This window comes from Biomphalaria glabrata, chromosome 7 (genome assembly GCF_947242115.1).
Source record: "Biomphalaria glabrata chromosome 7, xgBioGlab47.1, whole genome shotgun sequence".
Classification (NCBI taxonomy): domain Eukaryota; kingdom Metazoa; phylum Mollusca; class Gastropoda; family Planorbidae; genus Biomphalaria; species Biomphalaria glabrata.
Genome location: NC_074717.1, coordinates 23194210 through 23338388, shown reverse-complemented (window position 1 = coordinate 23338388; position 144179 = coordinate 23194210). Strand labels below are relative to the sequence as shown.

Sequence of the window (144179 nt, the reverse complement as noted above, 5' to 3'; positions counted from 1 at the left end):
AAATGTCTGGTGGGCGGTACCAAATGGGCCGGTCTGGTTGCGACCAAAGAAAAAAAAAATTTCAATGCAGACAACTTAAAAAAAAAAGTGACAGCAGCAAGACACAAACGCCCGAACACGTTTTCTTGTGTTTTTTTTTTTTTAAATTCTTACTACAATTTTGTTTGAAATTCAACAAGAATATCCAAAAGAAAAATAAAATACACTATACATTGTACGTATTATCATTTGCAAAACGTTAGACCGTACTTTCTGCTATGCACGAGCGGCATGGACTGCTTTGATGTCTTCGAGGCTGTGTTTAGCCTAATCATTTTGCTGGTCGGCATAGGCCTTTGATGGCACTCCCAATTTTTTTTTTGCTCCTTCCCTCCCCCGTCTTTTAATGGTTCCAATGAAATTTAACCAAAAAGAGGGATGAGAGAGGTTAAGTTAAAAAACATTGATATAACAAAAAAAGGCGCGACAATTAATCTTTGACAATACTTAATAGAAATTAACTTAAACACATACACACAGATGCGAAATTGCAAACCACCCAACTTATTCACAGCTCAATATGGGTATAAAGCTCTACTTTCTGCGATTTGAAAAGAAAAAGTAAGTTTCTTTTTGTTTATTTTTAATAACATAGATCCAAAAATACTACACTTAAGGTCCTTATTACAAAAAAAAATTATTTAATTAAAAAATAAATCTAGATCTAAATCAGTTGTTATACTATTGTAAATAATGGCAAACTTATGCTTAGTATGAAGTCATTAATGATGAAAATTATTACAATATTTACAATAATTTATTATACGCTGTCACATCCGATATTTAATGAAAGGAGATTTATATCTATATATATAATATAATGATATATCCGAAACATGCAAAACATTTTACAAACAAACATTTTACAAACACTAAATAGCAGGGCTGGACTTAACCATTGTGGGGCCCTATGCGAAACGGATTTCGTTGGGCCAAGTTTGGGATGGGGAAGCGGATAATTTGTGAGATTTAAGAGTTTGTATTAGAAAATAAATTCGTCTATGTATTTTATTCATTCTTTACTACGTACAGAATTACTTTACGAGCCTTGCGTATAGCAAAGTCATAGAGTATATCATAATAATTCTGTTTCCTACATAGATCACGCTCAATAGTAAGAATTACTAAATGTTTCAATCTATCTTTGAGAATTGTTGACTTCAAGTAACTCTTCATTAGTTTGAGGCGCGAGAACCTTCTTTCACCAGACTTACATGGAGGTCCTCAGAGCAGGTGGGAAGAGGCTTCAGACATTACCAGTGACAGATTTTTGTGGAAACAGCTTGACGGCAAATGCGCCGAACGTCGCGGGAGGGTCTACGACAGTAAGAATAGCACATTAGGTTTTTGAAATAAAACTTTTTAACAGCAGGAAAATGTACTGTAGATAACTCAGAATAGATATAATCTAATTTGTTGTGAAAAACACTACTTATATATGAATAAATAGATTCGTTTTTTTTTTCATTAAAAAAAAACCAACTAATTGTCTGAGTACTATTTATAGCTGGCAAGACAAAAACTTTGTGGCTCTTTAAAAACTTTGACATTGTGTAAATTGTAACTTTTGGCTCTTCCGACTCAAAAGGTTGCCGACCCCTGGTCTAGAGTCTAGATCTAGATTATGTCTAACTCAAGATCTACTTTATACTTTAACACATGAACATACAAAAATTAAGTCTATTCATTTCAGATCTCAAATTTTAATTAAATATATGTAGGCCTACAAACAAATGTTTTTATTTGAAAAAATGGATTGAAGTCGATTAGATCTATCTACCTATTTTGATAGCTCCATTCATACTATTTTTACATTCACGCATTCCGCATTCGCTTTACTTATAACATTATTATTTCGTTTAATTGTTTACAAAACACTCTCAGTGGGGACTAGATCTAGATCTATATCGACAGTGATACGCGGGTAATACATGTGTAGTATAATTATATAATAATAATTTCGTAGGGTAGGTCGTAGATCTATAAATATAATAATAATAATATAAATATAATTTATACTTATGCAACCCACCATATGACTATGATATATATTTAATATTATATTATATATAGATCTATATATAATATGATATTCATTTATGACCATATTATTATATAAAATATAATTAATATAATTATAATGCCAAAAGTCCATAGCCATAGATAAGGCACTTGACCTTTGACTTTGATATTTAAATTCTATTTAGTTTGGGTTATAATCCTAATTATAATGCATTTAATTGATTTATAATCATTTTCTTTTAGTTTAGAAAGCATGTTCTCTTATCTAGATTTCTAGATTTACAGAATCAAGATCTAGACTTGAGATCTATCTAGAATCTATAATATAAACTATATATAGAGTCTAGTATTATATAGACTAATATAGAGTCTATCAGTCTATCTAGAATCTAGATTCTAGATTATTCTATTCTAGCAGCTAAATCTAGATCTAGATAGAAGAATACTGACTAGCGGCTAGGTCGTAGGTCATCTATGAATGAGTATGACTATGAATCGAGACTCTAAATCTAATAATAATTCAATTCTGTCATATGTCTAAGTAAGTCTAGCTCTAGTAGATCATTACTAGTTACTAGAGTCTAGATCTACTAGATTATAGTTATTTAGTAGATAGTAGATTATAGATCTATTCTAGATCTAGAAACTAGAAATCTAGATTGACTAGATTAGATTATTCTAGTATTCTAGATCTAGTATTACTAGTAATCTAAGTATTCTAGTCTATTCTAGAATTAAGAATAATCTAATCAATCTAATCTATAGATTTAATTAATAGATCTAGCCTAGATTCTAGGTGGTTTTTATGGATTAGAATTGATTAGATATAATAATAATTATAGAATCTATATATTAAAATAATATATAATATAATAATAATAATATTAGTGAGTTACATAGATTTCATAGATTGTCATAGATTAATAATAGATTAATAATTAATAGATATTAATAATTTAAGTAATTACATCTAGATCTAGTAATATAGTAGTAATTGATCTAAATTAGATATCTAGAATATAGATCTTAGAGTCTAGATATAGAATCTAGATCTAATCAATTCTAATCATTCAAATCTATTCTGTCTATCTATAGTATAGACACTCACTGTCACACTAGATCTTTATGACTATTACTATATCTAGTCTAGAGTAGAGTCAGTAGAGAGATTAATATTATAATGATAATAATGGCAATGTCTTCAATTCCAAAGAGTCGAGATAAGTAGAGAAATGAAGCCGTTTTCCTACACCTAAAAATAAAATATTTAAACTTCCAATATCCCATTCATTGATTCATTAATGTACATTTCTAATCTAATAGTTTAGTAAAGGGTTAATTTCATTTCAGTACCTTTTCGTTGATGTGGCCGGCGACATCAGGGTCAAAATTAAAATGGATCCCAGGCCGAATTATGTTGGACTTTAATTCAAGACTAGTTAGTAGATCTAGATCTAATAATCTAATCACTAATCTATACTCTAGAGCAGGGGTGGGCAACCTTTTTGTATCGAGGGCCGCATTTAAACAATTTTGGGAATCGGGGGCTGAATATATGTATTTAAGTATATATACATGTATATGTACTTACAACTTGAAAAATACACTAGCTAACTCTAAAATGTCTTTTAATTCATATTTATACTGTATTATACATTCACTTTTAATTTTTCACACTCCCAATTGAGTAATTACAACAAGAGTTAACAATTTCTAAAACCAATGTTAAGTTTACTGTTTACACTCGTGCGTAATGTTCCAGAACTGTGAAACTAGCTTACTAGTTGTTATCCTTGTGACTGCTGTCAAATTACAGCAAAAGTATTGACTGGAACTTCTCTTTCATGTCATAATGTGCATGGAGCTATGTTCTCTGGAGCTGAATCAGCTTCTGCGCCAAATGGTGAGCTGGTGGTATTGAAAACTGGTTCTTAACATCTTTAAATTTGCTTTTATAAATGCCACACTTAGGGAATCTAAATAAGTCTTGTACTATTAACCATTTTACTACAAATAGTTTCACCTTTCAGCAAAGGAAAATAACATAGACTGTTTGTACTTGCTTGGCTGGAGAAACTGGAAAGCCATGTTGAAAAGATTTAACATGCACTTACATTTCATATGCAAACAACTCTTAAAAAACATGAAATCTAGTCCTCCACTCTTCATTAGAGATATTAGTAACAAAGTCACAGTCAATGTCCTTCAAGGAACATAAAATTTATTTCTTGAGATTTTATATTCTTCTCAGTACCTTGCCAATGCTAAGCCAGCGGATACATCAGAATATTTTGTTTCTAAATCTTTAAAGTACTTTCGAAGCTGCCTATGGTTAAAACCCCTAGCTTTGATTATTGTTGGATATGGGTCAAGATAATATTTTATGCAGCTTTGTGCAAACTTTCTTGTTTAGAGTTTATGGTTGGGATATTCTTTAAAAAAAACAAATCAATTTTTTTTAAGGTCAAAGATCGAACTCCATCAGTTGTTACACTTGCCATCTTATTCCAAGCATACCCAACATTCAACACAGTTCTGCATAGCATTGAATAAATATTGGCCTGAAATTGTGTCTTTGATTGTGTTGTCTTTATATAAGAAAAGAGTCCTTGTAATCACAACAAATTTCCATATGGATCAATAAAGCAGTCTTAGTCTTCGTCTTGACTGAGTGTATTGAAGTAAAGCCAATAAGAATAATCTTCGTTTACTTGAAACTTTTTATAATGACACAGTTTCAATCATTTATATAGATATTTAGAATTATTTTTTAAATATATTTCATTTTTATATGTATATACTGTGGTACACCTGATTTTCTTATGTGTCCGCGGGCCGCATAAAGCGCTCCGGCGGGCCGCATGTGCAGGCCATAATTTGCCCACCCCTGCTCTAGAGCTATAGCGGTGATGTCCAACCTAAGTTTGAAAATGTAGAAACATTTAAATATTTAGGAAGCATGATACATTCAAAAAATGACATAAGTAAAGGAATGACTACTGCAGGTAACAGAGCTTTCTATAATATACAACACTTTCATAAAAGCAAATTTATTTAAGAAAATAAAGAACACTATCTTCAAAACGATCTAAAGACCAGTTGTTATGTATGCATGTGAAACCTGGACGCTGGCAAAACAACAGAAAATCTGCTAAATACCTTGGGAAAGAAAATCCTCAGAAAAATTTATGGTGCCTTTTATGAGAAAAACCAAATGGAGGACTCACACCAACCATGAAATTTAACAGCTATAAGAAGACCCCTCCAAAGTAACTGAAATAAAAAGGAATAGATTATGGTGGATAGGTCTCCTCGAAAGAATGTCAGAGAACAGAGGACCAAAGATTGTTCACTGGCAAAAACCAAAAGGCAGGCGTCCCAAAGGCAGACCACAAGCATGGTGGCTTGATGATGTAGAGCAGCGGTTCTCAACCTTTTAAGCTCGGCGACCCCTTTTTACAATCCCCCATTCTGCCGCGACCCCCCCCCCCCATACACAAATACAGAATTGTAGGGTAGACAATAACAATCCATATTTTCGATGGTCTTAGGCGACCCCTTGCAAATGGTCAATCGACCCCCAAAGGGGTTGCGACCCACAGGTTGAGAACCCCCTGATGTAGAGGTAGATCTACAATAGCTAACCATGGAGAAGTAAAGCCCAAGATAGATCAGAATTGAAAGATATGCTAGAGCAAAACAAGGCCCTCCATGAGCTGTAGTGCCACTTATCTTATCTTATATAATACAGACGTTACTTCAAAAAAGAAGATGATTACGTCCTACACGTCATGCATATTAACCAATGACTTAAATTCTGCCAAGTCACTGGTTTTCCTGGCTAGCTCAGGCAACCCATTCCATGCTCTAATAGCACTAGGGAAGAAGGAGTATTTGTACAAATTTGTCCTAGCATATGGGACGAGGAATGTGCCTTTATCTTTGTGTCTTTCAGAGTATTTTATTAAATTTTGTTTTTGTATTTGAAGATTATGGTTCAGTGTTTTATGTATGATTGCTACTTTACTTTTGAGCCTTCTGTCCTTAAGGCTTTTTAAATTTAGTGATTTTACTAAAGGTGTTACTCTAGTCAAGTGTGAATATTCGTTTGTTATGAATCTCACTGCTCTATTTTGTGTCTGTTCCAGTTTCTTAATGTTTTCTTGAGTTGAGGGGTCCCAAACGGAGGATGCATATTCTATTATTGGCCTAACCAAGGTTAAATAACATTTTAGTTTTATGTTCTTATTTGATTTATAGAAATTTCTTTTAATAAATCCTAATGCTTTGTTTGATTTTTTTGTAGTTTCATCAATATGTGGATTCCATGACAGTTTTTCATTTATTATAACACCTAGGTATTTTGCATTTTTAGTCTGTGTTACTGGTTTGCCATGAATAAGATAAGTGGAATTAATTTGTTTTAGTTTTTTTGTTACTCTTAACAACTGACATTTTTCTGGGTGGAAAGACATGCTCCAATTTGATTCCCATTTCTGTAATTCATCTAATTCTCTTTGTAAAATATCTGTGTCTTGTGTTGTTTTTATTGTTCTATATATTTTTCTCCTTTTTTAAATAGGGGGGTGACATTAGCTTCTTTCCAGTCCTTTGGTACTCTGCCCTGGTTAAGTGAAGCCTGAAAGAGTATTTTGAACACTGGGGCTAGCTCATTGCTTAGTTCTTTGAGTAATCTAGCTGGATTACCATCAGGTCCTGACGCTTTATTTGGTTTGGTGTTGGCTAATAGTTTTTGAATTCCATTTTCTTGTACTACTATATCTTCTATGTTGTCTACTTGGTTCAAATTCAGTAATATGTCTTTGTCTCCTGGGGCTGAGAATGCTGATGCAAAGTATTTGTTTAGGATATTTGCTTTAGTTTCATTATCATTATGTATTATAATTCATCTTTTAATGGCGCTGTGCCTGTTGTTTCCATTTTCTTAGACTTAATGTATGACCATAGGTTTTTGTTGTTATTTTTAGATATTACATTGTTTTATGTATTCACTCTGCAGCTGTCTGCTTACTTTTTGGGTTAAGTGTTTAATTTTCTATATACTTTTTGTAAACTCTTTCTGCATTAGTTTCTTTAAATTTTCTATATAAGTTTTCCTTCTGTTTACAAAGCTTCTTTAGTCTATTATTAAACCAGCATTTATTTATTTGTTTGATGTGTATTTAGTTGGTATATGATTTTCTATAATGCTTTTAAGATGGTTTTTAATGAAATTCCAGAGGTCATTGACTGGTTGGTTAATGTCTTTTTCTAATAAGAATGTTTGTTGAAAGTTTAATACAGCTTGGTGTAGTTGTGTTAGGTTACATTTATTCCAGAGTAAGATTTTTCTTTTGGGTTTTGTATTGGCTACTGCTTTTATCTGACTGTGTATTTTTATGATCTCATGGTCTGATAGACCAGGGATAATATCATAATCAACAACTAATCCAGGTCTGTTGGTTAAAAAGAGATCTAATGTGTTGTTTAATCTAGTTGGCTTTTTAATGATTTGATCTAAACTTTGGTTGTGTAAAGTTTCTATGAAAAGCTCATTTATGTCCTTAAGGTTTTGGTGTTTAGCTATGGTTAGTGTTTTCCAATTTATATCAGGTAGGTTGAAATCACCCATAATCCAAAAAACTGCATTTTTATTTGTCTCTTTAAGTGTAGTAATCTGATTACATAGTTCCTGCATGTATTCTAAACTAGAATTTGGTGGTTTGTAAATGCTGCCTATTATTAGGGATGTTGAGGTGGTATTAATTTTACAAAATGTTGATTCTATATTTTTTGAGTTAGGTAAGGTAATTTCTTCTGCTATAAGAGTGTTTTTTATTGCTAAAAGAACTCCTCCATGATTATCAGCCCTATCTTTTCTAAAAATTTCATAATTACTATTGAAAATTTCTGCATTATAAATTTCAGAATGTAGCCAGGTTTCTGTTCCTGCAATTATGTCTGGTTTCTCACATTCTAATAAAATGTCTAAGTCTGCTGTTTTGTTCCTAATGCTTTGAAAATTTATTACTAAGGTTTTAAGGTATTTTGGTATTACTTCTTTAGTAGGTTTGTTTAGTGAGGCTGTTGTATTAATTTTAGTAGATTTAGGTTAACAGGAGTGGATCTGGCTAGTGGTTGGTGAGTTTGGTTTGGGATGGTGTTTAGGATGTTGTATGGGTTAGAAGTGTCTGCATCAAAGGAATCAAACAGTCCTGATGTAAACTGAGGTAACCCACACAGTACACAATGCCATGATGCATCTTTGTTGCCTAAGGCATAATACACAGGTGTATTCATATGGAGATATGATGCATGGTACCATCCATCACTGGGATGGATGGATATATTATAGATCTATATATAATAAATCTAGTGCAGTTAGTGTAAATAAAGTAATGTTCCCTTTCAGACCTTGTGATCTATAGGTAAGATGATGTAAAGTTATCTGTTTCTGTGACTCAGGGTTAACAATGGTGTCATATGGCCAGCATAAGGACCAGCTGCCTTTACTTTTCCCCAACTAATGTCAGTACCCATTAGAACTGGGTGGACTCAGAGGCGCCCTAAAATCCAAATCTTCACCAGGATTTGAACCTGGGACACCCCTCAATTTGGAAGTCGAACACCTTGTACCTCCCATGTAGTTAGTGTAGTTTTACGTAATATACTTATACTATACTACTGATCTAGAATTTCTAGAGATAGAAATCTAATTCTCTAACCACTAACAATAATAATACAGATGAATTCTGAGAAATCTAATTTCAAGCTGCTTACTAACATGTCAGATCATTATTAAAGTCCTAATATCATACTGGAACTGTAGAAGTGTAGTCTTTATGTTGGTAGATCGAGATTTTATTTTTAGACTAATATTTTCTACACCTAGTTCTAGATGAACTGTACAAGTACATCTAATGCTGTTTTAAATAGCGGTTCTAGCTTGGTGCACATAATGGTGTCACCCAGGCAGTAATGTACATTGAGGAACCATTAGGCATGACTAGGGGTGAAAAGTTTCCAAAACTAGCATGAGAGAAATCCTCAAAGAGTTCATTGGACCCTTGGCAGCACTCCAATACCCAAAATAGATTTTTTATTCAAAGATCATCTGGGAGTGGCATGCTAATCATTGCTGAAGAGATCTTCACTGTGAGATCAAAAGCTTATAATTCTTTAAGTTCTAATTTCTAATGAAAGATGATCTGTATCTGAACGTTTTGCTAAATTGATCACAAAAGCATTTGGGTAGATGAAGTCCATTTTGAATGACAACAATATAACACTCAACACAAAGATCAAGTGAATGTACTAATTGACTACATTTTTAGATATTTGTGGACAAACATCATCGTTGGGAAGAAAGTTTAAATCTTTGGCGATGAGATGCTAAAGGATCTAATAAGGCATGACTTTCAGAGACTATATCACAAATGATAAATTTTGCAACAGACTTGGAAAGTTGGTTTTGCTTCATGAGAACCTTCTAACCCTAGATTTGAAAAGTTGATTATGCTTCATGAGAACCTTCTAACCCTAGATTTGGAAAGTTGATTATGCTTCATGAGAACCTTCTAACCCTAGATTTGGAAAGTTGATTATGCTTCATGAAGACCTTAAAGACCTTCCTGCAAAAATAAGTTCCACACTTAAGGAATACGGGCAGGCAAATGAACCGATGGGAAGTCAACATCAAGAAAGGACAGGTCTTATACTAGATTGGGGGAGGACAGGCCTTATACTAGATGGGGGGAGGACAGGCCTTATACTAGATGGGGGGAGGACAGGCCTTATACTAGTTGGGGGGATAGGGATAGATGGAAACAGAGGGACTGAAGGGAGCTGATTAGCAGTTGTTGTTGTTTTTTTTGGTGTAACAGACTTTAGGAACAGTAAAAGTATATTGTATATATTTTGTAAGGGCATTTATAAATCAAAATTGCAAAGTTTTACATCTATTCAAAAGGGTTTTCTATTTAAGAATCATTTTATCTTTCAGGTTTGAATAGCTCTTTTTATGTGTCAAATATATAGGCCCTCACTACATTGAAGCACAATAATTATTGAACTGTTCAATCTAAGCCTCATAGCTTACTTTCTCTTAGTTTACATTGGCTTCACTCTTCAGACCTGAGAACAATGCCTTGCTATAATTATTAAAAATAGATCTTAAGACAAATACAACTGATATTAAGCCCTACAATTTGTAGACAACATTTTATTTGAAAATGTGTTATATGATACATAATCAAGATTTATATGATTATAAAATGTAATATTTGTATTTATTTATTTTATTTTAGATAAAGATTTTTACCAATGGCAACATCTTCCAATTTATCAAGAGTAACATTTTTTTATGAAACTTTGTTCAGCCTTTCCAAACATTGTAAGAGGAAATATGTATGTCAGAATGTTAGGAACTTTTCAAGCATTCGATACACATTGCCTTATCAAGCTGGAATATCGATACAAGAGTGCAATGTCAAAAGCAATAGCAAATGTTCTGTATTATTTCAACCATATCTCATTCAGCGTTGGTCTTCTACTCGAATTCAAGATGATACCAGTCTGCCAATTTTTTTAAAAGCAGAAAAACATTTGAGCAACACTGCAGTTGTTGATACAGAAGGCTCTCTCTCCTATGCAGACATCTTACATCACAGTATGTGTTTGGCTGTCAACATTGTAGAAACTTATGGTGCTAAGGACATGAAAATAAATGGGGAGAGAATAGGGCTGCTGACAGATAACAATGCCACTTATGTCATTGGACTGTATGCTTCATGGATCTGCAATGGCATTGCAGTACCGCTGTGTTTTTCTCACCCAGTTTCAGAATGGGAGTATTTCCTCAAGAACTCTGAATGCTCTCTACTTCTTGTATCGGACACTTTTGCTGAAAAGATTTCACCTCTTGCAAATCAATTAGGGATAAAATTTCTTGTCTTGTCAAGAAAAAACCTTACCAGGGATTATGAGAAAAATAGATGGTTTCAACCTGATCAGGCTTCAAACCCAAAGTAATTTTTTATTATTTTAAAAAATTTTATACTGCCATGTTAGTTCTGAAAAAGCTAGTATTTACATGTGTTATTTTTTAAATGCTTTGTTGCTAATGATCTAGGCCCTATAAAAAAAAATTGACAAGTAAATTCTTTTTAATATAAAACAATAAACAGATTATACATAAATTGAATTATAATTTTATTTTGTTTTTAGAAAAGTAAAAAGAATGTATGAAACAAGAAAGCAAAGATGGTTTGATCGTTCAGAAGAGCTTGTTATGAAGAAACCTGCCTTAATTATCTATACTAGTGGGACCACTGGACGCCCAAAGGTTATTTTCTTTTGTCTTTTAATTTTGACATGTACAATTTCATTTTAAAAAGAAGTAGTAACTTTTTGAATTTACCTTTTTTAAAAAGTAGTAACTTTTTGAATTTTAACTTTTTTAAAAAGTAGTAACTTTTTAAAATAGGTTTAGTCAGTTATATTTAAATTGGTTTAATAAGTTATACTTAAAAATATCTTTTCATTTTTTTAGGGTGTTATTTTAACTCATGGAAATCTATCAGCTTGTGTGTCTGGTTTGATTAAAAGCTGGGGGTGGACATCTAAAGATACAATTCTCCATATATTACCTCTGTATCATCTTCATGGGATAGCCAATGTTTTGCTCACCCCATTAGCTTGTGGTGCTACATGTGTCATAGAGCCAAAGTTTGATGCAGGGAGAGTAAGTTCTAATAATTAATTTTCAGAATGCCATTATCATTTAATGTCAGTGTTAACTTACTTTATTGATATGTAAAAACCAGTGAATGAAAAGTAGTGACTTTTTTTTGGTAGCTTTTTTTTTTACCCACACGTTTACACATTTCTAATTAACTCTTTCTCTCCGTAATTATTTACCACATTCTGGTGGAATCAATGTTGGTATTGTCAGTTAGAAGAGAAAGAGTTAAGATTCCTTCAATACCTAAATTAGGGGATGGGTATCTAAGGCAAATGGAATATGGCTTCACCCACCTTGGAATGTGGCACAGTCATTAAAAGCCGTATAAGCACTCCTTTGGATCTGGCTGAACTTAAGAATTCATTTATTCCAACCTTCATCACTGAGTAAATACTTATTGTCTCCAAAGGCATTGGACAACATTCTTTTCAGATCAAAGAAGAAACTTTGAACTGGTAAAATTTTAATTGGCTTCAAACACAGAAATTTTTTTCTTTTTACTATTCATATAATTTTTTTTCTAAAATATATATATATATGTATGTGTACACAAACGAACATTATTGTCTTAAGCCTAATGCAGTGTTTCTCATTTTTGAAATTTAAACAAAAAAGTGGTGTTCAGTAGAGCAGACTAAAGAAATTGAAAGAAATTCTCAAATGCAAAAGGATTGAGATACACAAAGTTGATCAAACTTTTAAAAATGCTTTAAATCGATGACATGCTTTTACAGGTCTGGCATATGCTGACGTCACCTAGTATACCACATGTAGACAAACATATAAATCTATTTATGGCAGTTCCTACAATATATGCCAAACTTTTAGAGTATTATGAAAATCACCTTGTCAAACCAAGAGTCAGCATTAATTCTGATTTTATTTTGACCACCTTGTCCAATAAGATCAGGTCAGTCTCTCATTTGTTGCATATTTCAATGTTGTATTACTTTTAGTTAAAAAATACTATTATTTTGAATTGTTTATGTTTAATGTGGTGGCTGAGTGGTAAAACACTTGGCTTCTGAACCAGAGGGGTCTTAGGTTCAAAATCTTGGTGAAGACTGGGATTTTTAGGACCCCCCTGAGTTCACCCAACTCTGATGGGTACCTGATATTAGTAAATCAGTAATGAAAATTAAAGGCAGTTGGTCATTGTGCTGGCCAGATGACACCCTTTTAAACTGAATGTGGTACTTATTTTTTTTAAACTTATTTTTGATGCATTAAGTTTTTTTTTTTCAACAATTACTTTATGAAAGTTCCACTGTTTTGATTAAAATAGTTTTTTTTTTAAGTCCAGAAATGCTTTTTTTTTTTTTTTTTTGTTGGACATATACAGTCTTAGTGAAATTTGGGCTTTCTGCTTAATGGCACATTTTTTTTCTAGGCTTATGGTTAGTGGGTCATCATCTTTGCCTCAGCCTATCAGTGACAAGTGGGAAAAAGTAACTGGACATCGCTTATTAGAGAGGTATGGAATGTCTGAAGTATGCATGGCGCTCTCTTGCCCTCTTAGTGGACCAAGGATCCCAGGTACAACTTTATTCATTGTTTTTTGTTTGTGCCTACTCTTTGCTGTATGTCCTATATAGATCAAGTGGAAATGATGATGTTTGTCTAAAGAATCAGATGCTGATTTAATGACATACCGTAGGTTTTAACCCTGTTTTTAACATTATTTGTATTGTTTTCTTGGAAATGCTAGAAATGAATAGGAAAACCAATTTTTTTCCTTAACAAAGAATTTTATACATTATACATATATAAATGAGAAAAAAAGAATCATAAATTATGTAATATATAGTGTAAATATGTATATTCTAAAACTTGTGTATACCCTAAATCTTATGTCCAAAGTACACCTCCATCTTCATATTTGGCAATTATTTCCTTTTTCTGTATAATTCATGTTCTCTTCTCTTTTTCTTCTCCTACTGTTTATTGGATCATCCATGGACCCCTAGACACTCAAAGATAAACACAATGTACAATTGCAAGCTGAATGTATTGACACCAGATATCATTATGCTCATTTGAACATTGTTGTCATACCTGCGCTCTGTCCATTAGATAAAAATCTCTGTCCTCTTTTAGTTTAGGAAAGACACTAAATACACCTACTGTATATGATTGGTTGGTGAGGTTGGAGTATTACTGAGTTAAGCGTATAGATCTTAAAGAAGATCATGTAGAGAAACAAAAATTAATTTTAAGAAAAAACTACTCATGCACTCATGCATTTCATTGTTAGGTCAGAAACATTTCGTATCTGTCTTCTTCTTCCTTGTTCTAATTATTATGTTGCAGTGTTCAGATATCTAGACCAGTATATGAGATGAACTGCGCAGTGGTTTCCAAATCAGAGAGCTCTCCACATAGTTTTTTGTTTTGGGGCCAGTGTCTTGTTCTGTTCTCTTGATAAAGAATGCAGTTTTGAAGGACAAGATCAGCATTCTCTGGTGACACTCCACATGGGCAGATTTCAATAGTTCCAATTTTGAGCTTCCGGAACATATAGTCTCATTCTGTTGTGTCCGGTTTTCAAGGCAATAGATTAGATGTTGATCTTGTCGGAATAGCTTATAATAGGCGTCATCTTTCTTGTGATTTGGATAAGAGCTTGTCCATTTCTCATTTATTCTATTCACTATTAGTTTTTTCATTACTTCTGGATATATTGCAATGTTTGTGTTTGTTCTCCCACACTTGGCAAGTGTTTCAGCCTTCTCATTTCCATCTAGTTCAATATGTGCTGGTATCCAAAATAAGTTTTTTTGCTGTTGTTGTTGAGCTTTATAAGTGTTGTCCTGAGTCTTTTCATATAGGAGAAATCAAGAGTTTTCCAAGCTTTGAAGGATTGTTTTTACAGGGTACTTGGATGATTTACTAGCTTGGTAGCTGCTAGACTTCTGTGTTGCACATGCCAGTGCTGCTTTTAGCAGACTTCAAGGAGAAGTGTGGCAATGAAGAGGACTTAGCATATCCACAAAACTGAAAGTCTACAGTGCCGTAGCTCTCCCGTCACTCTTATATTTATATGCATCAGAGTCCTGGACCTTATATTCCCACCACATTAAAAAGCTAAACTTCTTCCACCTACGCTGTCTAAGGAGTATCCATAAGGTACGTTGGTCCGACCACATACCAGACAAAGAAATCTTAAAGCTGTCCAACATGAACAATGCGACATTACCATCTTCGATGGGCTGGACATGTAGTCTGCATGCCAGACGATTGCCTTCCCAAACGACTTCTGTATGGGGAGTTGTGTGCAGGAAAGCGTTCCCTGGGAGGTCAATATAAGCACTATAAAGACACTCTCGAGAGCTCTTTCAAGGAGTGCGAAATTGACATTCATGTCTGGGAAGCACTAGCTCTCGATCGCTCCTCATGGCGTGAAGCTCGGAGTCTTGAGATTTGAAGCAAGAAGAGTGGCCAGGGTGAAAGAGCACCGAACCAACAAAAAGCTGAGAGAAGAAGCAGGCCTATCTTCAACTGGCCAAACCTACTCATGCCACATATGCCACTATGTCCTTGAGCTCTGTTGGAATGTAGTCAGACTTTTTGGTTATATTTTCAATACAGCCTCTTATAGTAGGAAGAGAGCTTTGGTCACAGGGTGGAGATTCATTGTGTTTCGTGGATTCCAGAGGTTTTTTTTCAAGTTGGTGTTTCTTTTTTAGGTTTAGAGATTCCTGTATGAAATTAGTCCTTTTGAGATGATTTTTATTGCCAGTTTTGTGGATTTTAGTTTTGAGTGGGTGCCTCTCCAAGGTTTCGAATTAAGTGAATTGTGAAAAGATTTTATTTCTCTTCTTTCTTTTCTTTGTTGTTTTGATTGCTCCTGTCATTATCTTTAGACCAATACCATGAACCTTGTCTATTTTCCTTTGGTTGGTTTTGGCTGCTGAGCCCCACGCTGTGGCACCATATTCTAGAACAGGTCTTATGTAACTGGGATATGTCTTTTTCAGAATGTTGTGATTTGCACCCCAGTCTTAAATATCAATATCACACTACATTGGATTCCCGGACACATTGGCATCGTGGGAAATGAAAAGGCAGATAAGCTATCAAAGGAAGGTTCATCTATGGAACAACCAGAGAGACCTTTTAACTAACTCACCCTAAGGTCAATGTTAGTCAACAATCACAAAGAGGAGTGGCTCAACGAATGGGCATCAGGAAACACAGGCAAAGCCATGTACAAAGAAATGACTATGCCTAACAAACTGGACAGTATTAACTTCCTCCCCCGCAAAGAACAATCTACAATTTTCCAACTAAGAACAGGACACACACCACTATTAAATTACCACCTGAACAAAATAAACTCCACACAATTCCCCCTTTGCAGACACTGCGCCCACCCCTTTGAAACCGTAAACCATATCCTCTTTGAATGCCCCTCCCAAATCCACCTTAGGCAGACCCTACTTCCACTACAGCCCAACATAACCAACACCCTGTACGGCAGTGCTGAACAACTGAAGAAAACAGCACACTTTTTTTCCTTGGCACAGTCTGCAAAAGAGCTCACAGCTCAGCAGCAATAAAGCTGGCTAGAAGAAGAAGAAGTAGAACCCCAGTCTGTGCGAACTGTGCCGTATTTGTAATTATGTAATTATTATTTTAACCCTTATAAATATATTGAATCAAACATTATCAGCTTTCAGTTTTTTTTTTTTTTTTTTTTTTTTTTTTTTTTTTTTTTTTTTAAATTTTATTTTAATACAGAATTTTTGCTTTTTTTGTACACAGGCTCTGTTGGTACACCTTTGCCTAATGTAGAAGTGCGCATTGTAAAACCCAACGTGTATTCATCAACTGGCTATGACATCATTGTACAAGGAAACTCCCAGCATTCTATTGTACATCAAGGTGATTTAAACAATGCATTGAGCAAAAGATACTATATTTAAAATAAAATTATTGATAATTCAAGGAAATCAACTGAAATTTTAATTTTAAATATATGTTGAAGAAAAAAATTTTTAGAGCTACATTTCCCAAAGCAGTTGGATTATAGTGTAAAATAATGAATATACTTTTATACATCCTAATTTGGCTGACTCCTTATTGTACATTACTTTTCTTTCTGCTGGTGTCTATAAAAATCTACACTTTTTTTTATCATCGTCTTAATGAATACTATCAAGTGTCTGTTTAAATAAAGTCTTTTGTTTTGACTTTTTTTTTCTCTCATCATTTTTCTCAAACAATGAGATTTCAATGTACACAAAAATTTAATATTTAAAAAATCTTTAAGTGTTTTATTTCCACCATCACCTATATTAGTCTGATGAACCATTGGTGCACCACACATGTCAACTGTCTTTCTCCATTCCTTTCTTTCTTTTGCCTTTGATAGAATCTCTTTCAATGGCATTCTTTTATGTTGTCTTCCCATCACTTTCACTGCCTGCCTCTTCTTCTTTTATCCAGTACTGTTCCCTGAAGCTAGGTCTTTGCAAGCCCTGAGGACTGGAGCCCTATAGCCATTGTGATCCTGTTTCTAATCTCTTCATTTGTGATACAGTCTTTGTGATACCTGGGATCCTTTTATAGTATCTCAATTCCTTTGCTAGGATCATGTGGAAGGGCATCAGTCTGATTTTAGTGTCTTATCTATGCCTTTTCTTTCCAGAAAGTTTTGCAAGTGCTAATGTGGACTGTGCAATTCTAACTAGTAGTTTAGGTTTGGTTTCTTCATCTGGAAAAATAGCTTTTAGATATTAAAAACACTTGCCAGCTTTTTGCCTCCAATACTTGTGTCTATTTTAAAGCCCTGATGCCTATGGTTCATTATTTGTGTTTTTTCAGCATTGATTGATTTACACACCATATGCTATATTGTTTATTTTTTTTAGTTTTAATAAGTTATGTTGAAAGAGCATAGATCAACAAACTTAATGCAATCTTACAAATGTATATACTTTCTTCATCGGACTTGTATCACACCAATGAAAAAAAAAAGTGCTACAGTAATGTTTAATAGATTCATTCTGTTTTTCAAGGAATTATGAAGCAGTTTAAATAAAACCAAAAGAGAATTCAACTGATGACTTTCACCATGAAATGAGCATTACAGCCTTTTCTCCTCTTTTATATTCTTTTAAATTAATGTTGCAAGATTGGTTTTGAGCTGCTTTTCTTTCACTAATCCTTCACACTAGGGCTTGGGACTGTTCATGGCACATTTACTGCAGATGTTTAGCCAGGATGCACTTTGAAATAACCTAATATTTGTTATTATCTGTTGTATATGTACTTACAGAGAATGAGCCTGGAGATTTGCATGTGCGAGGACCTTCAGTGTGCTTAGGATACTGGAAAAATCCTGAGGCGACTACAGAAGCATTTACCAAAGATGGATGGTTCAAGACTGGTAGATAACAGATACCATTATCTTTGTATAGTTTAGCCATTAAACAGTTTTCAGACTGCGAAATGTCCATACTGTATTGAAAAATGAAAATGTTTAGAATATAAAGGTAGCATTTTGGTTATAGGTGATACAGCTAAATATCTCAATGGTGTCTACTACATTGTTGGTCGAACCTCTGTGGATGTCATCAAGAGTGGAGGCTACAAGATAAGTGCCTTGGAAATCGAACGTCACTTGTTGGCCCATCCTGATGTAGCTGAGTGTGCAGTTGTGGGGCTTCCAGATTTAACATGGGGCCAGAAGGTATTTTAAAAAAATTTTTTTTTGCATGCTAAATTACTTGATGTAAATAATTTTGATTGGTCATCAGCTTCGCAGTTGATTCATTGTGCTGACCTGATACATAAATTTGTGTTTTCTTGTCTTACTGAACACGCATAAAAATTTTACATCAAAATAATCATGCAGATAGTTTGTTACTAGTTTATTAGTTTTGATTGAATTTGAAATTCAATGGAATCCAGATAATTCAAACTGGCTTATATCAAAGGTCGGCTTAATTCAAGGTCTCTTCATTTTTTAAAAAATTTCTTTGTCCCTATGGAAAAAAAAAGGATTAGTTGAAGTCAATTTTGCCCAGTTCCTGATAATTAAAAAAAGTCTATGTTAGTACACTTTTTTACCACTCATTATTACTATCTTAACTGTGAATAGACCTGGTTTTTAGTGACTTGACTATGTAGAATTTAGCTCATGGGATATGCAGGGGGGATGACCCTTGAGGGATTATGGGCACAACATGGCCTAAATTGTGCAGATGTGCCAAAAACCCAAAATATCAAATATCAATATAACAAAACACCAGTCAATCCTTCAAGATGGAATGATTTCTAGCATGTTGAGTGTATATTATGTTACATCATGTTACATCAACTGGCCTAGTTTGAGTGGATGTTCTTAGTGAGGTAGAAAGACTGGCTGACTGACAGCCATCCCTCACACACATACCTGACATTATGCGCTGTTGTATCACTTGGTATGTTACTATTTTCTAAGTTCAAAACTAAATTTGTGCGCAAGAAGACAAAGAATGCATGTGCGCAAGAAGACAAAGAATGCACTGCTGACAAGTCTTACATTTATAGAGAGGAAATGCAATTCTTTTATAATTGAACTGAAACTGTCATTGCTGCAGGATGACAAAACAAACACCACCACTGAAAGTTGTTGCTGAGAAATACAGTATTCCATCAAAGTCTTTGTCAATGATATTGAAGACATGTGAATAAACATTGAATATGAATTACTTTTTTTCTGCTATTTCCATTGTTGAAGTCAAAGTGTATTTCAAACTCTTTTAATTTAAATTTATATTAAAGTTACTTCATGTCTCTTGCACTTTGAATTAACCCTATTCCACTGTAATAATAATATTAAATTAATATTAAAATTTTACAAGTATTGGTCCTGTGGCTTGAAGGTTAATTTTACAAAGCAGTTGAATCCTGTCAGCTTTTTTTAATGAAATGGACAGATAAATTTCCACTTTAGATATTATCAGTTTTTGCAAATGAGTAGTATTTAATGATTTTGTATATTTGATTGTCAAAAAAACAAAACATTTGGCTTGAAGTAGATGAATATACATTTTGTTTCAACATTTTTAATTGTTGATAGGTGGCTGCCATATTGGTTTCCAAGCCTGGAAGAAAGACTCTGGATTTACCCACTGTAAGACAATGGGTCAGCTCCTACTTACCACCATATCAGTTACCAAGTGTTGTGAAATGGATAGAGTCTATACCTAGAAATTCTTTAGGGAAAGTCAACAAAAAGGAACTTGTGAATCTAGTCTTTCCAGAGCTTGCTAATAAAAAATGGTAATAGTGAAGGAGCCAATATTTATTCAATAATTTTTTATTGTTAATGATATAGGATTTTATTATTTTTTTGCCTCAAATGTTAAACTGTGATAAAGCTATGTTTAATTTAGTAATTTGTTATAAATAACTTTTACTGCCTAAGTCCTCAACTTGAATTTTAGCTGCATCAGCTAATGCCCAGAGCTCCGCTGCCCTGTTTCATTCTAAACCTAAATTTTGTGTATCAGCTTTTAAGAATTTGTTGTATACTTAGTGTTATAGAATAAAAATATATTAAAATGTGTCTTACTCTATGAAATGTAAAGAAACATCAATGTACAAGTAAATTTGAACAAGAAACAGCAACACTAATTTTAATGTTAATAAATGTTTTTACACTAGACAATTAGAGCCTGAGAGAGAAAAATCAAGTAATGTTCTCATATTTTTTATTTTTGTTTTAAACCCTTAAAGAAAAGAAAAATATTTTACATGTCTCTTGAATATTCAGAAATTTTTTATTTTTTTTTTTAATTTGTAAATCAGAACTGTATTTTACTACAGAATTGTACTATGGTCAAACTTTATTTTAATAATAATAATAATAATCTTTATTACCTGTTAGGAAATTTGTCTTACAATTAGTGCATTACACCAAACAAAACATTTGTCTGGAATCATTATTTGTTGAATTATTTGTTTATTTGTTGAGAATTGACAAAGAAAATACATAACAAAAAAAATGTCTTCCTTTAAATTCTAGTAACCTTATGTCTTAAAATGATTTATTTATTTCACAAAAGTCCTAAATTTCTTGAGGCTTAAACTTGCCACCATTAAGAAATTGAAGTCGTGAAAAGAAATATGAAGTGAAAGAAGTTGTGATGATAGGTGAAAGAGAAAATGTGATGAAAGGTGGGAAGAAAAAGAAGTTGTGATGATAGGTGAAAGAGAAAATGTGATAAAAGGTGTGAAGGAAGACAAGTTGTGATGATAGGTGAGAGAGAAAATGTGATAAAAGGTGTGAAGAAAGAGAAGTTGTGATGATAGGTGAAAGAGAAAATGTGATAAAAGGTGTGAAGAAAGAGAAGTTGTGATGATAGGTGAAAGAGAAAATGTGATAAAAGGTGTGAATAAAGAGGTTATGAAGTGATTCCTTTAGTGGTGTCTTTATTGTGAATTGCATAAAAACCTAAACCTTGCTGCAGTGGCCTAGCAAAGTCAGAAAATAAAACATTGAAAAGACGTTTTTTTTCCGAACTAATTGTGAAAAGTTTTGCCAATTTGCAAAAAATAATAATAATATCAGTTTTAAAAAAAATGATGCTCGCAAAATTATCAATAATTGTATCCATATCTATTTTTTTCCTCCATCAATTGGCCAATTAGTGAATCACACATTTTTCATCGTAGATTGCAATTAATTCTTGATCAACTTTAGTCTGAAAAAAACTTCCCTCGCATCTAGCCACACTTAGCACAGTTGCCTGAAATATGTCATTAAAGACAATATTTAGAACTGAATCATGTAGCAGATTTTTATTTTTTCTAAGATTTCAAACAGGTCCTTGTTTCAGAAATTAAAAGGCTTCTGAAAAAAAAAAAAACAGCGACAAATCGTTGAAGCCTCTTTAGCTCCAGATGAAATTCGTTTTTTGTAAATGTCGCTATGACCATTATAGAGATCGATTTCGATATGAGGATACTATAAGTGATATGGCGACGAAAATTCTTATTTACCTACCACATTTAATCATTATGATATTGTTTCCTATCTGGTGGTTATTTCTTGAACTATCCCGTTAAAGGTAGGTGAGAAAATGAAGACTGCATATCAACTAACAATCCGCCTGCTTTAGATCTAGTTGAAAAGTTTTCATTTGCAGTAATCCATGTCTCTACAAATTTTAATATTTTTGAAAATTAGTCGTTATCGATAACCATCTTTACGGCTTCTCCTATGGCGCTCCAGTGGGTTTTAACCAAGCGCTTAAGGCTAGTTCCGGCTATTTTGGTGTGCTGAAGTTGAGAAAAAGGCTGTGAAAACGTTCCTGTGTACGGACACATGATTCTGTATCGCTTTCAGTCCGACTTCCTGACAAACTCAGAGAATGGTTCGAACAGACAATAGATTGAGGTGACCTCAATGAAAGCCTCTAAAATTGGCAGCCCGTCACTATCCATGGCAGGGAAAATCCTGTTTTGAGATGTCAAATGTATTGTCAAAATAATTGAGAAATATTTGGCTCGTAATCACCCAATATTACAATAAGTTCGTTTTGTATTTGTGGAGACATGTTGACATGTTTCTATTCGGTCTGGAACTAAATTGGTTCGGAGCACATGTACTCTCAGCAGTGGATCGTACGTAACTTCACAAACTCCTAGAAATGACCTAGATTTTGTCTTTGCTATTTTTCTTCAACTTGTTCGCGATTCCCATTGAGTGCCAGATTCTTCTTTGCGAGAAAAGGAATAATATCCAAGAATTTTTTTAGGTAGCATCAGTTGTTTTTTTTCCCTTTAGGCCCTTTGATCTCTGTACTGTCACCCTTTCAAGCCGAGATAATTTCTCCGTCTGAGATAGCACTATGCGCGTCAACCGGATTTTTCAGTCTTGAGCAACGCCCATAATATTGTTTACATTACATGATTACAGTAGTACAATTAAATAGTTAATGATGAAAAAAAAAAGTAAAAAAGATAATTTAAATAAAATATATTGATATTACTGTCATTGTTCAGTGGTCATCAGGGGCGGACTGTCAAAATAGGCATGGACATTATTCTATAGCCTATTCTCTTACAGCAGAACCTAAACCTATACGCTGCTTTTTATGGACCTCACTGTGACAAGTCAAAAACTCGCTGTCAGAGTCACTCTAAATTATCACAGCATTAATTATTATTTTTCATCATTTATTTATTTTATTTTTATTATTTCCCCGTCCTAACCCCAATTTCTTCACCCGCGCCACCTTTTCCTCTCCTGGCTAGACTTAGTTGACCACATGGGAGATAGCTAAGGCGCGTCCTTTCATTTATCTGCCCTTGATCGGGGAAAGGTAAACACACAATCTTTTTTGTCTTACCCGCCGGATGTCTGAAGGACGGTCGCGGTTTACACCACCTTGGTTTGAATGCAAGCTAATCCCCCCCCCTTCTGTCACGTCTCTCTTTGATCTAAGAGATTACCCTGGTCAACACACCGCGTGATATTCCAAGGTGTGACTCCCACCTCGAGTCAAATCCACCCACGTGTAAGATAAATCTTAGCCTAGGACATTTCCTGTGTCCGCCCACATTCTCCAGGCCTGTATATAAGTAGATTCAAATCAAGCCAGACCCTTTCACTCCTCTATCGCTGTCGATCGAGTCTGGACTATATCATTTATTCTCCCTCCTAGAGGAATACCTGGTGGTAAGCCGAACTTAATCACAAGTTCCATCTTAATTACTTTTGTGCTATTTCCACTGGATATTATCATGTGTATTTTGCTTATTTCATTTGTATTTAATTAGTGCATTGTGTATTTCTCACTGGCGTAAGTAGAGAACATAAACATGTCCTATGTATGTATTTATGAGTTTCATTAATCTATTAATGCTACGTTGCTCAATTGATCGTTGATGCAACCATGTATATATTTGTACATCTTATTTTATTTCCTTTATCTCGGTTGACCGCCTTGATAATTTTACTAGCGCACTAATACTGCGTCTAGAAAAGAGATATGAGTTATCTCCTCTGTATTGAATTATCTCCCCTTTACTCATTTTACTCTAATGAGAGTTGCGCCGCTTGGACGGGCACCATCTCCATTCAAGCGCGCCCCATTGTTCTCGACCCACGGTCATATGTAAACAAATCGTCTGGGTCGCTGACCACCGCCCATCCCCCCCCCCTCTCTTTCTCTATCCACCTGTGTTATTTAATTGAGATTATTATTTCCCCTTTTATGTACATTCTTATATTATTATTTCCCCTTTTATGTACATTTCCATATTGCTACTATCTGCCATCTATTCTCCAAATCCCATTTGTCATCATCTCCCCATTGTGCTCTAGAGCAATTTTACCAATCTGACGATTGCACCTCAGTCGAGGGCATCGATAAGATGTATGAGAGACATGTCCTAACTTGTCTTTATTTATCCGCAGCCTCCCTCAGGTGTCTGCCTTTTTATCTATTGGATTAATCACCTATCTATTTGCTATCGAGAATCACCAACTGCCTATTCACCTATTGTGTGCTTAGTGCTATTCAGCACTGCACTTGCCTACTGAGATCTACTCAACTCTACTACTTGGCGCTATCGGCATTGCCCGCCTACTCGACAGCCCACCTGTCAAGCTATTAGGTGCGACGTCCCTATAGATTCAGATCTGTGTGAGACGTCATAGCTACGCCAACCCTCTGCAACTCACTGGACATATCCTGTCAATTACGCTGCCCATGGCAGATCAGCTCTGCCCGCAGTAACCTTGTGCCCACGGTAGCCGGCCACCCGCCCTACTGTGCCCACTACAGATATTAGATTTTGGGGATTGAGACTCCACAAGAACTATATCACCGGCGTCCCTCTATCCGCTAGAGCGCCACCTCCAGCTGCAGAACCTCAAGCCAGGACACAGCCAGCTGCGACATCAACAGGACAACCAGCTAAGTCAGAGGACAAAGTGACATACTCTCTTATTAGGTGCAAGAGTGATGATTAAATCTAGTAATACTTAGAGATAGATGCAAACCCTCCCCCTTTTTATTCTCATATGTATATTTATGTAAATAAATATTCTTCATTTTTAACTTTTGTATCTATCTTTCATTGCTTTGTCTCGTTGCGTGTCTGCTCCCGATTCATATGCTGATAGGTTGGTGCGTGATAGCTTTAAAAATAATCATCCCCTAGACATTAAACGCGCCAAACACACATCACATTTCCCCACCTGTCACACTCACCAAGGCTTTCGACACTGTCAGTCGCGATGGTTTGTGGAGGATTTTGGCTAGGCTGGGATGCCCACCTACGTTCCTATGAATTCTCAAGCAGTTTCTTGTGGGACAAATAGGCCAGATCAGACACAATGGTGCCCTTTCCGATCTTTTCCCAATAGAAATTGGCGTGAAATAGGGCTGTGTACTTGCTCCTACTGAATTCGCTATCTTCTTTGGCGTAATGCTGGGTCAAATGAGGCAGCGATTGCACGAAAGCATATACATTCGGTTTCGTTCAGACGGCAATGTGTTCAATCTTCGACGTCTACTATCCCATACCAAAACAAAGGAGATGGTCATAACGGAGCTTTTCTATCAGGGGCGTAGCTAGGGATTTGGGGACCCGGGGGAATTGACCTCTTTGGGGGCCCCTTGCATTTTGACAATTGACATCATGGCATGATATAATGTACTTAATAAATATGTAATCCTACATTCAAATTGGTACAGTATATCAGTAACATTAACAAGAAATAATCATTTTAATGAATAATAACGTTGTTTATTGGCCAAATAATTCACAAGTGACAATTCTCAATTCATTTCGCGTCACGTCGTGCTTTCTGTGCAGCAAAGACATCTATAACATCATCTACAGAGATAGTGTCTAGTATTTGTGACTCCACTGACATTAAAGCCATGCTCAGCCTTTCTTGCGTCATTGTGCTCCTGGGATAGTGTTTGATTAACTTGAGCTTTGAGAATGAGCTCTCACATGTCGCAGTGGAATTGACATGAGTTAGCAGTATTCGAATGGATGTTACAAGGTTTGAGCACACATCATTACCAGCTTCCTTAATATGTCAATTTGTGATTGTGGTACTCCTAGAAATGACCTAGATTTTGTCTTTGCTATTTTTCTTCAACTTGTTCGAGATTCCCATCGAGTGCCAGATTCTTCTTTGCGAGAAAAGGAATAATATCCAAGAATTTTTTTAGGTAGCATCAGTTGTTTTTTTTCCCTTTAGGCCCTTTGATCTCTGTACTGTCACCCTTTCAAGCCGAGATAATTTCTCCGTCTGAGATAGCACTATGCGCGTCAACCGGATTTTTCAGTCTTGAGCAACGCCCATAATATTGTTTACATTACATGATTACAGTAGTACAATTAAATAGTTAATGATGAAAAAAAAAAGTAAAAAAGATAATTTAAATAAAATATATTGATATTACTGTCATTGTTCCGTGGTCATCAGGGGCGGACTGTCAAAATAGGCATGGACATTATTCTATACTGGTTTGTTGATGAAAAGTGTTCGTGTATCAATGACATCATTGAACAAGCGATTTGCCTGTATTTCATCAAACAGGCCTGCTATAAAACCTTTAATAATTTAATACGTGCCATGTGACATCCATGCAACCATATCTTATAAAATACAGACGTGATTTCAAAAAAGATGATTACTTGGTCCCATGGGCGTAGCCGGGGGGGGGGGGGGCGTTGGGGTTCAACCCCCCCCCCCCCGAAATGAAATCCCCTGTTGGGGGGGGGGAGACGGGCTTTAGTGACTGATTTTTTGCTTTGATTTTGTTTATTTTAGGTGAGATTTTAATACTAAACCATCACTTGCCCCCAGCGCAGCCAAGAGGGTTTTGAGTTTAAAACCCCTATCAGGGGGGTTTGAGTTTAAAAACCCCTACCAGGGGGTTTTGAGTTTAAAACGCCCTACCAGGGGTTTTTGTAGTTAAATCCCCCTCTTCTATAGAAGAAAACAAAAAAATGCAAGCGACAATGCCCGAATTCCAATAGCACAGTTAAGGAAGATTTTGATTTTAAAACCCCCTCCAAATTTACCATAAACCCCCTCTTCAATATAAAAAAAAAGCAAATTATGCACTCAAAATGTTATGAGCGTAGCTAAATGGGTTTTGACTCAGTTTTAAGTTTAAACTCCCATCCAGGGGAGTTTGAAGCTAAAAAATACATCTTCAATTAAAAAAAAAAAAAAAAGCAAATTACACACTCTACAATCTATGAGCGTAGAAAAGGGGTTTTGAGTTTAAACCCCCCGCCAGCGGGTTGGAAGATAAAAAATACATCTTCAATGTTAAAAAAAAAGCAAATTACGCAATCAAAATGCTATGAGCGTTGCCAAAAGGGGTTTTGAGTTTAAATCCCCCTTCAAAAGGGTTTGATGCTAAAAAATACCTATTCAATAAAATGAGCGTAGCCAATTTGGGGTTTTGAGTTTAAACTCCTCTCCTTCAGATGGTTTTGAGTTTAAAATCCCCCCTACAGAGTTGTTTGAGGTGGGAAAACCTCTATCTTCAATATTATTCTAAAGCAAACTACAGTTACCAAATTCTATGATCGTAGCTAAATGGGGTTTTGAATTAAAAAACAACAACAAGTAAGTCCTGAGATTTTTTAGTTTAAAACCCTCAACAGATGATTTTGACGATAAAACTTCCCTTTTCGATATAAAATTTAAAGCAAACTACAGTCACCTAATTCCAAGAGCGTATTGAAGAGAAGTTACACATTTCTACTAGTGGCGGGGCTCCATTAATAAAGTGCAGTGAATAGTCATCTGCCGAAATTGAAAAACACTAAATGTGGCTCAACAAAGATGGCTAAGACAGATTTTAGGAGTCAATTATAGAGATCGGGTCTAAATCAAGGAAATCCCATGCCGAACTGGGAGTTGACCCCTTAGTAAGATTGTGACTGAGCGTCGCATGAGGTTTGCTGGACATGTTCTCCGACAAAATGAATTACGCATAATAAGAGTTGCGATGACATCCTAGTACACACATTCATGGAGGTCCTCAGAGCAGGTGGGAAGAGGCTTCAGACATTACCAGTGACAGATTTTTGTGGAAACAGCTTGAAGGCAAATGCGCCGAACGACGCGGGAGGTCTAAGTCAGAAAGAATAGCACATTAGGTTTTTGAAATCAGACTTTTTAATAGCAGGAAAATGCACTGTAGATACCTCAGAATATGCATTTTGTTGGCTTTCAATAAAAGAAATAGTGCTTGGCGGCGGAGCTCCTAGCGCTCCCCCAGACCCCCTTGCTTGCAATGGCTGTAAGTCAACAATTTTCCCACTAACTACAGGAAGAACAATACACGGGCACAATAAACGTCTACCGAAAGAATGAAGGGTCAGAATGTAATAAAGATTAAATACACACACATACATAGGCCTACATACAAATATTTTTTTCGCGGGGGGGGGGGGGGGAGAAGAAAAATCCCCCCTAACCCCCCCCCCCCCCCGAAAAAAAATCCTGGCCACGCCCATGTCAGGTCCTTCCAGCTCATTTGGGTACCGGCCCACCGGGCATTTGCCCGAAAGCCCATATAGCCAGTCCTTAAATTTATGGTCATTATAATTTACAAGAAGCAGTGAATTCCTTTAAAATGAATGCGCCCTTAAAATATCGTGAAATGAAAATAACTACGCCAATTATCTACATTCAGGGTCTAGAGATAGGCCCGTATTTATAAGTTCTAGATCTAGATGAAACCAGCGTGCTGTACCTTGTGTCTCAGAAGAAAGTGGGCGTGTAAAAATGCGTTGCCTGGTCTACAGCTTACATTTAATTGAAGAAAGAACAAAATATAAGAGATTAACAAAGTAGCAGAATAATTGAATTTGTAGTTAACTTTTCAAGTACAGTAGTTTATCTTTGTTCATGGATGTACAATGTGTAGTTTTTTACTAAGAAAGTTTATTCTTATTATATATAGTTTGATGCTCCTCACCACTTGATGCACCGTGCGGCTCGCACCACCCGCACTTGGCTTACGCCTCTGCGATGGAGTCCTCTTCAACTCTGTCTTCTAATTCTATTATATAGAAGGATGCTGAATATGGAGAGGTGTGTGATCAGTTGATGGCATTATGGTGTATGGACATAAGAATATGGGGGACTCTACTTGACACTGTATATGTATACGAAAGAAATGCTTCTGCAATATCAATGATTGTGACATCGTTGTATTTTTGTATTTCTGAGTATTTCAGATCTAGATTAATCATTAAATAGACCTAGATCTATATTTTACGTTTTAAACATCCCTTATTCACACCTAGATTCGATCTATTTAATTAATTTAAGCAAGGCAATTTTTAAGCTTCGAAGAAAAGGTGATAATAAAAATAAAGAAAATGTAGGCTATTCATAACACATGAATATGATGAACTCCACCTGTTCACTTCAAACCTACGCGGATTAACTCTTTCTCTCCGTAATTATTTACCACATTCAGGTGGAATCAACGTTGGTATCGTCAGTTAGGAGAGAAAGAGTTAAGATATCGATTTTTTTTACAAAGTACGATACCAGTAAGCTTGGGTTGTTGGCAAGCAACAAAATGGCGCTCACTTTGACTGAAAGTCTAATCCGTAGTCGTGTAAATTTAACCCACGAAAACCTTGGTAAGTTTAAACTTATATATTTGAATTATTGTAAATTTAAGACATTAATCATGCTTCCATTAATATCATTCCTAAAAAACACACGAAAAGATCATTATATAATCTGTTATTAGTTATTAGAATCTTTGAATCTACAAGTGACAAGTCAAGTTTACTTGAAGTTACTTATTTTACTAGTCTTAGGTCTAGTTAGACAAGTAGATCTCAGTATCATTATGATTATGATTATAAGATTGATCTCAATCTCATTCTCACTACAACACTAACCCCAGGAGTTTACCAGCAACTGACCCTGGTGTTATATATGTTTAGATACACACTTAAATACACATTTTAATTATAAAGTTGGCTTAGGTCTTATCATTTAAAATCAATGTTATAGATTTGTTAAAAAAAGCAAACATTTGTCTATCATGTGTATACAATGCAGGTTAGAACTTGACCTAACCAAAATTGTCAGGACTTAAATCTTTAAGGTTTGTGAGGTCTAGGCTACTAATAATATAATATATCCTCAATATTATCATGTGTTAGGTCACCTTGCAGATTTAATAAAAGATTTAAATTTGTATGTTGTAACTGCTGGTAATCCTTTAACATTACATGGACATAGTGCTTTTTTTTTTGTAAAAAATAAAATAAGTGCTGGTACTGAGTGATAGATTGCCTAACTTTTAACTACTATAATAATATAATAAATTAATAATAAATGTTAAAATACAAGAAAAGTATTATAATTAATAGTACCATCACAAAAACAAAAAGGCACTGCATGGACATTTAAACATTACATATATTTTGCATACTTATGATTCAATAAAAAAGAATACAAGAATTATACTTTTTTTTTAAAGCAACATTTTGTTTTATTGGTTTTGGTTTTAATATTTTATGTGTTGTACATCAAAATTTGTTAAAGATAACTGTCAATGCTCTTACTAAAGCATTGTGGAGTACATGATGAAACTAAAGGGTGAATTTGATCACTTTATATCTTGATGAGCATTTTAGTCTCTTAAATTTAAATCTTGGAAATAATCATGTGTGTAACATTTTTTTTTGAGGGGAGTTATATTGTTTGTATTATCAATTAGAGAAGTTTATTAGTAGATTAATTTATTATCAGTTAGATTAGTCTCTCAAAGTATTGTAAACATCTACAAGCTCTTCTAGTAATACACTGAAATAACACTTGTGTTATTTTAATATCAATACAACTAGGAAGTTGCCAAACAATATGACATATACCTCCAATGAACTGTCATCAATGAACCCTGACATGTCACCATAAGTTCCTTTTATAGTTTCCTATAAAGCCTTTTCTATAGAAACTACTGTTATTCTTGACCCTTCCTTCGAATATTCTTTGGAATGCTTTTTTCCTTCTTATCAGTGCATTTGTTCAAGGTCATAATCTGATGCTTGCAAATGAACACCCACCTTCTATTTTAACTGACTGAACATAATAACTGGAAGAAATGTCCAGTTGAGTGTGATTCCTGTTCTCTTAGTATTGTATTGTGACTTATTATTTTCAACCATCTAGTTTTTTTATTGCTACACATTGCATAACAGATTTCATCCAACCTGATAGTACAAGTTTAAATGTATTACAGAGGTAATAATGAATTATTTATTTATGTAAAGACATTTGCTTAGATTATAGCAATAAGGTTTCGTTTATTTGATTGAGAAGCTTTTTAAGTAAAATCATATGTTGTTTATTTTGTTAAAAACTTTGTAAGTTGGGTTTAAACTCTTTTAATTGAAATAAAAAAAATTAGTTGCAGAAAACTAAGTCCCAATTTAAGTTACAAGAAAGAAAAAAAAAACATTTCAACTATTGATAAGGAAATGTTCTGTCAAGATAGAAGAAAAAAAGTTTCTCATCTGCCTCTCTTATATAAAATAGCCAGTGAAAAGGGCTTATGGTGACATTTCTGACAGAGCTACTGTCAAGAGGAATTTGTCTATTGGTCATCAACAGAATTGCTGCCGTAATAATAAATTCCCACAACATATAATCAGAATTGTCAAATTGTAACAGAGTTAAATTGTATGTTGCAGTTTTGGCTGGATGACTTTGAGGCTAAATAAATTATATGCAGTTGTTACCTTTTTGCAGAAGAGCTTTATTGTTATTTAAATATTTAAAGAATTGTACATTCTTGACTATTGGCTAGAAATAGTTTTTAGATTACATTTAATAGTAAATAATGCGTGTTTGTTATGTGATTAGCATTGGTTTATTGTTACTTAAATAATTTTATTAGCTTGATTAAAATATGTTGTTTTGTTTAATTTTGAGTATTTATAACTTTTTTTTCCCTTGCAGAAGATATTAAATCCTTGTCATTACCTGGAACATTCCATGAGAAAGTTGTTTCTATTGGAACATCATTGAGAAAATTTTCACGTCTGAAGTCAGTTGATTTCTCAAGGAATGCATTAGATTCTCTGCAGGTTATTAAATTTAAAAAAAATATGGTTCATTGTTTCTATAGCACATTTTTCATTTCAAGTGAGTTGGAATGTATTGAAGTAGTTGAAGTAGTTATATTGGTCACAACTTAGACCAAAAAAAAATTTGTTGTCTCTGATAATGGTTTTGTTAATTATTATTATTATTGTTTGTCCACCATTTTATCATTCTGCAATTGGATATTTAGCTATTTTCTACACTCACTACTTTGATAGCTTTTGTAATATGACCACTTGAGCACTTCCTTAAGAGGAAGCAGTCTGTACTAACAATATAAAAGACTGAATATCTGCCAACTAGAAAACTATTAGATGGAATGAGATACAGATGCAGTCTTTTATACATCATGCCACTGGCCTCTCTACAAGCAGGAAAAAAACAACTTTTCAATGCTTCCACTGATGATTATTGAGCATTTCCATAATTAAACATCACTGTACATAGCTAGGCTTATTTAGCAAAATGGGATAATATTTGGGCTTCTTTTACTCTGAATAAGTCATTCTAGTATTTATTTAATAATATTTCATTGCAAAAACTGCTAAAATAAACATGTTATGAATTACAAGCATCATTGTGGAGTAAATAATTGTCACAGACATTGCATAGCATAGTTATTTTTTTTTTTTTCCTTTTGTCTTTGATGTTCCTTAAAAAATGAAGATAAGCCCAAACCTTGTTGGATGGCAATGGACTCGATACAAACTCAAGACCATCATGAAGCCTGAAACACATATCAGATGACTATTCAACCATCCTTAACTATAATAATAATAAGATATAATAATTGTCAATATTATACAACAGCCTTGTTTCTTTTTAATTCATTCAACATCTTGTTGAACAATAAAGACATTTTTTTTTTAACAGGGCTTAGAACATTTACAGCTTTTAGAGAAATTGAATCTGTATCCTTTTCTAGTTAATTAAAACAATTGTAGCTACTAAACTTTTCATACGAAAATTGTGTGACATAACCTGGGTATAAATAAATTACATATAGATATTTGTAGGTGTAGAGAGGTTCATATTAAGTAATAGATAGGAAATGGATACATTTTAAAACATTCTCTTATCTAATTATACAGAATAAACATTTTATTTTGTATTTATTTTCTCTCAAAACACACATACACATACATACCTATATGCTCTTGAGAAAAAAAATTAAAATATCTGTTTGGTTTTGTTAGTTAACTTTAAAATTTTAAAGTGTCCACAATGGTGACTTAAGTACAATAGAATTATTGATTTTATTTTATAAACTTTGTACACGTGCATTCATGCAGCTGTTTCCTATTTTAGGGAAAAAGAAAGAAAATATGGTTAAAAATTAAATAATTAAATGTGGAAGTATATTTTGGGTTATTAAAACATTTGTATTTAAACTTTATATACAGAATGCAGCCTTTTGGGGAAATATCAAAAATAAAATAGGTTTAATAGTAGGCGTCTGGTGTTTTACGAATTGCTATGTTCAGGCTGTGAATGTGTCATCTCTGCAAATATATAAGTGGTAAATAGAGCATGTGTAAGAAATTTAATGCAAATTCATTTGGCAGTTGCATGATCTCTTGATACATAAATGAATCAATCAGTCATTGAGGCATTGGTATTTTAGAAATATAATATAGATAATGTATATGTGTATATATATATATATATATATTGCATTATGTCTGTTTTTAAATTACTTTTTTAAAATAATTTCTTTACATGCAACTTGGTTTAGTAAGATAAAATAAGATAAGATAATTTTTATTGGTCCAATCAAAGGGAAATTCAGTTTGAATACAATTGACCACCTCAGCATAACTACTATAACAATATAGATGCAAATACGAACAACATTCACACTAAACACATACATAACACATAACTAGTCATTATAAAGAGACATTTTAAAAATACCACATAGTCAGCCTGGTCAACATTTTTGTCCTGAATCTAACACCATATATTACAATAATGTGAGCAGCCTGGAAGAATTGCAGCGCTTAAAACATAATCAGAACCTTAAGGAAATTGACCTGAGGCTGAACCCCGTCACAAGAAATGAACCAGATTATAGACTATATCTCATTCACATGCTGCCAAATTTACAAAAGTTGGGTAAGTTGGTTTTGATCATTGGTTCACAATTTGTATAACTAATATGTGAAAAGTACTGGGTGTTTATTACAAGTGGTCTATCCTAAAATAATCTAAAATTTTAGGCTTTAACCTTTATTTTAAGTTGACCGTATTATTCTTTTCTGTATTATAACAATTTTTTAAAATCAAATCTTTAGAAAGTATGGGTATAGTGTAGCTATTCTGTTGGAAAATTTCTTTTAATATATCCAAAGATTTTGTAACTAAGATAATACATAGTATTACTTACACGGAAAATAGGTACAAACAGCGAAAATTTAAATAGACCTCCAGTTCCTCGTATCACTCTTACTTAATCTTCAGACTTGTTATTATGTTATCTATCTATCTCTCTGTCTGTCTTCAGATACATAAGCAATTTTTTAATTTAATGATGCACTGAAACAACCCACAATGTTTAACTTTCTAAATCTTTTTTTTTAAGTCTGAATAGAAAGTTTCAGTCTCATGTTCTCATTTCCTTTTCATGTTTTTGCAGTCTAAATAAACATAAACACCCTTATAAACTTTATACAAGCAATAGGATATTTTCTTCTTTTCTGGGAGGGGGGGAACAACAATGGAATAGTTATATGAACTTGCGTGTGTGGACGAAATTACTAAAAGGAAATGCCTGTTATATTGGAGAATGCTAAGCAAGGGTATTTTTTTTTAGAAAAATTGTCATAGTACTTATAGAGCTATGTCTTGTTGGGTGTTTGTGTAAGTTGGCTAAGGATGAGGAAAATCAAAGGTATATCTTATTTATTGGCTACTACTGATGGGGGAAAAAAGTATGAGTGTTGTATGGCTGTTGAATTAACATTAACACTTGACAAACCAGAGATATGTCATTGTGTATGTGTTATGGGATTTGTGGAAGAGGATTTCTAGTCTTATTAGTTGAAGAACAACTAAGGTAGTTCATCCGTAAGAGATATTATTTACTGTTTTTTTTTCATATTTCATCCTAATTGGGGGCTAAAGAAGATTTTGTAATGGGAGATAACTAATTTTTGGAAAAGGGTGTCTCTTTCAAACTGTTCCATGTGAGGGGCAAAGAAGAAATTTGATCCTAAATTCTAAATATTATTGGGCAATAAGTGCATGGTTGTGAGGGGTTAATAATGTTGGTCAAAAAATTAGAAAATGCAAAAAAAAAGTTTGTAGTCGAAATAAACAAAATATACTAGCTTATTGTTCAAGGTAGTTTAACTAAGGTATTAGTTTGTATTTTGTAGTCACCATCCCTTCATGTGGTACAAACTTCAATGAAATTATAAGTAAGCATTTTTTATATGCAGGAAACATTTTAACTGGAACTAACTCAAAAGGTTTAGTGAAGACATTAAAAGGAAACACAAAGATATGTCAAAGATATAATTCTGTAACTAAAAGTAAAGTAGGAAAAGTACTATTTGATATCCCAATGATCAACATAAAGAAATAAAATTTCACACATTCTAAGGCTAACAGTTGATACAGGCATTTAATATTGTACATCATCATTACGATCTATACAATTAAATCCACTAGAGTTGAAAGTTGTGTTGTTTTTTTTCTTTTACAACATAAATATTTGGTCTATCTCTCTTTCTTTAATTTGGGAAATCAGACATATTTCATATGAATTCTTTTTTTGTTTGTTTGTAATAAAGTAGTACAGTGATGTGTTTGATTAAAAAAAAAAATCATCTAATGAAATATTTGTTTGTTTGTTTCTCATTTTTTAAAGATGATAGAGGTGTCAGTGATCGAGAACGTCAGACGGCACTAACCCATTTTAGTAGTTGCCAGGCATCAGAAATGGGACTAGAGTCAGCAAAAAGGCAAGCTGTACCTAAACAGTCCTTGCCTAGGACAGAATTGATGTCAAAGTTATTGAAAGTGACAACAGGTAATTGGCAGTAAATCGATTAGTTTCTACTGGTGACCGGTCATTTCATCCCCGGTCACTTCATCCCCGGTCATTTCATCCCTGGTCACTTCATCCCTGGTCATTTCATCCCCCGGTCACTTCATCCCCAATTAAATATTTTATACATAAATATGATTATGTAGAATGCTTTTAGACATTTTATAACTTGTTACTAATGCGTTTACAGTGTTTCCTCTTCCACTTTGTTTTCTTAGTGAGAAATCTTATATTATATTGTAAATCTGGGTGTGTACTTAGCTATAGCGCTTCTATTGGATGTGGGGGTTGTAATATCATAATATTATCCTGATCGAAGGCCAAGGTTTGGTGGAAGTAGTAAAATATCATTTGAGAGATAGAAGTGCGAGTACAATAATTATGACCGTGCCACTGATAACTTATCATCAAAGGCCAAGCTGTGGTGAAAGTACGACCATTTTTCATTTTATTTTATTTTTCAATCGCTCTTTCTTGAAAATGGGCACGTCATTTTTAGCCTTGAAATAAGGTTTTATTTTTTTCTATTAAAGGCTGAGTTCACCCATCCTCCTGATATCATGTCGCCTGTATAAGTTTTGCTTTAATTCCTTTTAAACATTAACGTGTTACAATTTTGTCATTTAAATAAAAAATGAATACATTAAATATTGCTCATTTCATGATTTTTAAAATTACAAATTGTTAGATAAAAATGATCAGATGATGAAAATATCAGAGGATGAAATGACCGGGGATGAAGTGACCAGGGGATGAAGTGATCAGGGGATGATATGACCGGGGATGAAATGACCGGGAACCGTTTCTACTATGTTTTTAATTATATCATATACAAATTAAACCAAAAGAATTTTTTTATATAAACACATTTTTATACGATAATTGCATGTCATTTTAATACTTAGCTTTAGTAGATGATGATACAGCTATCATTGATATCATGAATCGCAATGAAGGAGATTTTGGAAGGTCTCGTCCATTGACTGGCTCTGTCGCTAAAGAAGATACTGCCGTTGATTACAATCTTGAAAGTAAGACTTTTTTTTTCTCTCAACTCTTTCACTTTAAAATGTATCACTTTTGTCTCCTACGTTTTAAAAAAAAATAAATTTTAATATAATATTAGAATTGAATTACTTTATTTTAGTATTAATAAACTGATATAAATTTATAGGAGGATTATTATGTGGTAGTTGATTTTATTAACAACTTTCGAAGGTATTATAACAAAACAAGCAAAAAAAAAACAACAAAAGCTTATATAATGGAAAGAACTGCACATTCACAAACCATATTTCTCGATACTAAGATTTATTTCCCTTTTTCTAATTCAACCAATTAATTATTACCACAAATCTTATATTTACATGCTCCTGGGAAAGCCTACTCGGATCCAAGCATCAAGATAAATGGACATGATATAAACGCAGTGGACAGATTCACATATCTTGGCAGCACACTCTCTAGAAACGGAAAGATTGAAAATGAAATTGACCTGCTCATCGCCAAAGCCAGTGCATCCTATGGCAGACTGTCTAAAAATGTCTGGAACAGATGTGGTATCACGACAAATACAAAGCTAGGGATCTATTGAAATGTCATCCTCCCTACATTGATCAGAAACGTGGACAGTGTACAGAAAACATGCAAAGAAATTGAATCACTTCCACATGACATGTCTAAGAAAAATACTGAATGTCAAATGGCAAGACAAAATACCAGATACTGAAGTCCTTCAAAGAGCTGGTCTGCAAAGCATCCATTCAATCCTGATGCAGTCTCAGCTGCTATGGGCAGGACACGTCTGCAGAATGGAAGACCAACGCATCCCTAAACAACTCCTGTATGGCCAACTATGCGAAGGAAAGCGCTTGCAAGATGGTCAAAGAAAGCGCTTCAGGGACATCCTCATAGCTTCTCTGAAGGCTTTCAGCATAGACCCATCCACTTGGGAGACAGAGGCACATGACAGAGCATCATGGCGTCGCGCTGTGAAAACTGGCGCACAGGCTGCTGAAGAAAAGAAAATAACGCTGGCAGAAGAAAAGCAAGGCCCACGACACTAGTTCCAGCTGGAATAACCTGCCCAGTGTGCAGCTGAACATTCCGGGCTCACATAGGTCTCACCAGCCACATGAGGAGGCATAGCACCCCAGTGCAATGTCCTCAGCACCCTGGATGACAAAGTGGTCATCATCGAACCACTATTGGCGAACTATAATTAACCACAAATTAATTAATAATTTGTTTATTTTTTTAATTGATTCTTGTCGTTGTTAGAGACAATGAATAATTGTTCAAAGTTTCAACTTGATCTGAAAATGGGAAGTGGGTGAAATAACGTGTACACAATTTTTACCAGATGACAGTTGGAGTGAGTTGATATAAGCTTTGTGAAAATAGCCTCCATTTTGCTTTAAGTTTTGAGAAAATGCTTCCCAAAGTATGCTAAGTACAGTCCTGAAATGGCAAAGGTGGAAAATGTATATTAATGCAAAAAAGAGATTCAAACAAAAGAACTATGCTATGATAGAACTAGATAGTAGCTCTATGAAAACCCTGAGCTATTAGCTACAGCATTTAAAATTTAGCTCTTTTAGTGATAACAAATATTTAGACTGCTTTAATAAGAACAGCACTAATAATAATATTTCAATTCTTTAAATATTTTTTTTTGTACATGAAGGTTTAAAAGCTCTTGATCAAGCCAAACAGATGAGGTACAAAGAAAGAATGACGGGGGACATGGAAACCAATGTAATTGTTAATTAAGTCATTACAGATATTCTTTTGTTATATTTTTTTAAAAAATTGAACTTTTTGTTCAAGACATACACATACTCTACTTAAAAAATAACAACTTGTGTATTCAATTTACTGGTATTTTTTATTTTCAGACCAGATTAATTGAGTCAGAGAAGGTTGATCCTCGTTTAATAAGGTATAAAGAAATGTATCCCAACATACTTGCTGCTCCTGCTGAAAGCATTCAGAGAATCGGTGAAGGTCATAGGTAAAGGTATTTCTATTCTGAATAATAATGTTTAAGTTTAATAAAAAAAAAAAAAAAGGTACTATTTTCTTGATGTGGTTCAAAAGATAACATGTAAAGGTATTTTAAAAAAAGCTTAGTTTTAATTCAAATATGCGTACTGGAATAAATTTGTAATATTTTCTTGATGTAGTTCCAAAGATAATAATCTTATGTTTGGTGATGAAGTTGAAGCTAATATTAAGTACAAAGGTCAAGGCTATTTCACTCCTCACCCAGATGGTAAGTATATTTTTTAAACAAAGAATTTTTCAATATTTATTCTCCAAATAATTTGAAAACTCCACCAGTGACTTTCAGACCTGCTTTATCTCTAGTCAGGAAAGAAAAGAAGTGTTAGCTTAGAGCTTAAAACCCTTGGGAAAAAAAAACAAGCATGGTAACTGGCTACTTGATTGGTGGAGATCTTAGCCGGGTAACACATAACAGTAGGAAAATTGGAAAAGCCATCCAGCACATCAAAGTTACAAAGGCCCCTTGAGTATTTATATTTGGATATATATATATTATCTTTTTTCTAAAAGTTTTTGAAACAAAAGTGCCCATAGCACAGTGTCTAAGGCCTACAGGGAAACTGAATATTTTTTAAAGTTTGTTTTTATTCTTCATATATATATTTTTTTTTTAACTAGACATATTTTTCTAATTTTTCAATTGTTTATTTTTTGTATTAAATCAATATTAACTTTTAATATCATTTTTATTTTTTTTTAGAGATACCTCTTATTGCCTTGTACAAAAAGGAGAGCTTTTCAAACCCAAATTGGAGCTAGTGGGTTAATATTTAATTAAATGTAGAACTGGGGGGGGGGGGGAGAGGACTGGATGTGGCATTGCTACTCAATAGCCCACCTTCCACCATGGACCAGAAAGTATTGGTGTTGTGTAAATTGTAAATTTGAGGTTTGTTTACTTTTGGTTGATATTTAGCAGTGACACTTAGTGACAGTGTCATAATTAAAAAATAGGACTGAGAATAAATAGGAAACAAAACTTATTTGATTGAATAGCATCTTGTTTGGCAGTTCTATTGATATAGTCAGAATTTTTCTTTTAGCAACAGTGATGACAGTGGACATATCCTTTGTTGTCTTTGATGGATTAAATATGTTAATCTTTAACAACAACTTATCAACTCATTATTGCTGCATTCATTGTTTGATTTGTTGATATAATTTCAAGATAACATCTCACCAGCCTGTATACAGTCAAGAGATTGCATTGCATTGAGCACTTCTGTGTTTAACAATATGCTGGTGTGAAAGACCCAAATGTTAAAACTTAAAAAAAAAAATCATTTAAATTAAGGCTGAAGTAAATAAGTGAATGAACTATTGAAATAGAAAACAAACAATCTAGAAGAGTTGGAAGAAATTATTTCTCTGATAAGTGGGGGTACTAATTAAGACTGGTAAACAACTTGGTCCTTTGGTAGACTAAAGTAAACATAGGAAGTTTGGCAGAAAAAAAACATGAACCTGTTTTCCTTTTCAGTATATAAAAGCCAAGAATACAATCAGATGTTAAGCCTAAAGTTTTACAAAAGGAGTTACGCCAAATAATAAATATTTTAATAGTCACTAATGTAAAGTTTTTAAAAGTTCCATTAGTTATAAAAATAATTAAGCATTCATGATGCTCTCTGAATGAGGACGCATGCATCAACTTTGGCTGTTCTCAAATGGAAACCACATAGTTGAAAGAGAGGCTAAAGGAAAGGAGAAAGAGGTTTTTCTTCTTCTTCTTGAAACTGTCAGGTAGAGTTGAGCCTTTGGCTCTTGGAACTCTAGGCCAGCAAAAGTGAACAAGAGCTCCCTCTCACCGGCCTGAATGAGAACAGTGTACACTGTTCTGTCTGGCGGGTGGGTCAGACTCGCGGCAAGAGGCCGCGTACACTAAGATCCCGCCATTTTCCTTTTCTATACCAGGCTAACCGTGCGGGACACGCATTTATGTAACGGCCCCTTGAGGAACAGCGCCTGGATTGTGACAAGGTTGTGGGAGCTTTTTTACAACTCCGCACAATGCAATGAGGATGCTCTCGCACCCCCTTAGGCACCCCCACGGGAGTCTTGTTTTGCTACCCTTTAGCCTAATCGTTTCCTCCTACGATCGTTTTCACCCGGGCACCACTATGAGGCAGGGTAGCATGCCCAGGAAAGAGGTTTAAAAGGTGGTGTAATGTTTAAACTTGCAGACATTAAATTTTGAGATGGAAAGCACAGATGTTTTGTTAATTTCTGATGTGCTCATAGCCATTAGGTGTTGATGGTGGAGACAATTTCTTTAATTCAGTATGAATAATTGGTAGCCTTTAAAAAAAAACATCTAAAAATGAGACAAATAATTGTATTCTGTCTCTTAGGAAAGTATGAATTGGACAAATTTAATGAACAAGCTTCAGGGCAATGCAAAGAGGAGCGAAGATCAAGAATTGATTATTTATCACAGGATGACTATATAAGACAGAACAAACCAAGACATCAGAGAGCTCATAGCTTTCCAGGACTTGAGGTACAAACTACTGAACAAAAATTTGGTCAAATTCTCTGTTATGCAAAGATTAAATTTCAAATTGAATCAGTATAAACATTTTAAAAATAGTTTCAAAACATTTTTATATCACTAGATTATGGCTTTTCAGTTTACTTTCTTATATTAATTTCAATTAACTCATTTTAAGACAAACACTATTATGTATTTCACCTTTATAATGGCAATCTAAAAACTGAAATTTCTTGGTGTTTTAGATAGTAGCAGATTAATAACTTATGTATCTCTGTACTTAATTTATTATTGTTGAAAGTAACATAAAAAAGGTACGGTAGCATTAAAATACACAATACACTAATAATTGATGACAATTTTTTCAGTTTATGAATGATCCTGACCAGGCCAAAGAAAGAAATCTTTTATTTTCATTACTAAACCTTGTCGATAGATACTGGAATGGGACCAAGTCACTGCATAAACATCCCAAATTTATAGGTAAATGTTTTAATTCTGTTGCTTAGTTGAATATACAGTGTACAATATTTTAGCTGAAAAATAATTTGAACAATGGTATAGATAGATTTGGTGGAATGAAGTTTAAAACAGTACACAAGTATCAAATACACCTTTAAATTCTTGTAGAAACACTTTTAATTAGATGATATTGGTGACATTTTATAGAAGCTGTCAAACTGAGGTCTTCAGCTTGTCTGATAGATGCCAATTTTTTTAAGTTAACTCATTCCATGAAAGCATGGAGAAAAAAAAATGCTTTTTAAACATAAAACTCATTTTTATTAGCAGTTAATGAGGGGAAATTATGTTTTAGAGACTCCACTTTATTTCATAATTGCAAAGCAATCAAAGCAAAAGAAGCAGAAAGCCTGTTTCAGCTAGCATGTTCAATGTTTCATTGATTCACTGTCATGTGTGGTCTATTTTTTATGGCCTCCTTCAGTCCTGTAACAACTATGAATCATCTCATGGAAATTACATGGTCTATTACACATACTAAAACACACAACTCAGGATATTCTGTAGTGAAATATTTTATTTGTATCAGCAAATAACAAAGTAGTGCTTAATCTAGTATTGTATGTGCAGCCTGGACTGGATTTAAACTTGATAAACTATTTGAGCTATGGGGCTCCTTGTAATCAACATAAGGCATTGTTTCCTTAGCTCTTTCTTTAAAATGATCTGGAACCATATTTTTTTTGGTCTAATCTATAGCTTATGTAGGTCAATCAAGCACTGTGTGCAGCCTAGCCAAGTTGCTTGTCTAATGAGTTGAAGGAAAATAGTCCTGGATTTTAGTTTACCAGAGTGTATCAGCTGAATAAAATACAAATTCTGGGCAGTTTTGATCAAACCTAAAATAATCTTAAGTATCAAATGCTTTAGATGCAACTGATGCAGGGGGCATCTGCATCGCTTTCATTATCACATTAAAAAAAATGTTTTTTCCTCTGCTAGGTGTATCGGATGATATCTCCATTTTGACAAAAATTTGTCTGGTCTTAAGCTCAAGTTAAGCATACAGTATTTTAAATCTTGATCCTAATGAAATGCAATGAAGAAGGGGATCTTCATAGAAAGGTTCTATTAACTTTAAAAGCACTGAATCGTCTGTTGCTTTTTTTTTTCACTAGCGTTTAAATTCATTACAAAAATCAATGGAAGGAATTAAGTTTAATGTCAAATTGTTATTGTAACGATAATTATATCTCAGTAAGAGCAAACAAAAAAAAAAAAGATAGATTATGAACAAAAACAGTACATTATAATTTTTTTAAACCAATTTATGTAGTTTGAATTTAGAGAGTTGTACAGTAAAATAGGTGCTTTTGTAATACCATTAGTTTCTTTCTTTAGAACAGTCTTTGCAGTTCATCTCTGAGTACACACTAACACAGGCCAACAAAGATGATGAGGTTAAGGTCTTGAGGCAGAAGGTGGAGAAACTCAGTGAAGAAAATGCCATGTTGAAAAGAATGAAAGAGAGTCAGCTAGATGTGGATGCCAATGTATTGTTGAAAAGAGCAAAAGAAGACATGGTAGGTTTCACTGGACATCAATATATGTTGATTTATAGTGGTGGTGCCATTATGCTGTACCATAGTATCAATTTTAATTGCTGGTAAGCTTTATATGTCAAGTTCTTCTTAGTTTTATTAACACTTAGAGATCAAGGACCTAAAAGAAATTCACTTTGATATTTTCTTTTATCAAATTGTTTAATCATTGTGCATTTTATCACATTGCTATTTTATAAGGATAAAAATATGAATTTGACTTTTGTCATTGTGTTGTTTTTTTTTCACAATGCAATTCTATTAATTAAGGAAAGGATGCATGACGAAATTCGCCATTATATGAATGAGAACAGAGAGCTGCAAAGAAGGCTAGATTGTTGGGAGTCTGGTGCTAATCCCAGTCAACATGCCAGTGGGGCTGGTGCATCAGACAGTACCTTGGTCAACTTGAGTGTTTTAGGTAATTTCATTTTGTCAGAATTGAAGCACTACCAGATTCCATGCATCATTGGTCAATATTTCATTTGAAGCATCTGTGATTGTATCAGTGGCTAAACCATTTACTACTTAATTATTTATAATGGAATTTTGTATTTGTTACAGCATTCATGACAGTTTATATCAACTCATTTTGTCTGTCTCTCTGTCTGGTAAAGAGAACACATTATTTCTCCCACACCCATTCTCCTGGATCAAGTTGAAACTTTGCACTATTTTTCATTGGCATAAGCAATACATGAAACAATAAAAAGAATTACCGGTAACCAATAAGTCAATTAATTACTGGTTACTAATTATTTTGTTTGATACCAACAAGGGAAATTAATCCTTCAGTATTCACAGATATGGTTAAATATGTGGTTTTGTCCCCTTAAATAATTGTATATGTTGTTTCACCCACACCCATTCTAGGATCTAGTTGAAGCTTTAAACATTTATTTATTGAACCTAACAAAGAATGAATCGATTAAAAAATTAACCAATTTGTCAAGTAATTATTGGTAATTAATTTAATTATTTTTGATGATATAAAAAAAAAGTGAAATAACTTCTACATTCTTGAGAGATAAATGGTGTGGAGTTCATCTTACATATGCTTTGTTTTTTTTAAAAAAGGATTTTCTATATTTTGCTTAAATACAGATAGTCTTCAACGTAAAAACAATTCTTTAGCCAAAGAAGTAGAACAGATGAAAACGAAATTAAATCAGTGTGATGAGTTAACAAACATGTTACAAGAAAGTCACAGGTATGTTTATTCAATCTTCATATTTGAAGTTCAGCTTTTTTTCAATGGAACAATAAAAAAAGCGCATTCAATTTTCTAGTAACATGAGTTAAACAAAAAAAAAAAGAAGAAAAAACTTCAATTGGAAAGAAATAAAAAGAAAACTTTATTTTAAATTACCCATTTATATCCAATAAATAAAATTTTAGAAACCCAATTTAAATTATAAAAACAACAACTTCAACTTCAAAAAGAATTAAAAATTCCCTTATAACTATGTGACTTGACAATCTTGCTTTATATTAAAATGTGTATTATATAATCATGCTTTATTGTGATGTTATAACCAAAGGCAATGAATGCCAAATGTTGTAGCTTTGAATACTTGTATAGATCAGGATTTTTCACCTGCCTTATAGATTTTGACGTCTCTATAGGGTAATTTATTTTTCACTTTTACAATTAACATTCATACTATGTTTTGTCTCCCAGATCTTTGATAGAAACCAACAACCATCTTTTGAAAGAGCTAGAAACTAGCAAACACAAGCATCAAAAAGAAATTGAACAGATGCACTGGAGCTATGAGCAATTGAAAACCACCATGAGTCAGACCTCAATGATTCAACCTAGTCCAAGAAATGATTTAGGAACAAATAACACTTCTTCATATTCCAAAAATAAAAATGACCTTCTTATCGTTTGATTTTTAAAATGTCTTAACCAAATTTATTGTGCCTTGTTAGCATATTCCATTATTGGAGACCTTAAGCAGCATCTGCTGATAATCCTGAGAAACAATGTTTGCAAAAATGATATGCAGTTCTTTCTTGATTTCAAGTGAATAAAAAATTATTTTGAATAGAAAAATTAGACTTACCATTAAGAGGGTTATCATTTTAGGGGACATTATTCAGTAAGATTTTTTTTTTATTTCAATAAACAACATTCAAATATCATCTTCTATCTAATTCTGAGTTAGAACTATTCGCCTTTTTTCAAGAGCCCTTTCAGCTACACTACACTTATGAGTGATTTCATCGACCTTTACGTATATCTGTGATAGTCATCAGAGTAACATTTTAACTAATATATTTGCCAAATGTAAATACATTATATAGTTGTACATGCACGTGTATATTTGCCAAAGGTAAATATATTCTGTAATTGTATATGCATGTGTATATTTACTCTGTCTGGATTTTTTGAATGCTTAAAATTTATTAAGAAGATTAGCAATATGAAACCACAACCTGAGTGTAGGCCTATGTATTATTTCAGAGACAATTACTAACTGGTATATAGCATATTTGGGAAGTCTAATTGTATTGTTCAATACCCAGAATAAAATAAATAAAATTGTGTCCTTTTCCATTTGTAAATAGTGTGAATTCTATATTTGAAGCTTTAAAGGAAAAAATGTATCAGATATAAAGACAGAAGTAAAAATGTTAATACATTTGTTATGTGTATGTGTTGATGTGTTCTAATAATAGACTTTCAAAAGGTCCTTCAGTTTTCTTTAATAAATGAGAAAGAAATAATAAAAAAAATCTATTATAATAACTTACAGTTTATTATTTATGTCTGGCCTAAGTGCCAGTTATAATATTTTGGCATCACAAAGTCATTGGCTTTTACAAAGTAAGTTTTACCATTCGCATTAAAATTACTTTGAAGATGTATAGAAGATTTTTTTAATGGCAATTTCATATTTTTCAAATCTAAGGAACAGTATTTCAGTTGTCTTGAAGTGCCAAAGAAACTATGTATAATTCCAATAAAGGTATCAGTTTCTTGATTATAATAGATTCTTGTGATGTAGTAGCTTGTCAGTTTGTTGACCAGGAGAATGGAGAGCACACTGAAGCAACACAAACCAGCTAATGTGTATTTTTCCCACTGCTGTAAAGAGTTGTGATTCTGGACACCATGATAAGCAGCTAGTCCCATTGTTGTGATGCTAGCAGCAGTGGAAATCAGTCTGCATGGAACAATGAAGTATTTTAAACTGTTTTCATAAATAAGGTCAAATTTTTGTGAGACTTTATCCTTAGAGTGGCAAGGTTTATAGGACTGAGTGCTTCTTAGACTAAACAAGTGACGAAGTTTTAGCTTGAAAAGTTTATTCTGTGGTACTGGTACTGGTAATCTGTACAAGTAGGTCTAGAGGACAAAAAAAAAATTTAAAGCATTTTAAAGTCATTAAAAATGTTTGTGGGAAATGATTATACTAGATAATGATAATTTAAAATGCCTTGTTTATCTTGAGAGATGCTTTTCAGAATCACCTGCAATAACCGAGAATCAACTAATAGAAATGGTGTTTATATACAATATTATGGCTTCATAAACCCATGCATATAACACACTAGCTAAAAATAACACTGTACTGAGCCAATCAGGAACTGAAATGCAACTCAAGCAAGCAACCAATAGTATGTTGTGTACAAGTGTGAGTAAGCACTAGTGCCTCAAACAAGCTGGTTCTAGTTTCTGAGAGTATAATATGCACTACATTGTATTTACTGTAATTCATTTCTATTTCATTATTTAAAACATATCTTTATTGTTAGAATTAATATTTAATAATATATCTATTATAAATATTTTTAATACAATTTGAGATTTTTTCATATAAATTTTTTTCTTCTTTTTTTCCAACGATTGAATTTTGCAGAAAATCAGTGAAAAAGAAAATAATTTTTTGCCCATTAACTTCTTTTAAAAACCTGCAAAATAGTGAAACCACGAAAGCTGAAGCTTGATGCAGAAAATCAGTGAAAAAGAAAATATCTGCAATTTTTTTTTCCTATTTTCCTATTAAATTCCTATTTATTTTAAAATAAAATCTTGACTATGAGTGGCAATTCAAAGAAACACAGCTATTTTTTTTTTATAGTCATTTAACTTTAGTTGCAGAATAAGAATCTGCTTTCAGTTTTTTTTGTAAGTTAAACCGTCACCAAATAAAAAAATAAAATAAAAATTTGACCTAGTTCCCGAATACGTGTGCAAGCTATAACTATGACTATAATATAAATGTATAATTTATATAATATAGTCAATATAGTAATAGTTATATAGATTAGATAGATCTAATTATGGTATTAATTAGAATCTAGATATAAGATATATATAATAAATTCTTTACTTTCTTAGTTAAAATCTGCCCACAAACTTGTAAACACATTGTCATGGATTGTGACCTCGATAGTTAGTTACGATGCTCTTAGATCTAGATCTAGATCAACAGTGTTAGAAAATAATTCTATACTGCTAGACTGGCTTATTTTACACATTACAAATAAAAATGGCAGCTTCCATTGTCCGTTCAAAAGGTCAATAGATTTAGAAAAATTTAGAAAATGTAGACTCTAGATCTAATAATCTATACCTAAATTTAGTCTAAAACTAGATGATAGATCTCTATCAAGATTCATATGAAGAAATTCTGTTAACTAGACTGTACATCTAGAGTTAGAGTAGTTTATCATTTATGCTATTCAATTGATTATTCAATTTATTCGGACATCTCGCCTATCTTGTAATGTTGTATCTATTATACTATTATAGTCAGTGGCTATAACCTGTAAAGTGACGTATAGCCTATTATAGTCATAATAGTGACATAGTGGCCCTATAGTCCTATAGTTAGTTGTTACTAGTAAATACTAGTATGGTAGATTCTTTATACCTGAACACCGACTAGATCTAGGTCAAATTTTTATTTTATATAAAATTTGGAATTTGGTGAAGGTTTACTTTAACAAAAAAAAAAATGAAAGCAGATTCTTATTCTTCAGAAGTGCAACTAAAGGACAATAAAAATAGCTGTGTTCCTTTGTATTACCACCCATAGTCAAGATTTTATTTTAAAATAAATTGGGTCACTTCATGCTCCTATATTGGACGCAGTTTTTGGGCTTTCTCCTTCATTTGAACAGTGAGCACCGTCATTGAAGACCACTATGTAATTCAAATTGCTAATAAATTATATCTGTGTTACTTAAAAATTATTCAGATTGTAGTAAAAGAAGTAGATTCACTTTTGCAATATGTATTTATAGTCTATTTCCTCATGTACTCTTTCTCTCTCTCTCTATATATATATATATATCGTATATAGTTTATTTATTTCAAGACCAATGTGTAGAAACAGACAGAAATAACTTTATATAGATTTTAGAGCTATAAATTGATTATTTTAATTTAATAAACATGATATTTTCAACTAGGCAGCTTGTATTTTCTCTCTGTCTTTCTTTTAATTCCCATCCAAGGACCCTCTTCCTGTTTTCATAATTTGGATGTTCGTTTAATGATACCTTAACATCCCCTCCCTCCCATAGATGCTAATAATTCTTTTCATGACTATGACACTCTCCCCCTTCCCACCACTGCCTGTTTGATAGTTTGTGACACTACACGCTTAGCTCATCTGGCGTGATCACCTGCAGTGGGCATGGTCTCTGGCTTCAAATTAGCAGCCCACACTTTTTCTTTCATTCATAAATTATATTATCTAGATATCTCGATCTAGGTCATGTTTATTCATTGAAAAAAATCATAGACTTATTAATCCCAGTAATATTTCTTTTTACAATTTTGCTGTGTTCAAGGAAGAAGAATTAGCTGAATTCATTATTATTTGTTTGGACACCCCCTTTTTAAATTTTATTTAACAGCTTACGGTATAAATGTGATTGGAATGTCTTTCTAAAGATGTTTGGAAGCTTATTTTGAAATATCCATCAGCCTACGATCAAACAGGCTCATAATATAGCCTTCATCCCTTATATGGGTATGAATTGCCGAGGGAGGTTAAAACAATAGCTTTACATACATGGTTACCAAGAATCAAAAAAACTGCCATCTGCTTTGGAAAAACGGAACAAAATTACCGGAACTTATCTTAAATTGGACATGCGCAGTCCCGAAACGTCGTTTTTAGCTCCAAACATAAAAACAAATGAATTACAAACAAAAAAAGTGACCCGTTCAAGGAAGGAGAATTCAGGACAGAAGACTCAAAAGTAAAGTAGCAATTATACATAAAACACTGAACAAAAATCTTCAAATACAAAAACAAAATTTAATAAAATACTCAAAAAGACACAAAGATAAAGGCACATTCCTCGTACCATATGCTAGGACAAATTTGTACAAATGCTTCTTCTTCCCTAGTGCTATTAGAGCATGGAATGGATTGCCTGAGCTAGCCAGGAAAATCAGTGACTTGGCAGAATTTAAGTCATTGGTTAATATGCATGACTAAATGCATGACACATAGGACGAAATCATCTTCTTTTTTGAAGTAACGTCTGTATTATATAAGATAAAGATAAGACATAGCCCCTCACATGAAATCATTAATATGTTTTCAAATTATGCATAAATACGAACACAAAAATAAAAATATGAACACACTTATTCTACCAAAATTAGGTCAATGGGATAGTGACTTCTACACCGACTTTTAGACTTATTTTATGTTTGCATGATTAGATGTGTGTTGAATGTTTGTGTTTTTTGTTTATTTATTTTAATAAATTTCTAATACAGATGATCTTTTGTAGTATAGTACAGGCTAGGATAACCATTATTGCCTAAATAGTTGAATCCTCTATATTCTCTCTAAAGAAATCTAGATCTATCTAGTAAAACTAGTAGGTCTAGATCTAGGCATTTAACTTTATTCAATGTATCAAGCTCACTCCAAACATTAGCCCATTTATTCTCTATTAAAAAAAAAAAAAAAAAAAAAAAAAAAATATAATATAATATCATTAACACTGATGTCCAAAACTGGCTGTTTGAAATAAATTTTGGTAAACAATCGTAATTTAATACAAACACCCTATTAAATTTTTTTTGTAACAACTTGGCTTATGAATCAAATAAATCAGCTCCAAAAAAACAGAATAATTATTGCCGGGCTCATTAGCATAGACTTAGCCAACCAAAAAATATAGTCTTAACCCTAGGAAGAGGTAAAGTCATCCTGGTAACATAGGAAAAAACAACAACCTGACTTAGACATTTGAAATTCTTTTCTTACATAAAAAGACAACTAAATGGAAGGAAATTAGGTCAGAATCATTGGAAAATGGACAAGCACATTATACAGCACGCTAGTTTCATATTAAATATCAAAATAAAGATTTAATGACCACAAAAACAGTGAGTGTTCAAATTCATGTAATGTCCGGATTAAATAAACTGCTCTAGATCTAAAATTTTAATCTGATTACTGATATGATTTATCTGTAATTTAGAATCTAGGTCTAGAATCATCTAGATTCTAGAAAACACAGTCACAAATGTAACTTGTTACAAGTAACCCACCCACCGAACAGGCTGTGATTTCATGCTCTGGCTATAATTTAAAAAAAAAACAGTAATGGAAAAGTGGTTTGAGTGCTGGGACAAGTCCTAAAATAAAAAAGCTTGTATGGAGTCTTGGGAGCGCATGAGGTGCCCTGACTGCACTTCCCCGTGGTGGAGGCTGTCCAGGCCTGATCAAGCTATTATACTAATTATAGCACAGTGCAGGACAGGCCACTGTCCTGTTGGCTCATATTTCTCATGGCAATGGCCAAATTTTGACTCATGGTACCCCCTGCTGCGAGGAAAAAGAGGTAACCGTGTCTCATATTCTTTTTGACTGCCTCAGACTTGCTGATCTCCGCCTCAACAGTTCTGGGAAACCAAAAATTCTCGACCTGTATGGTGACATGTATGCACTACACAAAACAGCAGGGTTTCTGTCCAGGGCTTTTGCAAGAGAGGATTTGAGCCTCTCAAGCCCTAACTCAAATGGAGTTTGATGATGATGATGATGACCAGTAATAATAATTTAATGACTAGATTATCTAGGTATAGATATCTAGGTATCTAGATATCTAATAATAAATGGCTCTAAATCGAATCAACACTTGAGGTTAAAAGAATGATCTTAGGTCAACTATTATTTCTAATTTACATAATTTACAAAACTGCATTATCTCAACCTCAGGAAAACAACTCAGATAATTTGTAATTTTGATAATAATTGGGCTTATTGGGGAAAGTAAAGGTGGTTGGTCGTGGTGTCGGCCCAGTAGCGACCTTAGGGGGTGGCAAGTGGGGCAACTAGGACTTGTTCCTCAATATTTTGGAAGCTTTTTCCTGCATCTATGTGATACTAATTACCATGTAAGCTCTTAGCATGACATTTTTGGTTTCAAAATACCCTTCAGTTTCGGTAAAGATAGCTTCTTATAATCTGTACATTCTATGCGGTTATCACTGTTTAACAGTGCACCTTGGTATAAAATAAAACACTTAGCCAAAAGCAGCCAATCAAAAATTGTTTATTTCATAAATAAAGAGTCATACAGTTCTGTTATGTCGCATTGCAGTATAAAAAGAATTGGTATGTATACAGTTTAAATATACTGTTACTTTAGTCCGCTATAGACAAAAAGTTTGACGATGAAATTCATTTTTCCCCAGTAGGCTACTGTACAATAAAAAAACAACTACAACAACAACAAAAAAGGGGGAATATATGTTTTGTTCATTGGGAATTGGGATCTGCGAAAGTCAATGGACCATAGTAGCTCTTATTGAACACTTAGTTCTAACACCAAAGACTAAAGAGAGTATTTTCTTTTCCTATTAAGTTGTTTGACATGATACTGGAGGCCAATTAGCAAACATAAGCTGCTGCAACTGGAAACATCTTGATAAAAAAATTCAGCAGCACAAGGTTTCTGTAAATCACGTTAAAATTTTTGTAAAATGTTTTAAATGTTTGGGATGTTCCTTCAGAGTTGAAGATAATCTACTTCCTAGTCCAAAACTCTTGCAGAACAACAGGGGATAGCATCAGGCAGGATATGAACCCGGGACCATTGAGACGATCGAGCAACAGTCCGGCATGCATACCACTCGGCCAGGCAGTCATCAATACTTATAATTATGAGTCATCGTGATTGGATTAAACTCCAATGCCCTAGGGTAAAGTTACACTTTCAGACCTTGCGATCTAAAGGACAGATTTGGTCCACGGTTAAACAAAGTCAGGTACCCTTTAGAGCCGGGTGAACTCAGGGGCGCCCTAAAAATCTTGCAATTCAAAATCCCAGTCTTCACTGAGATTCAAACCCAGGTTCGGAAGACAAGTGCTTAACCACTCAGCCACTGCTCCAAATGATATTGCAATGAATAACTTGATGCTAGAACAAAATATAAAAGAAAAACAGCATTCGTGCGCAGTCTTAGCAAGAATTCTAGCAATTGTTCAGTACCTTTCCAAAGAAAAAAAGCACATTTTGTGGGAGAACAGAGAAAGCTTATGCACCGAACAACGTTCAGTTTTTAAACTTGGTTGAGATGCTTGACGAATTTGACCCAACCATTCAAGAACGTCTTCGATGAATTAAGAAACGCAGAGGCTCACGGCCATTATATCGGATAAAGAATTATAAACGAGATTATTGACCCATTGTCATTCTTTCCCGTTATCCTTGACTACACGCTTGATGTTTGCCACAAAGAGCAGATGTCTTTTACGTAGCGTTTAGGGGATGTATCAGATCCAGAAGTTAAGGTGGAGAGCTTGTTTAGTTAGAAGGCCAGTACTTTAGTACGGTAGTATGTTTTGTAACAAAAATAAGACCTACAGCGTTAGAGGCGGACGATCCCGTCTACCCTTAGGGTTAAGAGACCACATAACACCCTAATCATTACCCTTGGCTAAGTAACAGATGACCTTAACAATATATGTTCTATATAGAGCCCAAGGTCTGAAAGGGGAACTATTTTTTTCTAGATGATTGCAAAATATATAAATTTATAGTCTAACGACCACATCAAAGGAAATATATCTAAACCATGTTTTTATTTTAAAATTTCGTCCTTAAAATCATTTTCTATTTACACTAGCACAAGGACACAAGCCATTTTCACTTTTCCCATGCTCCACATTTTCATTCTCGGCTTGCTGGCATCACACGTAAATGACTACAGCTTTACCTATAGTCCTACCATATAGCTGGTTGTGCTAAGAAAGAAAATTGTCTCTGCTGTGTAGGAGAATGGGAGGTGTTATTCCATGCTCTCTGTTTTTTTTTCTTAGAGCGTCCACTCTTCTAGGGCTTTTTTTCCCCAGTAACGCAACTCTACTAGCACGGCAGTGCGTCGATATGTCACACCATAGCCATTTGGTACCCCATTAACTGGACTATCGATAAGTATGATTATTTATCATCCAGCTAACAACTACTGCAGTTGTGAAAATGTGGATGGTCAGAGGGATAAACAAGGTGGGTCAGAGGTCCAACGACTAACAATGATTAGTCAACCAGCTACAGGTAAAACTGTAGTGACTTTACTCTGCTGTATAGAATTTAGCCCTTGTTATGTAAAGGGAGAGTGATCCTTAAAGGATTACGGGCACGACATGGCCTAAATTGTGCCGATGTACCTAAACTTAAAACTCAAACTCTGCTGTGCATGGTCTAAAAAATTGTCAAAATCAGAAGAGAGCGTGAAGATTCCTCCCCATCTATGCCCATTAAGCATACTAAAAGAGTGGAGACACTCTAAAAAAAATGGTAAGAGAGAGCTCGAGACATACGCTGGCAAGACTACCTTACAAATAACCATGTTCTGCTAGAGTCTGGTTCAGGCGCCTATCCCATAGGGGTGTCCGCATGCCGAAGGTGATTTTTTTTCCAAGATTAAAGGAGGATGGCATAAAAGATGTGCCACCTGGAAGCACTAAAAAGATAGAGCGTAGAGGATAGTAGGTGGCAGAAAGAGATAGCTGGAGAGTTCTCATAAATAAAAATACACAGTCAGATAAAAGCAGTAGCCAATACAAAACCCAAAAGAAAAATCTTACTCTGGAATAAATGTAACCTGACACAACTACACCAAGCTGCACTAAACTTTCAACAAACATTCTTATTAGAAAAAGACATTAACCAACCAGTCGATGACCTCTGGAATTTCATTAAAAACCATCTTAACCTATAGAAAATCATATACCAACTAAATACACATCAAACAAAATAAATAAATGCTGGTTTAATAATAGACTAAAGAAGCTTTGTAAACAGAAGGAAAACCTCTATAGAAAATTTAAAGAAACTAATGCAGAAAGAGTTTACAAAAAGTATATAAAAATTAAACACTTAACCCATAAAGTAAGCAGACAGCTGCAGAGTGAATACATAAACAATGTAATATCTAAAGATAACAACAAAAACCTAAGGTCATACATTAAGTCTAAGAAAATGGAAACAACAGGCGTAGCGCCATTAAAAGATGAACATAACATAATACATAATGATAATGAAACTAAAGCAAACATTCTAAACAAATACTTTGCATCAGCATTCTCAGCCCCAGGAGACAAAGACATATTACTGAATTTGAACCAAGTAGACAACATAGAAGCTATAGTAGTACAAGAAAATGGAATTCAAAAACTATTAGCCAACACCAAACCAAATAAAGCTTCTGGACCTGATGGTATTCCAGCTAGATTACTCAAAGAACTAAGTAATGAGCTAGCCCCAGTGTTCAAAATACTCTTTCAGGCTTCACTTAACCAGGGCAGAGTACCAAAGGACTGGAAAGAAGCTAATGTCACCCCCCTATTTAAAAAAGGAGAAAAATCTGACCCAGGGAACTACAGACCAGTATCACTTACCAGCATCACATGTAAAATCCTAGAACACATAATATGTAGCAACATCATAAACCACTTAGACAAACATAATGTCCTCACACCATACCAACATGGCTTTAGAAAATATAGATCATGTGAAACACAACTAATAGGACTAATTGATGATTTTTCAAAAGGTTTAGATAATAGTGAACAAATAGATGCTATTTTACTAGATTTTTCTAAGGCTTTTGACAAAGTTCACCACCATAGTTTGCTTAAAAAATTAAAATATTTCGGCATTAATGGTCCACTGCATCAGTGGATTAAAGACTTTCTGATAGGGAGAGAACAAACTGTAATAATAAATGGCTCTAAATCAACACCGATAACAGTAAACTCAGGTGTACCTCAAGGTACAGTCTTGGGTCCACTACTATTTTTAATTTACATAAATGATTTACCAAATTGCATTAGTTCAGGAACAAAAGTCAGATTATTTGCAGACGATTGCATAATATATAGAACAATAAAAACAACACAAGACACAGATATTTTACAAAGAGAATTAGATGAATTACAGAAATGGGAATCAAATTGGAGCATGTCTTTCCACCCAGAAAAATGTCAGTTGTTAAGAGTAACAAAAAAACTAAAACAAATTAATTCCACTTATCTTATTCATGGCAAACCAGTATCACAGACTAAAAACGCAAAATACCTAGGTGTTATAATAAATGAAAAACTATCATGGAATCCACATATTGATGAAACTACAAAAAAATCAAACAAAGCATTAGGATTTATTAAAAGAAATTTCTATAAATCAAATAAGAACATAAAACTAAAATGTTACTTAACCTTGGTTAGGCCAATAATAGAATATGCATCCTCCGTTTGGGACCCCTCAACTCAAGAAAACATTAAGAAACTTGAACAGACACAAAATAGAGCAGTGAGATTCATAACAAACGAATATTCACATTTGACTAGAGTAACACCTTTAGTAAAATCACTAAATTTAGAAAGCCTTCAGGACAGAAGGCTCAAAAGTAAAGTAGCGATCATACATAAAACACTGAACCATAATCTTCAAATACAAAAACAAAATTTAATAAAATACTCTGAAAGACACAAAGATAAAGGCACATTCCTCGTCCCATATGCTAGGACAAATTTGTACAAATACTCCTTTTTCCCTAGTGCTATTAGAGCATGGAATGGGTTGCCTGAGCTAGCCAGGAAAACCAGTGACTTGGCAGAATTTAAGTCATTGGTTAATATGCATGACTAAATGCATGACGCGTAGGACGTAATCATCTTCTTTTTTGAAGTAACGTCTGTATTATATAAGATAAGATAAGATAACCCATTGGCATTCATAAGCACACATTTGAGACTCAAAAGAAGATCCCTTGCTAAAGACAGGAGCAGACAATAGAAAAATGTGATGAAATATACAGGTCACAATCTTGTTTGTGTAGTTATGTTCTGCACTGTACTGCTTAACCTTCAGAATAGAAGGCAATGCCTTATTATTTTTATCTTATAAATTACATTTTTAGACATTCTTTCAAAAAGGAAGATAAAATGTGTTTATGTTGATCTAGTCATGCATGTTAACTTTTCAGTGCAAATTATTTTGATTGAAAAAATGGAGCTTTCTGGGATGAACAAAAAACACTAAAAACAATATAGTCTTGTGTTTTGAAATCTTTAAAGCCTATATAGCCAAGGACATAGTATGTCAGGAAATTGAACATATTTTATTGAATGAAAGTACTTACCATCTGAAATTTGTAATTTGTCCTTACAGAATGCCTTTCATTGGCAAGAACATGCCCATTGTTGTCATCAGCATATAGCAAAGTATTGATACACCCTTCACACAGTCTACACACCTCACACACATTTCTGATTGATCGTAGAAAAGACAGGGCCATCGCTCAATACTTGTATTACCAGTAAGTAATTAGCATTAAGATTAGGAGTTTCATTTGACAACCTTCTTTGGATCAATGACTATTTCAATCTCATTTTTGTTTTGCTAATTGATTTTGCTTTGTTGTTTTTTTTTCTCTTCATTTTTTAGCAGTCCCTGAAAGGGGATTGACCGTTATTAGTTTTGTATTGTCTGTCTGTCCCATTTATATTGCAAAAACTAGAAAAGATATTGAAAATCTGATATCATGATATATTTTAGATCTTGCCAGGTTCTGGTGCCTGAATTACTTGACTTGGACTCCTGTGCACTCCCAGGGGAGCATGTTTGTTGTTTGTAAACTGTTTGACATGTTGCAGATGCTCCTTCAGGGTTGAAGATAAGTCTGAACAACAGTCCAGCCACAACCACACCTCTCCATCAAACTCGGTTCTGAGCAGTTTTATTTTTATAGGCTTTTGTCTACTTTTCTCCCACGAATTGACAGTAGTTATCTTTTCTGGCCACCTAATTCCTAATATCTGGCGTAGGCATCTGTTAACAAAGGTCTGGAGCTTTTCCATATTTATTTTAGTGACTCTGCATGTCTCTGAACCGTATAGAAGGACAGATTTAACGTTTATATTATAGATTCGTATCTTGTTATGTAAAGATAAAGCCTTATAGTGCCAAATTGCTTGAATAGTGAAGTTCTAGTGCAATGGCTACCTTTTTCTTTTCTGAAAGCAAGACATTTAATTTTTTAATTAAAATTAAATATCCAAGCAGTTTTTAAAAAAATATAACGTTTTTACAACTATTCACTATTAATAGTAAAAAATGGGAGACTATATTCCGAAAGGGGAAAAGACGCTATTAGTTTTGTGTGGCCTGTCTGTCCATCTTTCCGTCCGTCCTGTTGAGATCTCAGAAACTAGAAGAGAAAATGAAAATCTGACATCATGATATTTTAGATCATTCAAAGTTCTTTTGCAACGGCTACTTTTTTCTTTTCTGAAAGCAAAAAATCTAATTTTTTAAATCAATTATGCAAGCAGTTTTTTCATAAAAATACACCATTTTTATAATTATTCTCAATTAATATGCATGACTAAATGCATGACACGTAGGACGTAATGATCTTCTTTTTTGAAGTTACGTCTGTATTATATAAGATAAGAAGAATAGTAACAAACACTAGATGCTTTTTAGTAATGGAGATGACTGCTTACCATATTTTTAACACATTTAGGCAAATGGTTTTAGAATTTTGATCAAAAAATAATATTTTTTTTACATTTGTATTGCTAAGATATGTAAGTTCTTTCATACTAAATACTACATTTACAAAATAAATTGTTAACTTTTTTTTTAAAGAGAAATAATCTATTTACTATGCAAACAAGTTGGACATAATTTAAAATAAGTAGTTTTTCAAATTATCGCGTGAACTGCAGAGCATCCATAACACCGACAAGTCACAAAACTAAAGGAATTTTTTTTTTTTTTATGGAAATGTTCTTTTACTTGAGGCTTTGAATAAGAGATTGACCCTTTACAAAACAATCAAAACAATTAGATACCGGTACTCATTATAAGACATCAATTAGGCCAGGTTCACATCTAACTTCACTTTCACTTTCACCTATCCTTTGATCTGCTGGACCTTTGGGGCACCACACAGGATCTGTCAACCTTCTTTCTCCATTCTACTCTGTCATTAGCCTTTGATAGAATTTCATTATGATATTCTTTCTGAAAATATTGAAACCTGCCTTTTTACCTGCCTGGGTGGACCAAATCGGAGGCCAATTTTGAGTTTGTGTTTCCACACAAACTGTCTTTGTAACTTTGTTTTGTACATTTTTTTAAACATTATCTAAAATAATTTTATAAAAAATATTTGTATTACTAAGTTAAGTGTTTTTTGTTATACAATCTACTAATATTTTAAATAAAATGTTGTTTTTTAAAGAGAAAGAATGTATTTAGTATGTATATAGCTCAAATATATTTTAAAGCAACATTTAATAAGCAATGTTTAACATTATATTATAAAAGCACATTGTGTGATTCCATTCTATATAAATATCAATGAGATAATCATTCAATAACGTCAGTTAGTCCAGGAAAAAACAATTGATATCTAGCTGGACACAAGTATTATATATAACTTCAAGTTTTTATTTTACGCTTTCTAAGTGCTCAATGTGACCACCACCTTCGGTGTGGACAACATGAAGGCGAAAATGAAAATTCCTCCCAAATGAACTTCAAGATGTCCCCATCCATTGTGTGGATTGCAGCTGTTCTTTGATCTTTCATGTCATTGATATTTACTGCCAACAGTGGAACAAATACTTTGTCTTTAACATACCTCCACAGGAAAAAGTCGCTCACAGTGAGGTCGGGGAACCTGACAGGTGAAGCGCAGAGAGCAAGGTCTTAAGCTCCTCTTCTACCGGTCCACCGTTGAGGCATGTTTTCATTCAGATTAGTTTGAACCTTGAGATGTTAATGTGGCGGTGCCCCATCATGTGTAATTTGAATCTGCTTGCACTGAAGCAAGCAACCAATTTTGGAGCATTTCGAGATAGACTTGTTCTGTAAGCGTGTTTCTTCTGCTGAAAGGCCTATAATAGTGTTTCTTCTGCTGATAGGCTTGTACTGTAACAGTGTTTCTTCTGCTGATAGATTAGTACTGTAACAGTGTTTCTTCTGCTGATAGATTTGTACTGTAACAGGGTTTCTTCTTCTAATAGACTTGTACTGTAAGCGTTTTTTTTCTGCTGCAAGGCTTGTCCTGTAACTGTTTCTTCTACTGAGAGTCGCCATTTGAGAGTAAATAAAGTGATTTTCCTACAATGACATTTAAATTGACAAGTTGAAATAGACACCTAGTTAAATAAGGATAACTCCTGCATCAAATGACTACCATTTCAGTCCATGAATAAATTTGTGTTAAGTTTGGAGCATTCTTTTTAATAATATTAATATTAACAATGTAAAATAATAACATTAAATTATTAATGTATCTCCATTATTCTCCATACCCTGTGGTACCATATCGTCAGTTGGCCAAACAATACATACAATAGCAGCAACTCATACATATACATGGTTGTTGATAGTTTGTAATTCATAGATTCTGGTATTCATATTTAAAATTTTGAAACCTGCCTGAGAGGACCAATTCCACACAAACTATCTTTGTAACCTTGTTTTTTTTTCTTAGGGATCATGAAAAAACATTACGCCACAGAAATCTTTCATTGGTTGAAATGCCTGATTACTCCTACATAGGTAGGTTTAACTTCATTTCTGAAATTTTAAAAAATATTAGTAATTGTTTCACTACACTCTCCTTTTTAGGGTTTAACATTTGCAAAGATCTCCGGAACCCCCCCCCCCCCTCCCACCCCACTGGTGATACTTTGTACTTTTGTGTTTATATTGCTCAGAATGAGAACATAAAATAGCTGGTTAATTTGTCGCTAGATTTACAGATGAGGCTCAAGTTTCACTACTCACTTAGCCATGAAAAAATTAAAATTGTAAATGATGTAAAATATATATTGAAAATGATTTGCATTTAAATAGCCAGTTTTTTAACACATATATTGTAATTCTTGGTTATGTTTTACATTTTGAAATATGCTTTACAAATTTATTTTTTTTTTGTCACATAAAGTAGAACGAAGAAGAAGAAGAAGTCACATAAAAATAAAACTATTTGGACCTAGTGGAAAATACTGAGATATGGAAGATTAAGTACAGTGAAAGGCAATCAATAATTGTATCAGATTCAGGAGATCCTGAGTTGTGAATATTACCATCAGCCCAATATTTTTGGATCTGAAAATGGGTTGTTGGTCTAAATAAAAACAAACAAAATATAAAAAGAAAAACTTATATTAGGTAAAAAAAAAAACATTGAATAAAGATTTATCATCCGTTTTCTATATAAAAGAACAAATTAATAATTACGAATTGATTAATTTTTTTCATTGATTGATGTGTTGTAATCGACAATAAATAATTGTGCAAAGTTTCAAATTGACCAGAGAATGGGACATGAGAGAAATAAGGTGTACAAGATTTGTACCAGACAGACTGAGTCGATATAAACTTACTTACTATAAACTTTGTCATTGCCAACTTAGATATTTGTTATTGTGAACTAGCAGCATAGATATTTGTTATTGACTTTCTATGTTTTGCATTAAAAAAATAGCTCTCAAAATATAATTTTTTTATACAGATGGTAGACCAACAGAACTTGGTGACATGCAAAAATTAAGACAAGAAAAAAACTATGCATTGACGGTATGAACATTTGTCATGGCAACTTAAATCTGTTCTTCAACATTTTTGTTTCATAAACTTGATTTGATTTGAACTCCAATATTTCAGAAACATATTGTTCAGCTTTTAGAAGAAATGAAAATGGCTCAAAATGAACTTATAGCCAACACAAGACAAGAAGAAGAGACTCAGCAGAAAAGATTAGCGTCAGCTCTAAATGCCAAAGGCACAGACTTATGATCTTTATGTAGAATTTTTCCTTTTAAAATAAAAAAAATTGGTGATTATATGTGGAAAGACTTTTATGAGGTTTTTTTTTGGAAAGGCGAATAGATGCTATTAGTTTTGTGTGGTGTGTCTGTCATTCTGTCCCATTTAGATCTCGTAAACTAGAAAATCTATTGAAAATCTGACATCCTAATATTTTAGACCAGGGGTGGGCAAATTACGGTCCACGGGCACCTACAGAATTCAGGTGTGCCCACAGATTAAACATATAAAAAATGCAAATATATTACAATTAAATAATTTTTAATATCTTCATATCACAAATGATGAAGAAAGAAACATCGTCTCTGCATGTCATACTAAAAGTTTAAAGCGAATGAAGATTATGCTTATTGGCAAAATTTCGAGACATTCAGTCAAAGACACAAACTCAAGCCAGTATTTATTCAATGCTATGAAGAACTGTGTTGAAAGTGTTGGGTTTGCTTGGAGTAAGATGATGTGTAACAACGGATGGAGCCCGTGCTTTGACGGAGAAAAACAGTTTTTTTTATATAAATTATATCCCAAACATAAACTCTACACTGTTAAGTTTGTGCAAGGATGCATTGAATATCAAACAAATTATTGATCCAATTATCTCAGCAATCAACCTTATCAGAGCTTAACCACAGGCAGTTCCGAGAAGTTCTGGAAACCAAAAATTCTGATGTTCAGTACCACAGTAGTGTCCTCTGGCTTAGCAAGGGCTAGATATTGAGAAGAAGAATTTGTTATGTTCCTTGAAGGACATTGACTGTGACTTTGTTACTAATATGTCTAATGCAGAGTGGATGACAGACTTAATGCTTTTCACCTAAGTGTTGCAATGGGTTGCTTGCACATGAAATGTATGTGCATGTTTTCATACATAGCTTTTCTGTTTCTCATGGCAAGCAAGTGAAAACAGGTTTTATCATTTTCCTTTGCTGAAAGATGAAACTATTTCTAGTAAAATGGTTGAAAGCAATTCTGAGACAGCATGAACTTGAAACCAGTTTTCAATACCCTCACTTCACTATGTAGTACAGAAGTTGATTCAGCTCCAGAGGAAACGCCTCCAAGCAAATTATGACCTGAAAGAGAAGTTCCAGTAAGTTCTTCCGCTGGAGTTTTATGGGTACAAGAAGCTGTATTTCCATACTTAAAACTCTTGATGCTTAACTCTTTACATTATTTGGGTCCACATACATCTGTGAACAAGCATTTCTCTTTTGTTTGAAAATAAACAAGTGCTAACTGGGTGTAATTTGACAGTCACAAGGATAAGAACTAGTAAGGTAGTTCCACAGTTCCAGAACATTATGCACGAGGGTAAACAATTACATACTTCACATTAAGTACAACTGTGCAGCTAATTTGTTGTGATGAATTGTAATGATGTAAAAAGATAGTAACAAAATTTTAAAAAAATATTGGTAAAGTTAGTTTTAAAAATACCTAAATCTTCTTGTAATTCCTCAATTTGTAGTGTAAAAAAGATGTAAATGTTTAATACAGTATACATATCAATTAAAAGACAACTAGCGTATATTTATATATATAGCTTTTATAAAGCGCTACTTTCATGCTTATAGCATGCTCAGAGCGCTTTGGTCCAATCTCATTTGTGGACCAGTGGGGGGGGAGGGGGTATCTAGCAGTTGGTTTTCCGTGCTGCCTTTAGGCGCTCAGTAAACACAACTGTGCCCGAGTCGGGTGGCGAACCTTGAGCCCCCTTCTAGGTAGCCAAGCCAAGTTCAAGCGCACTTGGCCTCTCGGCCACGATTCCCACATTTCTTAAATACATATATATATGCGGCCCCTCATTCCTACAAATTTTTTTATGTGGCCCTCGATAGAAAAAGGTTGCCCACCCCTGTTTTAGACCATTCAAAGTTCTGATGCAACAGCTACTATTTTCTATTCTGAAAGTGAAAAATTTAATTTTGAAAATCAACTATGCAAGCATTTTTTTCATAACATTACACCATTTTTACAACTATTCACTAATACTGAACTAAAGGAAGAGGAGAATTTTTTATTTTGTTTTACAGAATCGTTTGTTTTTTTCTTGAGGCTTTGAATGAGAGATTGACCCTTTACAGAACAATTAGATAATTATAATACGACATCAGTTAGGCCAGGTTTACATCAAACTTCTTCACTTTCATCTATCCCTTGGTCTGGTGGGCCGTTGGAGCACCACACAAGATCAGTCAACCTTCTTTCTCCATTCTTCTCTGTCATATGCCTTTGACAGAATTTCATTTTGATATTCTTTCTGAAAATATTGAAACCTGCCTGTGTGGACCACTTTGGGGGCCGATTTTGAGTTCGTGTTCCCACATAAACTGTCTTTGTAACCTTGGTTTTTCAAGAGTTTAAATTTTATTTTAAAAAATTAAATCTTCAGATATACTGGTCTTGCGATGCATTCAATAGCTTAGAAAATATTTTTTTTTAGAGATACTTGATTCTTATGAACATGAATAAACAGTAAAAATGTTTAGAATATTGAAAAAAATTTTCTTTACACATTTTAAATCTCTATTGAGTAAAATGGGCCAACTTTAGGACTGTGTTGTTTTAAAAAAAAAAAAAAAAAAAAAAAAAAAGGTAAATTGTGTGATTAAGTGAATAATATTTAAAATAACTTTGGGGGATTTTTTTGGGTTTCTTAAGTCCACCCAACTATAATGGACACCTGATTTATTTCTGAAAGTAAAGGCGGTTGGTCGTTGCGCTGGCCACATGACACGCAGCTAATTAACCATTGGCCAAAGAAACATATGCCCTTACTATTATATGCCCTATAGATCACAAGGGAAACTTAAATTAACTTAACACAAGTCAATTCCATGAAGGTGATGATTTATTAGTTTTCATTGAAACAAACACAATTGTATTAAATAAACACCATAACTGGTTAAATATTTGCATACAAAGTTTCATGGCATTCAAAAGCAATTATAAAGGAAGCCTAAAAATCTTAAATGGAGATATTTTAAAATATTTATACACAGTGAATATATTGTTGTAATGACAGAGCACACCACACAAAGCCATGCTGCTGAAGAGACAGGTCATCACTAGTAATCACTTAACATGGTGTTTTTATTCATTTCATTTAATTATAAAACACATAAGTCCATGTTTATACAAAGAAAAATGATTTATCTCAAAATGTTTTGCAATCAAAAAATGAAAATCTTTATAACAGCAACACTTTGTTACAATAAACTACCATGCTTTCTTTCAGTTTGGATGAAATATAAATATTCAACGCACACCTTCATACATATATATATATATATATATCATTTATTTACAACATGAATGATTCTGTCATTAATTTATGATCTTAACATGTTGAGACATAATAATTACTTTAATCATCTTGCATAACTTTACTACTTCTAAAATAAAATGCTATGTATTTTGAGTAAGAAATAGTTTAGCTCTTTTTATATATAATCCAAATAATGAATTTAAGTGTGTGTGTATATCTCAAAAAGCAAACAGCTGTCGTCTACTACTGTACAATATTTAAATGAATGAAGCATTAATTCTTTTCTTAATAAATGAATACATTTATGGCATATATATGTAAAAACTTGAAGGATTTAGTTTCATTAGTGAAAGCATATTTACGCAAATATCTGAACCTTAAAAACTAAAATTAAGGATTTGCACTATTTCTTTAGAAAGTCCTCTTGTTAGAGTTTAAAGTGAATACTTGAAGAACAGTTTTTCTATCCTTGTAAATGTAAGCACCAGTTGGGGGGGAGGGGGGGGTGCTAAAGAAAAGCTTATGTCTCTACACTATTACAATTATTGTACAAATAAACTAAGAACGCGCATCCAAAAGCAAACTAAAGCTTAACAAGTGCAGATCAAATAATTAAAAAGTCTTGAAATCTAGCACAGAAAATATAAATATTGGCAGTGATATAATGTTAGGGATAAAATTTCAGTGTTCATGAAAAAATGGTAACCAGATCTAACCACTTTGTAGAATAAGCCAGAATCTCTTAAAACCCATGAAAAGCTTATTTTCAAAATAGAGAGGTCATTGCCAAGCATCTTGGTCAACACTTTGGCATTAAAATTGTAGAAACACTTTTCAGTTTGGTCAGGCTATAAATGAATGCAATAGTTTTGTAACAGAATCACATGTGCTATTACTAAAATACCATTTATTGAAAATGACTAATATAAACAATGAAGAAATTTTTTTTTTCTTTTGAAACGCAAACGACTACTAAGCACCATATTAAATGAACTTGGTCAGTTTTTCAATGGCATTTCATGCTAGAATTATGAATGATTATATACAAGTGAAAGACATATTACCATAATACTCTGGAACTATGTTTCTTTAACTTGAAATGTCACTTAAAAGTAACTATTTGCCCTTCAATAGACTTGTTTTTAGTGAATAAATCTATGGTCAAGAATCAACTTGACTACTAACAAGACTGGCAGAACTTGAAAAAAAAAAAAACAGAGAAAAATAAGAACATCAAATTTAATCAAAATATATACAAATATTTGAAATAAGCACTAATAATTTACTTATATAAATAAATAAAAACAACAACTAAGATTTGAATTTCATACAAAAATGAATGGTTAATGAAATACTTTACATTTCCACTAGGTGATGACCCACAGAATATTTATTAAGTCAATAAGCCTATTTTAACATAAATTAAGCAAAATAAAAAGTATGAAAAAAAAAAAAGGAGTCAAATCAGTTTATTAATTTTTTATTTATTTTTTTTAGCTAAGAATGAATATTTTTTTTTAAAAATCCTTACTTATTAATTTTTTAAATTAAAAAAATTTCAATGTGTTTTTCTGTGCACATTAGAAGCATTGTCAGTGACTTCTCAAGAGCATGCTCAGAATTTGGCCTTACCATCAACACAAAAAAGACTGAAGTCTTATATTTACCAGCTCCAGGAAAAACCTACTCGGATCCAAGCATCACAATAAATGGACATGATATAAAAGCAGTGGACAGATTCACATATCTTGGCACTCTCCAGAAACTGAAAGATCCATAATGAAATCGACTTGCGTATCACCAAGGCCAGTGTATCCCATGGCAGACTGTCTAAAAATGTCTGAAGCAGACGAGGTATCACCAAAAATACAAAGCTAGAGATATATCGAGCTGTCATCGTCCCTACATTACTCTATGCCTCAGAAATGTGGACAGTGTACAGAAAACATGCAAAAAACTGAACCACTTCCACAGAACATGTCTAAGAAAAATACTGAATGTCAAATGGCAAGACAAAATACCAGATACTGAAGTCCTTCGAAGAGCGGGTCTGCAAAGCATCCACACAATCCTGATGCAGTCCCAGCTTCGATGGGCAGGACACGTCTGCAGAATGGAAGACCACCGCATCCCAAACCAACTCTTGTATGGCCAACTAAGCGAAGGAAAGCGCTCGCAAGGCTGTCAAAGAAAATGCCTCAGGAACACCCTCAAAGCTTCTCTGAAGGCGTTCAGCATAGACCCAGCCACCTGGGAGACAGAGGCACATGACAGAACATCATGGCGCTGGGCTGTGAAAACTGGCGCACAGATTGCTGAGGAAAAGAGAACAACACTGGCAGAAGAAAAACGCCAGAGAAGAAAAGCAAGGCCAATGACACTAACTCCAGCTGGAATAACCTGCCCAGTGTGCAGCCGAACATTCCAGGCTCACCAGCCACATGAGGAGGCACAAAACCCCAGTGCAAAGCCCTCAGCCCCCTGGATGACAAAGTAGTCATCACCGAACGACGATGGACGAACTATAGAAGAAAATTTCCTTTTTTTTTTTTTTATGAGATTTCATTTTGTTCAATTTGAGATGTTTTCACCAATTGAAAGAGAAATAAGTGAAATCACATTTACAGAATATTAATTGGAGGATATCCCATTGTAAGACTTTACTATTATTCTGTGGGCCATCATCGTATTGGTTTTAAAAGAAAAACAATTGTAAAAAAAAAATTGATACACATTAAAAACTTTTTTTTCTTATAAATTGAATACAATTTTCAATAGTACTTAAATAAGATTGATGAAATTTTGAAACTTAAAAACATGAACATTGTGTACAAAAGTATTATGGTTATAGTTTGTTGTTTTTTTAAATAGCATTTAAACATTTTCAAAGACATGCACTCACAACAGCAAAGACCAGTAGACATAGGCAACACTTGTGGTCTTAACTTACTCATCACAATTTACTCACTGGCTTTTAACATGTGTACATAAAAATGTTTCAGCATTTAAAAACAGACCAGATGAGTTCCTCTTGGAGCTCTAAAGGTTTAAGTGCAGGGAAACAAAACATTGATATTCGGCTAATGAATTAAATGAGTGATGTGGCCTACCTATACAACTAATGTTGGACATATATATATTAAAGTTGGACCAACCTTAGTCTCCAGAAAGATTTGAACCTGTCAACTAGACACCCAAGCACACTAGTATTTAGTCCCTATGTCTAATGTACAGCATAACATTATGTGCTTTCTAAGCTTCATTACATAAGTCAAGGAAAAACAAACTAGGCATTCAATGACAGAAGAAAATGACTAAGATAGTAAAACAAAGTTTTAAGTTTCTATACACAATTAACTATATACAAGGAAAAGAACACATTATTACATATTGTCTCCAAAGTAAAAAACCTACCATCATTTTTTTTACTTAATTTGTAATAACTTTTTATAAAGCTATATTAATGATTAACAGACAAAACTTCAGAAACCAGCCTACATAATTAAATTTTAACAAGTTCTTCTAGCCAACATTTTAAATTTTTAAAAAAATACCCGCATCTTGTGACAAAATTATTTGTCAGACAAAAATAAAATAGCCATATTTTAATAATTAAAAATGAAGCTGTAAATTCAAAAATAAAATCAAAGAGAAAGGTCTAAACTCTATTTAAATATTAATAATAACATATCGAGATGCTCAGGATGTTAGGTCTAAACCCTATTTATATATTAATAATAACATACCTAGATGCTCAGGATGGTAAAATAATCATTTGATGATAGCAAAAAAAAAATGCAATTATGCTTCAGTAGGTCGTTCATGTATTAAGACAATAACAAAGAAAGCTTGCATCATTTCTTCTGCAAAGCCATTATGACTAGGTTACTGTGCATGGAAGCAAAGAATTTAGTAAATGCTATTATAAAAAGTTGGGATGCCCAAATATAGATATGTTAGAGTAATTGAAGTAGAACAATCAGGTGTTTCTGTCCTCACCAAAGGACATTTTCTAAGCACAATGCAATCATGACACAAAATAGCTTCTTTTTTTATATATAAAGCTATCTCTAGCAAACCTTTAAAAAAAATATTTTTTTTACAATAACTAAAATAAAATAGAAAAATACTGCATTGATAACTTAGGTCATTATTTAAATTCAAATCTCTACTAATGGCTATTAGGAAATGTACAATGCACATATTCATTGATTAAATATAATGAACAAGCATATTTTGATGAGCTCAAATACAACTTATTTCAAAATGATAAAAAGTTTCAAAAATCACTCTCTTGACAATCTCCATTCCTGTGTCTTAAAACATTCCCAATGACCCAATGATTAAAATAAGCCTTATACATGATTTCTGCTTGTATAAAACTCCTAATTCGTTAAATCCATCCTTCTATAGAACAATAAATATGGCATACGTCTCTCACTGTACTGAAGAACTTGGGGTTCATTAATCGTTATGACCTCACTATCATCAAATCGAAGCCAACCACTAACAGCAGGCAAGTAAACATCAGAAGTGTAATGACCATCATTCATTTTGATTCCATGATGATTAACAACTGAAAAGATTGGTACATTGGATTTACAAAACCAACAAAGAAAACTACAAGGAACAAGAAATTGTTTTCGAAATAGAATATGTTTTTAAATGTTGCAGTCTATGTTTTTCATTGCATTGATCAGCTCATTTATGATTCTTATGAAGTGTGAGCAGACCTGCCTACCAAAAAAAGTCCAAATGCGTAACACTGATGGTCAAAATGCGTATTTTGGCACCAGAATGCGTAACACTTACGCGATCCACTATTTTGTCATATATATATATATACATATATATATATATATATAATATTAGATCTCGATGTCATGATTAGATCTACAATCTAAATCTAGATCAATACGACAATACAATAGAGATGATATCTAGACTAGATCTGGATCTATGTCTATATAATTTATAATGAATATAATCTACTAATCTACTCTAGATCTGGGCTCAAGTGTTACAGATGCCGTGGATCTATTCCTGTATAACAAGTTATCTAGATTCTAGATCTAGAATCCAGATCTAGATCTAGACTTGATATCTACAATGTCACTCAATGTGTTTTGAATCGATAGCACTTCGATATTTTTTTCTATACAAATGAATACGGGACTCAGGGATTCAACATAATTAATTTCTACTAATGAACTTACAAAAAAAAAAAAAAAGTCACGTTGGTCACCGTTTGTATCAGCTAACTGACGGTACCAACCTAGTACCAACACGCCACTCCCTCACTCTTGCGTTCTTCATTTCTAGACTAAATCTAATTGCTATTAAGAACCAATCAACGTATAGATCTGGACACAATGTGTTCCCCCACCTTTTCTGTTACCCCCCCCCCTCCAGCCCAACAGGACAGCTTAGCGTGACCGCTCGTAAGCTAGTCAAGAGAGGGGGAAAAAAAGGATACGAAATGCGTAACGCGACGGGTTAAATGCGTATTTGCGTACTGACTGTCATTTTTGGGAGATTTTGCGTAACGAATATGCATTTTGCGTAACGGTAGGCAGGTCTGTGTGAGCATTTGTGTTCTTTTCCTTCTTATTTCACAACTTAAGCAAACTAGCTCTTACCTCAGTAGGATGGGTTGTTTAGGGTACAGTCCTTGTGCTTTAGAATGCATTGGGACACTGGCAGCAATTTTTAAAACTTTCTTATACGAAGAGATCTTCATGTCTCATTCAGAAGTGTGGTTATTCTTTTTTGTTGAAACCGGATGTATATAGCTTTTTTTTTTCCTGATAATTTATTAAACATCAGTGCCCATACCCCAGTGCTTAAGGCCTACCCATGTAGTTGAGTATTTTTTAAAGCTTTTTTTTATGTTCTAAAGGTATTAAAAGTAAATATGTTTTTGCAACTAGATATACTGTTCTATTTTTTAAATTTATTTATTAGTATTTTTTTTATAAATATTTAATTCAGAGTAACCCCTCTTTGATTAGGGTATAATATAAGAGCATTTTTCAAACCAGAAATAGAAGATACTGAGTTAGAAGAAAAAGTTATAAATCTGGTCTTCTTCTAGAGCTGAAATGTTGTTAAAGGATGAATGAAATTTATTGTTATAAGTTTGAATGTAACATAAAATTGAGCTCACCACCAAATAATTTATAGGTTCTTGACTTCTGAGATAGGAACTTTGTTTTAGCAACACGTGACAAGGTTTCTAAAAAAGAATATTTCAATAAAATTAAGTAAAAACTTGGGTCAACAATAAACTTACCAAAAAAAAAAAAGGTAATTAAAAAGTGATTGTATATACCTTTGGGTATAGTCAAGTCAACATCAAAATCTATTTTCTTTTGAATTTTCTGTCCATTACCATTAGAATACTGAAACAGTTTTAGGTGCATTATTAACACAGGGGGCAAAATATCAAAGAACATCCGCCTTTGTCCTTGAACCTGTAAGAGAAATGTTTCAAAATTAATGCTTGAGCAAATTAAAGGTTTTAAAAGAAATGCATGTATGTCAGTGAAAGCATGTTAAAATACATGACTTTTGTTGTAGAACAATTAAACACTGACACTAAAGATAACTAGAATAAGGCCACAAAAGAACCTGGTGCATTACCCTCCTTCACCCATTTGATGAATTGGTCATACTTATTGCAAAGATAAAACAAATTGATGTTTATAAAAACAAAATGAACTTTTTTTTGAGGCAATAGAATTTAAAAATAAAATTTTACAGCCTGTGGACGACTCTCATTAAAACTAGATCTAAGCTAGGTCTAGGCAATATTTTATGATCCAAACTGAACTAAAAGTATTTTCTAAGATAGTTTTTCATATTTTCAAAAAAATCAATATATTAAGTATATAAAACATATAAATTAATTGTCTTGAACTCACTATCTCATGTTACCACCACTTTTATTTTAGCCTCCACTCTTTAAAAATGATTTTGGTAAAGACACATTGATAATGAAAAATAATCATGTTTTCTTAAGAGAAACTTTTCAAGATATAAGCTATTAAAAACATTTTGGGAGAAAAGAAAATAATTAAACAACTTACTTTTTAAGCATTGATGATAACATTGTTGATTTGGATAAAAGAATGGGGTCAAATCAACGATAGTATTGTTGATTAGGAGAGAAAGAGTTAAAATTTATTCCACCTATGTACACACACCAGTTAATCTATTTCAACAAGATAATTGAGACTTGATAGGAAATTGTCTACTTGAGATTTAATCCAGATCTGCTCAAAAATGGACATCGATTTTCAAAAACCTAGCTCCAGAATAAACATTGAATTAGATCTAGAATCTAATATCTTTAATGTAGATTTAGAATGTAGTGACTGCTTGTACATATGAGAATGATCTATTTTTCTCTTCATCTTTAGTCCTATCGATCTAGGTCAAATCCAGGCATACTTAAAAAAAATCAAAGTCAAGTCTCACTCTTAGTCTCAACAAACAATGAATGCACTCGTGAAATAGGCACGCAAGTAGATCTAGACTATAAACTCATTAAATCTCAAATCTCTTTATATCATTATACCAAATAGACCTCCAGAGCTACACTCTAGATCAGTTCTACATCATCTAAATCTAAGTATGTTTCATGCAGAATGTTTACATTCTAAAAATAAATTTAAAAATTCCTGTTTAGTGTGCATGTAAAGTGAAAGTCTCGTGGGTTGCGAGATATGAAACAGGTCAATTTTGTTTCAAAATGGCAGCTTGCGTAATCGGCACAAGCAAACTAAGGATAAATGGAAAATGCTAAGAAATTAAGACCAAGATCTAAATATACCGAGTACCCGGATTTTAAAAAAGAATTGTAATGGACAAACCCAGAGGGTGAAAAAAATCATATAGTTGAAAACAACTTGTTTTGTTTGTCAGTATATTTCTAGAACAATTGAGTAGTTGACAACTATTTACAAGTTAGTTTAAAACTAAGACAACATTAAGAATTTGCTATGCATGTTAAAAATAGCTTAGCTCAAGCAAGAAGGGAAAGATGTAGATTGAAAAGACTATATAAGAAGATGCATTAACTGTTTCAGGACCTCACTGACTGTTGTAAATATATTGAAATTAAGTTGTAATGTTTATTCATGAAGTTTTTTTTATCATCATAGTGATTCCAAGTTCTAGAATAAATGTTTTATATTTATTTGAAAAATATTTCTGTTCGAGTTAATACTTTAAATTAATATCTCCTGCATTACAATGTTGCTTGAGTGATCTGACGTTTTGTTTTGAATGGAAATTTAGAGATGTTTGAACATCACAATGTATGATCTATGATCTTAACCTAAACAATGATCTTGAGTTAAGTTACCCAACAAACATTTAGCTAGACAGGATGCTATTAATTTTTAAAGTGCATATACATAGACATAAAATTTCATTATTCTATCACAGTCAATTTTTCTGCTAAATAAAAATTGGTTTGGCTAGAATTAAAAAAAATAAATGTGGATGATTGTCTTCTAACCTTTCCACCTTCAGCGTCAAGAACTGTCTCCGAGCTATTCAATCTTAGTAAAGCATCATAGACTGAGTGAACATTTTCAGCCTGAAATAACAATTTAAAAAGGTCAATTTCACATAAACACAAATTGATTTACTCAGTTTTATTTGTTTTAAATTAATATTGTTAAATGACTAAAGAAGAGCTTTTTAAAACCTACCTGTATGTCCAGTTTCAAAGTGAAGAAAGAATCTAGAGTGTCACTGGTTTTTCCAGACTCTCTGGTAAGACAAGACCTACTCAAGCCAGCAAATATGTTGGACAGTGGTGTTTCACCACAATCATTCTTTAAGCCAAAAGAAAATAAATGCAGCATTATATAAGAAAAAAGATACAAATGCATCAATTCAAGAAAGAAAATGTAAAAAAAAAAATAAAAATACACAAATATTCTTACAATATTAGTCTCCACATGATGATTTTTAGGTCCAACTTTCTGCCAAGATTCACTGTCATCTTGTTGTTCATCATCTGTAACACTGGCGTCATTTGCTACACTACCATTTTTCATTTGTGGTTTGTTATTGTTAATAAAGCCTGTTCAATTTAGTTGAAAAAGAGGAAAATTTTCATTGAAGTTTAATATTTGTTTTCACCCAAACTAATTTCAATACAGAGCACATCAACTAAGATAATTAACAATTAACTTGCACAAAACTTTCAAAAGGTAATGGCTCAAAACATTAAATTGGTACAAATAAAACAAAAGAATACTGACCATTGGAAGTATTTAGCTTCATTATGTTCTCCAATTCTTCATGACAGATCATCAAAATCTGACTGAGGAATTCCTCAGCATCATGCTGAACACCAATCTATTGAAAGTAAGCATATTATGTAGATATATAAAAAAAAAAAATACTTGTCAGCAACTGAGCAATGTGAACAGTTTTTGTTTCAAAATTTCCTAGCCTATGAGACTTACATGAAGTCCAAGAATATTCTGGGCAACATTCAAGAGTGGTGTTGGTGTAAACGGCTGGCCTAGATTGATGTCCCCAAGTGTACCTTTTTTATTTCGTGAGCCTTAAAAATACATCACGTCCTTTTTACCATATAATGTAATGATATTTTGAAAAATTAAAAATTTCATAAAATAAAAGTTGTTGTAATTAAATGCTTTATTTATAAAAATAAAGATAAAAGAGAAGCATACAAAACTTACCAGGAGTTCTGATTCTTTGGCCATTCTGGAATGAATTAACAAACTGAACACTGAAAATAAGAGCATTAAACAAATTTCTAATAAATGTGAAGTTTTTTCAAAGCTTTTCAACTCTTAAACTTAACCAGGTATATACATAAAGAGAGAGATAAAGAACCTTTTTTTAAAATTTCTTTAACTTTAAACTTACAGCGAGTCAAAAATGGGAGTAGAGGAATAGCTGCCAGGACGAGGTGGAAGGTCTTTGAAAGCTCTAAACAAGTGAATAAAAGGAGGGCAGCCCATTAGCACTTGAAGGGTCTGAAATAACATGTACAAACAGGTGTTTTTTTAATTTATTTAAAACATGTTTATAATTTGGTACTGGAAATACCAACATGAAGAATATTTATAATATTTAATAGAATATTTATAATGTTTAATACTATTTCCTTACAGCATTCATAAAGCAAATATTGCTCCCATTTACAAGGCCTCTTGGCTGTATCACAATTGGAGAATGAACTATCTGAAGAGTAAGGAGCTGTTCTGTGAACGAAGATGCAGATAGCATTGATATCAAACTAATGCATTCATTGACTTAAGATTGGGATTCAAAACAAATTTTCAGATCAAAATATATGGAAAGAAATGCACATTTTAAAAATTACATTTAAAACTTTAAAAAAAAAAAAGTCTTGTGTGGTGATTAGCTGCCAACTTTTTAATTATAAATAAAATAAATAAATAATAATTAGGATATAATAATTTTAGTCTTTATTCTTCTTTTTTGTGTTCAAAACTACACTATGCATGTAGATAACAAAAATGCAACAATATAACAAAACTTAAATGTTAGGCAGAGTCAATATATTTCCTTTTAAATTTTAGATGTAGTTTCCTATGAAATGAAAATTTCCAGGCAAAAGATGCAATTGCAGAAATGTTATATACTCTTAAGCTAGATCTATTTAGATATAAAGAGTGCTTGATGATGAAATGATCTATTAACACTACAGTAATTTAAAACATTATTTAGATTAAATAAAGCGTTATATGTCCTCAACAGGCACAAATCATCTTAATAATATCAAGGTTTTAATTTAATGACTCAAGTTTCTCAAAATCTTGTCGTAATTGGTATATATTTTAATGTTTAAGAAAATGTTCTTTACTCACCAAGTATTTTAACAGCAAAAGGATCATTATGGGGTCCAACGGTAATGACCTTCTCAGTAGGCACAAGGGACTGTTTAGCTTCCGCTTTCTCTTTCTCTTGCCAATAACGCACACTTTTCACTTCTTCTTTCAAAAAAGCATTTGGAACTGCTGCAACTGAGCTCAGTGACATATCTGGGCATTGTGAAGTGCCATTGGCTTTGTTTTTCCCAAATAAACTGCTCCACATTTTAGGAGGTGGTACAGGAGCCTGTTTTGGTTCAGATTCCAACAGTCTGTTAGTGTCAGCACCATCTTGTATTTCTGGAGTATTGGTTGGTGACTGAGACTCACAACTTTCATCTGTGTGTAATGAAGGTTTTTTAAAGTCAAGTGATTCTAAATGAGAAGGAATATCTGTCACAGGCACCGCAGACTGGAGTGAGTGTTGAGTTAAAGCTCCCTGATTGTCTACTATTTCCCCCTGACTGCTTCTCTTGGAAAGATGCAATCCTTCCATGTCTATCACAACCTCATCATGTACAATGTCATGATTTGCTAATGTTTTATTATTATTTGGCTCAGGGTGGTTGGCATCAGGCAAATAACTGCTAAATACCACAGGACCACCAAACTCTATAGAAGGGGTCCTTTGAACAGTCTGATGCCCAGCATTACTTCTACAGTCAGAAAAAGTTTGAGAATTTGCTTGCTCATCAGGAGAAACAGTGGGTGCCACATTTTGTTGTGCAATGTACACTACTTGAGTGGACCCTTCCAGGTGATGACGTATACCAGCATGAGACAAGCCCAAAGAGGGCATAAAGTTTGAGTTATTGCCTGCTAGACTCATGTGTGCCAGCATTACTTGATGTGCACATGGTTCAGACATCACTCCTGCACTGGAGTGGCCTTGTTGCTGCAAAACTATGTCCCCAACAGGGCAAGTCACTGGAACAGTCAAATCCACAGGCTCTGACTGGGGAGCTGTTGTATAATGGGTTGGTAGAAGATGTGGAGCTGGTAGAGTATACATAGGTTGTCCTGTGTTCAGAGCTGGGACAAATGCCATAGAGCCATCTCCTGTGGCAGCTAATGTTGAATTTGAAAACATATAGGTACCCTGGAGGGCAATTGAGTAAGGTGGCCCAGAAGGGTGGATCACACTGGGATCCCCAGGTGTCCAGTGATGCACTGGAATAGGGTAGCCTAATATAGGTGGAGGGGGCACAGCTGGCTGGAATACTGGGCCATGCTGAAACTTGTCTAAAATGATGGTGGAAGGATAGGGGTAGAAAAGTGTATTTAATTAAAAACTATTTATATACATATGTAAATTAATGCTTTATAACTTTATAAAATAGCAATGTTTCTTAGATGAATAAGGTCTAAAGTTTATTAGAAAATACTAGTTAATAAATGTTCTACCATCTAGAATACATCTTGCTAACCAAAAACAAGTTACAAACAAAACATATATTACACTTACCTGTTGTTTTGTCTCCATTGAATGAAAATGGAAACTGAAACAACAATAATATTTCCTTACAAAGAAATATAAACCACAAATCAATATCATCAGCAAATTAATTAGTTCTTATTGTACTGTTGGGGGCGCTGCATAGTCTGAAATAGTTCATAAAGGGAGTCTCGGAACTATAAAGGTTGAGAAACACTGTAATAGAATAAATACTGTTTAGAAAGTCATTTAAGTATGTTAAACTTGATCCAGTTTGGCCTCATTTCTTGAAACCTTCAATATAACAGCCTTCTCTAGATGACAAATTGTGATGGTTTTAAAGTTTCATTCCCAGCCAGGCTACTAAAAAATAAACAGAGCTAACTATTACAAGTCAGATTTGAATGAATGAATGAATGAAGATCCTCCCCAATCTTATAAATTTCAGGTGATGTCATTTTCATTGAGAACATTTGTACTTCCACCCTGTACTTTCAAGCAAGCATGTTGGTATCGCATTATAGATTAGACATAAAGTAACAATTGCCTACAAACTATAATTCAAATCTTACAGAAAAAAGTTTACACATAAAAATATACACCATTGGAACAGAAATACACATACATAAAACATGTATTAATCTTTTGAAAGCCGTATTTCAACTAATTTATATATTTAAATTAATTTATATATATATGTTCACAATATTAAGTGCCGAAACATCATGCTGTAAAGTTTCTATACACGTGTTTTGAAAACAGTTAAATTAAAATCTCTATTCTTACCTGAACACCAGTACACATAGGAGCATTTAAAATTTTTTTCAGCTTGTGGAACTCCTCCTCATTAAGCTCTTCCCAATTTATAAAGGACAAGCCTTTGGATTTTGAAGAGACCTAAAAGACAAAAAGAAAAAAAAACTATTTTTTTTTAAAATAATATTTTGTATTATTAAACAATTCTGATGTTTTCACATAATAAAGTCATGAAACAGAGTAAATTTCATTTATAAAACAAGCTAAGCCATGCCACCGCAATGTTTACGTTTGAATTTTTATAGCTCCATGAAGGTTAGACCTATGAAAAAAAATGTTAACATCTATAAACTTGTCTTCCATTTGTCACTAAAAAATTTGGCCTACACCCCCCCCCCCTCTGTAACATAATGAATGCCCTTGATACGCTATCGAACAAAAAGAGCAAAAATATTAAGACTACTACTAGAAAGTCAAAAATTGTTTCTTTAGGTCAATTACAATGTCCCTGCAAGATATGCCCAAATGAATGTCATCAAACTTAAGTTCCTAACTACAGTGTATTGTGTATGGGCTACAATTACATTTACTTGGTGTATCAGTTATAAATCAAATTTTGTTCTAACTATGCTATTTCAAACAAGCAAAATATCAAAAATCATAAGGAGAAGAGCTTAAAAAAATCTACCAATAATGTACAAGTTATTTCCCTTATTAAAGATCAAACAAAATAATTAATTGACTAATTGAGTATTTTTGTTTATCGATTCATGTTTTGTTAGGTACTGTGGCGAGGTTTTTAATATTTTAGAATGATTTTGGTTTGTTACTCTAGGGGAAGTAATTTTGAGTTTCCGCTCACATAAGTAAATTTTGAACAGGCACACTACGAGCAACAATTAGAACAAATGAACTGACTATAGGTTGAATAAAAAAAAACAATTTAATTTACCAACAACAATATCACTACTAGCTTGGGTAGTGTGTTAACAATGATTCTGGTGGATTAATTTCAACATTGATTGCATATGAAGGAGTGGATGTGTTTCTAGTTTTAGTTCTTATCTTTCTTTGCTGGTCGATTGGCAGCTGGACTCGTTTGGTAGATGCTGGAAGGACTCGAAGCTGAATCTTCTTGTAGAGGGATGAGGCTTGAGTCGAAAAGTAGTATGTCTGTAGCGAAAGGTGGGAAGGGTATTCTCAGGACCGTAGGTAGTGGGCAATAGATATTGGGCAGCGGACAGCTGGAGCCTAGACTGGGCAGTTTAAGCTGGGCAGTAGGCGCTGAACACTGGGCAAGTATCTGGGCACTGGACCGTAGACAATTGGTAGTGGACACTGAGCTTTAGGTCGTTTGTAGTGGGCACAACTGAGATTCCTTCTCGCTGACAGAAGGGTGGGGGGGGGGGGTTTGGGGGTGGAGGGATGAGTTCAGGCGTTGTAGGCTCATGTTTGGTGACGCTGCAGATCCAGTTGAAGCTGATGATCTAACAGGTGTAAACAGTGCAGATCTAGTGGTGAAAAGACTGCAAGTCTAGTGCGCATGATATAATAACCAGGCACGGTTGTTTAAACTATAGGCGGCTTTACGAGAGAAACTAAGTTCCAGCCTTGCCTATTAAATACAGAAATCTGTCTGGCGGGTGTGAGCATCGGTTAGAGCTCGAGTCCACTCTTATATAGATTGGGACTTATTAGCATAGCCAGTAGTGCCGGGCCAATGGATTCGGGGTATTTTGAATTTTATTTTAAAATAACATTCATGCTTGACCCAATGGGATTAAAGCTTCTAAATTTCTAAGTTACCCGCGTCCAGGAGAATTCAACTTTGAATTTCTATTAAGCAAACCCAAGGGCCATATCTAACTTGTGATCAGGTCAGGAGTTACTAAGATGGCAATTTGGAAAGTTATCTTTTCCCTAGTAACTGCTTGGACGGGAAGATGTCACTACCTGGCTCTATTGTTATTCTTTTTATGGGCCCATGCCTGAGGAGAATGGGACAGAGCAGATATTAATCTCCTTGCTCAGCTCGCTGGATGCGGGGAGGGGGTAGTTAGTTGGACAATGGTCACACTGGATGAGTTTTATCACTTTAATACACCTGGTCAAATGGGTCAGAGGATGATTAATAAAAGGAAAAAAAAAAAATTCCAACAGCAAACTTCTCTCTCGAACGTTTTTTAAAGCACAAATAAAACTTTTATATGCAAGCGTTTACGTATCGTCACAGGTACAATAAATAATTGTTTAAAATATCTACTTGATCAGAGAATGTGCGAGCCAGAAATAGCGTTAACATTTATTAAATGGGACTAAACCCAACAAATTTAGCAATATGTGTGATTTAGCAATATATAGTTTCCTTAGATTTGTTTTTCCTTTTTTAAATGGGGTGCTAGCTCATTGCTTAGTTCTTTGAGTAATCTAGCCAGAATATCATCAGGTGCAGTTGCTTTATTCAGTTTAAGGTTTGCTAATAGTTTTTGGATCCACTTTTCCTGTACTTCTATATCTCCTAAGTTGTCTACTTCGTTCAAATTAAGTAATATGTCTTTGTCTCCTGGGGCTGAGAATGCTGATGCAAAGTATTTATTTAGGATGTTAGCTTTAGTTTCATTATTATTATGTGTTATAAAAGTTATCTTCACCTTTTAATGGTGCTACTCCTGTTGTTTCCATTTCCTTAAACTTAATGTATGTGTTAAGTTATCTTCGCCTTTTAATGGCGCTAGTCCTGTTGTTTCCATTTTCTTAGACTTCATGCATGACCATAGGTTTGCTGAAGAAAAGTCATAGTCAACTTTTTTATTATGGGCAGGAAGTGGTTAAGGGGTTGGAGCAGCTAAGTAAAAGTGATACTTGAATGTGAAGTCATATGCCAAAAGCATATAAATGGGTTTGTGTGCCTGGATGGGCATTGTAAAGCAGGTTTTTCTAAATTAAGTCAAAAGTCTATGTATGAGAAATAACAATGCACAGGGTGAAACTGAATCAATATCTATAATCAACTACAAACCACTCTTGATGAAACACCTACTCACGACCTAATTCTACTGATGGGAGATTTTAATGCCAAAATCAATCCCAACCGAACTGGCTTTGAATATGTAATGGGACCATATGGCTCTGCAGAAAACATCAGTGATAATGGCGAGCGTTTGATTTCTCTCTGCGCATCCAACAGCCTTTCAATTGGAAACACATATTTTAAGCACAAACAAATACACAAAAAAACATGGCGATCACCAAATGGGGAAACCTTCAACGAGATAGATTACATTTGCATCTCCAAACGATGGAGGTCATCTCTGTTAGACGTGCGGACCCGCAGAGGAGCTGATATCGGCTCAGACCACTACCTTGTCAGTGGCAAATGTAAGCTCCGATTGAAACGCCAACCAAAACGAGCCACACGACCCCGCCCATTTAATGTAGAGAAGCTTAAAGACGGCAATACTGCAGCACAGTTCCAATTGAAACTAACGAACCGCTTTGAGGCTCTTGCAGATATATTGACCCTTGAAGAAGAGTGGGCCAACTTCAAAGATACCACTATTGGGTGCGCAGAAGAAGTTATCGGAAGGAGGCGAGGTTCATACAAGGAACTGTGGATACAAGACAGAACATGGAAATTGATAGATGAGAGGAAAGAGGCCAAACGTAGACGAGATCAGAAAAATGAAACACAGGATCGCAGCCTAGCGGAAGAAGCCTATAGGGAAGCAGATCTGAAAGTAAAGAGAAGCTGTCGGCAAGATAAACGGGACTGGATTGAGCAGAAAGGACAAGAGGCACAAGCAGCTGCAAGCAGAAATGACACAAAAACCCTCCATCGTATTGTCCGAGATCTCACTGGAGCAAAGAGTGGACATGGGGCACCAATAAAAGACAAGCAAGGCAAAACTTTGTTAACGAAAGAAGAACAGGATGCAAGATGGGTAGAGCACTTTAAAGAGACCCTTAACCAACTGTCGCCAGACATAACTTACATATTCAAGGACCCCTCTCCAGACAATGATCTCAAGGTCAAGACAGACCCAATAACTGCTGAGGAGGTTACCATGGCCATTGCAGTGCTAAATAATAACAAAGCACCAGGACTAGACATGATATCAGCAGAAATGCTAAAATATGGGGGACAGTGCATTGTTAACAGAATGACTGATCTCTTAAATCTCTGTTGGCGAACTTCAAAAGTCCCAGAGGACTGGCAAAAGGGAGTGATTGTAAAGCTTCCAAAAAAGGGCAACTTGGCAGACTGTAACAACTGGAGGGGCATTACTCTCCTCTCTGTCCCAGGCAAAGTTTTCAGCACTGTTTTGTTGAGACGGCTTCAACAGTCTGTAGATGAAAGGCTCAGAGAAGAACAAGCAGGTTTCCGAAGAGGCAGATCATGTACAGAGCAGATTTTCGTTTTACGAAATATCATAGAACAAAGTTTTGAGTACCAACAACGGCTAACGATCAGTTTCGTGGACTTCAAAAAAGCGTTTGATAGTGTCCACCGAGAATCACTATGGAAAATAGTTAGAGAATACGGTATACCAGAAAAATTCGTCCAGATCCTACGACACCTTTACAGTCAGTCTAGTTGCTGCATTAAAACAGAAGAGGGAACAACAGAGTTTTTTACAATCGAGACAGGTGTGAGACAGGGGTGCATCTTATCTCCCTTCCTTTTCCTCCTAGCCATCGACTACATAATGAGGAGAGCAATGAACCAGACTGCCTTTGGTATTCCATGGCATGAACAACTCCGATTGACGGACTTGGACTTTGCTGATGATGTTGCACTACTCGGGGCTACAAATAAATGCATTCAAGAAATGACGGAGAGCCTAGACAGAGAGGCACCCAAAATTGGCCTCCGCATAAACTTGGATAAGACTAAAATTATGCGAGTGGGATATAAGGCAAAGGGTGTCCCCGTCAGACTTGGCGAGTCAAAGCTTGAAGAGCTGGACAAGTTCACGTACCTTGGCAGCATCATAACAAATGATGGAGACGCTTACCATGATGTAGCGTGCCGAATAGGAAAGGCAGGGAGCATTTTCCAAAGGCTGCAGCCTATTTGGACTAGCCAAGCCATTGGACTCGAGACAAAAATACACCTTCTCAACACAATCGTCATTCCAACTGCTACATATGCATGTGAGACGTGGAAGTCATCTGTCAAAATTGAGAAAAGACTAAATGTGGCTCAACAGAGATGGCTGAGACGGATTTTAAGAGTCAGATACACAGACCGGATCTCAAACAAGGAAATCCTTTGCCGAACTGGGAGTCGAACACTTAGTGAGGTTGTGACTGAGCGTCGCATGAGGTTTGCGGGACATGTTCTACGTCAAAATGAATTACGCACACCAAGAGTTGCGATAACATGGAAGCCAAAACGAGGAAAGCGCAAACAGGGACGTCCTCGTATTACCTGGCGACACACCTTCATGGAGGACCTCAGAACAGTGGACACCAGATGGGAAGAGGCTTCAGACATTGCCAGTGACAGATCATTATGGAGACAGCTTGCCGCCCAATGCGCCGAACGGCGCGGGAGGACCTAAGTCTAAGTCTAAGTAACAGGGTGAAACAAAATTTACACAAATATGGGTTTCAGAATCACAAATAAATTGAAATATCATTTTATTTCAATGAAAATAAATATTTAGATATTAACCTATAGAATAGATCTACTATATTCTCTATATGAGTTAGGATAATTGTAGAAATTTATTTTAAAGTAAAGGCTTGGCTGGACTTGGACTTATGAAGTTGAGCCTTCAATTTTACATAAAATGTCTTCTATCCTTTTATAAAATAATCTTTAAACTGCATTTTATTAAAATTGTACAAATGTGTAATTTTGTTTGAAAAATTTTTTTTCACAATTAAATAAAACTAACTTTTTTTTGTTACATTTTCCCCAGATAATGTGGGCGTGGCAGGCCTTGATGTGGATGTTGTTGACAATAAGATTCAAAGGCATATGACCTAGATGGAGAATTTTTGCAGGAAGATTACCCACAGCTGGCACCTAGGTTTCACTTTACTTGGATAAAAAATGTTGGCAAAAAGAGACCTGTCCAAGACAGCACTGAACGACCTAGTATGGTGAAGAAGTTGCGACCTGAAGGTGATGTTGAGGCCACTGAAAGGCCAGGTAACACAGAACAACACTGTGTTTGTTGTTGCAGAAAAGCAGTTTGTCTTTTAAGGTAATAACTTTTACATTTTCTTTCATCAAATTCATTTTTATAGTTTCAAAACAATTCCTTTTTAGGTGTCTCAACCCTTTTGACATTTATTATATTTATTAACAGGGCTTTTTTGGCAAGATGTTGACTGGACCGTGGATGACACTAATCTACAAAAATGAAAGATGAAACATCTGGAAATGGTAATATTTCTACCACATTTATAACTTTAAAGAAAAAAAATAATGCAATTTTAAAGATACCATTTATGCAACTATTATATTTATTCTCTTGTTTTCTAGATCTCTCATGTGAAGGTCTGCATTGACAAACTAAAGGCCATTGTGGATTCTCCAGAGAATCTCCTTTCAATACTAACTGATTTTTTTTGCCAGACTCTGGATACTGAAGATCTCGTTCTGAAAGCCCTGAGAAATGTGACTGTTGTTAAAGTATTTATCGAGATCACAAAAGAACTTGCTGAAGGTTTTTGTAAGGTGCTACAGAGACAGTACTTCAATTGATAATTTCCAACAACAAACAAATCCATTATGTGCTTACCCATCAAATAGTTAGATATATTTTATTGTAAGGGAACATGTTGCATATCTGGGATGTTATTTATTTAATGTGAAAAATATAATTTCACAATATTGCGCAATGAACCATTTATATTAAGTCTTGATAATTTTACCCTTTCAGCAAGCCTACATTGGTATGCATTAAAAGTATTTGTTCTATTTCAGCAAAACAGATAGAGTACACCCAAACAATGTTCATCTTCAAACAATCATTCATGATCCTCACAAGCTTTGGATACTGACGTACATTTGCAAACGCACTCAGACTGATTACATCAAGAAATCTATATTTGTTATTTACATTATATGTAAATTTAAATACTCTTTTTTTTTTATTTTGTAAATCTTGTTTAATTATCTCTAAAGTCTAGATTAAAATGTTACATCTCTCAAAGTATGAAATAGAAATTTTTGTTTTTATTTTTGTGTTGTTTTTCCAACATGTTATTCATCCAAAGTTTATTATAAGTATCAGCAAAAAGTTGTTCATTTCAGTTAAAAGCAACATTTTAAGTGTCAACATAATGAAAACTTCTGTCTCAGATTATAATAAAATAAACAAATAACACATAATTAGGTACTTCAATAAACTGACCTAGATCCATTTTTTTTCTCCCAAAAAATGGCTGAAAAGTGAGTCAGCACATTTTACCCTTTTTTTAAGGGTGGTCATTTCCATTAGCACATTGTATTTGATTTCAGGACCAATTGTGATTACTTTTTGTTAACATAAGATATCAGAGATCATTTTTATTTGCTTTTGAAGCCAATCTGTTAAAATTTTTCTTAACAAAAGTTTATGTGAAAGTTGACATTTTTACAACTTTAGATATTAATTTTCAAAGTTGATGGTTAAAATCTATTTTTAGTAACAACCAACACTGTAATTTACTGGAAATGGTCAATTTCTATCAATCACGTCCTATTTTTAGAAGCACAGTTAGGAATTTTTCATTTAGATTAACTTTTATAATGTTTAAATGCTAGATTATGGAGAGGGAATGTCTTTATTATAATGACTTTTTAATGTGGAAATTTTAAAGTAAAAATAAATATTTTAAAATAATATTAAATTTATTTTTTTTTCATATTTTTAGCTCTGCGAACTATTAATTAATTTTTTTTTTTCTGTTTGTTGTTTTTTTTTATTAGTATACATGTAAATTAATAGTTAATAAATGAGTACATTACATTTTTAAATGATGAGCTATTACTGCACAAAAATTTAAGTAAAAAATCTTTTAATAACTTCTAAATAAATCGCAAGGTTTCTTTTTTATTTTATTGTCCGATGAAAGAAATTTCAAAATTTCATTTCAAAGCATTTAAATTCAGGCATTTTAAAGTGATTAATTGCCAGTGCTCTACAATAAGGTTTAAACTGTTTTTTATGAAGTTTATTAAACTTATAGTCATAAAATTTTAGCAAATATTTTTCTGCGCAGTGCCATTTTCATTTTTAATTTATAAAAATTATCTATCTGATGCATATAAATAGCTATTTAAATACAGTAAAATTATAATTAAACAAAATAAAACACACTACAGAACTCTAATTTGTTTTATTTGCGATTTTTGGGCTCATAGGATGACAAAATCACATATATTTTTATTTTTTGTCGAAGGCTTTTTTTTATATATTAATTCACTTATTTTCAAAGATTTTATTGCTTGGTATTATTTTTTTAATTTGTTTTAACAGAATACAGGTTAATGAAAAAGAGTGTGAAGTTTCAACCCCATATCTTTAAGACTTTTTATAATACGGTTAATTAAAGTTCAACTGTCAGTTGTTCCGGTCACAGATTTTTTTTGCTTTACAAAGGCTAAATAAGGCTAATTTTTGGCCACTAAAAATTTAATAACTTCCCTCACAATTAACTCAGCAATATAAAATTGGTATCATTGGAAAGCATTTCTCAAGCTCTATCTAACCAAATAGGTTTCATTGCATTGTGATCATTTTGAAATTTTTATCGAAGTACCTAACATAATCATGCATGCATTCCTGTAGAAAATTTCATTTAAATTTCTCAATTAGTTAAAGAGTTATAACCAACATAAATTTTGGTCGTTTTTTAAATTGTCGTTCCATGAATAAACAAATAACACATATTCATGCATTTCTATTGAAAAATTTCATTTGCATATCTCTATTGGTTAAAAAGTTATAACCATTTAAGTGTCAACATTTGTTTTTTTTGTCGTTTTCGAAATGTCGACCCACATTTAAGAAATTTAAAGAAAAAAGTTTCAACTTCTATCTCAGAGTCATAAAGAAGAAATAAATAACACATAATCATACATTTCTGTTGAAAATTTCATTAAATTATCTCTATTGGATTAAAAGTTATGACCATTTATGTGTGAATATGTATTCTGTTTCTGTCGTTTTTCAACACTTACCCCGACATCAAGGGCTTAATACAAAAAAGTGTTAATAGTAGATATCCCAGATTTAAAATTGTCATAATTATCAGAACATAATTGTGCATTTCTATGGAAAGTTTCATTACATTATCTTTAAGCGTTAAAAAGTTAAGCAGTTTAAATGTATAAGCTCCTCCTTTCGGTATTAATAGGCAAATTTTCAGACACTAAAATGGTCATAACTTATGTTCTAATTAACCTAGAAGCATAAATGAGGTATCAATGAACTACATTCAAAAAGATCTATCTAATTATACTAGTTTCATTTAGATTCATTTAAGTTGAAATTTTTATCAAAGTACCTATCCCATGGCATGGGTCAACTCACTAGCACTAGACTAGAGTAACTTACATCTATCGAACACCTTCGTTTTAAGGTACTTATCGAACACCCCATTGTATTTTTTTAAATTCTCCTTTATTTCGATGATTATAAAGAAACTAGTCCATTCTTATTGTGCATCGTCCATTTCTTTATAGTTAAGTTATAATTAGATCATTTTTTTACTTATATTCAAAGTGCATTGGTAATATTGGTATAAAAATTTCACATTTTTTGAACTCTTGGGAAGAGTGGAGTGAGTCTCGGGTTAAGGGTATTTTTTAATGCTAATGATGCTTCAGCTCAAAAAAACTATATAATACGCTTCTAATTAGGCTGAGAAATATTTACAACTATTTATTTGAAAGTATCCTTTGTTACCTAAACATGAAAATTGAGGTTTAAAAAGGGGGTGTTCGATAATAGCAGTTTTTATATAAGCAATCTCAGCTTCGTAAGATATCGAACGCCATTTTAATGTTAAAAATAAACATCAAAGGGATATAACCCAAAGAAGACAAAATATTTAAATTATATATTTTTTAATTGTTATTTTTTAAAATAATGTAATGCAAAGTTCAGATATAAATTAATCATATGTTACAATTTGTATCAGCTATTTGTGGTTTACCGTAAATGTGCTATATTTTTTTAAAGTAAATAGATTTACATCGATATGCACTAATTGTACCCATTTTAAAAGCTTGATTTTATGACACATATATTATAGCTTGATGCTAATGGCATCTATGTCACATCCTCGTGAGAAACAGAGTGGAATGTATTCTGAGTATTCAGTTGTTGTTTCTTTTTCAGATGCCCCGTTCTATTAACTTCTGAATTTGTCCCATTCTATTAACTTCTGAATTATGTGTTATAAACCAATACCTAGCGCATGTGCTTGATGTGAAGAGATATTAATAAAACGAAAGGGGGAGGTATAGAATGCAGATATGGTATTTTGAAATAAAAATGTCTTGGGCAGGTAAAAAAAAAAAGGTCGGGGGGTGGGGGAGAGAAACAGTCAAGACACTGTATCCAGAGATCATCAATAATTGATCGACCAATAGAATGTGACGTCAGCCTCAAATACAAGAGTCAGTTGTGCTTCTCGATCTAGACGTGTGGTGCCGGGTCTATAAAATTATATATATATATATATATTTGCCATAAAGTATGATAAAGCTCATAATGCGCTACAAAGACACTCCTTTGGAACATCACAAATACACAAAATAATAACAATAACACATTTAACCACTCTCTTATTCTGCCTACACCCCCTTACCCGCTCTTCCACTCTCCAACATTCACACTTTTTCAGTGCAAAGTAACAACGTAAATATCAAGACTCAATCCAAACGCAGCCACCAGACTAACACACAACAAAAAAAAAAAATGGTCAGTGATAGCGTAACACACAGGTGTAAACCAGGCCATCAACACAGCCCCAAAACATTGTTCAAGTTGTAGTAAGAACAATGTTGAGGGGAAAGGGGGAGGAGCCATCAGTCGAGTACCTACTGTCAAGCCGCTAATTAGGTCACAATCACTAGGCATGATAGATACATAGTATATATAAATATGTTGTTTGTGTGTGTGTGACAAATACTAAGCGTGCTCTAAAATACGGTGTTTTTTTGTGTGGGTTTTTTTTTTTTTTGTCAACCAGGTGGTTTAGGGAGGGCGGATTTATCTACATCTATAGGTAACACAGCTTGCAAGCTACCATAGCTTTTCAGCACCCCCCCCCACCTTCCCCGCCCAGATCGAAAAATATCTAGCACTGACTTTTGGGCTGTTACATACACTGAGCGTGCTAGATCGGCGGCTAGTTACGTAGGGCCGCGTACCGTATGTTTTGTTTTTAGGTCAACCAAGTAAACTGTTGTGTCCTGCAATGACTTGGGGAGGGCGGGATTATCTATTGGCTACCAAAGCTTATTAGGCTCTCCCTCAAATAAATAATATCTGGATTTAAATTATTAATGGCCTTATGTCTCAAAATAGCTTAGACCTAAATAAGTACTACGGTAATGCGTTACTGGGCTTAGCACCGTCAGTTTCTAAGCAGAGCTGATCAGTGATAGATTCCTTCGATGTGGACCATTTGAAAATGACTAAAAATCTGTCTTTCTTGACATGGCGTAAAAAGAAAATGATATAAATAAAAAAAAATATAGATTATAACACTTTTGAAATACCATACTTTTCACAAAATTTTAAGATTATAACACTTTTAAAACACCATACTTCTCGTGTGTTCGATAAGTTCTTAATATGTTCGATAAGATAAGATAAAGGTAAAAAAGTGTTCGATAATTTAAGCTTTTGAAATCATCAACCTGACCCATTTTAACATCAAATATAAGTTTAACTATGAGTAGTAATAGAATAAAACATGTCTACTTTTTAAGAAAAATGGATGAGGAGTTCACAGATACAATCAGTTTTTTTCTAGGTCTAATTTTTACGGAGATACACAAATTCAAACATAAAAATTGTCGGCAAATGAGCTTAACTTGTTCAATAAACGTATAGGGAGGTGAAATAAAAAATTGATCTTTGAAAAAATAAATTTTCGTTAGTACATCATTAAAATACTTATATCGAACTTTCCAATGGTGTTTAAATTATGACTGTATGTCTAATAGTTAGAAAGTTATGAATTTTTTTTTGTCGTTTTGGCCTAACATTGTTGCCATGGAACAAAAGAGATGAGTCATCATGAGAGCGTCTCTCTCGCTAAGCCAGCGAGACACACCCCCCGCTCAAAAAGTTAAAAAGTTGGAATTGAGTTTCGTAGAGGATAAATCTACTTATTAAATAAGAAATTTAATTGTAGATTTAGTATTCATAGTGAATTTCTAGCTCACAAATCTAATTTCATTTATATTTATGAACTTTACTTGTTTAAAATGTAAATATTGATGTAATAAACAAATTATCGGGTCTAGATCTACAAGAATTGTCAGAGAGGCGGGGACAAAATGGCGGCGTTCTGATGGCAGAAAATAACAAAATATTTAAAAAGTGGGATCAAAATCGTCTGAAACAATTATTTTTCAAATGCGCTTTATAATTCATGCGACGACGATTAATACATAAAATCTATTTGAATATATCCAGAATATTAGGCCTTACATGGCCTCCAGTGGTTTTACATTGATGACGAAATTTTCTTATCAAAATTCAGTAAATTCTGAAAAACCCATAGCCCCCAATGGTAAACCGTATTTTCAAGTTTGTGAGCGATGCGACGGAGATATCGAGATAAAACTTGGCAGAATTATAGCCAGGCATGATATCTACCATAGGAAAAAAAATGAATCATTGATCATTTTCCTGGACCCTGTATTGCTAAAAACAAAAAATGAGTATTTTTTATAATAAAAGTAAAAATGACAAATAACTTTTTAAAAAAGCCGTAATTAAGCTTTATATAGGCCATGGTCTAAAGTAATCGATAACACAAGTTTAAAACTTCTCTTATTTCATTCAAAAGTGTACTAAATTTGCAAGTGTGGTTTATGTGAAAAAAAGTCAAAAACGCAATCTCAAGTTTATCGGTCATTTTTTACTTTCACACTTCCGCGTTTTTTCGCCTAGCTAAAACGTAAGTTACTGTAGTTCTTGTCGAAAAGAAAGGAGGTGGTTAAGAATTTGTCTAGATCCTAGAGACCTATTTGTCACAAATGCCACAAAATGAACCACTACGAACCCTGATGGAGTCTAAATCTAGATTTAAATAGATCTAGATCTAATTATTGAATATTTATTTTATCAAATAAACAAAACAAGGACTCGTCTTGCCGTCTTTTTTGCGTTTGCCGACTCGGCGACATGATTATGATAACAAATCAACGGGCGTATGGGTGTGTACTGCAAGTAGCCTATAAAACTAGATCCGTATCTCAATAGATACTGTTGCAAACCTCGTATTCATTAGCCATGTTAAAATGTAATCAACAATTCCTCATTTCATAAGCTTTTAGTTTAGCAATAACAAGCAATGTTTGCAAACTATGTCGCCATCTTGTATAAACCACAGATTATGGAACACATGTATTTTAGAGCCAGGTTTCTTTTTTTAAAAAAATTGCCAAAATAGATTTAGATCTAAGTACGGTGATAATCTTGTCTTTGGGAGCCCTATATTAGAATTTTTAGTTTTAACTATTTATTAATATTTAATTTTTATTGTGAAATTAAATGTTATTTTTACATCTATACTGAGGACCCTTTTCTATAGCTCTCCGATAAGTAAAAAAAAAAAAAGATTTCAGTTCTAGATTTGGTCTTTATATAGAATTTGGCTTATTTTGTATGGATTTAAAGCATTTTTAAGTAGAGAGATTAGAGTAGATATTTCTACCCTTTTTTTTTTTTTAATTAAGACAGTTTACGAAATAGATCAATGGTTTAAAGGGTAATTTTTTAAAAGAATAATTTTGTGGCCGACAATTGACTTTGTCATTGAAGCTCTAGATGCCGATCTAGATCTAATACCTAGAATCTACATTCTAGAGTTTTAGTGGAAAATGTCAACCTGGTAGTTGTTACACAGACGGAAGTACAGAATCGGAAAATTCGAGCATATAGACGTTGTCTCGTACGCCATTTTGACATTTGCTTACTAATTACTTACTAGTCTACTAGATCTAAAATACATTTTTGTATGGAACGTTGTGATTGAGATTATCCTTGAAGTTTATAAGACGTAACAGTAAAGTGTACGTTTATATAGATCTATATTTCGTCTACTGAGTAGTCCATTATAAAGTATAAAATCTAGATAGCTAGACAATGATTCAGTAACAATGTCAATGTGACGGTGTGTCACAATCTAGTCTAAGTCTAGAGTAGACTATAGTAGATTCTTATATTAGGCACACCGTATTCGGGAACTAGGTCAAATTTTTATTTTATTTTTTTATTTGGTGACGGTTTAACTTACAAAAAAACTGAAAGCAGATTCTTATTCTGCAACTAAAGGACTATACTATACTATAAAAATAGATGTGTTTCTTTGAATTACCACTCATAGTCAAGATTTTATTTTAAAATAAATCAGGTCACTTCATGCTCCTATAATAAACGCAGTTTTTGTGCTTTCTCCTTTAGCACACATCGAGCACCGTTAAGAAACACCACTATGTTATTGCTAATAAATTATAATATGTGTTAATTAAAAATTATTTAGATTGTATTAAAATTAAAAGAAGTAGATCTAGATTCTCTTCTGCAATATGTATTTATAGTATATTGCCTCTCTCTCTCTCTCTATATATATATATATATTTAATAATATATATATATATAATATATATATATATATGCCTACCTATATAATCTATGTGTAGAAACAGAAATAAATCTATATAATTATAGATCTATAAATTAATTATTACAATTTAACAAACATGATATTTTCAACTAGGCTACATGTATTCTCTGTCTCTTTCTTTTAATTCCCATCCAAGGACCCTCTTCTTTTCATAAATTGGATGTTCGTTTTGTTACATCCCCTCCCTCCCATAGATGCTTATAATTCTTTTCATTACTCTCTCCCCCTTCCCTCCACTGCCTGTATGATAGGTTGTGACACTACACGCTTAGTGTATACCTCTCCTCACCACCAGCGCTCGCCTGGCGTGATCACCTGCAGTGGGTATGGTCTCTGGCTTCAAATTAGCAGCCCGCACTTTTTCTTTCATTCATAAATTATATATTCTAGATATCTCGATCTAGGTCACATTTATTTATTTAAAAAAATCATAGATTTATTAATCCCAATAATATTTCTTATTACGATTTTGCCTTGTGCACTATAGGAGAATGTGTTTAATTCATTATTATTCATTGAAACACCTCCTTTTTTAATTTTATTTAACAGCTAACAGTATGAATGTGATTGGAATGTCTTTCTAAAGATGTTTGGAAGCTTATTTTGATAGATCCACCAGCCTACGATCAAACAGGCTCATAATTTAGCCTTCATCCCTTATATGGGTATAAATTGCCGGGGAAGTTAACTCTTACAGTGCGGCGTTACTCTCAGCAAGTAAATCCCGGAAAGCTTCATTTTTTTTCTATCAAAATAATTCGCACCGAAAGAGTTAAAACAATAGCTTTACATACTTGGTTACCGAGAATCTAAAAAACTGCCATCTGCTTTGGAAAAGCGGAACAAAAATACAGGAACTTATCTAAAATTGGACATGCACTGTCCCGAAACATCGTTTTTAGCTCCAAACATAAAAACAAATTAATTATAAACAAAAAAAGTGACGTGTTTCTTAAAGGAGAATTCGATGACCTGTGCCTAATATAAGAAGCTACTATAGTCACTAGAGTAACTTAAAACTTAGATCTAGGTTTAAGTTTATGATAGTTTATCGAACAAGTTAAGCTCAGTTGCCGACATTTCTTATGTTTGAATTTATGTATCTCCGTAAAAATTAGACCTAGAAAAAAACTGATTGTATCTATGAACTCCTCAGGCTCATCTATTTTTCTTAAAGGGTAACTCCGATGGTTTTGACAATTTTTTATATAATATGTGTTTTGATTTATAGATAATGAATATATTATTCTTTTTTTTTTTATTTGCAAGAATAACTTAGTAATTGATGTTTTTGTGACATAATTTTTCTGCGCATCCAAAACAGTCAGATTTTTACTGAATTTCTGTGTGACGTCACGAGTGTGCACTCAAATCCTATTGATAGGGAGGCGAAAAAGAAATTATCTTTGATAAAAAAAATTTCCGTTAGTACATCATTAAAATTATTTAAAATACTTTAAAAGAAATTTCTAATGGTGTATAAATTATGACTGTATGTTTGACCGTAAGAAAATTATGATTTTTTTGTGCTGTTTTGACCTAACATTGGTTGACATGGAAAAAGTGATGAGAGAGCTTGACGCTGGCTCAGCCGGCGAGACACACCCCCAAGGTCAAAAGTTAAAAAGTTGGAATTGAGATTCGTAGACGATAGATCTACTTATTAAATAAGAAATTTAATAGTAGATCTAGTATTCGTAGTAAATTTCTAGCTCACAAATCTGATTCATTTATATTTATGAACTTCAGTTGTTTAAAATGTCTCAGTAGTATCATTAATTGAATTCTTTGGCCTGGAAATCCAATGTATTGTTGGTACTGCACCTGGTATTAACTTCAATTTTTTTTTTTAAATCCCATTTCCACAGCAATGGTTTGAGCATAAACAGGAATTAGCTAATGCCTTTGTAAAATATTTGATCTTCAGGCGAATAAATTTTCCCCATTTTCCCTTTAAAACTTCATCTCTTGGAAACAAATGAAAAGAGACACTAATTTCTGTATCAGCATACTTGGCTTACTTGCTGATTTTATCTCTGTGATTGGAACTACTGCAACAAGCTGAAGAACAATATTTAATTTTCTTCAAGTAGAAATAGAGGTTTATAAACAAAGACCGATTATAAAACAACGTGGAGACTAGATCTAGCTGTGAAGCGTAACAATAAATGCGATCCGATAGGTCTAGATCTAGACTAGAGAGTTTATCGGTTATATAGGTCTAGATCTATATTTAGCCAGCACCCTTGTGACGTCACGTTTTTAAAAACATCTCGCAGAACCCCGTTTTTTGCGGGGCGTGGAGAATTTTCTGTCAAATTTATTAAATATAAAATTTTCAGAGTATTTAAATAAAAAATGATATAATGTTTACTATTACAACTTTTTACGCAGAATTTAAATATGTCAATAACTAAAATTTGAAAAACTATCGGAGTTTCCCTTTAAAAAGTAGACATGTTTTATTCTATTATTACTCATAGATAGTCATAGTTAAACTTATATAATATATTTGATGATGATGTTAAAGTGGGTCAGGTCGATGCTTTCAAAAGCTTAAATTTAAAATTATCGAACATCGTTTTACCGTTAATGCGTTATCTTATCTTATCGAACATATTAAGAAAATATGGAACACATGAGAAGTATGGTGTTTTAAAAGTGTTATAATCTTCAAATTTTTGTGAAAAGTATATTTTGTGTATTTGTGATGTTTCAAAGGAGTGTCTTTGTAGCGCACTATGAGCTTTATCATACTTTATTATGGCAATATATATATATATATAATTTTATAGACTCACGTCTAGATCGAGAAGCACAACTGACTATGTATTTGAGGCTGACGTCACATTTTAATGGTCGATCAATTATTGATGATCTCTTGATACAGTGTCTTGACTGTTTCTCTCCCCCCCCCCCCCCCTTTTTTTTTTTTAACCTACCAGGGGTGCCACTTTTCCGGAATAACCCGGAAATCCGGGTTTTGAGGGGTCCAATTTTTTCCCCCTCCGGGTTTGCCTTCTACAATTTTGTTAAAATCCAGGGTTTTAGTTGATTTAGATTTTTTCGAAATTTCTGGTCCTTTTCCCCCGTTAATTTTAGTTTGTTAGTTCCGATCGCGCGAGCCGCCATTTTTAAACAATTTCAACCCGTCACCCGTCTCATATCTCGCGATTCGCGAGACTTTCACTTTGCATGCGCACTAAGCTTTATTGACCGGTACAGTGTTTTTAGTGTCAAAATAGTGTAAGCATTCTAGATCTATAGAGAATTTCTAGATCTACGGAACGCGCCTCGAATCGGCTCGATTTAGAGTCTACAGACATGCCTGCAGTCCCGCATTATGCGGAACCGTCCCGCAAAAGCATCAATAAAGCTCACATGTTCCGCCGTTCCGCATTCACGTTTTTTTGTTCCGCCAAGTCTGAATTCCGACACAAAAAAAAATAAAAAAATCGCCGATTTTTCATTATTTATTAATAGTGCGAAATGAAAATACTGAATGAAAATAAAATATATATAGGTCTGTGTTTATTGTTTACATTTCATCTTCTCCCGGACCCGGTGTGTCCTAAATTTACGAAGATTATAAGATATGGTTGAGCTAGATCTGGACATAGATGTAGATCTAGTACTCTAGGTCTAGATACTAGATCTATTCTTAGAATCTAGTAAGTGCTAATAATCCAAATGTTCTATTCAAATCCCTTTCTTTTCCTGACAATGGCTCTACACTCTACTCTAATTCTATTTGAGTATTAGTCTAGACCTAGACTCTAGAATCACTCTAGACTAGAGACGTCTTGTACTAGATCTAGATTCTAGATCAATATTCTAGTACAATACTGTCAATACAAAGTAGTAGAGACGACTCTAGATCTAGATCTATTCTAACACATGTAACTCACTGTCTACTCTAGTTAGTAACACTAACTCAACTGGTTTCTAAGTAAAAGGATTTTTTTTAAAATACGTTATTAAAGATCTAGATCTACACCTAAATGATAATAATGTAATTAACTTAGACACAGTAATGCTAAGGCCTAAATAAGGCTATCTATATTATATCTACTTATTACTTACATTATTTACAAAGTCTAAATTGGGATCTAGGGCTAGGCCTAGCACTAGATTAGATTACTAGATATTATAACTAGATGATACTAACTAAATCTACATCTATCTACAGAAATAGACTTAAAAGGTGATAGATCTCTAGATTTCTATGTAACTATGTATCATTATCATGATTATGTAATAAATTTAGTTCTCAATAAGTCCATAGATCTAGACATAAATATTTAGATCTATAATATAATTATTATAATATGTGTTCTTAGACTTAGAGGACTTATTAGATGTAGGTCTATTCCTAGACTAGTAGACAGACTCTTAAATTATTTTAGATCTAGAACTAGAGACAACTTCTAGAGTGACTAGAGTAGAGCCCTAGAAAAGGATAGATAATCAAGTAGATCTAGAATAATCTAGATCTAGTCATTAGAAATTAGAATAATTAGATTTAGATCTAGTACTAGTAGTAGTAACTAGGTAATTAGAATAGATTTTTTTTAGAATTCATCACATAGGAGTTAGAACTATTGATTTCAAACAAAGGATATAATTATGAATTAAAGGTTTTCTTACTTTTAATTATAGTATACTATTTACATCTAATGTATAAGAAGCAAACCAGTATTGTTATTAAAGTAATATAATTGAAGTTTTATTTATATTGCTAGCAGTATGGCTGACAAACGTAAACGTGCATATGTTCCACATTGGGGCCCAAAGTTCCACATTTTCAACCTGAGTGTTCCACATTCTGGGTCTTGGGGGTAGGCATGTCTGAGTCTAGATCTATTTCTATGATCAATCTAGATCTGATCTAGACTGTAAAGTCTTGTATTTAGTATTTATTAGAATAGTCTAGATCTACTCGCGTACCTAGCGGCTAGTCCTAGAGCTAGAAATAGAAAAAAAAATTCAAGAGTGAGAAATTATAGATCTATATATTTCTTTCAGTGTTTTATATTTTAATATTTGTAGGCCTATAGGTTCTATATAGACATAGAGCCTTAGCCTATGACCCTATGTCTAGAGTATTATAGAAGTAGGATCTAGATTTAGGATATTTACATCGTTTTTAGATCAGAACTAGAATCAATGATTGAAGAATTAAATCACCTGAAGACTTAAAGACCAACTGAAGAGGTTTTGGGGTCAGACGCGGAAATTGGTGTAATACTTTTTTTTAGTTTCATAATGCTTAAAAAAACATACATACGAAATATTAGACATATATTCTTTGTAATTATTTAGATATAAACAATTTAATATGCGTTTTAGGGACTATTAAATTTCACAATCTCGAAGCCATTCGAGATCAGTATTTCCCAGACAACCAAGGTCGATGACGTAGTTTAAGGGAAATTAGGTCAAATTTTTCAGTTTATGGCTTAGCTTATTTCCCTATTCCTTTTTACAGGAATGCCAGTTTCTGAAAACAAAGGCGACTAAAACACACCAATTTATAAAAAGTGGATGTTAGAGTTGGGGAAATTAGGTCAAATGACGCAATTTATTGCTTTGCATGTTAGATCTACTGTTTGTCGGCTTATTCTTGGTCTAGTCAAGCGAACAGCGTTTCAGCCCACGCAGTACCGCGCGCCTCAATTCGTTTTAGTCAAGTTACGCAATTTATGGCTTATGTTACTGCTTCAGGCGTATTCTAGTTCTACATCTACTGTTTTTGATCAAGAGCTAGATCTTCTTTTCTCAGATCATTAATGATGTATGAAGTAGACCTAAATTTAATTAGATGAAGTCTAGATCTAGGAATAGTAGTAGGCCTATTGGATATTTAGAGATTAGACCTATCTATATAGATCTATGTAGACTGAACCGATCGAGGTGCTGGGCCTAGATCTAGAAAAACAAAGTTTAAAATTATATACTCTATCTATACACTGAATAGTGATTATTAACCTATAGCCGTCCCTAAATAGGCCAGATATGGGGAAAAAACAACATTAATTACAATGTTGAGCTCATTCAATGTAGTTATTGTAGTACACGATTATATTTAGTTTGAATCTTTAGAGTCACAACCTCGTACAACACTAGCAAATAGCTTTAACCTTAACCTAGACTTAAAGGTAGTCTGATTTAGATCTACTAGATCTAAATTTCTAAAAACAGGCAAAAATTAGACCTAGATCTACCAATTCTATATTATTATTAATATACGAAATATGGATTTTGTTACACTCTTACTTAAATAGTTCTATAAATCTATATGTAAAAATTGAATTTTCATTTATCTCACAAATAGAATCATTAGATAGTTAAGTTAGCAAGTTAATCTGTAACTGTAACAAAGTTTTAAATTGTGTTTAGACTATAAATAGAAGAGATTATCCTACTGGAAAAGGAGTTGTTTTTGTTTTCTTTTCTCTGGGAAGTGGAAAATAAATTGTGGCATCAATATAATATTCAGTAATGCATATAGGCTACTGTTGATGTAGTTATGCAACTCATTTTATTAAATTTTAGTAACCCAATTATTGCCAGTTAATCACTGAATATATATATTTTATTGTTATTAAAAAATGCAGAGCTATTCATAATTTAAAGTGTTAAATAAATAAGGCTGGCAGTCGAGTCGAAAGATTAATGAGGAATGCAGTATTTTCCATGGCTACGCAGCCCTAGCTGGTGGTCAATTTAAATGTTCTTTACGACGTCTACGTCTTCCCTCGGCAGTGGATTTTCTTTTGGCCTCTAATGAGTAATATCTATTCCACCTTGCAATTTCTAATAAGTAGCATCATTCAAAGAATGAGATCCAACTCTTATTTTTTTAAAATGTAACCCCTGTACAGATCAAGTCATCATTGCTATGGACATTCAAAACTGCAATAACATAGAAATGATCAAAATTTCAATACGTTTCGAAACGCAGAAAGTTGTGTGGTTTGCGCTCCGAACTGTCTTCTCTGTGGTCTCAGGTTCAAACATTGACCACTGCCATTAACTAACATCCTGCTGGAGTTTTGGGCTATGACATAATAATATTAAATCCTGATTCGAAGCTTTGTCTAAACCTAGCAAGTGAAAAGGAACATACTAAAATAATGTTGTGTGTATAATGAACTCTATTAAAATGTGATTTTGTATTTACATTTATTGGTATTTATTATATACAATAAAATTGTAGAATGTTTCTGTGATTTGTTTCAAAATAGAAACAGGGAATATTAACTCTTCTTGTATTTCCAAAATGATGAAAGATCCATCTAGTAAACTTGTCTGTATGCCACATGTCATATGTTTTCTCTAAAATAGATTTTTAAAAATTTATTTATTAACATTTATACTTAATTATGTATACATATATATAGAACTAGTGGTTTTATATATATATATATATCTTATATGTTATACTGATTATCTGATCTAACATAAACATCTAACTCTTATTGTTCTTAATAATAATAAATTACTTAGGTTGCAAAGTTCGTAAAGTAAAGTTAATTTGATCGTAATCTTGTACTTAGTAAAGATTGAATAAAATTCAAAGTCGAATTTTTTTAAAATACAAAAGCTTAATTTCCACTTATTTTCCTTATTCCCACCCAGACTAGGCCCTGCGCAATCAGTTTCACATAAGGCCCCGCAATCGTTAGGACCAACCCTGTTTAAGTTTAAGACATGTCACATATTTAATATTACCAATATAAATGATGACTTATTATTTTTTAGGTCTAAGGTCTAGCCTTATTAATAAGTATAGTAAGGGCTAGTAGAGGGCTATATTAGAATTAGATCTTTTTTATAAATATATTCTATAGATTTAGCTTAGGCTTTAGGTTTAGTCCTTGACTAATATAATATAATATTTATTTATAAATATCTATGAATAATCTTTATGCTAGGACACTACTCATTAGGTCTTACTACTCTTACAATTAGATCTAGTACTATTACAGAGATATACAAATTCAAGCATTAAAAAATGTTGGCGATTGGGCTTAGACTTAACATAGATCACAGAGAGGGTAGTCTAGATTACTCTAGATCTACTTAAATCTACTAGTTTATAAACTATTACTCTAGTGTCTCTAGTATAAGTATTAAACTCTATTAGTATTACTACAAGTCAAAGTCAAGTATTATTATTATATAAACTAGATCTAGTGAGTGACTAGTAAAAGTGTTAGAAGGCCTAGCTAGAATTAGATCTAGAAATAGATAGATCTATCCATTTAGTTTTGTTATAATAAAAATTATAATAGACTTATACTTTTAGTATACTAGTATAGTTTATTATTATAATTTATGGTAGATCTAGAATCTACTACTATCTAGATCTAGTCATATTAATTGACTGTCTACCCCCTAGCCTAGTAGTCTAAGTCAAGTCAAAGAGTCTAAGTCTAAGTAGTCTAGTCCTCTCTATTAATCTATCAGATCGATAATAATTATATTAATTAAATAGTCTGCTCTATAATATATTTAGAAAAAGTAGAAGACTATCTTCAGGGCATTTTGGTGCATTCCATGATAAGTATCATTTAAAATTTTTTGACAGCTAGATTTAGATAAGTATATCATCTGAATCGCTATCAATAACGTATCCAGCCATGTCTATTTTTATTTACATTTTCTCAGTCCATTACAAGACGTCACTTCCGGTTTCGGCCATTGAAGCTGATTTTCAAATCTCGTTATTTTTTCCACTTTCAAATTACTTTTTCTAATATAAATACGCTTTTCTAAAATCTCAAAATTTTAGGAACTAACTTTGATGCTATCTACTGTCTGAATCAATCGCTATCTCAATTTCGAAAAAAACCTCTTCAGTTGGTCTTTAAGTTTCGTCTTAGAGGCTAGAAAAAATAGATCGATTGGTCAATAGATTTATACAAATAAATTATAATTATGTATAAGTTATAAGCAGTCCAGCACATTCTAGCCATCTAGGTCTACATTTAAATATTAGAAACTAAATCTCAATGTTCATTTTGGAGTAGATCTGGACTAAATCTCAAAATCAATTTTATCTTGTTGCAATAGATTTACAGGTCCATGCATGTACATTGATGGAATCAGTTTTATCAATATTGATTAAAGTAGGCTGCTTCAAATGAATAATGAGGGAAAAAATGTTAAGAGAGAAACATCATTTAAAATAACTGGGGGGGGGGGGTACAAACATTGTTAATATAAAATTGTACTAAATCCTCTTAACTTGTATTACAAGCTTTATCAATAAATACACACAAACTCTATTTATTATAATGATAGGCTTACTAATTACATATTTAAAACATGGGGGGCATATTATGATATAGATCTAGGTGGTAATTTAATATTGTTCTTCTTTCATAAAATTTTGGTGCTTAAATTGTATATGTGGTACGTTTCAGGGTTGGTAAAGTTTGGGGTTTATGATTTCAGGGTTTGTAAAATTTGGAAATTCTGGTTTCAGGGTTTACTTGGTCTCATGGGTGGCACCCCTGTAACCTACCAAAGACATTTTTATTTCAAAATACCATATCTACATTCTATACCCAGGGTTCCCGCGGCCTCCTGATTTTTCAGGAGCTCCTGGAAATCAGGGGGGTTCGAGTTTAAAAACCCCTACCAGGGGGGTTCGCAGTTAAATTACACTCTTCTAAAACATAAAACAAAAAAAAAATGCAAACTACAAACCCCCAAATTTCACGAGCACAGTTAATGAAGATTTTCATTTTTAAACCCCCCTCCAAAATTTACGATAAACCCCTCAAAATAAAAAAAGAAAATTACACACTCAAAATTCTATGAGCGTAGCCTCTTTAATATTAAAAACAAAGAAAATTATACACTCAACATGTTATGAGTGTACTCAAAGGGGTTTTGAGTTTAAACTCCCCTCCAGTGGAGTTTGAAGCTAAAGAATACCTCTTCAATATAAAAAAAAAAGAAAATTACACACTCAGAAATCTATGAGCGTAGCAAAAAGGGGTTTTGAGTTTAAACCCCTCGTAAGCGGGGTTTGAAGCTAAAAATACATCTTCAATGTAAGAAAAAAAGCAAATTACGCACTCAAAATGCTATGAGTGTTGCCAAAAGGAGTTTTCAATTTAAACCTCCCTTCAGAGTGGGTTGATGCTAAAAAAATTCCTCTTCAATATAAAAAAAAAAAGCAAATTACACAATAAATTATTTGAGCGCAGCCAAGACAATTGGGGGATTTGAGTTTAAATCCCTCTCCTACAGATGGCCTTTTTAAAAGTTAAAAACCCCTCCAGATGGTTTTGAACATAAAACTTCCCTTTTTGATATAAAATCTAAAGCAATTTACAGTCACATTAATAAAGTGCAGTGAATAGTCATCTGCCGAATTTAAAAAAAACAACATAACTCCAGAGATTTTTTAGTTTAAAATCTCCCAACAGATGATTTTGACGATAAAACTTCACTTTTTTTTTTTTTCAATATAAAATCTAAAGCAAACTAAAGTCACTTAATTAGGCTACACATTTCTACAAGTTGTGGGCTCAATTAATAAAGTGCAGTGAATAGTCATCTGCCGAAATTGAAAAACAATAAATGTGGCTCAACAAAGATGGCTAAAACAGATTTTAAAAGTCAGTTATAGAGATCGGGTGTAAATCAAGGAAATCCTATGCCGAACTGGGAGTCGACCCCTTAGTAAGATTGTGACAGAGCATCGCATGAGGTTTGCTGGACATGCTCTCCGACAAAATGAATTAGGCATAAGAAGAGTTGCGATGACATCCTAGTACAACTTGGCGCCACACATTCATGGAGGTCCTAAGAGCAGGTGGGAAGAGGCTTCAGACATTACCAGTGACAGATTTTTGTGGAAACACTTGACGCTCCCCCAGACCCGCCTGCTGGCAATGGCGGGGGGTTAGCTCCAGGAAGAACCTATTCTAGGGCACAATAAGAGCCGAAAGAATGATGGGTCAGAATGTAATAAAGATTATGTACACACACACACATACATACATATAAATATATTTTTTCGCGCGCGGGGGGGAAATCCTGGCTACGCTCATGGTAGTGCAAATAGGCTTATTGGTTTACAAGTACTTTTTTACTCTTTAATCAGTTACTTTTGAATTAGCTAATTTGAAAAGGAAAAAAAAATTGTATACATGTACATGGTATTTCAATATTTATTACTAAATATAGATATAGTTCGTGTTTTCCGCTCCTGAAAAAACAACTGTAGCAAGCGACAGGTTAAACAAATAGTTGCAAATATTTCTCAGTCTAATTAGAAGCATAATATATAGGTTTTGTTTAGCTGAAGCATCATTGGCATTAAAAAATACACTTAACCCGTGACTCACTTCACTCTTCCCAAGAGGTAAAAAAAAAAAGTGACCTTTTTATACCGGGTACCAATATTACCAATGCACTTTGAATATAAGTAACAAAATTATCCTCGGGTGAAAATGAAACTAAATATAACTTAACTATAAAGAAATGGATGATGCACAATAGGAATGGACTATATATATATATATAAATTGATTCATATAGATCAAGTGATATTTATGAAGCTTATATCAACCATAATAAACAATATAAAGCCTAGGAACAAGTCAATGGGCATAACTGGTGTGCAGTATAGAATATTTCTGATTTAAAAAAAAAATCCACTACTAGATTCACACTTCAAGATCTAACTTCTTTATAAGCATTTAAAAACTTACTTTAAACATATTAGGAAAAATATACACATCAAAATAAATCTGTGTTTTCTAGATTATGCCCCTTTAATGATATAATATGGGGTTAGAACTATTGATTTCAAACAAAGGACATAATTATGAATTAAAGGTTTTCTTACTTTTAATTATATTATACTATTTACATCTAATTTATAAGAAGCAAACTAGTATTGTTATTAAAGTAATATAATTGAAGTTTTATTTATATTGCCTACAGTATGGCTGACAAACATAAACGCATTTATGTTCCACATTGGGGGCCCTGAATTCCACATTTTCAACCTGAGTGTTCCACATTCTGGGTCTTGGGGGTAGGCATGTCTGCTGTGGATCGCGACCCCCTTGGGGGTCGATTGACGATTTGGCAGGGGATCGTCAAAGACCACTGAAAAAATGGATTGTTTTTGTCTATTTTTCTATTGCTGTCTGTGTGTGCGTGGGGGATCGCAAAAGGGGTTGCCAAGCTTAAAAGGTTGAGAACCACTGTGTTAGAGGCTGCTACATCTTAGTTTTATTCATAACAAGCATAGTTTTTACAAATCTCATATGTGTCTGGTACAGATCTCATAAACATTTCTCCCACTTCTCATTCTCAGATCAAGTTTGCGCCATTGTTGTTAAATACAATACATGAATCAAGAAAAAATTTAACCAATAAAGTATCTTATTTTTGCTTGTTTAATATATTAAAAAAATATGATCACTTTTTTATTGCAAACAATAAATTAAAAATAATACTTAAGCTTTTCATTTCATTTGCTGATACAACATAAATCCTCTCAACAATTGAAGTGTAAATCATAAACTCATGTTAAGAAATAAACATTTTCTTTGCTCAAATTTATTTATTTTTTTAATTTACAATTTGAAATAATTGTAATCTAAAATATCATTGGTTTTAAATAAAACACATAACATAAACATTTTTTTCATGCAGAAGCATTCTAAACACTTTTGAGAGTTAAAAAAAATACTTGTCAGCAAAGAGAGTGGCTGATTATTGAGCATTAACCTTTTTTTGGTGATCACTCAAGTTATGAAATTATCTGGGTGAGTCAATATACCTGTTGATGATTCACTCTCTAAGTTATTGTTACTGGAAGTAAAATTACGTTGAAACGTTTATCACCGCTAACATAAAAATAGTTCCCCACTAGACTTCAGTTTCTACATCAATTAGTATATTTTTTTTTTAAATTACTTAGATTGGAAATAGTTATTTTATTGGGCCTCTAATTTTTGCTTTTTTTTTTTTTATCTAGTGTGATAGAATATTCAAATATGGCAGACGAACTTGACGTTGAAGCTATGCTAGAGGCACCTTACAAAAAGGAGGTAAGTTGGTGTTTTTCTCTTTTAGAAATGTAGGCTAAAGAGAGGAGAAAATGGCTAAAAAAATATTTTATTTTTTTTTCAAACTTTTCATTTCAAAAGTGAGAAAGATTCAAAACCAAAACAACAGTAAACTTTTATAAATTTTTAAGCATGTTTGTCTTTATTACCCAAAACTTATTACGCTAAAAATTTTCTTGGGAGACAATTGTTTTTTTAAACTTAAAATAATGATTCAGTGTCTAAGTCTCATTTCAGGATATCTTTGTATTCAAGGTGTGACTTGAAACAGCTTTTGGTTATATTTCCCTTTAAATGCCTATCTGATCATCTTGCACTCATTTGTCTCTGAGATAAAGGACAATAATTATCAAGTAAACACTTTTGTTGTTTTTTTTTATATTTATTAATGCAAATTTTTCTTCGGTTATTTCTCTCTTACCCTTACCCCAATTCCTTGTTGCGCTGTGTTCCTGATAACTTCATATGATGTTTTTGGATATTCAGGAAGAAGGAAAAAATGAAAAGTCTTCATCATCTTCAAGAAAAGAGAAGAAGTAAGTGCTGTTGGTAATTTTTTTTTTTTTTTTTTGTTGAGATTTTAGAACTTTTTTGGGGGTAAGGAGTATCTTGTTCTGATCATCTGTGTATCATCACTTTGGAATTTTAAAGGTAAATTTTACTAATTATTTTTTGCATACGTGTGCTGTAATACCAGGAGCTAAGTTTGTGTATCTCAAACATTTGAGTTGTCTTGTTTATACTTCCATTCTTTTTGGAGTCACAGGACTAGATTGTCATTGCCAGTCATGTCGCCACACTGAGGTTGATATCAGTGTACTGATACTGAAATTCTTTAGGATTTCACTGAGTTTATACATTTTCTCATTTCAGGTGAAGGCTATAACTTGAAAATTAACAAGTTCTACTAATGGGGTTCTTATGAAGAAAAAAATCCTACTGCGTCCGTCTATAAATATTTCTTTTTTGTTTGTAGGCACTCATCTTGGTTCCAAGAACATTGGGCTCATTAAAGCCAGTAATATTTCATTAATATTTACTTGATAAATCTAATTCGATTTCTTGTTGTGTTGGCATAGGTGCCCCTCTATCTTGTAATGGAGAACTTTGAAATAGATGAAAACCTGACATGATTGTGTTGCCAGGTATGTGGTCTTATCCTAGCACACTTAAATCCCAGCAAAAATAAAAAAAGCTTAGCACTCAGAGAAGTGACCTACATCGAACAGAATAATTAAGGATGACTTGGATCTTAATACTTTATGCAGGTGTTAGCAGTGATTTATTTGCACCGTTCGACCTTTCCTTTCAATTTCAAGTGTCGCATTTTGATAAGGTGCATAAGCGGTTCACAAGATAAGCATTTGACTTAATTCACTTAAATGTTTTTGTGGTAATTTTTTAAAAATACAGAATCCTTAAATTTTGAATAATCCTTTTTAATATAAACTGAAAAGAATTAAACTTTGCAACTTTCTATAAGGTATCATTTATATTTAATACAATTTTTTTCTTTATATATATATATATGTGTGATTAAATTATATATATATATATATATATATATATATATATATATATATATATATATATATATATATATATATATATATATATATATATATGTGTGTGTGTGTGTAATAAAAAAATTACATATTTTTCATTTATTTTTTATTTTATTTTTATTTTGTTTGTTTTTTTTAGAATTATAAATTGGAAAGGTCAATTTTTCTTGAATAATAAAAAAAATCTATTTACCAGTATAATGAAAATAATTTTTGATGAAAGCTTATGATTAATTTTTCTCTATTTTTATTTTTTGTTCTCAGAAAGAAAAGAAGCAGAAGTAGAAGTAGAGACAGAAGCAGAAAAAGGTAAAGCAATGGGTAGAAAATTTCTCTATTTAACAGCTCCTAATTTTAATGACTTAAAATTAATTTTAATATATTCACTACTATTTGTGATTTTTTATCTTCTAAACAAAAAAAAAGGTAACTACTAAAAAAAAAAAAATTATGTATTTAACTTATTATTAATTAGAGAAGAAAAGAAAAAGTAGAAAAATAAGTTTCCAAAAAAATATTCTTTTAATACCCTAAGAACAAAATCATGGCTTTCAGAAATAATCATTTTACTGTGTAGTTCTCTAACTCAAGCACTTTTGTATCCAAAAAAAAATAAAATTGCCCTTGTTTCACTAAAACATTTTTCTTAATTGAATCAAGACCTAGAGTTTTTTCCTCCCGATGCCGGTGCTTATTATCGCTGTTTATCACTGCGGTAACCTTCGTGTTTTTTTGTTTTTTGTTTTTTTTTTCGGTTACATTGAGCTGACCAGTGACTGTGCGTCTTTCACCCACTTGTGAAGCGCGACATCGTGATTGAAAACGGCCTTGGCTCAATGCAGACATGCCTACAGTCCCGCATTATGCGGAACCGTCCCGCAAAAGCATCAAAAAAGCTCACATGTTCCGCATTCACGATTTTTTGTTCCGCCAAGTCTGAATTCCGACACCAAAAAAAAAAAAAAAAATCACTGATTTTTCATTATTTATTAATAATGCGAAATTAAAATACTGAATGCAAAATAAAATATATATAGGTCTGTGTTTATTGTTTACATTTCATCTTCTCCCGGACCCGGTGTATCCTAAATTTACGAAGATAAGGTTGAGCTAGATCTAGACATAGATCTAGTACTCTAGGTCTAGATACTAGATCTAGATCTATTCTTAGAATCTAGTAAGTGCTAATTATGCTAATAAGCCAAATGTTTCATTCAAATCCCTTTCTTTTCCCGACAATGGCTATACTACTTAGTCTACTTACTACTGTACTAGTCTAGACTAGAATTGCATTTGCCGTATTGCCACTATTGGAGTCTATAATTAGTATAATCAGAGTATTGTCACTATTCTATCAGTAACTAACACTAACTCAACTGGTTTCTTAGGTTTCTAAGTCCTAAGTAATCTAGAAAAGGATTTTTTTTTTAAATACGTTATTAATGACCTAGATCTAGAATCTAGACCTAAATGTAATTAATTTTATTAGACACAGTAAGGCTAAGGCCTAAATAAGGCTACAGTTAGATCTACTATTCTACTTATTAGTATTATTACATAGTCTAAATTAATTATTAGTTTAGTTTCTAGATCTAAAAGTAAAAGTAGGACTAGCACTTCTGCTAAATCTCTAGAGATCTATCTAGAAATAGACTTAGAAGGTGATAGATTAGATTCTAGTTTATTATGTAATAAATTTACTATTTATTTAGATCTAGTTCTCAATAAGTTGAATAAGTCTATAGATTAGTATAGATCTAGTCAAATCTAGTCTGACTAGACATTAATATTTAGATCTATAATCTATAATATTATTTTTATAATCTGTGTTCTTAGACTTATTAGGACTTATTAGATGTAGGTCTAGACTAGGTAAGTCACTAGTAGACTCTTAAATTATTTTAGTTAGATCTAGAACTAGAGACAACATCTAGAGTTATTAGAGTGATTAGAGTAGAGCCCTAGAAAAGGATAGATAATCAAGTAGATCTAGAATAATCTAGATCTAGTCAGTAGATTTATATCTAGTAGTAACAAATAAAAATAGATATAGTAACATTTGAGTCTAGGTCATTAGAATACATTTTAGTTAGAATTCATCATTTAGGAGTTAGAACTATTGATTTCAAACAAAGGACATAATTATGAATTAAAGGTTTTCTTACTTTTAATTATAATATTTACATCTAATTTATAAGAAGCATGCTATTGTTGTTTTTAAAGTAATATAATTGAAGTTTTATTTATATTGCATACAGTATTGCTAACAAACGCGTTTATGTTCCACATTGGGGCCCAAAATTCCACATTTTCAACCTGAGTGTTCCACATTCTGGCTCTTGGGGGTAGGCATGTCTGCTCAATCATTTCACCTAGCAATATTTTTCTGAAGGTAGCGTACAAATGGTTGTTTCCTTTCATTGTTACGACTGAAGACGAGCTAGATCTAGTCTGTATTGACTATTGTCTATAATTAGAGCAATTACCAGCCTAATGTGTAGGCTACACCCCACCGGGCCCTCCCTCACTGAAAATCTTCTTGTTCTAGCACGAAGCAGGACGTTTTGGCATGTATTGTTTTGGTCACATAATTTACATTCATTGTATTATTTTTTTTAAATAATCATACATATCTTTGTTTTGTATTGTGTTTGTGTGGAGCATATTTTTCATGTACAGAACAATAGATATTTTTGTCAGTTATTTTTGGTTATTAAGTTTATTTATATATTGTTAAATCACTAATATTACACAAGACCAGGTTGCCATCCATACTTCACAGAATGCTTGCCTGAAATAGTCAAAGAAATTAGAACTTTTTTTGGGGAGGGTAGAATGTATTTTTTGTTTATCTTGGTATAATATAGTGGAAAAATGTTTATTATACATTTTTAAACATATTTTTAAGCGAAAAACGTTAGTAGTTTTTGTACATTATATATAAATTATTTGAATAATTATTTTTTATATCTGCTAACAAAACGTATGTGAACTATTAGAAGTCCATTAATCAATGTGACTTATGATTTACATCATTTTCTTTAATAAACCTTGGGCTGCTCTTGGAATTAAAGATTAAGATTATAAATTCACACCTAGTGATGTCAAGAGGAGTGCTAGAAACAGATTATCGTCTTACCCACGAGAGAGGGAAGGGGTGGAGGAAAGAGTATATACAAGGAGTGGAACGTGCCCAGAAGAGAGGGGTTGGGATAGGTGTAACAGATAATGACCAGTCCGAAAGAGATGATCGCCAGGCGCATGACGCCAACGATCAGTGCTCGGTGTTGGTTTTATCTTCATATGTTTGACTTAACCTGCGTCAAGGGGAGATGTCACCCAAATCACCCCTAACCCAATTTCTCAAAATATATCTTTTAACAGTATCTTAGCTTGTTGGAATATAAAACTAATGTCAATTCATTTTTTTAAATGTTAGTTGGAAAGAAACCAAAGAATGCCCTCCAGTGTGCTTAGCAGAACTCACATATAATTAAAGGGGAGGGGATAGCATGTCATTACCTTTCAGGAATCTGACTTATTATATATTCATGAAATAAGCAAAACCTTTATTAAAAAAAAATTAAAACATTCTCTGGACGGTGCTAGAATTCATAATATACATGCAATATTATAGTAGAGTGAAATAAACATTGTTATAAAAGCTACATGCTTATTAAATTATCATCAAATTATATCTCGCGCCAAAACGTCACATACTGGTCCTAGCATATAGAACAAGGAATGTGCCTTTATCTTTGTGTCTTTTGGAATATTTTATTAGGTATAGATCTACTGTAGCTTTAACAAAAATATTTTGCACACAGCTGTAAAAAGTCTGTAGAGTTATTTCGGTCGTAATTTACTTAAAAACTGATACTGTCAACAAAGCTGTAAAAGATTATCCATTTTTATCTTTAAAGTTAGCTTTTTTTTTTTTTTTTTTTTGGTTTCTAAACAAATACAGCTCTTTTTTGACAACATACCAGACAGATAAACCAATGTTACCATTTATGTATGCTGATCTGCATAACATAGCATTCATCATCCCTAAGCGATTTATACAACAAGAAAAACTTTACAGTATTAAAAGTACAAATGACATTTTGTCATTGAAATTGGATGAACTTCAGATTCTTAATTTTTAATCTGGTTGTAAGAAAACCCTAGTAGAATCTGCTGCCCAATTCCTCTCTAATTCACCATTACACTACTCTGTTGTGAAGGACATCTCATGTCTGGATCCTTCTTTCATGATGGAAAGCAAGTCAACTGCTATAGTAAGAATGTAAATTTTGTTTACAAATCTTTGTCACTTTTTCTTAAATATTATTTCTATAAGCATACAATAGAACACATTTCTAGTTCAAACTATACAATATAAATATGGACGCTCTGATCGGATTTTAAAGCTACTGTTAACACTGCACTCTTTCCATACTGTTATGGGGTTAATTTTATTCATAATATTGCTCAATAGTATTTTTATGTCTCACATTTTGTTTTGATCTAGACATGCATAATAAAACTTTATAGTTAACACATAAAAATTAAATAATAAAAAAATTATAAGGGGAAAAGCTACATTAATAGTAGAACTTAAAAATAAGACCAACTTGAATTGTATTGTGAATTTATTATTAATATTTTAATGGTAGATTTATTAAGTTCTATTCTATGTAATCCATTTTTAGTATAGGGGAATGTTGGTTTGTTTGTTTTTTTTAACTTGAAAAGAATAATAACAATTTTGATATACAAATGATCTTTTATCAACATCTATGCTTTTCATTTAAATCCTGTTGATCAAGTATTAAAAACATATATTTTGTAAACATTCTGTGTGAAACATAAGCTAGTTATAAATGTGTAGGTAGTAAATTTGTCCCTCAATTTTCATTTCAGTTTTGTAATTTTGCATTTAGCCTCAAAATGTATTTTGTTCAAAATTTATGTTATACATTAAAGAAGGTCTGGTTACATTTGTATGCCCCCCCCCCCTCTTTTCTTTATTTTAACAACATAATTTTATTTATTCATTTTATTTTTATTGTTTTAGAAGTCGTGAAAGAAGGTCAAGAAGCAGAGATGCTATCTCTGGAAGACATAGAGATAAGTCAAAAAGCCGTGACAGAAGTCGTAGCAGAGATAGAAAGCGCAGAGAAAGAGTTGGTGATAGGCGTCGTAGTAGAAGTCGTGACCGAGATGTTGACCGGGATAGACGAAGACGTAGTAGATCTCCACGTCTCCCACGAAGACTTAGTAGAAGTCCGATCAGGTTTGTTTTTAAATGTGATAGACTTGAGACTTGATTGAGATTCACAGTATTTTGATTATGCATTCAGGAAATCTGCTAGTTTAACTCATGTACTCATATTCTTGTTTTTTAAAGACATTATGAACTCCTAATAAAAAAGAGATGACTGGAAAAAAAATAATTTGTTGTTCTGTACTAGACATGAAATACTTTCTTATCACGTTGTACAACATTAGGAGTTAACCCTAAACACTAGATTCTATCACAATAGCTGTCAATGTGTTAATCATATGATTTGATGGACTTGTCTGGGAAAAAATATGATATAGTCTTTTCTTTTTTCCAGAACAAAACAACCTGATACTGAACCTAAAAGGTACAACTCTAGTCAATGCTCATTTGTTTTTCCTCTTCTTAAGAGAATTTAAGATTATTATGTTTCATTCAGCTTTTGCTGAGTAATATTGGAGGGCTTTAATTCAATTAATGTAGATGAACTTTTGAGCACTGAATTAATTTATTTAGATCTTTAAAATAGAATTTCTCATTCTTTTTAATTAACCAAGAGCATGCAGCCTTGAATAACAGTTAAATTGTTATTAAATAGTTAATTAGTTATTTTTCTTTCTGTTGTTTTAATAGGAATTTTTAATACTTTTTCTAATAATGTTATAAGTATGCCTAAAATTATTGAATGTTCTATTTTAGATGCCAGTCTTAACTCTTCTGAATTTTTTCCTGATGTAAATAATCACACCCCCTATTTGTAGTGCACTACCTTGTCGTGATTAAATATTAATAACTTTTGTGTTTATTATCCATAATTGATATACAAGGTGTAGAATAAAATGTAAATAGTTAATTTTCAGTATAAACATGGCTGAAAGAAAGAAAAAAATACAGAAGTTTAGCTAAGGAAAACTAGACTAGATATTTATGAAAGAAATAAAGTTTAAAAAGTAATGATGAAAAAGATTTCCAAATTGACTAGTTAGTTCTGAAGGTGATTGGTGAAACTCTCATGGTTATTTCATTTCAGGATTTGTTTTTTACATAGGCATAAATGTGTGAATAATTATTATTTTTTTTATAACATAGAAAATCTACTGGGTTTGTTAAAATAAAATGTGGCCAAATCTTCACTATGTTAAAAATGAAAAAAATTTTAGCTTTTAACATTTCCTTTATTTACAATTTAATAATAAATAATGCATGCTAAGAAAAAATATTTTAAATTAAAATAAAACTCCTTCAGACCTGCCTACACAAATATGAATTAATCCCTTGTGTTACGCATGCTTAGCAGTCACTGAGGTCACCCTAAGCTGTCATATGGGGAAAAAAAAACAAATGGAGGTGTGAAGACATTAAACCCAGATCTCTACATTGATTGGTTCTTGATAGCAATTACAGTGATGGGAATTTTCGGAATTCTGTAAATTTCTACTGATCAAATTTTCTAGCAAAAAAATCCTAAATTTTCCAGACATTTTTTTTTTTAGTTTAAAAAAAATCTGATTTTATTATTTTTCCATTTTCGGAAGAATGCGAAATACGATTTTTGATTTGTTTTGAACATGCGAACATCCGGTCTTTTGGCATAGTTAAAGTTCTATTTTTTTTTAAATTTCATGTTACTGTATTGTCTTTTAAGTCTAGATCTCAGTCTAGAATAGAGTGGTTTGTATCAGTCTAGATAGATATATTCTAGATAAGATATCTAGTTTCTTTAATTTGGACCTAGATATAAAGCATCTGCAAAAAGCTTTCTCCTCTCATCTATATTGGCCTATACAAACAATAGTGCCTTTCATGCATTTTGTGGGCATGTGTGCAGTAATAATAATATATATATGTAGATCTAGATCTAGATTATTGATAAATCTAGATCTATAGTGAGAAATATATATTAAAGTTTTTTTCTATATCTAACTAATAACTAATCAATACTAATGCTTTTAAAGCCCAGTGTGGTAGAGATCCACTTCTTGTAAACAACTTGTATCAGCATGAAAAAGAGTCACATAAGGATTTAGGAAGCCTCAATATGCAGTTTTATTGCTTAGCATTATATTCCTCTGAGTATTGCTCCTCATCTGGTTGTTCTTGCTTGTCTTGCTTAAGAATTCAGCAGAGATTCAGCAGCTTTCTCTCAATTGCTTTTCAAAGCATTTTTGGTGGGCTTCATGAGCAGTTTAATAAACAGTTTCTCCTGTACAAAATTAAATAATCAGTGAAACAAACAGAAGGGTAGCTCATACTTTTTAAGTATTTTCAAAACTCAAGCATGTTTAGATTTTCTAACACATTTATTCTTTATAGCTGTTTGAGAGAGAATTTGTTACAATACCAGTAAAGGAGTTACCTATTATAGAATGGTCAGACTGCCTGGACCCAGATATAAAGCATCTGCAAAAAGCTTTCTCCTCTCGTCTATATGTACAAACAATAGTTCCTTGCATGCATTTTGTATACATGTGTGCAGTAAAGCTTATTCAGTGTAATTATTATGTAATACAACATTAATTAATTTTTTAAAAATTAGCAAAATCTTTTTTTAAGTCGCCGCAACAAGCCAGTTAAAAAAACGGGGGGAGGTAGTTTTAAAAATTTTTGTAAAGTCTGTTCCCATCACTGTTAAAAGCATGTGACAAGAGCCATGACTGATAGTTATAAGCTAAATGTAAATTGCGGGGCCCCTGCCAGGCGCAGACTCAGTTTGGAGCAATCTGTCAAATCGGCCTAAGGTTGGCTCTGAATAATTGATTGGAGGCCCTAGGCCAGGGGTGGGCAACCTTTTACATCCGTGCGCCAATTTCTTTCACTTCTAATTCAGATGTGCCAATTAAATTTTATAGACCAATCAAGTATGGTCATTTTGTACACATTTTGTTTGTTATACACATTTGTGTACATATTTTTGGTTATACATATTTGTGTATAGTAGAGGAGGGGATCTAAAAAAAAAATAAACTTTACGTATTAAGTTTAACATTTTTAGTTTCCATATTTATAATTTTAATTTATGATTTCTGTAATATTAAGATTGACCTCAGTTTGTTTTTTATCATTATCATGATGCTTGCTCGCATCAGTATCTGACAGGCATAACAATTGGCAAATCTTATGCTAGCAGTTACATTAACTCTTAACAGACTGCAGGTTTTTCTAGAAATTTGTCAGCGACTGGGGGTCTGTTACTTGGCAGGGCATAACTTTGTTAAATTACAGTTTTATATTGAGTGTTATACATCAATTTGTTTGAAATTGAAAGCTCTTTCAATTTATCTATGTTTGAAATCATTTTAAAATATATTTTTTCTTTTTAAAGAAATAATTATGTCATAAATTTTTTTTCAATAATTAATTTTTTTTAAAAATTCACATTCACAAAGTAGACAAAAAATAAATAAATAAATATATGATAATGATATTTACATTTTATTAAAATACATTCAATTCTGTATACAACTGACAAAAATGAAGTTAATTCATTGACAAATAAATTTTTTACAAATTTTTGAAAACAATAATCATTTTCTAGAAAAATGATGACATCGACATGATTTTTTACTAGTTAGAAAATTATTATTTTTTATTTACTTAAACATCAAAATTATATTATAAACTATCCAGAAATAGAGTAAAACTTGTTAGTTACACATCTTATTATATAGTACAGTGAGAAATAGAACAAAAAAACAGGATTTTATAGTAATTTGTGGTACTGAGACAAACAGTTTCTTTCTTTTTGAAAACATAAAAACACATCACACACCTTGCATTTAACACTAGTTCTTCTAACTATTTTTTCATTACTGTAACATAATTTACAGTTCCCTCTCTTATCCATAAACTGTGGATCCATTGCATGCTTAAAATGAACAGAGGGCTTAGACGCGATTGGTACAGGATCATCAATACCTATATCTCCTAACTCTCTAATTAATTCTTCAGTAAAATTAAGTTGGCCATATCTTGTGGGTCTATTCAGCTCAGGTACATCTTTATTTTTATCCCTCCAGTCTTGAAAAAGAATATAGGAATTAACCCTAGCTATATCTAACATATGAAAAAAAATAGTCTTCCAATATTTATTTGTTTTACGAAGTACATTATATTTATTAATTAGCTGGTCACTTTTGTCAACACCCCCCATGTATTTATTATAGTCATGTACAATAGTTGGTTGATTCACAGTCAAATTTTCAAACTGTCCATTCGTTTTAGTCCGTCGTTTAGCTGTTACACTGTCATTGGCATCATGAATAGTCGACATTAATGATATGGTCTTATTGTCTCTCCACTGAACTGTCAATAACTGTCCATCCCTGATCCATCTCATGTCTCCCCTTTTAGATTTTTTTTCAAAATTTTTAACATCTTTTATAGCATTAGGAAAACCTTTTCTGGTCCTAAGAACAGTTCCACATGCTCCAATCCCTATAAACCAAAGATCTTTTAATAATTGGACACTAGTATAAAAGTTATCAAAAAAAAGCCTATACCCTTGCCTAGATATAGATTTAGTTAACTTCATCACCACCCCATAAGCTAATCCAAAAGGGCCATTATCCTGTTGCTTTCCTAAATATATATCAAAATCATAGGTATACCCACTTAAAGAATCAGCAAGGATCCACAGTTTCATGCCCCACTTTGTTGGCTTGTCTCGAATGTATTGTCGAAATGCATATTTACCTTTATTCCGAACCATTCTTTCATCAATAGAGACATTTTGATGAGGTTGGTAAAGCTTTATACATTTCATTCTAATGTATGTCGTTAACATTCTCACTTTACAGAGTTTATCATTGGGATCCTCTGTAAGTGGATTTGACACTTTAATAAAACACATTATTGCCTTGAATCTGTCACGTGACATAAAGGCTCTTGCCCAAAGTCCATTGTATAGAGATTTGGTTGACCAGAATCGCTCAATGTTGGGGACCTGAACAATGCCAGCATACATGATAAGTCCACAGAATCTGTAGAATTCGTCAGGGCTTAGTTCATACCAACTCTGGAACACACTTGGTTTCTGCAGTCCATGTTCAGTTGCATAGGTGTTGGTGTACTGACAGATTTGCAAAACAATATACATTGTAAAATAAAGTTTAAAAAAGTCAATAGCTCTGAAAAATTGTTTAGCAGAGTCTCGTGTCCTAACTTGGTCAAGCTGTATACCAGGGACCCTTTCTGGAAGAAAGCTTGCTGGGGCCTCTGGCATAGTGTCCAGCACATCATAGCCATAGTTTCTGTTGATATACAAAAAAAAAAAAAAAAAATGAGAAAAATTGACAAATGTACTTTGAAAATACAAAATTAAAAAACTTGAGGACTAGATTTCTAAATTTAAAATTATTTACATTTGTATAATTATTAGATATCAACAGCTGACAAGCTACAAAGTGTAACAAAGGCTTGAATCAGCTGATCATGTAAACAAAGATGACTAGCATAGATGAGCTTATCAGAAGGCTTGATATTTTTCAAACTAAATATTTTTTTATGAAATAAAACAATGGGATTAACTAATAATTATTAAAAGAACAGAACAATTTCAATTACACATTGAAACGTTTTAGATATCTAGATCAGTAGATCTAGATCTAGACGATCGGTCTTGCTCTAGCCTAGGTCTAAAAATAATGGTTACTTACACGTTTGGCTGTGTCGCATTCAGAGTGCTGTTGGGAGGAATATTCTCTTCATCTGAATCATCTGAAGAGTCAATGAGTTCCCAGACTTCATCATCACTTGAATCTACATCAGTTTCAGGCTGATAATCCGAATCTGAGTCCATTTTCGGCTTAGTTTTAGCGAGCGTCAACAAGCGTGTGGCTTTCTAAAATCCAAAATGGCGTCGTGCCATCGTTCTCGTATTTACGTTTTTATAATGAACGAGAAATAATATATAAATAGAATTTTTTTTGCACCAAACTATTTTATCTTCATTATATTTCATAGGGAAGCATATTTCATTTAAAAAAAATAATTTTTAAATAGTTTTATTTGTTGTCAAAAGTATGGTACACCAGAGTACCATTTCTTTGTTAGCCGTCTGCAGGGAGTTAAACCAACGTGGTTCTGTGTTGGACTGATTATTTTTATAAACATTTCAGTCAATTTGAGCATCGTAATAGCTAGAAAATTAAATTCCCGTGGAACTTTTTCTTTCTAGAAATCTGTTAATATCATATTTTCTTTATTCTCAGGCATGCTTTTTCTTTATTTTTTTTTTTTTTCTAATGGTGAAATGCGCCATTGTAATTGTTCAATGCGCATGCACCATAGGTTGGCCACCCCTGCCCTAGGTGAACTGAGTAAGGTGGCCCCAAATGAAATAGAAAAACAAAAAAGTTAAGACAGAAAAATGCACAATTGAATAATATTATAAACTGTTCTGTGTCTATATCTAAATCATCAAATAAGTTAAATTCATATAGCGCCGATAGCACTACTGTGCTTCTTGGACGATTCTTGACTAGACTAGAACATTCAGGGCTGATCTGATGTATTGTAATGGATTTTTGCTAGGCCCTTCTTTTATTTATTTATTATTATTTTTTTGCAATAACAACTATTAGCATTTATTAAATCATTATATAAACATTTATTATATAACATGCATAGGAAGCACCTCAAACTAAATAGGCACCAGTGGGTTAATTAAAGCTAGGTCAATTATACGATACACTAAAATATGTTAACCAATTGTCCATCTTGGCCTGTGACAAGAGGCATGACTGAAAGTGATATGCTAAATTTAAAATTGCGGGGCCATTCGCCCGTAATTATAGATCTAGAGATTGGTCTAATTTAGATCTAGTGACTAGTCAATCTAGATTAATCTAGAAGTGTGATGACTAGATATATACTTAATAAAATACTCTAGATCTATATTAGATATAATTGTTTTTTCTAGCATCTCGATCTAGTCTAGACCAGATCTCTAGAATTTTAGTAATACTAGAACAGACTAGGTAGATCTAGTCTAGAACTTTGCTACTAGACTATATCTAGATTCTAAAATTTAAATTTACTAGTAACTGTTGTGACTCACAGATTTGATGGCCTTAATTAAAAAAGGGAAATCGTCTTCTTTTAAATGTATATGTATAATACACTTGTCATAAATAATCGATCGCGCAAGTGCTACACATTTGGACTTTTTTAGGTAGACAGGTCTGCTCTTTTAATGACTATGATCTGGCTGTTGACTTTAAATTTATTTCATTTTTTTCTTTTATAATTTTTTTTAAGGACTGAAATTCCACGAGTAGAACGTCAGAGGTAAACTATTTTGTTCTGTGAACAAATTTTATATTTTGTAGGGTTTAAAAACATGCTTATTAAATAAAGATAAATATAAAACAACATAAAATAAGCAACTTTGCAAGTCTTTATTTCATTTATATTTATCAGAGTTAAACTAAATAGTGAATGAAATAAATTTCAGGGAGCCTGAATTAACTCCAGAGGAAAGAGATATAAGAACAGTATTTTGTATGCAGCTTTCAGCTAGGATCAGGCCAAGAGATTTGGAAGAGTTTTTTTCTTCTGTGGGAAAGGTATGTTTTGTTTTTATAAAATTATATCTGCCTCCATTTATTTTTTTTTATTAATATGAATTTCATTTTTTTTTTTTTTTCATTTCCCTAGGTGCGTGATGTTAGACTGATCACTGACAATAAAACTCGAAGGTCCAAGGGTATTTGTTATGTTGAATTTGCTGACCCAGAATCTGTTCCTCTAGCAATTGGCTTGTCTGGTCAAAAACTACTTGGTGTACCTATCTTGGTTCAACCTTCACAGGCAGAAAAGAACAGAGCTCAACCAGCAGCTACTCCCACAGTTCAGAAGCCTAGTGGTGGACCTTTAAGATTATATGTAGGCTCATTGCATTTTAATATTACTGAAGATATGCTTAGAGGAATTTTTGAACCATTTGGAAAGGTACTTTGTATGTATATATATGTGTGTGTATATATATATATATTTATTTAAAAACTTTATATTTATAGTAAGCTTTAAACTTATCTATAAAAAAATGTGAATTTTGATTGACATTTTTTTTTTAGATTATTGATATCAAAATAATGCGTGACCATGAGACCCAGAGATCACTTGGTTTTGGATTCATTAGTGTAAGTACATTTATCAAAATATCTAGATTTTATAAGACCTTTGTAATATTTGTTTAATATTCAAAAGAATCATTGTCTTTCATAGTCTATTAACTTTTTTTTTATAACACTTACAGTTTGCTAATGCTGATGATGCTAAAAAAGCCCTTGATCAGTTGAATGGATTTGAATTGGCTGGTCGACCAATGAAAGTTGGCCATGTAACTGAACGCACAGCTGAAAATGGACAGGTTCCTGGGCAAGGACAGCTAGACACTGATGAGATGGATAGGGCTGGCATTGATCTAGGGGCTACAGGAAGATTACAGCTAATGGCTAAATTGGCAGAAGGTGCTTTATTCTAATATTTGCTTATTTACAAAGCTTATATCATTTTCCCCTACACCCAATCTCAATCAAGCTGAAATTTTGCATAATTATTTCTTTTACCTGACAAAACAAGAATCAATTTTTAAAAGTTAACCAATTAATTGAGAAAGCTAAATGGATGAAGTTGCACTAAACAAAACTCTTGGCAAAAATATTTCTAATTGTACAGATTTAGTATGTTCTATGTTTTTCTTGTTTAAAACTTTATTTATTTATTTCAGGAACTGGATTTCAAATTCCACAGTATGCAGCAAATGCACTTAGCAGTTTGACCCATGCAGGAAGTACTATTGGCGGATTGCCAATTACCCCTCATGCAGCTCTTTCAATCCAGGCTACTACTGCTAGTGCTGTTGCTCAGCACGTGTTGGCTGCTCCTCCTATCGCAACGCAGTGTTTTATGTTATCAAATATGTTTGAACCTGCAACGTAAGATTTTTTTTTTCTACATGGATATTAGAAAAGAGCATAAATTAGTATATAAAATATGAAAATCATCTAAATTTGTTTTTAATTTCTTGCAGTGAAACAAGGATTAACTGGGACCAGGAAGTTCGAGATGATGTTATAGATGAATGTAACAAACATGGAGGAGTACTTCACCTTTATGTTGACAAAAATTCACCTCAAGGCAATGTGTATGTTAAATGTCCTAGTATATCTGCAGCTGTTGCATCTGTTAATGCTTTACATGGGCGGTTTTATGCAGGTAAACTTTGGCTATAGAACCACATTTTTCTCATTACACATAAAATACAATTCCTCAAGAGTAAATAATGTCTACCCAACTCTAATGAGTACCTTGGAAAATACTGGCACAACCATAGAAATAACCATTTTGTTTGTAAAGTCATAATTTGGTTAATAAATTATACTGGCCTTAACTTTTTTAATGTGAAATGAAAATAGTGAATGCTGTTTCATTTTAATCTGGCATGGGCTTGTGCAATTCCATAAGATTTCAAACATCAGCAATGCAGTCGAGTAGAAACACATCACATATCTATATTTCAAGCATAAAGGTTGTAAATAAGAAGTAGACTTAAATTTATGTTAGGGCACAAAAGTTTCAATTCGTTCTGGATCTATGGGTTAGGCATGTCTTGGATAGGCTTAGTTGTATTAGGTAAATGGGAAAGCAGATGAAATTTTTAAATTTCAAATAGGTGCAGATTGAAGTTATATATTACACATTACAAAAACTAGGTGCATTTTTTTTTAATGTGATTTAGCTTCTAGGTAGATTTCAACTTTGCCATATAAATTATGGTAGCATGTCACATCATTGAACATATTAAAATAATTATTATTTTTGACATATAAGTGAATTTTTTTCCTTACTAATTTTCAGGTCGTGTGATTACAGCTGCTTATGTGCCCCTTCCCAATTACCACAGTCTTTTTGCAGATTCTGTCAGAGCTAATCAACTTCTAATGCCATCTTCACAAGCTCTTTCGGCTTCTTATCAAACGGGATTTATGGCCCAGCCACCATTACGATAGCTATTTTTATCATAAAAATAATTGAGCTTTTTGTTTTTATGTTATAACTTTGACATTAAGAAGTGAATTTTAACATAATTTATTTTTATTAAAGAACTTTTGCTTCTGTATTCCTTAAAGCTATGTTCCTCTAAGCAAGAGGCCATTTTAGATTGCCTTCTGAGCCTAAGTTAATGATAGATGGTGCATAGTGATGGAAATACTATTATATAAGACATTCAGAGGTATTTATAGTTACTTTATAAAATTTGTAATTGTTAGTCGATGCATATATTGTTTTCACTGAAAAATACATACAGGAAACAATTTCCAAGCTTGAACTTGACAAAAATCAATTTACTTTCTATCATAATAGTTTTAACAGTTGCCTACAGGTACTTCATTGTTTAAATACTATGCTACAATTTAAGAAGCAATGTCTTTTTGGTTTTCTGTGTATAGCTTTTTTTTTTAAATAAATTACTTCATTCAAAGATAATTCTTGTCAGTATGAAAAAAAAAGTTTATTTTCTTAAAATATTTTTGTCAGAGCTAAATCTAAGATATCTGTATTAGGTTATAAATGAGTGTCAACAAAAATGATTGTGTGCCTGTAAGTCACCAGATCAACACTTAGGTAACATTATTTTAATGCTTAAACATGTGAAGTGTGTATTTTGAAAGTTTATTCCTTTATCAAATCTTTTATGAATCTGCACATGACTGAAATGTTTTGTTTTTTTTTAATCATTCAAATAGATGGATAAATGCATTTGTTAATACGTTTGATAAAACATATACTTCATTATCTACAAATGAAATTGTGGTTTTGTGTGTGTGTGCAATATTGGGGGTGAATAAATGTCCTGAATAAGTTTTAGTGTGGAAACATTCAGCAGCCCATTCTGTTGTAAGCCTTAACTACTGGTTATTTACTGATGTTAGGCGTATTATTAGAAGCTTTTAGTGAAGCTCACATCCCTTGGCTATTATCTTTGGATATATTTGGAACTGTACATAGTTAATTAGTTCACTCATTGAATTTTCTTATTGTGTAATGATCTGTTGTATTTGAATAATGTGAACAGAATAAATACATGCTAATGAATAATCATGATTTCATTGTCTTTATTACCGGTACTTTAGACTAAATTATTCAGTCATTCCTGATTGTGTTCTGTCCCTCTATCTGTAATGAACTCATCGGTCCAGGTTTTATTTTCAGTATTTCCCCAAAAGGCCGCATAGAACAAAAAAAAGACTTACTTATTTTATAAAGCATATTTTCTTTCTTTTTTCCTAATTCAACGTATTTTTTAATTTGCCTGACGTCATGTAATATTGTATTTTCATTTCTCCTTCGTTAAATACACAGTTGAAATATAGTACAACACTAAAGGCATCAAAAAGATAAACCTAGGGTCTTTTTCAAGAGAGCAATTATTATTTTGATTTCCCGCATGTGCGTATGTAGATAAGACTCTGTATCACAGTCTTTTCTCTAGATCAGTGGTTCCCAAACTTTTGTCTCGTAGACCCCTTGTCATGTTTTCTGGTTTTCCGTAGACCCCCTACTTAACTTGCATTGCATTTTTGCAAATTCATCAACATTTTTTTAAAACAAATTTCTAACTGTAGTGAGTTGAAGAGTGAAAAAGTAATTTAAAGCTACACACTAAGTTATAGAGATCTATTTTTTATTGATAAAATTCACATTTAATATTTATTATTGGAATCACCAAACACAGTGGAATTTTTTTTTTTTGCATGTCTATTATCCGTTGCTACTTATGTTTCGTATAGGAATTTATTGTTCTATGAAGTAGTCCTCAAACATTAACATATTAATTAATTAATTTGCCTTAATGTATCATTGAAGAAGTTTTCGCAAACAGCAGTTTCTCGTGTATTTCTTATTTTTCACGTGTGGCTTAAATATTGGGTGCGCAGAACTGCTTTAACTGACAAGAGAAGGGGCGAAGGTGAGTAACTGCGGCGCCTAAATCAGTAACTTCGAGCAAGAGGGACTCATTAGCCTTGGCTTGCAGATTACCTAGCAGAAGGAAAACTAAATTTAAACCTCTGCTGCCTTGCAGCTATACCCGAACATGGGAAAGGTTTATCGGGTCAACCCTGTTAGAAATAAGGAATCGGCGACCCTTAGGGAGTTTGCAGCACACAGCGCTACACCCTGTCAGAGCCCGCGACTACTACTGTATACCTATATGTCATTAGCAAAAAATTACATAAGAAACTTTTAATTTTATAACTCATGCCACCGATGTACCCTTGAACTATATTGTTGCTTAAAGAAATTCTTTTAATAATATCATATGTAGGTTTGTGTAAAATATTATTTAAAACTACAACGGCTGCTAAAATCAATGTTTTACCTATAGCGTTTTCCGTATTTCGCTATAAGTAAAAAGATATATGATGACGAAGAGATAATTTGTGGGTCAATTCTGAACTTTATCTTTGAGTGTTCGAAAGTTTTTCAAATCTTTATCTATTTTCTCAGGGTGGCATCGCCTCAAATGATCCTTCGGCTGAATTGGTTTCATATCGGCATAAAAAGTATTAAAAAGGCACTTATTAGACAACCGCTTATTTGACTAGGAAGGAAGGAATCCCAATTTTAAATAATCAACGCTGTATAGTCTACATTCTTTTTGTTAAACATTAGTTATGTGTAGACAAAATTAAGGTATTGAAATAAGTATTGAAATTAGATACAACAATTTTTCGTTTCAATAGCAGGATAAATATTTAAAGGATTAACTGAGGTACAAACTTTGAAGCCTACCATTTTTATATCATTCTGTTCTAGAATAATGATAGGCCTACTAGGACAGAAAGAGTGGTCTTATGATACCGGTACCGGTAATTAATAAAATCATGTCAATTTCTGCGATGAGTGAATATTTTTTTAATATAGCTTATGGTATAGTAATATAAAATATATCTTGAGCTATAAAAACAAGTCGATTATTTAAATTCATAAGCATATAAATAGCAACAGTGCTGAATTTACCTATTAGTAAGTAACATAAGCTAAAGCTTAGGGCTCCCACTTGCTGCAGGGCCCCAATCCATTGTAATATTTCTATCATTTTGAAGAACAATAAAAGACCCCATGCATAGGCCTATATCAAATAACTTAAACCTTATCAAGTCTAAATCCGGTCCTGACTGATTCCTGAATAGCAATTTTTATGCCAAAGTGTCACAAATGTAGGCCTAGGTTTGGCTGCATGGAAAAAACAGGTTTAAACAATATGAAAAACCATTATTGAGGAAATTGTGGGGAATGATGAAATACCGTAAAGAACTGAGTGGATGGCTTACAATAAATTCCATAATTATGACTATTTTACAACCTGTTTTCGTCTTTAAATTCTAACTTTAGGAATATGGTAAATATATTTTTTAAAATCAATATAAATGGTCAAACGTGTGTATAGATAAAGACCGGGTACTTAAAATAAGCTAGTAAAAAAAAAGTACACAGATTTTGTGTATAAGACTCGTCAAAGAACGTATTGTGAATGTGTATATAATGTGTTTCATAACCCGCATCAGGTTTGATCCCAACTCTCCGTATTTTGTATAGTTTAATAGTATTTTTTTTTTTAAAAGTTATCTTCAAAATGCAAACATGTATAGTATTAATAATAAGGCTAGTTTTGTCTTCGAGTCTGAAGATTAATAAGGAATGCAATATTTCCCGTGGATACGCAGCCCCAGCCGTGAACTACATTATTTGCCACATGCAGCGCAAGCATAACCATTCTCCTTTGGTCGAGATTTTCTTTTCGCCGTCTGTGTCTGTCCTCGGCAGCGGATTTTCTTTTGGTCTCAAATTTGTATCCCGCGGTCTTTGTGAGTGACCTCCAACTCTTTCTGAAGCCGAATGCAACCAGCAGGTGCTATCACAACCTAATATAAAATACTTAGAAAGGCACATACAAATGCTTCTTTTTCCCTAGTGACATTATAGGGCATGGAACAGGCTGTCCGAATCAGCCAGGAAAATCTTATCTTACCAAATACAGACGTTAATTCAAAAAAGAAGATTGCGTCCTATCTAGTCATGCATATTAACCAATGACTTAAATTCTGCCAAGTCATTGGTTTTCCTGGTTGGCTCATGCAACCCATTTCATGCTCCAATTTATATATATATATATATATATATATATATATATATATATATATATATGTGTGTGTGTTGTACGCACGTTTATGCATAGGGTTAGGGTTTACTGGGCGTTAGGGTTAGGGTTTGGGAAAAAATCGCCCCCCCCCCACTCCAAAGCTCTGGATCCGCTAGTGCAAAGGATCCACTTGTGGCAGAAAGTTATAGAATTGCACTCCAAACGTTAGAAAAGGACAGCGAAAATAACATAAATGATGAACATTGGGACATAATAAAGCATGCTATCAAAAGAACAGCAGGGAGGTAATTGGGTTTAAACAAAAGAACGAGAGAATGGGGTGGTATGATGATGAATGCAGATAAATTATAGAAGAGAAAAACAATGCTCGGATGATAATGCTACAGAGAGAAACCAGAAACACTAGACAGCAATACAATGAAGCAAGAAGAAGGGCCACAAAAGTTGTGAGAAAGAAAAAAACGGGAATGGGAAAAGTCCAAGATTACTCAAATTGAGGAACTAGCAAAGGAGGGAGACATGAAAGGAATGTATATGAAAATTAAAGATGAAAAGAACGGATTTCAAGCTAGATCCCACATGTGTGAGAACAAAGATGGTCAGCTTCTTACAGAAAACAGCAGGGTCATTGAGAGATGGGCTGAATACTTTGAGGAGATCCTAAATACTACTGAAGATGGAGACAATGGAGAATATGAACTGCCACATGGAGGACCAGATCCCTTAGTGAACCCACCAACACTCACTGAAACATCAGAAATATTTAGGACCATGAAGAATCACAAAGCACCAGGAGAGGACCAAATTACAGCAGAACTAATTAAATATGGAGGAAAAGACTTACATTCCCAAATACACAGACTAATATCAAGAATTTGGGAAGAAGAAACAGAATGGGAAAAGGCTCTTATAACCCCAATACACAAAAAAGATCCAGGCTAAAGTGCTGTAATTACAGAGGAATATCTCTACTAAATGTGACTTATAAGATCCTGTCTAGGCTTATAATTAAGAGGCTTGGAAAATATTCAGAAGAAATCTTAGGTGACTACCAATGTGGTTTCAGACCCAATAAATCCACAACCGATCACATCTTCACACTAAGTGTCACTAAGATGTATATTACTAAAAAAAATGCCATGAATACAACATACCTATCCACCAACTCTTTATAGACTATAAAATGGCTAATGACAGTATCAGAAGGAAATATATATATGACACTCTACAGGATTTGAGAATATCTAACAAGCTGACAATAATTATACATATGACATTAAACAACTCAAAAAGTAAAGTCATAATACAAGGAGAACACTCACGGGAATCCTATACTCTTAAGCGAGCAATTCTTGTATATATATATATATATATATATATATATATATATATATATATATATATATATATATATATATCCTATACTCTTAAGCGAGCAATTCTGGTATGTATGTATATATATTTATATATATATATATATATATATATAAATTTTATTTCAAAAACGGCTCTAACGATTTTCTTTAAAATTTCAAGGTATGTGCATATTAGTGAGAAAAAAATTCTCAACTCATTGGCCACATCGGGAAAACTCGAGGTCGACCGTTATATCGGTTTGAAAATGCCTCATTATCGAAAAATTAATTTTGGCTAGAATGTTTTATGAATGAAAATTTTCCATGACGTAAACGGGAAAAACGCTGCTTACGTCACTAGGCTTACCGCAGTATACTAAAATAACCCTAACCCTAACCCAAGTTTGCGCCATAAGCTGGTCTTTTAAGGGTTTCGGTGTTACGTCGACCACTTTTTAGCTCACCAAAAAAGACTGCCTTTGGCATGCGTTCGTCTGAGATTCGTCTCCCATACAGGATACTGCTCTGTCCAGCGTAACTGTCGGACTTAAAGAATTCCCTCTATACAAAGGCCGCCGATACACATTTGAGACCAAAAGAAAATTTGCTGCCGAGGACAGACGCAGACGCTAAAAGAAAATCTTAATCGAGCACCGCGGACAATGGTTATGCTTGCCCTGGATGTGGCAAGATATGTAGGTCACAGCTGCAATCCTCATTATTATTTTGCTGGTGAATTATTACCATGTGTTCATGCTTCAGTGTCTACCTCTCCTGTACCAAAACAAAGGAAATGGTCATAACACAGCTTCTCTACGCCTTACTTGCTCACACTGAACATGATATCCATCTAGCGGTCAACGAGTTTGCGTACACTGCAGCCTCTTTTGATTTAACTATAAACCTCGGTAAAAAGCTTGGAGTTAGGGCCAGGAGAGATCTGAATGGATGGATGTGTAAAAGCAGGCCATAGCACCACTAGGATGGATGGATGGCAAAAGCCGGTATGAACTTCTTATAGTCCGACAGTCAGGCTGGGCAGGGCACGTATCCCGTATGGGTAACGAGCATATTGTTTGGCGTAACAGAGGTGCCCCACGGAAACGTTTCTTTAGAAAACTAATGCCATGATTTAAGTCTAATAAGAAAAAATGAGCCATTTTACTTTGTCACTAAGTGCATGTTTTACCCTATAACGTAGAGAAGTTACATTGCAAAGACTTTCTTCCAAGCCAATAATAGGCCTACAATAGTTTTACGCAAAAGATGGATTGTAAAACTAAAAGACGGACGTGAGCTGTAGTTTGTCTAGACTGTAGGGGGACTTAAAAGACTTTAAATTTAATCGACATGTACAATTAGGCCTACAATTAGAACTAACAGAACACTAAAACAACTCTTCAGATTAGTAGTCTTTACCCGATCGTTCATTTTCGTAATTACAAGAATATTCCCAAAATGACTTCGGGTATATAACCTTTCGAAATTATTTAACAGAACGAGGTTCGGCCACCTGGTACAAAAATATTCTCAAAATGACTTCGGGTATATATCCTTCCTTAACAAATTATTCATCCGAGCGAGGCTCGGTCACCTGATATATATATATATATATATATATATATATATATATATATATATATATATATATATATATATATATATATCTTTTATTTCGAAAACGGCTCTAACGATTTTCTTTAAAATTTCACGGTATGTGCATAATAATGAGAAAAAAATTCTCAACTCCTTGGCCACATCGGGAAAACTCGAAGTCGACCGTTATATTGGTTTGAAAATGGCTCATTATCGAAAAATTAATTTTGGCTAGAATGTTTTATGAATGAAATTTTCTATATGACGTCAATGGGAAAAAAACTTGACACCGCTTACGTCACTAGGCTCACAGCAGTACACTTAAGACTTTTCTTCGCAAACAAGAAAAAGGTTTAATGATTCAATTGGCGTAATTAAACATTTGCACACCATCTTATTGTACATTGATCCATTATGAAACTATGGAAGAAGAATAATGAAATTAAATATCTTTATGTATGATTAGTTATTGTGTTTTAAAGGCTTTAAAAATTGTTTACACTTTAATTGTGTACACACGTAGGTAGCTTTTACTTTGTTATTATTTTGCTGGTGAATCATTGCTATGTGTTTAAGCTTAGAAGTCTACTGTCCCATACCAAAACTTAGGAAATGGTCATAACACAGCTTATCTATGCCTTACTTGCACAACCATTGCAGGGCCGGCCCTAACATTTGCGGGGCCCTATGTCAAATGGATTGCGCGCGGACCAGTAAGGGTAGGGATAAGGATAATAAGTGAAAATAAAGATTTTGAATTAGAAAATTAATTCGTATTTGCATTACATTTTTATCACGCTGCTGCTTTTTTTGGTTAACCTATAAACCTCGGTTAAACAGTAGTCATGTTCCAGAAGTCACCCAATAAAACCTACTCAGCCCAAAGATCACCGCGCATACATCCCTTAAAGTGGTAGATAATTTCACATTATCTGGGAAGCGTAGTATCAAGTGACGCATTGCTTTAAAGAGAGGTTGATATGTGATCATGGATATGCGTGCTTTTGGACGCCTCCAAGCGAGAGTGTGGCGAAATAAATCGCTCTGCCTGTCTACAAAAATCAGTGTCAACCAGTGATTCTCTCAACCCTTCTATGTGGATCTGAGACATGATTACTGTATAGAAAGCAACTAAGACTTCTTGAACGACTTCACCAAAGACCGCAATACAAACAGCGATATTCTTGCAAAATGGTATGAACTTCTTATAATCCGAGAGTCACGCTTTGCAGGGCACTTATTCCGTATGGGGGACGAACATATTTTTGGTAATCTTTTTTTTTTTAAGTAAGCTGAAAGGTTGTCGGAGTAACAGAGATGCCCCACAATAACGCTTCTTTAGAATACTAACGCGATGTTTTTAAGTCTCTTAGGAAAAAATGCGAGATTTTACTTTGTTACTAGGTGCACGTTTTACACTATAACGTTGAGATTTTGCATTACTGATGATTCTTACTAAATCCATAATAATAAGGCTTGTCTTCGAGTCCGAAGATTAGTGAGGAATGCAGTATTTCCTGTGGCTGCGCAGCTCCAGCTGTGACCTACATATTTGCCACATCCAGGGCAAGCATAACCATTGTCCGCAGGTGGTCGATTTAGATTTTCTTTTCGCCGTCTGCGTTTGTCCTCGGCAGCAGATTTTCTTTTGGTCTCAAATGTGTATCCGCGGCCTTCGTGAGTGACCTCCAGCTGTCTCGTTCGGAGGCCGCATACAACCAGGTGCTTTCTTCTATGTCAGCCAAGGAAAGTTGACGCCTGGTCTTTGAAGCGTTTCCGTGGGGCGCCTCTGTTACGTCGACCACCTTTTAGCTCACCAAAAAAAAAAAAAAAGACTGCCTTTGGCATACGTTCGTCTCCCATACGGGATACATGCCCTTCCCAGTGCAACTGTCGGACCATAAGAAGTCCCTCTATACTGTCCATACCGGCGTTGGCAAGGACATCGCTGTTTGAAGTGCGGTCCTGCCACCGTATGTCCATGATGGAGCGCAAGCATCTTTGGTGAAAGCACTCAAGAAGTCTTAGTTGTTTTCTGTATAGTGTTAGAGCCATAATGAATTTATAAATTGCAATATTAAATGTCAGACTTTCTTCCAGGCATATAATAGCACAATAGTTTTTTGGGGGGACTGTTGGGGGGACTTTCTATTCTAATCGCCATGTACAATTACATTGAGAACTGACAGAACGAAAAAGCAACTCTTTGGATTGAGAGTCTTTACCCGATCGTTTATTTTCGTAATTACAACAATATTCCCACAATGACTTTGGGTATACATCCTTCCTTAACAGATTAATCATCCGAGCGAGGCTCGGTCACCTGATATTTTAGGATTAAACGAGGATTAAGACAAGGTGACTCACTTTCTTGCATGCTGTTCAACCTGACACTGGAGAGAGTTATAAGAAATATACATATAAACACAAGGGGAACTATTACTAATTACTTCAGGAGAGAAAACACGGGTCCACAACCAACAGGTACAATATACAGCCAACCTCTACAATATCTTGCTTATGCCGATGATATTGCCTTATTAGGTAAAGAATTAAACCTCTGACATTGCCAGAGCCTTCACACAACTAGAAGAAGCATCTCCACCAGCAGGACTTGAGGTCAATGACAGTAAAACCAAGTACATCACAATGACAAGAGACAATCAAACAGAGGGACAATATATCAAAATCAAAGACCACGAATTTGAAAACGTCCAAACTTTCAAATATCTAGGAAGTACAATTGATTTAAAAAAATGACCTACTAACAGAAATAAAGGAAAGAATAACAGGAGGCAACAGAGCATTTTATAGCACCCATCATTTACTTAAGAGCAAAACAATTTCAAGGAAAACCAAGAAAATAATATACAAAACCATAATAAGACCAGCAGCAATGTATGGAAGTGAAACCTGGACACTGACTAAGACATCTGAAAATTTACTTAATAGATCTACTTGGGAACGGAAAATTCTTAGGAAAATTTATGGTGCCATACAGGATGAAACCAAGAGATTTATCAATTATATGAAGACCCACCAATAGTGACCGAAATAAAAAAAATAGAGCAGGTCACCTTGAAAGAATGTCAGATAACAGAGGAGCGAAAATCGTATACAGACAAAAAACCAAAAGGCAAGCGACCCAAAGGCAGACCCCGAATGCTATGAATTGATGATGTGGACGCAGATCTGCAACAGCTTGGGGTTAGGGTTAGAGCGTGGAGACGAAAGGCCCAGGAGAGATCTGAATGGAAGGATGTGTTGAAGCAGGCCAGAGCCCTCCATGGGCTGTAGCGCCACTGGGATAAATGGATGGTATAATACATGGGCGTAGCCGGGGGGTGGGGTGGGGTTCAACCCCCCCCTCCCCGAAATGAAATCCCCCTCCCCCGCAGGGAGGGATCGGAATTTAGTGACTGATTTTTTGCTTTGATTTTGTTTATTTTAGGTGAGATTTTAATACTAATAAACCATCACTTGCCCTAGCACAGCAAAGGAGGTTTTGAGTTTAAAACCGGCCCCTACCAGGGGTTTTTGAGTTTAAAACCCCCTACCAAGGGGTTCGAGTTTAAAACCCCCTACCAGGGGGGTTTGAGTTTAAACCCCCCCTATCAGGGGTTCTCGCAGTTAAATTCCCCTTTTCTATAACATAAAACAAAAAAAAAAATGCAAACGACAATCCCCTAATTTCACGAGCACAGTTAAGGAAGATTTTGATTTTTAACCCTCCTCCAAAATTCACGATAAACCCACTCTTCAATATAAAAAAAGAAAATTACACACTCAAAATTCTATGAGCGTAGCCAAAGGGGTTTTGAGTTAACCCCCACCCCCTCTTCAGTAGGGTTCAATACCCGGTATAAAAAAACGCAAATTACGCACTCAAAATGTTATGAGCGTAGCTAAATGGGTTTTGACTCAGTTTTGAATTTAAACCCCCCTTCAGCGGGGTTTAAAGCTAAAAATACCTCTTCAATATGAAAAAAAAGTAAATTATGTACTCAAAATGTTATGAGCGTAGCTAATTGGGTTTTGACACAATTTTGAGTTTAACCCCCCATCCTTTTTCAGCGGGGTTTGAAGGTAAAAAAATACCTTTTCAATATTAAAAACAAAGCAAATTATACACTCAACATGTTATGAGTGTATTCAAAGGGGTTTGGAATTTAAAATCCCCTCCAGTGGAGATTAAAGCTAAAAAATACATCTTCAATATAAAAAAAAAAAAAAAAGAAAATTACACACTCAGAAATCTTTGAGCGTAGCCAAATGGGTTTTGAGTTTAAACCCCCCGCAAGCGGGGTTTGAAGCTAAAAAAAAAAAATACATTTTCAATGTAAGAAAAAAGCAAATTACGCACTCAAAATGCTATGAGCGTTGCCAAAAGAAGTTTTGAGTTTCAACCCCCTTTCAGAGTGGTTTGACGCTAAAAAAATCTCTTCAATATAAAAAAAAAAAAGCAAATTACAAACTAAAATTATTTGACCGTAGCCAAGACAAATGGGGGTTTTGAGTTTAAATCCCTCTCCTACAGATGACTTTTTAAAAAGTTTAAAACCCCTCCAGATGGTTTTGAGTTTAAAATCCCCCTACAGAGCATTTTGAGGTGGAAAACCTCTATCTTCAATATTATTCTTAAGCAAACTACAGATACTAAAATCTATGACCGTAGCTAAATGGGGTTTTGAATTTAAAAAAAACAACAACATAACTCCAGAGATTTTTTAGCTTAAAACCTCCAACAGATGATTTTGACGATAAAACTTCACTTTTCGATATAAAATCTAAAGCAAACTACAGTCACCTAATTCCAAGAGCGTATTCAAGAGAGGTTACACATTTCTACCAGTGGCAGGGCTCAATTAATAAAGTGCAGTGAATAATCATCTGCCGAAATTAAAAAAAAAACAACAACACTTAATGTGGCTCAACAAAGACAGATTTTAGAAGTCAGTTATAGAGATCGGGTGTAAATCAAGGAAATCCTATGCCGCACTGGGAGTCGACCTCTTAGTAAGATTGTGACAGAACGTCGCATGAGGTTGCGGGACATGTATCCGACAAAATGAATTAGGCATAAGAAGAGTTGCGATGACATCCTAGTAGAACTTAGCGTCACACATTCATGGAGGTCCTCAGAGCAGGCGGGAAGAGGCTTCAGACATTACCAGTGACAGATTTTTGTGGAAACAGCTTGACGGCAAATGCGCCGAACGGCGCGGGAGGGTCTAAGTCAGTAAGAATAGCACATTAGGTTTTTGAAATAAAACTTTCTAATAGCAGGAAAATGCACTGTAGATACCTCAGAATATGCATTTTGTTGGCTTTCAATATCAGAAATAGTGCTTGGCGGCGGGGCGGAGCGCTGGGGGAGTTGCTATAATAGCGCTCCCCCAGACCCCATTGCTAACAATGGCGGGGGGTCTACTATTTTGCCACTAACTGCAGGAAGAACCTATTCTAGGGCACAATAAACGTCTTCCGAAAGAATGATGGGTCAGAATGTAATAAAGATTATATATACGCACACACACATACATACATACATATATAAATATATTTTTTTTCTTTTTTCGGGGGGGGGGGCGGGGGTGGAGAAAAAAAATCCCCCCCCCCCCGAAAAAAAATCCTGGCTACGCCCATGGTATAATATAATGATTTTTTCTTGAAAATTGATGGGACTTCTTTATTAGTCTTTAACTTATTATAAGATACTCGACTTTAGATATTGTTTCGGTTCGTTAACCTGAGAATACTTGCCTATAGATAGTAAAGTATTTTAAAAAGCACTGTCACTGCGTAATATGTTTCGTTTTTAGAGTCCTGAAGAAAGGGAAGCGAAAGAAGAAGAGTTACACCGAATACAGCACAACTGGTCGATAGGATACTTTTCTAATCTAATCTACTTTTTCTAGATATAGACTAGAATAGATTTAGTCTATGCTAATTCTAGATCTAGATTAAATCTTAGATTACTTAGACTAGATTTAGAGTATAGATCTAGACTCTAATATTAATAATTTAAATTTACTTTCGACTTAGACTTACTTAGTGAACTTAGTCATTTCCATTTGATTTAGATTTTTAACATTTTAGATCTAGATGTAGTCTAGACTCTATAATAAAAAAATTAATAGTATTTAGAGTCTATAAAACTATCGACTATTACTATTAGACATTTACTAAATCATTTAGTGAGACTTATCAGTAATACTAATAGTAACTAATAATAGTAATAATAGATCTAGTAGTCTTATTCTTAACCAGAGACACTAACTTAGAGTTAGAGTGACTAGATCTATTTTTATACGTGTCTAGCATTCTTGAGTGACTAGTGACTAGACTCACTAGAGTCACTAGAGTAGTAGAGAGTAGTCTCAGTAGTGTGTGACTGTCTAGAATCTAAATAATAATAATTTAATATAGATAGAGTTCTAGACTTTAGTACTTTAGTAGTTGAAAAGACGAAAGTCTCTGTATCTGACAAGATCATCAAGTGACACTAGTGACTAGTGTAACAAAGAATTCAAAGATGCTTATTAAAGTAAAGGTATACTAATTATTATAAATTTCTTCTTTTAAACTTTTAGACTACATCAATTTTTTTTTCAGTAAAATCTAGACATTTCTCAAAACAGCTTGGTATGCTACTACTTACTACTAGTATTGTTTTTAGATTTAGAGCTATGTTAAGTATTTACAATAATTTACATTGTTAATGATTGCTTTGACTTCGAGTCATTGTAGATTGTAGTAATTCTAGATCTGGGTCTAGCTAGAGTCTAGTGTCACAGGGACACTAAAAAAAAAGTAGGCCTACTGTATCTATGTCTATATACAGACTCTCAAGCAGACTCAGCAGAGTTAAGGGCTATATGAGTATGATTGTGATGAGTATGATTGTGATGAGTATTTGCTATGTAATGAACTAATATTATGTTAGTCCTGATTTGAAATTTAATTTAAATTATAAGAAACTAATTTTAGATCTAGATCTAGTGCAAACCTGTATTTTTTAGAAAAAAATAAGCATAAGTAATTCTTACAGTTACAGTGTATAATATTAATATTGTACAGTACAGTATTGGCTGTTTTTTTTTATTGGACATTAAACTGTTATGTTATTTTGGAGCCCTGAGTTGTCAAGTTCTTTGAATTGGTTGTTTCATGTGGTGCAGTTTGCAGAGAGCCTGGATAGTGAGAAACGTTACAATATCAATAGATCTTGTTGTATTATTAGCATGATAAAGACAAGGATAAAAGTGTAGATCTAATTATATTTAGAATAAGATCTAGATCTATGGGAACCTAATCTTGGTGAACCATTTTTAGTGGAAATTAGTTGTCATGACACTACACATGACACCTGCTCCCAAAACATATTACATACACACACTCCTACCATTAGGAAACACAAAATCAAGCTGTAACCATTTTTTCACTATTTAATTTTTATAGCTCTGTAATAGTTATACCTAGTCAAAAGTTTATTCAATAAACTCCACATCCCTTGGACAATAAAAATTAAAATTTTGTATCGCTACTAGACGCATAATATAATTAAAACTAAATCTGATGGTCAGTTAGGGTTAGTATCTCTTTGTACAGAACATATTTTTTCTTGGCTATATTTACAAACTCTTTAAAATAAAAAAAAAAAAAAAAAAAAAAGTCATCCAATCTTTAAATTGCTTCCTTCAAGTCATTTTCTTTTTGCATATAATATCTGAAATTAACTTCTATTGGTTACAGTACAGGAAGAACTTCTCTGGTTATTGATTCTTTGTCATTATTCCTATAATCAGAGACTACCTCTCTATTTGTCACTTCTACCTGGCTAACCAATATTTAGTAGTTTCATCCTTATAATACATGTCCTCCTTCTAATATTCATTATTCAATTTAAGTACAGCAGATTGTTATACTAGATTTTATTTATAGAAATCATAAAATTATATGCCTATTATAAGAATTTAAATTTTTTTTTTTTTTTTAGACTCTCACAGGAAAAGAGGTATGTATGTATTTTATAAGTATTATATATATATTATAGATACACTAGCTGATACCCGTCGTATGCTATGGTTTAGATAGTTGGTATGTGTATAATATGTGTTATTTTTTGCCATGAACATTCTTAAACCCCTCAATAAAAGAGTTCAAATTACAACGCTCCACGACCCACAACACAATGTTCTAGCCCTATGTCCTTTTCTTTAATCCTTAAATTGAACAACCCACAAACCCCTATTATAAAGTATGCACAAGCACTTTTTAGGCCCATTAGTTGTACCCTTCCATCTCCCTGCACTATAATGCCCCTCACACATACACACAATATTTTCACATGAAACGCCCCTTCCTGCATAACAGTTTGAAAGAAGAAACATGACTATTCACAACTTATAACACCCTTTACATATTATTTTTTATTTTGGATCTAGCTCTAGAGAGGCACCTTGTTTAGAATAACCCATTGTATCTTTTTAATGAACATGTGTATATCACTTTAATTAAACATTTTTACATCTATCAATTATACATCTCTCTCCCAACAATAAATGTTTTGGTCCTTGTACATTCAGGGAAACAGCCAGTATTGCACACATTTTGTACCCATAAATGATAGAAGTAGAGTAGAAATTTTATTATCCAGATTTATTGAGGACGGTGTATGTCCGGATAATCAATCATCTGGATAACCCAATGCAGAATACCGGTATTATAAAAGGACCATTTCACTAGCTTTTAATTTGCACTTATATTCACTGTGACAATTTTTAGGAGTTATAATTGTTGATCTAGAATTAAGGACTTCTTGTAGAACTAGATCTAATAGTTTTAAAATTGTTTTACACATTATCTACACCTAGAGGAGAATTACATTAGATATCTAGATCTGTGAAAAAAATATACATAAATAAAAAAATGGAAAGAAAGTTATGCACCATAAAAATTGCTTAAGCAGAAGGAATTATTGTTTTGTACCTTTGTACTTTAGACATTTAAAAGTCAGCTTTCAGATACATATAGAAATAGTGCGGTTTCGATCTTGAAAATATTTAGTTGTCCTAGTCTTCATTTAAGTAAGAATAGGATAAATTTTCATCTTTTATCATCCATGGCAAGTGGGAGAATTAGTGATTATGAGTGAGTGAGTGGTCAGGATTAAGAATTTTTTTGTTGTGTATACGTTACCGGAAAAGTGCGAAATGCAGGCATTCTACAGAATGATTTTCCATTTCCTATGTTACCTAGGTATTCTATAGAATGACTAGTTCTGCATCAAGCAAAGTAGAAAATTTCTTTTTAGAAAGATATATTTATAAATTAAATATAAATAAGTGAAGAAAAAAACACTTATAAATAACAGGATTTCTCAAACACCTTTGTAAGCCTTTTGTCATTTAGACAATATGTCCTGTCTTTGTCTTAAGAGCATCTACCTTGTGGCATTTAGCTTATTGCTTATTTGACAAGTTAACACTAACCACCGCAGTTGTACATAAGTTTACTAAACTAGTAAGCAAGTCATTACTGATTAGTCGAGATTCTTTTTTTTTCTTTCCATGGCTTGTTTGTCCAACTGGATCTAGTTTGAAATTTTTGCTTTAATGATGCACAACTCATCAGTCAGTCACTTTCATGGGTTGACAATTAGTGATTTTTAAGATAATATCAAGTTGTATTCAGAATTATCCTTTTTTTCTGTGGCATTTTACGTCTCGAGAGACGATCTTTTCCCTTTGCAACTTCTTGTGTGACTAAAGAGGCCAATCCTAAATACACAGCTGCGGTCGCAGGTTGGGCATTTTCACCCTTCTTTCTGCTTCTGTTGTGTATGACATCTGCACAAGACCCTTCCTTTATGCTCTCTCTTCATATGGATCTATCCAGTGCCACTTTTTTCCAGCTACTAGTATTGATTTTGAAGAGCTTCATGTCGCATTTGCATACATCCGTATACCGTAAAAAGTGGGCGACCAGCGGCTCTCCTGCCTTCAATTAGATTGCCATACAGAATGTCTTGTGGAAGTCGACTTACTGGCATTCTACGAACAAGGCCAAGCCAACCAAGGCATCTGCTGCTGATAACAGAGCGGATGTCCTGGCACCCTGCTCTTTGTAGCACTTCCTCATTGGTTATTTTATCTTGCCACCTTATCTTAAAGATCTGCCTTAGGCATCGGAGGTGGAAAACATTCAGCTTTTTTTCCTGCCATGAGTAGGTTGACCATGTTTCACTTCTGTATAGCTAAATGCTCATCACACAGGTCCGGTAGACTAAGGCTTTAGTATTGTTAGTGAACAATATGTTGTCCCACACTCTTTTCTGCAACAGTGACATGGTGCCCATTGCTTCGGCTATCCTGTTGTTAATGTCTTTATCCAGTACAGGATTGTTGGATACGATGGAGCCAAGATAGCAAAAGTGATCAACAATTTCTAGTGGTTGGCCATTAATGTTTACTTGAGGTGCAGTATTTGTGTTCTGAACTAGTATCTTAGTCTTGCTTTGACTAATATTTATTATTATCATTTTTTTCCTCAATGATAAATAAAAGTGCCTGTGCTGCATGCAGGTTTGACTATATCTATTTTGTACCTGCTATGAAAAAATAAGCAAAATCAGATAATTTATATATATTTATTTCAGATTGAAATTGACATAGAGCCAACAGATAAGGTAATTTTAAAATAAATTGTTTTAGTGATTTTGATATCAATTTCTTTTCCTCAATACATACATCAGCTCGCAGAAACAAAATACTCCATTATCACTTCTTTGTTTTTTATAAACATTCTTTTTGCATTTAAAAAAAACAAAACAAAAACAGCTATTATAATGTGTAACAAGTTTTATTTTTGCTTTTATAATTTTTTTTAGTTATGGTAAAGTAAGCACTCGACTGCCAAATATTGCAGGTTTGAGTCCTAGCTCTCATAAGAGATTTTCAGTTGTAGATCTAGAAAAAAACTTTTAATTTGTTTTCCTTCAGGTTGAGAGAATAAAGGAGAGAGTTGAAGAAAAAGAAGGCATTCCACCTCAGCAGCAGCGTCTCATTTTCAGTGGAAAACAAATGCAAGTTTTCTTTTTTTTTATCATTGTATTTAACTAAAGAATGTACATTTGATCATATTATCATCTCTGAAGCAAATGATTTTTTCATTATGAAAAGGCTTCTTTCATATCCACATTTTAAAAGACACTCTTTAAGAGTATATTGCACACTAATGTGAGATTGCAGCCTGGCGTCTTGAGCGTGCACTGCAGCAGGGGAAATACTTCTTCTGCGTTCTCAGTTATTATGTTGGAGGTTTCTTGTAGGACTGGTCCAATACCGGTATCTGTGATGAACTGTGCAGTATATCAGGCAACTCTCCATATAGTTTTTGTTCTATAGGGGTGTTTTAGGGCCAGTGTCTTGTTCAGGCCTTTTGATGGACAATGCAATTTTAAAGAACATGGTTGGCAATATCTGGTGACATTCCCAGATAGACAGACAGAATGATTTACTTTGTAAAAATAACCCTCTGTCTTAAATGTAAACCTTGCCATCAACATTTGGTAATACTTTTTTTGTTATTTGTTAAAATTATTTAAGTTTATTTTTTATGGAGGGGGATGTTTTTTTTTTTTTTTTTTCATCCTTTGCTAGAGAAACCATAAAAAACTGATCATATATTTCTTTTAACATCTAAAAACAAGTTTATCAAAATGCTGGGATTACCTGATTGGTAAAGGTAAAATTGAGTTATAAGTAAATAAAACAATTTTTTAGATGCTTATAATTAGAAAAAATAATGTGACTAGCTTTCTTTACTTTTTTTATGGTTGTACATGTGTTGAGAACTAGGTTGTTGCTTACAATTGATACCCTGCTCATTAACCGTTTGCCAAAGAAACAGATTACCCTCACATGATCTGCCCTATAGATCACAAGGTCTGAAAGGGGAACGTTGTTTTTTTTTACAATTGATTACCATAAAACCTTCTATTTTTCATAAGCACAGTGTTTAGTGTATTGGCTTGAGGAAGCTTGAGCACTCAATTTCTAATTCAAGTCATACAGCATTCACACAGGTACCCCTCCCCCCCCCTCCAATTTTGGTCTCATGATTCCTGATATAATTTTGTATTTAAGAAAAAATTGTCCATGATTTTTTTCACTATAATTTGTTTAAAATGAGTTGCTTGTCTTTTATTTTTAGGAACGATGAGAAAACAGCAAGTGACTATAAAGTAGCTGGAGGATCTGTGCTACATCTTGTTCTTGCTCTACGTGGAGGTGGAGATTGTTAAGTTAGCTAACAATATCAGAATATGGTTAAACAACTTATCAAAGTTATTTGTTTAAATGTCAAAAACTGAGTAAATCTTTTTTTTTATATATATATATAAAAGGAAAAAACAAACAAATTTGGAATTAGTTTTGAAATCTAAATTCATTGTAAATCAAGTACATATGTATGTAACATACTTCTGTATATATACATTATGGCAGTGTTTGAGAAGTAAGTTATGTATTCAGATCTATGATAAATTTTTCATCTTTGGTAAAATAAATTGTTATCTAAATAACTTTTCCTCTTTCTCTCAAGATCCATCTTTTTATTGAAAATGATTTACAAAGGTCATGGAGTATATTGTGCTAATTGTGAGAAATCAATTGCAAAATCTTGCATGATAAAGAGTGAAAGATGTTTGACTTGTATGTTTATCTGTCTTTGCTTACGAAATAGATGTTTTGCTGTTTTTTTAATTAAGAGTTTTTATTTTATTAAAATGTTGTTTTTTTCTTTTTGAATAAATAAATTGTTTAAAAAATTATTTTTTAAAATTCATTCACAAATTTTGATACAGTGGTTCAAAGGAAACTAGCTTTTCTAAAAAAAAAAAAAAATAAAAGCAACTTAATAGTTTTGATGTGCCATGCATTTTAATTAAAATGCTGAGCATAGAAAATAGATTTCTACTTTCATAAATGTTTTTTTTTTTTTTTTGTATTGTATTTACTGATTGATAGGAAGATTCTATGGATCTGACTTTTTCATTATAGCAGTTAATTTAGTACCAGTAAAGGTCCTTGTGTTGCATAATTAACGTTTGGTTTTCTAAAGAAGCTACATAAGTGCCTGCTACTATTTTAGTGAAAGGTAAGCATTTGAAAAATGAACACAATAAGTTCTTAACAGTCATCCATTCTTTAAGTTCCTGTTTCCATTTTTAAGTGATTTTAAAAACTTGGTGGCAAATTAATCTAAGCTAAAGAAAAATGAAACTTAACTGATTTTTCCTCAGGGTTGACTCTCGAAGCCTTTCCCATGATTGGGTATAACTGCAAGGCAACAGAGGTTCCCTCTCCTAGGTGGGTAGCCTGCCATGGCTAACGAGCTCCACCTGCCAGAACTTACTGGCTAATGCGCCAGTTACTCGCCTATGCCCCTTCTCCTGTTAGTGAGAACAGTTTCTCCAGACTCAATATTTGAGCCACACGTGTTGGCCAGGAGTTGGACTGGTTGTCAGAATTTAAAACCGAACTCTTTCTAACGTTGTTTCTGTTCTTAAATTAGAAGCAAGCTAACAATAATTTATCTATATATAGTGTGCCAACGTTAATTTTGAAGAAATTTTTAGTTTTGTTTCAGTGCACCTCTAGTGGTTTCTTTCACCTCTGCGTCCCCCCTTTTCTGCTCAGCGACCCCCTACAACGCCCCTCCATTGTGCCTAGAGCCCCCTATCTCCCCTTGTTGTAACTCCGCTCCCGCGCCACACTGATGGTGCACATCAGAGCTCCATTAAACCCAAGTAGTAGAGGACATGATTATTCTACAGGAAGAAGGACTGTTGTAGATCCGGCTGGAGTGATCTGCAAGTTATTGATGTCTGAGCTGTCTTAACTCAAGAGAACGTCCTTTGTGCTATCTGTGAACTGTGTTGAGGACCTGGGGCGGCA

At 33.2% G+C, this 144179-nt stretch overlaps 8 protein-coding genes across 21 annotated transcripts; 5 read left to right on the top strand and 3 right to left on the bottom strand.

Annotated features, from left to right (window-relative positions):
• Nucleotides 1–1895: 1895 nt before the first annotated feature.
• On the top strand, nucleotides 1896–20678 carry LOC106062106 (malonate--CoA ligase ACSF3, mitochondrial-like). 7 transcript variants are annotated; one of them, XM_056036050.1, is made up of 10 exons: nucleotides 1896–1963; nucleotides 10368–11087; nucleotides 11287–11404; nucleotides 11612–11803; nucleotides 12538–12713; nucleotides 13194–13339; nucleotides 16568–16687; nucleotides 18084–18194; nucleotides 18319–18497; nucleotides 19872–20678. In XM_056036050.1, exons 2-10 carry the CDS (start codon nucleotides 10384–10386, stop codon nucleotides 20076–20078), a joined length of 1953 nt encoding a protein of 650 aa, XP_055892025.1. In that variant the 5' UTR covers nucleotides 1896–1963; nucleotides 10368–10383; the 3' UTR covers nucleotides 20079–20678. The 7 variants fall into 7 exon arrangements, with proteins under 7 accessions (XP_055892025.1, XP_055892024.1, XP_055892027.1 ...); XM_056036049.1 differs by having other exon boundaries at nucleotides 1924–2006; XM_056036051.1 differs by lacking the exon at nucleotides 1896–1963 and adding an exon at nucleotides 2214–2251.
• An 8630-nt stretch (nucleotides 20679–29308) lies between these two features.
• On the top strand, nucleotides 29309–46244 carry LOC106062104 (centrosomal protein of 72 kDa-like). The gene is made up of 15 exons (XM_013220371.2): nucleotides 29309–29443; nucleotides 31779–31906; nucleotides 32796–32833; nucleotides 33883–34037; nucleotides 35794–35955; nucleotides 36879–37004; nucleotides 38660–38730; nucleotides 38871–38986; nucleotides 39159–39247; nucleotides 41391–41539; nucleotides 41899–42013; nucleotides 43394–43575; nucleotides 43864–44014; nucleotides 44698–44803; nucleotides 45275–46244. Exons 1-15 carry the CDS (start codon nucleotides 29380–29382, stop codon nucleotides 45486–45488), a joined length of 1866 nt encoding a protein of 621 aa, XP_013075825.2. The 5' UTR covers nucleotides 29309–29379; the 3' UTR covers nucleotides 45489–46244.
• On the bottom strand, nucleotides 44696–48027 carry LOC106062105 (uncharacterized). Its single transcript, XM_013220372.2, has 2 exons — nucleotides 47937–48027; nucleotides 44696–46948 (listed from the first exon to the last, which is right to left on the bottom strand). The coding sequence occupies exons 1-2, from the start codon at nucleotides 47979–47981 to the stop codon at nucleotides 46364–46366; spliced, it is 630 nt and encodes a 209-aa protein (XP_013075826.2). The 5' UTR covers nucleotides 47982–48027; the 3' UTR covers nucleotides 44696–46363.
• Nucleotides 48019–61960, top strand: LOC106073676 (uncharacterized). Of its 2 annotated transcripts, none has more exons than XM_056034263.1 (5): nucleotides 48019–48123; nucleotides 57262–57409; nucleotides 60602–60669; nucleotides 61628–61692; nucleotides 61780–61960. In XM_056034263.1, the coding sequence occupies exons 1-5, from the start codon at nucleotides 48096–48098 to the stop codon at nucleotides 61909–61911; spliced, it is 441 nt and encodes a 146-aa protein (XP_055890238.1). In that variant the 5' UTR covers nucleotides 48019–48095; the 3' UTR covers nucleotides 61912–61960. The 2 variants fall into 2 exon arrangements, with proteins under 2 accessions (XP_055890238.1, XP_055890237.1); XM_056034262.1 differs by lacking the exon at nucleotides 48019–48123 and adding an exon at nucleotides 48589–48728.
• A 2814-nt stretch (nucleotides 61961–64774) lies between these two features.
• Nucleotides 64775–91886, bottom strand: LOC106073677 (ubiquitin carboxyl-terminal hydrolase 10-like). 2 transcript variants are annotated; one of them, XM_056034259.1, is made up of 15 exons: nucleotides 91749–91886; nucleotides 78317–78427; nucleotides 77561–77594; nucleotides 76093–77337; nucleotides 75371–75462; nucleotides 75125–75234; nucleotides 74935–74984; nucleotides 74695–74795; nucleotides 74488–74584; nucleotides 74167–74306; nucleotides 73930–74055; nucleotides 73734–73814; nucleotides 71541–71682; nucleotides 71376–71444; nucleotides 64775–69785 (listed from the first exon to the last, which is right to left on the bottom strand). In XM_056034259.1, exons 1-15 carry the CDS (start codon nucleotides 91764–91766, stop codon nucleotides 69595–69597), a joined length of 2607 nt encoding a protein of 868 aa, XP_055890234.1. In that variant the 5' UTR covers nucleotides 91767–91886; the 3' UTR covers nucleotides 64775–69594. The 2 variants fall into 2 exon arrangements, with proteins under 2 accessions (XP_055890234.1, XP_055890236.1); XM_056034261.1 differs by having other exon boundaries at nucleotides 76093–76434.
• Nucleotides 91887–92383: 497 nt separating this feature from the next.
• LOC106074316 (RNA-binding protein 39-like) lies at nucleotides 92384–124200 on the top strand. 5 transcript variants are annotated; one of them, XM_056034735.1, is made up of 15 exons: nucleotides 92384–92546; nucleotides 105851–105963; nucleotides 106176–106248; nucleotides 106753–106802; nucleotides 108096–108140; nucleotides 112891–113109; nucleotides 113435–113464; nucleotides 120355–120384; nucleotides 120551–120662; nucleotides 120754–121047; nucleotides 121173–121238; nucleotides 121355–121568; nucleotides 121829–122036; nucleotides 122132–122316; nucleotides 122959–124200. In XM_056034735.1, exons 2-15 carry the CDS (start codon nucleotides 105950–105952, stop codon nucleotides 123108–123110), a joined length of 1692 nt encoding a protein of 563 aa, XP_055890710.1. In that variant the 5' UTR covers nucleotides 92384–92546; nucleotides 105851–105949; the 3' UTR covers nucleotides 123111–124200. The 5 variants fall into 5 exon arrangements, with proteins under 5 accessions (XP_055890710.1, XP_055890712.1, XP_055890711.1 ...); XM_056034736.1 differs by having other exon boundaries at nucleotides 92407–92425; XM_056034737.1 differs by lacking the exon at nucleotides 105851–105963.
• LOC129927207 (piggyBac transposable element-derived protein 4-like) lies at nucleotides 116798–118894 on the bottom strand. The gene is made up of 2 exons (XM_056034741.1): nucleotides 118752–118894; nucleotides 116798–118346 (listed from the first exon to the last, which is right to left on the bottom strand). The coding sequence occupies exons 1-2, from the start codon at nucleotides 118892–118894 to the stop codon at nucleotides 116798–116800; spliced, it is 1692 nt and encodes a 563-aa protein (XP_055890716.1).
• An 11761-nt stretch (nucleotides 124201–135961) lies between the features above and the next one.
• On the top strand, nucleotides 135962–143053 carry LOC106062706 (NEDD8). Of its 2 annotated transcripts, XM_056036849.1 has the most exons (6): nucleotides 135962–136096; nucleotides 136648–136771; nucleotides 138218–138235; nucleotides 140879–140908; nucleotides 141222–141304; nucleotides 142435–143053. In XM_056036849.1, the coding sequence occupies exons 2-6, from the start codon at nucleotides 136754–136756 to the stop codon at nucleotides 142523–142525; spliced, it is 240 nt and encodes a 79-aa protein (XP_055892824.1). In that variant the 5' UTR covers nucleotides 135962–136096; nucleotides 136648–136753; the 3' UTR covers nucleotides 142526–143053. The 2 variants fall into 2 exon arrangements, with proteins under 2 accessions (XP_055892824.1, XP_055892823.1); XM_056036848.1 differs by lacking the exon at nucleotides 135962–136096 and having other exon boundaries at nucleotides 136140–136771.
• The last annotated feature ends 1126 nt before the right edge of the window (nucleotides 143054–144179 follow it).

Excerpts from the sequence above, each read along its gene's own strand:
- LOC106062106 (XM_056036050.1), top strand. The coding sequence starts at position 10,384 with ATGGCAACATCTTCCAATTTATCAAGAGTAACATTTTTTTATGAAACT. Across the intron at positions 16,688-18,083 it reads GCATTCTATTGTACATCAAG|AGAATGAGCCTGGAGATTTG; the intron begins GTGATTTAAACA and ends ATGTACTTACAG. Across the intron at positions 18,195-18,318 it reads AGATGGATGGTTCAAGACTG|GTGATACAGCTAAATATCTC; the intron begins GTAGATAACAGA and ends TTTTGGTTATAG.
- LOC106062105 (XM_013220372.2), bottom strand. The coding sequence starts at position 47,981 with ATGACAATGTGTTTACAAGTTTGTGGGCAGATTTTAACTAAGAAA. Across the intron at positions 46,949-47,936 it reads GGCAGATTTTAACTAAGAAA|ACCTACTTGTACAGATTACC; the intron begins GTAAAGAATTTA and ends TTTGTCCTCTAG.
- LOC106074316 (XM_056034735.1), top strand. Across the intron at positions 108,141-112,890 it reads AGAGACAGAAGCAGAAAAAG|AAGTCGTGAAAGAAGGTCAA; the intron begins GTAAAGCAATGG and ends TTATTGTTTTAG. Across the intron at positions 121,239-121,354 it reads TTGGTTTTGGATTCATTAGT|TTTGCTAATGCTGATGATGC; the intron begins GTAAGTACATTT and ends TAACACTTACAG.
- LOC106073676 (XM_056034262.1), top strand. The coding sequence starts at position 48,680 with ATGCTCCTATATTGGACGCAGTTTTTGGGCTTTCTCCTTCATTTGAAC. Across the intron at positions 48,729-57,261 it reads CTTTCTCCTTCATTTGAACA|AATGCCTTTCATTGGCAAGA; the intron begins GTGAGCACCGTC and ends TTGTCCTTACAG. Across the intron at positions 60,670-61,627 it reads GCCTGATTACTCCTACATAG|ATGGTAGACCAACAGAACTT; the intron begins GTAGGTTTAACT and ends TTTTTTATACAG.
- LOC106062104 (XM_013220371.2), top strand. The coding sequence starts at position 29,380 with ATGGCGCTCACTTTGACTGAAAGTCTAATCCGTAGTCGTGTAAATTTA. Across the intron at positions 31,907-32,795 it reads ATGCATTAGATTCTCTGCAG|GGCTTAGAACATTTACAGCT; the intron begins GTTATTAAATTT and ends TTTTTTTAACAG. Across the intron at positions 42,014-43,393 it reads TAAACATCCCAAATTTATAG|AACAGTCTTTGCAGTTCATC; the intron begins GTAAATGTTTTA and ends TTCTTTCTTTAG.
- LOC106073677 (XM_056034259.1), bottom strand. Across the intron at positions 74,056-74,166 it reads ATCATGTGGAGACTAATATT|AATGATTGTGGTGAAACACC; the intron begins GTAAGAATATTT and ends TTTGGCTTAAAG. Across the intron at positions 71,445-71,540 it reads TGACTTGACTATACCCAAAG|AAACCTTGTCACGTGTTGCT; the intron begins GTATATACAATC and ends ATTCTTTTTTAG.
- LOC106062706 (XM_056036849.1), top strand. Across the intron at positions 140,909-141,221 it reads ACATAGAGCCAACAGATAAG|GTTGAGAGAATAAAGGAGAG; the intron begins GTAATTTTAAAA and ends GTTTTCCTTCAG. Across the intron at positions 141,305-142,434 it reads ATTTTCAGTGGAAAACAAAT|GAACGATGAGAAAACAGCAA; the intron begins GCAAGTTTTCTT and ends TTTTATTTTTAG.
- LOC129927207 (XM_056034741.1), bottom strand. The coding sequence starts at position 118,894 with ATGGACTCAGATTCGGATTATCAGCCTGAAACTGATGTAGATTCAAGT. Across the intron at positions 118,347-118,751 it reads AATGCGACACAGCCAAACGT|AAACTATGGCTATGATGTGC; the intron begins GTAAGTAACCAT and ends GTATATCAACAG.